We start from the raw sequence: 144,179 nt of genomic DNA on the forward strand, positions 1-144,179 counted from the left end.
AATTTTCTAAATGCAAGGCTTTTTTAATTACAACATTAAATTTGTAATATGTGAATATGTGAGCAAAATTATCTAGTCCTGTAAAATTCTCAATTTTGAACCACACTTACTTACTGAAGTAAAATCCTGAAGTATAAGAACATTTTTGAAAGCATTTTTTAACCAAAGCAAAGTACACATGCTTCAGGTTAAATGTCCACAAAAGGCAATCTTCACGGCTCAGTAGACCTGACAGAGAGTGTTCATCTACTGTGGTGACTCAGCCCCACAGCTGGAGAAGTTAAGAGCTGCTTCACTTTCTAAAACTCTCTGGAGTATTGATTTTCACTGCATTTTCACTGTGGGAACAGTGATTATTCCAGATCTACTTCAAAAGCAAAATCAGGCCTGATCTTACTTAGGAGAAGGTTTGTCACTTCTTCACAACCAGTGGAAGAAATTGAACTCAACATCAGACATGGAAATGACAGTAAATTGTCCTGAGATACCATCACACACACTGAAAGAAACAAATACATAACTAAACATACTGTAGAAAGAATTAGCACAAAATTTTAAATCACTCAGAGAAAAACATGTTCTGCCATTAACACAATCAAAGCAAAAGAATGCTGCTTCAAAACAGAGAAAATGGTGCTTAAAAGTAAAATGAAATATCAAACAATATCAATTTAAAAAGATGAAAACTATAATTAGCAACATCCAGATTTGCTAAATCTGAAAAAATATATCTATATCACCCATGGAATTTAAAACAATTTGGAAAGCATGCTGAATAAGATACAGCATTATGCACAAAATAAGTTCATGATGTGTACAGGAATTTGTGAGGTTTTGTAATAAAACTAGGGAGAAATTTTCTAAAGATTATATTAGAGATTATGGCTGCCATTTACCAGTAGGTTTAATACTGTACTAAAGGGTTGTTGTTGTTTTTTTTTAGTTTATCATTCCCCAAGCCTACTGCAATATATACACTCAATAAATAATCACAGCCCTGACCAGTTTGGCTCAGTGGATAGAGCGTCGGCCTGCGGACTGAAGGGTCCCAGGTTCGATTCCGGTCAAGGGCATGTACCTTGGTTGCGGGCACATCCCCAGTAGGGGTTGTGCAGGAGGCAGCTGATCGATGTTTCTCTCTCACCGATGTTTCTAACTGTCTATCCCCAGGTAGGATTCTATTGAAAGAATGTGCTACCATATTTTACTTTTCTGCCAACCATTCTCCTGCACACAGTAGTGTGTTACTTTAAGTAAATATTTAATAAAACTCAATTATTTAATAATAAGTAAATAATCACTATTATGGACGATAACAAGTTTTCCTTCCTTTTCTTTGTATTAATAGGAGATACAGTTAGGAATGTGTTTGTTTTCTAATATATCTCTTGCTGGTATTTCTCACAGCTCTCTTCTTTTTCTCCCTCCTTTATAGAAATATCAGATATGTGTATCCTAGTAGGTGTAATTAATTAATGTGTGTTACTTAAAGTAGAAAACATTACTCATATTGGTTTAATGTTTTGATAATATTTATACACTTCCAATAATGAAGTCTAAATGAGAAGTTGAAAACCATACCTATAATACACTTTCCTATAATATTATGTAATGAACATAATGTTGGAAGCTTTTTGTTGTTGTTTTTTGTTTTGTTGTTGGAGTTGCTTTGTTTTTTAAGACATTCTCTGCTAGTAAGTAAGATAATGCCAGAATTTATAAAGTTAACTGTTACTGGAAGAAGGAAAATTATTCCCTAATCCAAAATATCATTCATCAAATCTATAAAACAATCTGTTCTATATCAATAATGGAAAGCTTGGAAAAAACATAGATCTTAGAAATAAAATTATCCAGTCAGTGTAAACTTACCATCTTTCAAGTTTGTTGTGACTTAATCATTTGCTTAAATATAATTTATTCAGTAGAGCACATTTTATTTGGACTTATATAGAATTTTTTATGGTAAGAAAATGTAAATTAAAATAACATGCTGAGACCTTTGTAATCAAATCCATCTTGGTAACCAAATTCTTCTCTCATCTCTCAATGGTATATTAAGAGGTAGTATGGATCAGGTGAAGAGATATATCACTGTCTAACTCTGAATCTTGTTAGAACTAATGTCTATTAAGTGTAGGTTAACTCAGAGTCACTTAAGATCTGTGAGAAATGTCAGGTTGTCCATGTTATTTTTAGTTTAACACATTATATGTGTGTTTTAGTAACCAATGTCCATATTTATAAAACAAAAATATCTGCGTATTATTTTACTTCAGAAAACACTTCATTTTCATGTGAATTCTCACTCACCCAACTGTTACTCTTTTCAATTTTTGATAAAATGCAATTTAATATTTCAAAAGGGTAAGCATATGTAAGTTTGAGAGTATTAGAAAACCAAACACTAGAGGTTCTAAGATTGATAACAAATGTCACCTTCATTTTTAGCTTGATATTTTTTACTCATTTTATCTACTGCTCTCCAGAAATCAACTTACTTGAGACTTTTATGAAAATAATACTAAAGATTATGAAACCTTTCAAAATGTATTCTATCCCAACTTCTAACTTTGCATTAGTGACTCCTGCATTGCCCAGTTAAAGCTGATTCAAATTAGTGTCTAGAAAAAAAAATAAATTCAGACTGTTGCACTTGGGATCTCCCTGAATATCTATGTTTACTGTTAAAATGTTGAGATCTTTTTAAAGGCTCTGAAATAATTAGGCAAAGCTAGAATTCACAGTGAAAATAGAACTAATATAAATACATAACTTTTTCAGCAAATATTTCTTAATTATTTACTATATGATTGACATAACTAAGTCATGAAGATGCCAAGATGAATGAAAGAAGAGTAACATAAGAATCATGTACTGAGGATTTCTGATCCAGGCACTGTAGCTATTTGCTGCTGCATTCTATCCACCTAGCTTCACCCATGATTTCTGAAAAGATGGTCACCAGAGTTCCTAGACTCACATCTACGACATTTGCCACTAGGAGAAGATGACACTAGAAATTCTGAAATTAATGGGGGGATTAGGGGAGATAACCCCAGAGAAGCATTCTACTTTTCTAAGTTTTGTCCTGTTTGCATCCTGACTAATCAAACTTGGCAATATGGGTGAGGGAGGAGCAATATTATGATTGGCATAACGTAGATGAAGTGTCCTCTCCCTGCCTCATCTTTGGTCTACAAGAAGATGGAAACTTGCATTCACAACACAGGACAGAAAGGAATGTTAGTTTAGACAGAAAAAAAAAAAATCTAGGTTAGTTTCCTGTGGCTAATGTAACAAATTACTACAATGAGGTGGCTTAAAACAACAGAAATTTATTTTCTCACAATTCTGTGCCGGGAGCCGGTCCATGCTTGCTGTTTCAAGGGACCTGGCATATATAGCATACTGTTCTTAATATGTTTGCTCACCTTCTTGGCACTATGTGTTTTAACCAAGGTCTCTGAGAAAGGTTGTTTCCCCAGGTAGGGATTTTCCCCTGAAGTTAGGGAGGGAATAAAACCTCTTAACTAGTGCCAGGTGGGTAATTAATCACTTTAACTACGAACAATCATGCTTAAGCTACATAATCTTTACTCCCTGGAATGGAGATAAGAAACGCCCTAACCTTTGAAATAGAGATTGATAGGATTGAATCAACTGGTATAAATATAGATGTAACAAGACAGCAAGAGACAGAACTTAGAATACGGAACCAAGAGAGACAGAACCTAGGCACAGAACCTACACAGAACGTTCTCTAGAGACAGCAGAACTTCGCTGGAGATCCAGACCAGAACTTGGCTGGAGATCCTGGCTAGGCTGCTGATCAACTGAACACTGTCTCCGTGTCCTTCCTTCTTCGCCGACTCCGTCTACACCTTTGGGGACCCCTGGACCTGCTGGGGTTGGACCCCGGCAATTCTGGAGTCCAGAAGTCTAAAATCAAGGAGCCAAAAGGTCACGTCCCTACAAAACTTTGGGAAAGAGGTGTCTTCTCGCTTCTGGTAGCTGTTGGCCTTCCTTGAACGTGGCCAGTTACTCCAGTCCCCGCTTCCATGATCCCATTGCTCTTTCCTGTTCTGTGTGTGTGTCTCAAAACTCACTCGACCTCTCTCATAAAGATACTTGTGATTGCATTTAGTGTCACCTGATATCCAGGATAACCCCCCACCCCCAAATCTTTAACTTAATCACATCATTTCCCATATAAGGTAATATTCCCAGGTTATGGGCATCTCTTTTGGGGCCATCATTCAGTCCACCACAAGACCCATTCGCTTAGATGACATATATTATTCAGGTTAGTCAAGATACCAACCATGCCTTACACACTCCCAATGATAATACAGAGTCAGTGCAGAGATATTAATCACTGCTTCAAAGGGCTAAATGCAACTCTACTCCTAAAACCAAAAACTGATTACATTAAGAACTAAAATTTGATAATTATTTATTTTTAACCAACATTATACTAGTTTCAATTTAGAGATTTACCTTTCTTAACTAGGATAAGAAAAGGCAAAAAACTGATCTATTTATACTAACCTTTTTATTTTCCCATTGCTTGTTTTACAAAATATATGAAATATTAACTTTAAATGGCTAATCAAAAGAAAAAATGGCAAACAATCCTATATAATAAAAGACTAATATGCAAGTTGTCCCCTCAACTGGGAGTTCGACTGGGAGTTCGACCGCTCCCTATGACATGTGCTGACCACCAGGGGGTGGTGCAGAGCATGGTGGGCGTCGGTGACACAGCACTGGCAGCAGGCAGCAGTGGAGGTGCTGCTGGACCCGATGGGCTCTGGCGAGAGCAGGACCAAGGAGGGATGGTGGAGCAGGTGAGTGGGCATTGCCAGGCCAAGGAGGGTGTGAGCAAGGGCCTGATCACCCCACCGATTGCCTTGTAGGCGGTGACCAGCAGCAGTGGGGGGGAGGGGCTGCCACCCGGCTCCCAGATGCTGAGAGATCCGGGCGGGGCCTGATGACTCAAGAAAAGGGGGTTGCACTGGGTTCTGAGGGCCCAGGTTCTGCCCAGGGCCCAGAAGTCAGCTAAGACCTGCCCTTCCATGCCAGACTCTTGCATTTTGATCACCGGCCAGGCTTAGGGACTGCACCCATGCACAATTTCGTGCACCGGACCTTCAGTAAATCTATAAGAATTATAATGGAGTTCTCAAGGTGAAAAACTGCAATTTGGCTTTAAAATAAATTACTGTTGGGTAAGACTGCTAAGAATAATCCTAATGGGATGCTATCTCTCACTTTCTTCTTTATGGAGACTTTACTTTTTATTTTAGGTTATATAATTGCTATCTCGGAGATTTTTTTTCTCAACCACAAAACTATTTATTAAATACTTTTTATGTAAACTTAAGTACTTAAAACAACTAGGAAAATAGCGAATGCTACTTTTGCTGTATATTTTGGCTCCTTCATCTCTCTTAAACTTAAATGTTTTAATGTGTTGTTACAACAAAAGAGTGTTCCCCATTTCATTCCTACATCAATAAGCGTAGTCCTTTAGGTGACCTGTACTTTAGTATTTAACTTCACATTAGCATTTGTCTTCTTTCCCTTTCAATGTTCTTTATCCCCATGAAGTGTATTGCTTGTCTTTTTAATGGCATATAAAAGGCATTTAATTCTGTAATTTTTTGTTTCTTTTCTGTCATTTTATGATTAGTTAGGCTGCTTGATAACACATAGTTTGATTTAGAAACATTCTTTTCAAAAAGAATTTTTCATGAGGAAATGGTTTTGGGAAAGTATTGTTTGATTTATGAAATTCAGTAAGAGGTTTTCAATTTGGGGACTTAAGAGGCTGATTCCATTAAATTTAGTGCAGAAGACAAACTTAAAAGGTCCCTGAAGCCTTTGAAGCTGCATGCACACACATTCTCATTAAGTTTAGTCATTTGGTAGAGTGGCAGGAGTCCCTTTGATTTGCCCTAGAATTTAGACTAAATCACATCTCTGTCACACTCCTCTCTCACCAGCACCACCCCAAACTGAATGCAGCTTTTATTGTACTGCATTTTTTTCTACCTAAATAGATGGTTTTAAAGCACGCACTGTGAATTATCCTGACTGGAGCAATCAAGTTGACACCATGTATCTCAAGGGAGAGCTATGCATAGTTTGCTATACCTAGATTTAGAATGGTATCACTTTAAAAAATAATTTTATAAGGGAAATTAGGAAAATTTTCTGTCTCTGAGCTATTTTCCATCTCTTTACATTTGCTCTGTCAACTCATCCACATAGAAAGACATCCTGTTCTCCAGTGTTTTATTTCAAGTACAGCTTAGATTTTGCTTCCAACACTCTTATCTATAATAATAAAAACATAATATGCTAATTAGACCAAACATCCTTCCCGACATCCTTCCTTCCAGACAAAGCCACAGTGGGCAGGGGTCGAGGCAGAGGCAGCAGAGGTCCTGGCCACAGTGGCGGCCGGTGGGGGCCAGGGCCACCTGCGGCCAAGGCCTTTGCATGAATTTCGTGCATCGGGCCTCTAGTTCTCTATAAGGGGGAATGGACTTGCCCTCTTTGAAATCCACTAATAGTCTCCCGTGTTGTAACTAACAGTGTGACAGTAACTTATCTATGTTCATATGTGGTTTTTTCATTAGTGTTCTTAACTATTCTTAAGCCCTTGTTTATTAATTTTTCAAAGCCTTATATCAACTCACTAACTAAAGACTAAGCTTATTGAAGGTAGCAACCATGTCTTACAGAGTAATATTAAATGTAGCAGATACGCATTTTAATGAATTGCTGAAGGAAGAAATATGTATCTTAGTAAAGAAAAAAATGAATATACAATGTCTTTCTATTTAACAGTTGACAAGTGAATGAAAAAATAACAATACACTTCCATTTCAGTAATTATTATTTTAACAACAAAAGATTTTCATTCAGTAGTTTACAGTTTAATACAAAATTTTAGGTACTATCTTATAATTCTATATGCCAAAAATATTTAAAAGTATGTAGTGTCTATTCCCACTCCCTCTCCTCCACTAACTATTCTGCTAGGCCTGGTTAATTAATACTTAAAACATAAAAGAAGAAAATGAAAAAAAAAACTTTATTTGACAAAGTTTGCCTGGAGGTGATAGAATTATTTCTTACTTTGCTTAGAATTGGTGCCTTGAAATAAAAAAAAATTAATTTAATTATAAGAAAATCACATTTGAGTTTATTGATTATAAATAATATACATTTCACAAAGACATAGTGGGAAGGAGCAGTAAAAGTAGTGAGTCACTGGTATATGTTAATGGCAATTTCAATGACATTATATTGTAAAAATTAACAAAAGTCATAGGTTTTTGGTTTTAGGAGTAGAGCTGCATTTAGCCCTTTGAAGCAGTGATTAATATCTCTGCACTGGCTCTGTATTATCACTGGGGGTGTGTAAGGCATGGTTGGTATCTTGACTAACCTGAATAATATATGTCATCTAAGCGAATGGGTCTTGTGGTGGACTGAATGATGGCCCCAAAAGAGATGCCCATAACCTGGGAATATTACCTTATATGGGAAATGATGTGATTAAGTTAAAGATTGGGGGGGGGGGGCTGTTATCCTGGATTATCAGGTGATACTAAATGCAATCACAAGTATCTTTATGAGAGAGGTCGAGTGAGTTTTGAGACACACACACAGAACAGGAAAGAGCAATGGGATCATGGAAGCGGGGACTGGAGTAACTGGCCACGTTCAAGGAAGGCCAACAGCTACCAGAAGCGAGAAGACACCTCTTTCCCAAAGTTTTGTAGGGATGTGACCTTTTGGCTCCTTGTTTTTAGATTTCTGGACTCCAGAATTGTGAGAAAATAAATTTCTGTTGTTTTCAGCCACCTCATTGTAGTAATTTGTTACAGTAGCCACAGGAAACTAACTTAGAACAAGTGTTTGAGGGAAACAATAGCCCTGTGTATGGACTCCACAGGTTGTTTAGGCTCACCTTAAAGTTTCCTCTGGTGTGGCTCTAAATATATATTTCAGTTAATTTTTGCATTGTACTTTTGATTTTGACAGGATGCAACATGGGAATGTGTGGCAGGCATTAGGGAGCAATAGGGAACAAGCTTCAGGGAGGTACCTGTCTTCTGTGGAAATTGTCCATGTACAGATTAACACTGATTGTTCATGAAAAATCTATGTAAAATTTTATAAGTTTAAGTGCATCTTTTCAATGGAATACTACTCTGCTGTAAAAAAGAATAAACTCTTTCCATTCGCAGCAGCATGGATGGACCTGAAGACCATTATGCTAAGCAAAATAAGCCAGTCAGAGATAGATAAATATCATATGATCTCACTTACTTGTGGAATATAATGAACAATACAAACTTATGAACAAAAATAGAGCCAGAGACAGAGAAGCGTCGAAAAGACTGTCCAACTTCAGAGGGAAGATGGAGGGGTGAGAGGGAGGTAAAAGATCAACCAAAGGACTTGTATGCATACATATAAGCATAACCAATGGACACAGACACTAGGCTGGTGGGGACATTTTCTGGGGGGTAGGGGTGACAATGGGGAAAAAGGAGACATATATAATGCTATATGTAATACTTTAAACAGTAAAGAATTAAAATAATAATAATTTAATGGCAACTCTCAGAAAAATAAAAAAAAATACATTTGTATAAATTCTAAATTACTCAAGTAAAAGTAAATTTTTGCCTCAAAACTCCTAATCAATCCAATAAAATTAGAAAATAAAAAAGAAAAGAAAAGAAACAATAGAAAGCAAGATGACATTGCTACATCCAGTGTATCTTTACCAGCACAGCTTCTTATATTGTACCTTTTACTCCATGAGATTTTATTATCTTTTTCTTTCCCTTTACTTTCCCTCTATAAGTCACTTTATTGCATTTATTTCTTCAGAAATATAGTGAAAACCAGAATTTGTCTATGTTCACATTTATTACTACATAAGGTTAAAAACAGCAAAATGTTATAGAACTGCGCATATATACATATGTGTGTATTGCATAAATGTATATGTAATTTTTATTTTATAATATCTATATTCCCATATGTTCAAATATGTATAGGAAAAGTACTGGGAGGATTAGCTATAGAGAGATTATTGGTCAAGCAGAGGAAGTGAAGGAGGATTGAATACTTCATATGTCACCTAAAACTGTGCTAGAAACAGTGGGAGTACAAAAAGCATCTAATATATAATCTCTGCCTCCTGGCCATTCTCTCAGTATGATGGCAAGGCAAGCCAAAATGAAACAACGCACAAAATGGAGACAATATATGGCAGTGCCAGAACCCGTCCCATTGGCACTCAATCACACACTCCTCAACAGTTCCAACTTAATGGGAACTTCCAGCTAGTCGCATCAAAGCTTTTCTCGTAGCATGGGCTCAAATCATTTGGGACAATTTCATAACTGATAGCAAGGAAGGAACAAAGTAATAAGTTACTTTGAAAATGCAACGTTATGAGATTCATGTCCCAGTATTAAAATTTAGAAAAAGAGAGAAATGATGTAGGACCATGAAAAGGGGGACTGGAAGGCAAAGAGGTGACAAAATAATTTTAACTTTTGTTTTTAATTATAGTATAATTGTTCTATTGTAAATATTTTCATCTCTTAATAGCCCTTATAAATTATACTTTATGTATCACATACAATGTTACCTAAGTACAAAAAATGCATCTCCTAGGAAATGATTTTCTAAACACATTCATTTTTAAAAGTGTAGAAAAAGAGCCTATTAACTGACACTAAATGAAATTTGGGCAGGTGTTTTTTCCATTAACATGTGTTAAATGACAAGTTGCTGCCCTCTACTTTACTAAAATTCTAATTAAAATTATCTCAGAAATGAAACATTAATTGGTTGAAAAGCAAAAAGGTATTTTCAGGGGAAGATGCAGTAATAGCATATAATACAAGCTATTCAAGGTTGAGAATAATTCTTTAGTAATAGAATAATACCTGAGGTTTTCCATTATTATAGAAACTAGTTTGAATAAAACTTCTCATGAAATTACTCTTAATAATGAAAATAATAGTTTAATTGTACTCATTATTTATAAACTAAAGGCCCAATGCACGAAAATTCATGCAAGAGTAGGCCTTCCATCCCCCGGCTGCCGGCACTGGCTTCCCTTCGGCACCAGCTTCCCTCTGGCACCCGGGACCCAGGCTGCTTCCCTCCTCTGGCTGCCTTCAGGCACCTGGGACCCCAGCTGGCTTCCCTCAAGCTGCCTGCAGGCGCCCAGGACCCCGGCTGGCTTCCCTCCTGCCCCAGCTTTGTCAGGCAGGACGTCCGGAAGATGTCCAGTCTAAGTAGCATATTACCCTTTTATTATTATAGATTGGTTTATTTTCCAATTACAGTTGACATTGCCATATTAATATTAATTTCAGTTGTACAACATAGTAACTATACACTTATATAGCTTATTTCCCCTCGTATATTGGCCTCGGGTCCATCCATGTTGTCACAAATGACAGGATTTCATTGTTTTTTATGCTAGGTGAAATGTCAGACAGACAGAGAAAGACAAATACCATATAATTTCACAAATATGTGGAATCTAAAAAGCAAAGCAAGTGAACAAACAGAAAAGAAACAAAAAGAGTAAGGTGTAACAGGGATGTGGCTAACAGTAAAAATACACATATTATTTTGTGTATCCAATATTATAGTATCCAATACTGTAGTAATAACAATTACATTGTTATTTTCAAGAATAATAATTGAAGCTTTTCTGGTAAATACATAACAAATTTAACCTAAATTATTTTCTATAAAGCTTACATATGTTCTACTTCTTTTTAACATTTGCATCATATTAATGACTTTTTTAAATAAACCTTTAAAGTAAATATCCACAAATCTATACATGCTGTCACAAAATATAAGATTTCTTTCTTTCTTTTTTTTTTTCATGCTGAGGCTGAGTAATATTCCATTGTGTACCACATCTTTTTTATTCAGTCATCTACTGATGGGCACTTGAGCTTCTGCCAGATCTTGGCTATTGTAAATAATGTTGCAACGAGCAGAGGGGTGTGTATATTCTTTTGAATTAGTGTTTCAGGTTTCTTTGTGTACATTCACAGAAGTGGAATCAACTAGGTCATAAGGCACTTCCATTTTTAACTTTTTGAAGTAATTCCATACTGCTTTCCACAGTGGCTGCACCAATCCACATTGCCACCAGTAGTCACAAGGGTTCCTTTTTCTCCATATACTTGCCAGCTCTTGTTGTCTGTTGATTTATTGATGATAGCCATTCTGACAGGTATGAAGTAATATCTCATTGTGGTTTTAATTTGCATCTCTCTGATGATTAATAACTTTGAGCATCTTTCCGTATGTCTATTGCCTATCTGTATGTCCTTTATGTAGAAGTGTCTATTTAGTCCGTTGCCCATTTCTTAATTGAATTATTTGTGTGTTTTTTATGTTGAGTGTTATAAGTTCCTGATGAATTTTGAATATACCTTCTCAGGTATACTGGCAAATATGTTTTCCCATTCAATGGGTTGTCTTTTCATTTTGTTGATGTTTCCTTTGCAGTGCAAAAACTTTTTAAGTTGATATAGTCCCATTGTTTATTTTTTTATTTTGTTTCACTTGCCTAATGTGCTACATTAGAAACAAAATATTGCTACAAAAAATGTCCAAGATATTACTGCCTATGTTTTCTTCTAGGATTTTTATGGGTTTGAGTCTAACATTTAAGTCTTTAATCTATTTTGAGTTTATGCTGTGTATGGTGTAAAAAGATGGTCTAGCACTTTTTGCACGTATCTGTCCATTTCTGCAACACCATTGATTGAAATGACTGCCATTACCCCAATGTATGTGTTTTTGTTCTCTCCTTTGTCTAACATTGATTGACTCTAAAGACCTGGGTAATAAGCCAGGCAGAGAAGACAAGTGGCGTAAGATTTTACGTTTGTGTGGAATCTAGTGAACAAATTAAACAAACAGAGTGGAGACAGACTCGTGGACACGGAGAAGAGGCTGACAGCTGTCAGGGGAGGAATTGGGGCCTGGCTGAGAAAGGTTAAGGGATTAAGAGAAGAAAAATTTAATTTAAAAAAGAATTTAAAAACAAGTTAACTATCCAGATAAAAAAGCTACAACACTATTTATAGTAAGGGACTGTTTGAATCAGGATTTATTTGGTGGCAAAACCATTGAAATTATGAAATTATAAGATTAATATGTCAACTGGAGATAATGAAATATTTGATGGGTTAGTATTACAGGGACTGGTACATGGATATATAATTCTGATAGTTAGTATAAAATTAGAAAAGTAAAGACAAGTCAAAAAATACTAAAACCACAAATGAAGATCCTGGGAAGGCAGAGAAATCAATGCGTCAGGAATGTGATTGTGGGTACTGGCATCTAGTTAGAAGCATCCACTCTATAAAGGAACTGGGGTACTATAATTCTATCTTCTTCAAATCCCTTATAATGTTTTACGAACCTGCCCTCCTGACCAAAGAAGAAACTGAAAGTAAATTTGTCATAAAAAACATCAGTATAGTATATAGGTAACACTGGACAAAATAAGACCATTCCTAAATAATGCAATTGCTTATATATAAAATTACAAAAATAGGTGTCAATTAAATAAAATAGAGTTGAAGGATTCAAATATTATCTAATAAAAGAGAAATATGTAAATTGACCTTACCTCTGCTACACCCACAAGCCACACCCATAAGCCACGCCCACCAGCCAATCAGGAGCAATTAAGCAAATAAACCCAACCAAGATGGCAGTGGCCATGGAGCTGGAGCAAACAGGAGGCTTGGGTTGCCCCTGGTGATGGAGAAAGCCAAGCTTCCTGCCCGCCCTGCCAGCCATGAGCTCCACTCAAGGCTACAAAGTTTCAATTATAAAAGATAAATAAATCCCAGATACCTGCTTCCAGCCAGCGTGGCCTCCGCTCAAGGAGGGCCTGGAAGCCTGGGTTGCCCGGGGCCGTGGCCAGTGGCAAATAGCCCTCAGCCCCTCATCCAGGCTGGCCAGGCACCCAGCGGGGACCCCCACCTAAAGGGGGTGTGGCCAGCCTGCACACAGACATCAGCCCTTCACCCAGGCTGGCCACACCCTCATGGGGTGAAGGTCGCCACTGGGGGGCTTGGCCAGCCTGCAAACAGCCCACAGGCCCTCACCAAGGATGGCCAGGCACCCCAGTGGGGACCCCCATCCTGAAGGGGGTGTGGCCAGCCTGAAAACAGCCCTCAGCCCCTCACCCAGGCTGTCCACGCCCCCCAAGGGGGACCCTCACCCCATGGGGGTGTGGCCCGCCTGCAAACCACCATAGGCCCCTCACCCAGGCACCCCATGCCCCAAGGGAACCTCCACCCTGATCCAGGACCCCCTTCAGGACAAACCAGCCAGCCCCCATCCATGCACCAGGCCTCTATCTATACTAATAAAAGGGTAATATGCTAATTAGACTGGGAGACCTTCCAGGAGACCTTCTGAACATTTTTCTGGACAAAGCCATGGTGGCGGGGCCGAGGTAGAGGCAGTTAGAGGCCAAGAGGGGAGGGCAGTTGTGGATGATCAGGCCTGTGGGGGGCAGGGCCGTTGGGGTTAAGCAGACCAGCAGAGGGACCAGTTGGAGGTCATCAGGACCGTGGTGGGGGAGGCCGTTTGGAGTGAGCAGGCCAGCAGGCATGAAGTTGGGGGTGAGCAGGCCAGTGGAGAGGGAAGGTGGGGGCAAGCAGGCCAGCAGGGGGGGCAGTTGGGATGATCAGGCTGGAGAGGGGAGCATTTGGGGGCAAGCAGGCCGGCGGCGGGGGGCAGTTGGGGGTGAGCAGGCCAGCAGGCAGAGTGGTTAGGGGCAATCAGGCAGGCAGGCAGTCAGGTGAGCAGTTAGGAGCCAGCAGTCCTGTATTGTGAGAGGGATATCCGACTGTTGGTTTAGACCCGATCCCTGTTAACCGGTAGGACATCCTTCGAGGGGTCCCAGATTGGAGAGGGTACAGGCTGGGCTGAGGAACACCTCCTCCCCTGTGCACAAATTTAGTGCACCTGGGCACTAGTAACATATAAAACTTTAAAACCAGGTAAATGTTGTACGTTATTGTTTTAAAAAGCATCCTGTTTCAAAATCAAAAGTGGAATGAAAATTAACTGAAATGTATATTTAGAGCCACACCAGAGGAAACGTTGAGGTGAGCCTAAATACCCCTGGGAGTCCATACACAAAGGACTATGTTTCCCTCATACCTCTTTAAAGTAGACACTTGTTCTTACATTCTTAAGATTTCTGCTGGAACTCAAGCAGAAATTGTATTTTATTAATAAAAGAGCATGTGCTAGCTATTAAATCTCTTTTAAAACTTTTCCTAAAACTGCACCCAGCAACTTGCACTTATATCTATTTGTCAGAGTTTAGACATGTGTCATTTCTACCAGTATGGTATGCAAATCCAGAAAATCTATGGTTCTTAAACCTGAGCAGATTTTCACTACCTTCCCAAATTAGAGTTCTATGATTTAGGGAAAGGGGAAGGATGGATACCGGGGGTGTTGCTGACATTCTTTTCCACCACAATTTTTGTCCAGTAAGTATTGTGAAAGGGAGCCGGGGACATAGGCTTCTCTGGCCTCTGTGAAGGGAAAGGGTTGGTTTTCTAATCCTTAATCTACAGCTTAATGTTCAAGGAATCGTAAAGGGATTTGGAGGCAGTGAGCTGTCCGAGTCTATAAGAACAAATCCCTGTCATTCTTCACAGGAACAAAGTGAACGATATTTTACCAAATAAATTTCAAGGCCCCATACTCAGAAAAGAAAGAGATATAAAATAAAAAAGGAGAAAGATCATTATAAATAATAATAGTCAAGAAAATGTTATCATTGTAAAATTCAGCCAAGCAGGTAGCTTTGTAACAATCTTATTTTTTTATAATAAACGGAATGAAAAAATTAGAATCCTACCAATGCATTAAGGTATTAACTTAGTTTAAAAAATGATATGTTTTTCTTACTTTTTAAAATAGCATTTAAAAATTTTAGCAGTATATAACACATACATATCTGTGTGAATACATATTCACATTTACCAATACTATCACATATACTTGGTATGTAAAGAGATACAGCACAGACATAGTCAAGTTTATTTACTTTTGACTGAAAAAAAAATGATACTGCATACTAACTTTCCTTTCATTCAATTGATAGCACTTAAAAGTAATTTATGTACTGATATTTGTCAATTTCTTGGAACAAAAAACACTATATTGACATCGAAGTTTTTTTTTGGTTTTTTTTTTTTTTTTTTGGCTAATACCCAATATTTTCTCACCAGTGTACTTTTATAGTTTTATTACTTCTTTCTTACTTTTTCCATATTATATTGCCCAGTTAATTTGTTCATTCACACATTATTTTGTGTGTGACCTTTCACCTACACCAACAAATTACGTTTTTCCCTTTCTCATTTTATCATTGAACATTCTCGCACAGCTTTTAAAAGTAGATACCATCTTATTCACACTGCAATTTGAAATTATGTTTGTTGAACACAAATAAAACTTCACTATGAGTTAAACATAAAAGTAAAATAATGATCGTTAGAGTATGCAAGAGATGTGAAATCACAGCATACTAAAGAATGAGAAAAATATAAACTAACTTCTTCTAAGGAATTCCAGAAAATTACATTTAAGGGGGTGACATAGTGTTCAGAAAGCACAAGTAGATATTTTCCAGATAAATAAGATAAATTGGTAAGGATGTTTCATGGAAAGAGAAGCTAAAACATAAATTTAGAAACTTATGAAAAGGCATGGTTGTTTTGGAGAAGCCTGGTGCTGGGGGGTCGTCACAAGCAATGAAACTAGAAGGGAATACTGGGGCCAAATTTGGAAGGGCTTCATGTGACAGTTTGGACTTTCATATATATGTAAGCAATGAAGTAGAATCAGAAATGTGCTTTTTAAAATATTTTATTGAGTTTTTACAGAGAGGAAGGGAGAGAGATAGAGAGTTAGAAACATCAATGAGAGAGAAACATCGATCAGCTTCCTCCTGCACACCCCCCAATGGGGATGTGCCTGCAACCCAGGTACATGCCCTTGACCGGAATAGGACCCGGGACCCTTCAGTCCACAGGCCGACGCTCTATCCACTGAGTCAAACCGGTTTCGGCTAGAATCAGAAGTGTTTAAGAAGACTTGCAAGAGAGAGAAAGAGAGTGAAGAGAGCAATTGGAAAGTTCTATAAAATAATTTTAAAACCACTCTGCAATAATAGTTTGTAACTTACTAGTAGATTATCAGAGATCAAAAGTTTGCTCTCTTGCTATATCCATGAGAATGTAGAGAAACATATACTTTCAATCATTGCTGATGTGATTTTGGAATAGAAAAATCCCTAGGGAGGATAATGTGATGTTTTACCCAAATTTCACCTGCTAATATTATTTGATCCAATTTTACTATACAAACTTGCCTGTAATATATATTTACAGAAATAATATGCAAAAGATTATTTGTCACAACATTGTAATCATAAAAAAATCTCACTTAAGTGTTCGTCATCATATAATCTTATATAATAAAGAGCTAATATGCTAATTAGACCAAACAGCAGAACAACCGTCAGGACGGCCTTCTGGACAACCATCTGGATGATCTTCCTGACGAAGCTGGGACTGTGAGGGCCGAGCCTCTTGCACAAATTTCATGCATCGGGCCTCTAGTGAAATTGAACGCATTTTTAAAAACATGAATAAATCCCTTTGTGGAGTAATAAGACAAACTCCAGGATGCACTTAGTGACAGAAAAATGGAACAGGAACGTGAATAGCATACTACTTCTTTGTTAAAATAAAAGCAAAGAAAAAAGAATGAGTACTTATTTGCTACTATAAGCATAGAACAATTTTAGAAATAAGAATGCTTATATCTTAGGAATTGGGTAGCTAGGAGACAATAATGAAAGAAAATTTTTTCTAATATGCTTTTTGAATTTTGAATCATGTGAATGGATAACCTATCAGCATATTTATACTTATATTCAAATAGAAATGTCACATTTTTTTCAGGTAATAAATATGGGAGCCTGGATATGGGAAGTTAATAGCAATACTAGTTAACCTGGAACAACATGTCACATTTGTGATTTTTAGACAGGATCAGCTCCACTTTGGGATATAATGTAGAATATCTTAATAGAGATGCAAAAGTCTTATGTAAGTTCATGCTAGAGATATGGATACATGACATAGTGACATAGAAACAATTGACATTTAGATGCTAGTTCATGCAGCATATAGATGGTGACACAAAGAAGTAGAGCAGGAGGAAACAAGCTCTAGAACCTTTTACAAGCCAAAAAATAAAGTGATGAGGATGGAGAGAAGTTAGTGAAATGAACTAGAATCGGGTAATAATATAATTGGAGTATCAAGAAAAGAGTATCATTCTGAATTTTTAGAGGAATAAATTTAGGAGGAAAAGGTATTCAATGGCATCTAATGATACCATAAATGTGTGCTCAATGCAGTGCCTTAAACTAAGAATAATTTACACTATAATATGTGTAATGCCACTTGTTGGGTATTCTCCACACACTGTAATTCTCTTGCTCTTATAAGTTGTGTATAATTCAAAGAACATAGCAAAGTGTTTTTATAAATTCAAATAAATAATTAATGAGGAGTAATAAGAATTTTAAATAGATCTTAGTGTTTTCTATGCAGTCAACTCTAACAAATGCATTAGAGAGATACAAAGAATGGGTATTGAGAAAGTACTGTTTTTAGAAAAGTCTGGAGTCAGTCACAGAGGAAAGAGGATTGTGGGCAACATGTTGCCAAAGGATTAAATGGAGTACTGAGTGAAGAGAGAGTGTTACTTATGAAGAATGAAGAAAGTCAAAGGAAGACTTATGAACATGAGGAATTTCATTATGCTATGCTGTAAGGAGCAAGTAGAAAGAGACATACTGACAAGAAATTAAAGAAGAGATTTAATAGTAGAAAAAGTGAAATTTTGAAGGAAAGCCCAAGAATGCTTAGGGTTAGCTTTGAACGAAAGATATCTATATTTTGTTCTGACATTATATAAAGGGTGTCCCATAATTCACGCAAGAAGTAATTTGGATAGAAAACACAGGTTTATAATTAAAAATTGTAAATATTTTATTGATTCATAAAGTATACAGTAAAGGGTTATGTATGGAATAGTATATCCGGTAAATGGCCTCCACGCCTTTGCTGGCAAATACGCACTCTTTTGTTGAAATTTTCCATGACCGTTTTGCATAAATGTGGCTGAATTTCGATGAGGCTTATTTTCAGGGGGACAATTTGCATACTAGGTTTTTATTGTATAGGATGAGAGCATGGATAGACACAAAATTTTGATGGGGTTGAGAAGGATAGGAGGGATAGCATGTATGTTAAGGAGCAATCATATGTCTCTTAGATGGTGTGTTTTTATTATAGTTCTTTGAATATCTACATACTGCAGACACTTAAGATTCAGTTAAATTAAACATAATGGTAAAGAGAAGATGGGTCTAGAAATTTGAAGAAAATGGTAGAAGGGAAGTATACTAGGAACTCAAAAATAAATGAAAAATTTAGTTAACAGAGAACTTAGTTAAACTGAATCTGTATGAATTAGTGCTAATATTTTTCTAGGGTGCACATATTCTACAAATACAAATCCCCAATGTTAATAGCACATATATTTTTAGTATTTTTATCACTAATTATGACAATGCTCTTGTAAAATTAAATCACATTAACTCTCTGGACCTTAGGTTTTTTTAAAAAAAGTATACTTGTATTGATTTCAGAGAGGAAGGGAGAGGGAGAGAAAGAGAGAAACATCAATGATGAGAATCATTAATCAGCTACCTCCTGCATGACCCCTACTGGGAACTGAGCTTTCATGTGCCCTGACTGCAAATAGAACCGTGACTTCCTAGTTCATAAGTCAAAGCTCAACCACTGAGTTGTACCAGTCGGGCTGGTATATAATAACAGAATAAGGTAATGATAACTTATCTCCATCCACCTGTTAGCTATTCTATTTCCAAGCTGTTTGAGTATTAGTATATGTTGATAATGGAGTGTGCAGTAGCATGACATTTGCTTTTGCACATCAAAAGGCATTTTTAAATTGTTTCTTGTAGCCTGTGATCACTTTTTTATGTGAACATGAGGTAGTTATGTAGTTATTTGAGAGAATTATGATCCTCAATATAAAGAAAACACAAAGATCCTTTCATTTGCGTCTTTTCATCATATACATCCGATGAGACAGAGGGTCAAGTGTTATTGTAGGGCAACAAGAATAATTACAGTTATTTTTTGCTGTATAAAATGGAGTTAAAAAGGAAAGGAAGGATAATATTTAGTTTATCCTGTGATATTAGTGAGCATGCCTGTGGGATTCCCTGTAGGGAGCTGTTATTAGATAATGGGAAGGATAGCTTCCCTCTCGTAATGTCTTTGTGTGTCTGGTGAATACCAGAGGTAGGAACTTGCAGGTTATGTGAAACTTCTGTGGTAGCAAAGAGGTAATATACACTTCAAGGGCTCTCCACCAGGTTATGAGATACACAGAAACATACCTTTGTGTCAAGGAACATTACTTTATTATCTATATTTCTATATTTGTCACTTTACAGTGGAATCACATAAAATAAGAGGAATTATAATGCTATGAGTTTCAAGCTCTCTTTATTTCTTTGAGTTTCATATTTATTACTTGCCTAGGACTTTCAGCCATTTCAAGACAAAGTCTACTAGTCTCTATATACTGTCATTTTTACTTAAATTTCTCCTGCCTGAGTAGCCATTTCATGCCCTGCTTTCTTTTGCTTTTGGCTAGTGATATCAAAGTGCATTAGTGCTTCATATAAAACAAAATATCCTGAGGAATCTCATAGTAATGTTAATATTTGGAACCAGTCGGTGAAAATGGTTAATAGCCCATCACTGTATTCATTTTAAGAACTTTCCTCAATTATACATCAAGGTTTTGTGTTTCTGCCTCATTTACTCAATTCATAGGAAGTATCTTTTATTTAAGGCTACTGCTTTTGTTCTTTCCTTCAGACTTAGTATCTTTTTTAAAAATCTACAGCAACATTTTCTTTCTTTTTCTAATAAAATATTCTCATTTACAAACCAAATAATATAATTATCTTTTTTAAAAAAAATACTTTTATGTCACGTTTGGTACTTTATGTCACGTTTTATGGGAAAAAGAAAAGGAAGAGGATACATTTTTTAGTTTTTTAGATAGATCATTGCAATAAGTGAACTGAATTATTCTCCCAGAAATTTTTGTTCTCCAATGGTAAGTTAAATAGTAATTTGTGGCTACTGGAATCAGAAAAATGTAATTTAGGAATGATCTGGAAAGGCAGCCCAAGCATAGGCTAATTATTTCTTCTCCTGCCCTCCTGGACCTAGAAGAAGTATCAAAACACGTTTTTGACTTTGGGGTTTAGGAAGGACATTAGATTGTGTTGTTTAAAGATTTCCAAGAGCATTAAGAACTTAGCCTTGAAATACACTTTATCTTTGGCGGGGAGGGGAAAATCTGCTATAGAATTCTCATACAAATATTGAAGTCTAACGAAAAGTAAAGAATATTTACAGACATTTGACAAGGATACACTATAAAATTATTTATATTCGTAAGCTATGAGTCAGCACAATATGACATTCAAGAAATCAAAGGACATCACTCAGGAGACTTCTCTGTGGCAACTACTTGAAGATCTGCTCCCCTCAAGAAAAAAATTAAACAAAAATATCGTGTGTGAGATATAATAATGATTAGTGGATATATTCAAAAAATGATTGAAAATACAGAGATGCCAGAGTATAGTTTTTTGAATGAAAATGCAATAAAATAAGAATGAACATTTCATGAATTTTTTCACAGTTCCTCAGACTCAAAATAAAAGACATGGGTTTAAATATATTTTGCATCATTTAAAATAATTTTCTACTTATTTAAGGCTTTCTGTTTGAGAATTATGTTCTGAAACATAATTTACAACTTTTAGGGTATTTTTTTTTCCTTTTTTCTCTGAAGAGAAGATGCCTAAACTGTGGTTCATATATTTTAGTACTAAATTTCTAACATAATCAAGAGATTTCATTAGAAATCATCAGAAAACATTAATTAAATGACAAATATCTAAAGTGCTCCTCAATAAAACTAAAAATAAGACGAAGATACTCACAATAGCTACAAATGCCATCCACGAAGGCCTACAACCTCATGACCCAATCATTTTCCAAAATCCCCATCTTCCAATATCATTGCATTAGGTTTTAGGTTTTAACATATGAATTTTGAGGGGATGCAAACTTCAGTCTATGTTAAGTTAGACTGCAAAAATGCAGGAGAGTAAAATCAAAAAAGCATGTTAGAACTACTTTGCTGTTGGAAAATTCAAATTAATCTTGGTTTTATAAATAACTTCCTATTTTCAGCTAGTCAAAAGAATCATCTGAATTTAGAGGAAAAGATCTTAATGTTAGTTTAGTCCAAAGTCCTAAGTTTGCAGAAGATAAAATTGAGGCCAAGCTGAGATTACATGAGTGGTTTAATGGCATTGCCAAAATTACACATATGTTCTTCAGGTTCTTAGTCTAGTGCTTTTCTGTGAGCCACTTCATGACACCTCTAAAAAAGGGTTCTCATTAAATATCTATGCATGATTCAGAGCATTTTTAACAGAAATACTTAACCTACAGAAAAATGCCTACCAACGATTCTGGTACTAAGAGTTCTCACTGGGCAATGCGTCGCTAGACAGTGCACTGCACCAACTGTAATGAGCTATTTAATGTCTCCAATCTCTAATGACATGTAGGCTTCACAATGTAGACTTTTTAAAAATGAAAAATGTAAGCAAGGATTTCAGTTTTCTACCCTTCTACACCATGTTCCATGAAACAGGGCCTATAGCCTGTCACATTCAGCAATGCTATGTTTTAGGACAACTGGGGGGAGATGTTTCAAAATAGTTGGCCCATTGTATTTCTTTTACTGTTAGAGATCAGCATGATCTCTCTGGCCCTTTCTATAACTGAGCGATTGAGCAAGGCCTCAATGTAAAAGTTTCAATCACAGCAATAGTGAAAATGTCACTGCGATGTCTCCCCTAGAGTTCATTCAATTCCTATGACAAATATTCTCCATTCTGCATTGCTGGCATTGTCCGCTAGTCTTACCAGTTGTGCTAGATGAACACTACCTCTTGAATATTACAAAAAGCTGGATTTATGATGCATTTGTAAATTTGTGTGAACAAAAAAATCAGCTACCAAAATAAATGTCAAACCATAATGAGTAGCATGTATAGAAAATTAAAATGGGGTTTCTCATTTCTGTACAGTGAACAACCATCACTCATTTGGATGACAGACTCTCAGATTTAAACCACTGATTATGCTGGTTCCTCGTTTCAAAAAGTCGCCATGGCAACAAATCAATGACAATGAAAAACAATTTATTATTGTTTTTTTAACTTCTATAAGTTCCTAGGATGTGTTTTTGGAATATGATTCATCATCTAGGGAATTTTCAAATGTTCTTTTATTTATATTTTACTATTATTGCTTTCTTATTCACAATAACCACATGTATTTTCTCCTATATAGAGTACCAAAACTATACTACATACATCACATACTTCTCTGTCCACATTCTCTTGAATAACAGAGGAACAATGATGATTTCTAATCACTTAAAATTTGCTTTTTAAAAAATTTTAAGTTGAATGCCAGAAAACAGCAGATGCACTATTTATAGCCTTGATTTAATAACGTGGTTTTTTTTTATTGTTTCAAGTATTACATATGTCTCCTTTTCTCCCGATTGACCCCCGCCCCCCCCCCAACCAGGCCACTTTCACCCCCAAGGGTAAGCCCCCACCGCCCCAGTGTCTGTGTCCATTGATTATGCTAATATGCATGCATACAAGTCCTTTGGTTGATCTCCTTTGTCAAATATTAATTGAGCATAATGGCTTAGGTCTATTTCTGGGTTCTCTGTTCTGTTCTGTTGGTCTATATGTCTGTTCTTGTGCCAGTACCAGACAGTTTTGAGAACCATAGCTTTGTAATATAGCTTGATATCTGGTATTGTGATCCCTCCAACTTTGTTCTTCTTTCTCAGGGTTGTTGTGGCTATTCGGGTCTTATTTTATTCCATATGAATTTTTGGAGAGTTTGTTGTAGGTCTGTGAAATATGCCCTTGGTATTTTAATGGGGAGTGCATCGAATCTATGAATTGCTCTGGATAGATGGATATTTTAATTACGTTGATTCTACCAATTCATGAGCACGACATGTTCTTCCATTTGTTTATGTCTTCCTCTATCTCCTTTTTCAATGTCCTGTAGTTTTCCACGTACAGACCTTTTACCTCCTTAATTAAGTTTATTCCTACGTATCTTAATTTTTTGGTGCAATGGTAAATGAGGTTGTTTTTTTAGTTTCTCTTTCTGTGAGTTGATTATTGGTGTATGAAAAAGGCATAGATTTCTGGGTACTAATTTTGTATCTTTCTACATTGCTGAATTCATTTATTAAGTCTAGTGGTTTTTTTATGGAGTGTTTGGTGTTTTCTATGTACAGTATCATGTCATCTGTGATTAAGGACAGTTTTACTTCTTTTCCAATTTGGATGCCCTTTTATTTCTTCTTCTTGTCTCATAACTATATCTAGTACTTCCAGTACTATGTCAAACAGGAGTGTTGAGAGTGGGCATCCCTGTCTTGTTCCTGTTCTTAGGGGAAACGAATTTAGTTTTTGCCCAGTTAGTATGATGTTTTCTGTAGGTTTGTCATATATGGCTTTTATTATGTTGAGGTATGATCCCTCTATACCCACTTTGCTGAGAACTTTTATCAAGAAAGGGTGTTAAATTTTGTCAAATGCTTTTTCTACATCAATTGATATGATTATGTGTGTGTGTTTTTTTGTCTCTTAATGTGTTTATGTGATGTTATCACATTTATTGATTTGTAGATATTGTACCATCCTTGTGTCCTCAGAATAAATCCCACTTGGTCATGGTGTATGATCTTTATAATGTACTAGAGGCCCGGTGCACAAAAATTTGTGCACTCGGGGGGAGGGAGGGTCCCTCAGCCCAGCCTGTGCCCTCTCGCAGTCTGGGACCCCTCGGGAGATAACGACCTGCTGGCTTAGGCCTGCTCCCAGGTGGCAGAGGGCAGACCTAATCCCTAGGTGCAGCCCCTGGTCCGGCTCAGAACAGGGCCAATTGGGGAATTGGGCCGCCGCCCTCTGTCATGCACAGAGCAGGGTGGATTGTGAGGTTGCTATGCCACCCTCAGTCACGCTCAGGGTAGGGCCGATTGGGGGGTTGGGGCACCGACACCTGTCACACTCAAGACAGGGTCGATGGGGAGGTTGCGGCACCACCCCATCACGCACAGAGCAGGGCCAATCAGGGGGTTGGGGCACTGCCCCCTGTCACGCACAGAGCAGGGCCAATCGGGGTTGGGGCACTGCCCCCTGTCATGCACAGAGCAGGGCCCATCAGGGGGTTGGGGCACTGCCCCCTGTCACGCACAGAGCAGGGCCCATCAGGGGGCTGGGGCCCCACCACTCTCACACTCAGGGCAGGGCCGATGGGGAGGTTATGGCTCTATCCCATCACACACAGAGCAGGGCCCGCAGGGTGGGGGGGTTGGGGCACCGCCCTCTATCACCCACAGAGCGGGGCCGATCCGGGGGTTGGGGCACCGCCACTCTCACACTCAGGGCAAGGCCGATGGGGAGGTTATGGCTCTACCCCGTCACATACAGAGCAGGGCCCATGGGGTGGGGGGGTTGGGGCGCCCCACCCTGTCACACACAGAGCCGCAGGGCGATCAGGGGGTTGGGGAGCTCCCCCCTATCAGGCACAGAGCAAGGCCGATCAGGGTGTTGGGGCGCCTTCCCCTGTCACAAACAGAGCAGGGCCGATAGGGAGGTTGTGGCCCCGCCCCCTGTCACACACAGAGCCACAGAGCGATCAGGGGGTTTGGGCGCTGCCCCCTGTCATGCTGATCCCGGTGCCGGGAGACCTCGCGGCTCCTCTGATCCCGATGCTGGGAGGCATATTACCCTTTTACTATATAGAATAGAGGCCTGGTGCATGGGTGGGGGCTGGCTGGTTTGCCCTGAAGGGTGTCCCGAATCAGGGTGGGGTTCCCCACTGGGGTGCCTGGCCAGTCTGGGTGAGGGGCTGAGGGCTGTTTTCAGGCTGGGACTGAAGCACCCAAATGCTCCGTTTTTTTCTTTTTTTTTTTTTATTCTGGGCCAGCTTTAGCTCTGAGGCTCCAGCTCTTAGGCCTCCACTCCTGAAAGCAGGTATCTGGTTTGTTTAGGTTCTACAATCGAAACTCTGTATCAACTCCAGGTCTGAGATCCCAGCTAGCTGAAAGCTGGTTTCTGGGGTTTTGTTTAGCTTCTATTTTTGTAACTATGTTTCAAACTGCCAACTCAGAGGCCAGCAAGGCAGGCGGGGAACGTTGGAGTCCTCGGTCACTGAAGCAAGTAAGCCTCATGTTAGTTTCAAGCTGCCTGGCTGCCAGCAGCCATCTTTGCTGACAGTTAATTTGCATATTGCTGATTAGCCAATGGTAAGGGTAGTGGTCGTACGCCAATTACCATGTTTCTCTTTTATTATGTAGGATTGCTGGATCTGATTTGCTAGAATTTTGTTGAAGATTTAGGCATCTGTGTTCATCAAGGATATTGGCCTGTAGTTCTCTTTCTTTGTGGTGTCTTTATCTGGTTTTGAATTAGGTTAATGCTGGTTTCATAGAAAGGGTTTGGAAGTGTGCCTTCCTCTTGAATTTTTTGGAATAATTTGAGGAGGATAGGTTTTAGGTCTTTGAATGCTTGGTAGAACTCCCCTATAAAGCCATCCAGACCAGGGCTTTTGTTTGCTGGAAGATTTTTGATCATTGCTTCAATTTCTTCAGTAGTTATTGGCCTATTCAAGTTTTTTGATTCTTCCTGATTGAGTGTTGGAAGCTTGTATTTTTCCAAGAATATGTCCGTTTTGTCTAGGTCAGTGATCGGCAAACTCATTAGTCAACAGAGCAAAATATCAACAGTACAACAATTGAAATTTCTTTTGAGAGCCAAATTTTTTAAACTTAAACTATATAGGTAGGTACACTGTTATTAACTTAATTAATAATTTTGGATTGAGTACTTAGTATTAACAACATGAGTTCAATACTCTAATATATTTATGGATTGCCTATTATGTGTCTAAGGCTGGAGATAACATGACATCCTTCTGTAACTTACATTCTAGTGAGGAAGATCAACTTTAAATAAATAAATAGTCACATCAAATAATTGCAGTTGTCATGAGTGCTAAGGAAGGAAATAAATAGTAAGCGAGAGAAGTTATTTAGCGAGATTAGGCATTTAAACCCCTCTAAGCAGGTAAGTTTCATTTTATAATAATAAAGCCACCAACACAAAATAATTACAATTCTTAAATTGATGACAAAAATACCTGTAGGATTTGCAGCTGGTAGGAAAAGTACAGGTAACTTTATGCTTCGAGTAGGCACTTTTGTCACCCGTGCGCGATTTGCACAAGCGACTAGCACTAACCACTGCACAATGAGACTGCTGACTGACTGGCTCACTCAACTTGTGCATGAATCACGTGCATCTCCCCTGTGCTGCTCATCCCGCGGCCCGCCTGCACCGTGTCTCCCATCGCCCGACTGACCAACACCCTCAATTCTTCTAACACCACTTCTTCAAAATAGACTCGCCCAGGCTGAAATCCGACTTCTGCGCATGAGCCACGAAGTTTTAATCGCACTGTACGTGCACGCCCACAAGTGGTATTTTGTGGAAGAGCCACACTCAAGGGGCCAAAGAGCCGCATGTGGCTCCTGAGCCGCAGTTAGCAAACTACTTGTCTAGGTTGTCCAGTTTGTTGAAATAGAGTTGTTCATAGTATTTTTTCATAATCCTTTGTGTTTCTGTGGGGTCAGTTGTTACTTCTCCTCTTTTATTTCTGATTTTGTTTGTTTGGGTCCTCTCACTTTGCTTCTTGGTGAGCCTGGCTAGAGGTTCATCAATCTTGTTTATCCTTTCAAAGAATGGGCTCTTGGTTATATTGATCTTTTGTAGTTTTTTATTGTTGTTGTTGTTGTTGTTGTTTGTTTGTTTGTTTTTGGTCTCTATGTCGTTTATTTCCACTCTGATCTTTATTTTTTCCTTCCTTCTACTTACTCTGGACTTTTCTTGTTGCTCTTTCTAATTCTTTGAGTTTTGGGGTTAGATAATTTATTACCATTTTTTCTTAGGCCTGTAGAGCTATGAACTTCCCTCTCAAGACTGATTTCACTGTATCCCATAGATTTTGGAGTGTTGTGTTTTCATTGTCATTTGTTTCCAGGATGTTTTTATTTCTTCTTTGATCTCTTGAATAACCCAATCATTGTTTAATAGCATGCAATTTAGCCTCCAAGTGTTTGATATTTTTATTGTTTTTATTGTAGTAGATTTTTAATTTTATGTGATTGTGATCTGAGAAGATGCTTGATATGATTTCTATTTTCTTGAGTTTGAAGAGAATTTGACTGTGTCCTGATATGTGGTTTATCTTTGAAACTGCCCCATGTGCACTTGAGAAGAATGTATGTTATGTAGCTTTGGGGTGAAATGTTCTGAAGATGTCAATTTAGTCCATCTTATCTAGTGAGTCATTTAGGATTGATGTTTCTTTGCTGATTTTTTGTTTAGAGGATTTATCCAGTGGTGTCAATGGGGTATTAAAATCCCTACTATGATTGTATTGCTGTCTATCACTCCCTTGATATCTTCCAGAAATTTTCTTATTTTTTGGGTGCTACTTTATTGGGAGCATATCTGTTTACTAGAGTTATATCCTCTTGTTGAATTGCTCCCTTTAGTATTATGAAGTGGCCTTCATTATCTCTTCTTATGGCCTTCACTTTGAGGTCTAATTTGTGAGTTATAAATATTGCTACCACAGCTTTTTTTTTCATTTCCATTTGCCTGAAAAAAATTTTTTCCATCCCTTCACTATCAGTCTGTGTGACTCCTTTGTTCTGAGATGGGTCTCTTGTAGACAGCATATATATATAGCCATGTTTTCTTATCCACTCAGGCACTCAATTTTTTTTTATTGGAGCATTTAATCAATTTACATTTAAAGTTATTATTGATAGGTACTTGTTTGTCACCATTTTTATTCTTTATGCCTGTGTTCCTTCTTCCCTTCCTCTTTCTTCTTTTTACAGCAGTCCCTTTAGCATTTCTTGTTGCCAGGACTGACTGGGAGACCCTAAACAACGGATGAATGACTACTCTAACACAAGTTTTTTGTGAAAGAGAGGGCTAAGGCACTACTTGGCTATCACCACCAAGTAGCCCTGTTCACCTGCCACCTTAGGTTTTATTGTCATAATAGCTTGAACTAAAATTAAGCTCTAGATACAATAAGCAGGGTAAGCATCCTTCAGAAAGTATATGCGTCTACAAGGTCAGGTCTTTAAAGACTAAACATTGAAATTCTAGCAAAACACCCTGGGGGGTTGGACTTGTATGGAAAAGTCAAGGTAGGAGCTTCCATCTTCTGCAAGGTCTCCTCAGAGGCCCCCAACCTATCGAGGAATCCTCCTTACAGACATTCCAACCAAGTCCTGTGCTTCCCCACATCTTGCATTGTTCACACTTTCGTCAGAAAAACAGCACGTGTGGCAACAAACACATGAATCACTCCTGATAAACAAGCAACTATCAAGTAGGTTACAAGAGTATACATAGCCAAAGCCCCAGTCATGGAAGGTCTTAGCCATGGCCACTCAGTGTAACAGAACTAACTTAATGACTGGAAGAGTTTTGAAGCATCTTGTGGGAGGTAGAGGGATAGGGAAGAAACTCAACTAGAAAAACAGAAGAGAAGAAAATTGGAGAGAGGTGGGGGGATACTGAGAGATCATGATTTAGCCATTTCATTCAATTAGCAAATACTGAGAATGGGAATGAGGTGACACTGAATGAGCTGGCAGCAGTGAAACTGCTTTCAACGGTTTCCATTTAACTTGATTCACAATGTGTGTGTGTGTGTGTGTGTGTGTATCTATATCTATATCTATATCTATGTGTGTGTGTGTATCTATATCTATATCTATATCTATATCTATATCTATATCTATATCTATATCTATATATTCTATATATACATAAGCTATCCTATCTAATAAAAGAGAAACATGGTAACTGGCGTACGACTGATACCCTTCCCATTGGCTAATCAGGGCGATATGCAAATTAACTGCCAGCCAAGATGGCAGGCGGCAGCCAGGCAGCTTGAAACTAACATGAGGCTTGCTTGCTTCAGTGACGGAGGACGCCAACGTTCCCTGCTTGCCGCTGTAGGTCTCTGAGCTGCAACTCTAAGCAACTATGTAACAAATATAGAAGCTAAACAAAACCCCAGAAACCTGCTTTAGTCCGCTGGGCTTCAGCCAGCAGGATCTCAACATTGTAAGCAAAGGCCAGAAACCTACTTTTAGCAGCGGAGGCCTAAGAGCTGGAGCCAAGCCTCAAAGCTAAAGCTGGCCCAGAAAAAAAAAAAGAAAAGAAAAAAGGAACAGTTGGGAGCTTCAGTCACCCCCAGCCTGAAAACAGCCCTCAGCCCCTCACTCAGACTGGCCAGGCACCCGAGTGAGGACCCCTACGCTGAAGCGTCTGTGACCAGCTGCAAACAGCCATCATCCCCTCACCCAGGCTGGCCAGGCACACCAGTGGAGACCCCCACCCTGATTCGGGACACCCTTCAGGGCAAACCAGCCAGCCCCCACCCATGCACCAGGCCTCTATTCTATATAGTAAAAGGGTAATATGCCTCCCAGCATCGGGATCAGAGGAGCCGCGAGGTCTCCCGGCACCAGGATCAGCATGACAGGGGGCAGCGCCCAAACCCCCTGATCGCTCTGTGGCTCTGTGTGTGACAGGGGGCGGGGCCACAACCTCCCTATCGGCCCTGCTCTGTTTGTGACAGGGGAAGGCGCCCCAACACCCTGATCGGCCTTGCTCTGTGCCTGATAGGGGGGAGCTCCCCAACCCCCTGATCGCCCTGCGGCTCTGTGTGTGACAGGGGGGCGGGGCCACAACCTCCCTGTCCACCCTGCTCTGTTCATGAAAGGGAAAGGCGCCCAAACCCCCTGATTGCCCTGCGGCTCTGTGTGTGACAGGGTGCGGTGCCCCAACTCCCCCCTCCCCCCGGCACAGGCCCTGCTCTGTGTATGACGCGGTAGAGCCATAACCTCCCCATCGGCCCTGCCCTGAGTGTGAGAGTGGCAGTGCCCCAACCCCCTGATTGGCCCTGCTCTGTGGGTGATAGTGGGTGGTGCCCCAACCCCCTGATGGGCCCTGCTCTGTGCCTGACAGGGTACACAGCCCCAACCCCCCTGAAGGGCCCTGCTCTGTGAGTGACAGGGGGTGGCGCTGCAACCTCCCCATCTACCCTGCCTTGAGTGTGACAGGGGACGGTGCCCCAAACCCCCAATCGGCCCTACCCTGAGTGTGACTGAGGGTGGCATCACAACCTCCGGATCGCCCTGCTCTGTGCATGACAGGGGCCGGCGCCCCAACTCCCCAATCGGCCCTGCTCTAAGCCCGACCAGGGTCTGCACCTAGGGATTGGGCCTGCCCTCTGCCACCCGGAGCAGGCCTAAGCCAGCAGGTTGTTATCTCCCGAGTGGTCCCAGACTGCTAGAGGGCACAGGCTGAGCTGAGGGACCCCCCTCCCCCTCGAGTGCACAAATTTTTGTGCACCGGGCCTCTAATATATATATATACACACATACTCATAAGCTATCATTTTTAAGGAAATAGAAATGTTTTCAGGATAATTGTCCAAGAAAATTTCCATTTTTATTGATGCCTTTATAATTCTAACCTTTCATCTAATCTTAAAGGCCATCAGACAAGGCCATACTAGGTAGTAATATTTAATAATGACTATTGAGTGTCCTTAGATAGTTTAAAAAATAGACTGATGAATGTATCATTCTTTTGTCACAGCTTGGTTTTTTTCTTTGGCTTTCTTAGTTCAGTTTTCCCAAACTGCTACCTGAACTCTTAGCCAATCACCTATGATTTCCTCATCTTTGCCTTGTTGTCATTTAATACTTAGGCAAAATTCTTAAATGGAATAAATAATAGAAGAAATAGTCTCTTAGGTTCTTTAAAATTATTAGAAATACCGAGGTTGTTTTCTGTGTTCTTTTACTCTTTGGAGGGAATCTCTCTTGATCTCATTTATGTGAAAAAAATATTTATCAAGTACCATCTCTTAATATGATTTAATTAGATTTCTAATGTTCAAATGCTACTCTTTTCAGCCAGGGCTTTCCAACTGTTCACACTACTGTATTCTTCTCAGAAAAACAAAAACAATAATAAAAATTCTCCACCCTATATTTTTCTTATTACACCTCTTCTATATTGTGGAATGTTCATTCTGAGACCTGATCTCCTGTAGGACTAATTTAGAAAAGTAACAGTTTATTTAAAGTATTAATGAAATGAGTTACCATGCTTGCCTTTATATTAAAACCACCTTCTATACTAAAAGTGGTAATAAACTAAGGATAATATGCATATCAGATATTCCTCAGTGTTTTGAAAAACTCTTCAGTGTATGTATTTATCACTCTAGGAAATCCTTGCTTTGCCATGATTAATGAAATATGTACTATCTTTCAGAAATGTTGGTCTAGAAAAAAGTTTGAGAATTAGTCCGCTTAGCAGTTCAATGTAAAGTCTTCATGTAAGTTGTAAATCACTTTGAGAAAGGCAGCCATTGGGAGAATTATGAAAATTATTTATTATGATTTTACCATTAACAAGGTTAGTAGAATTATCTTACAGATAATAAGATGATCAAGTTAATTTCCGGTAAATTGATAATAACTCATTCAATATCCTTTGGATGCTCTTCATTCTGAAGAAAAAATATAAAAGAATATTGATATTTTTATCTAAAGTTATTTGACATTAAGTTAACAGGTAAGAGGATTTATATGTATTTTTAAATTAATCTCCAAATTAAACTTTAAAATAAAAATAACTGATGCTCATTATGAAGGAATTTGGCTTTGTCTTTTATTGAAAAGTATAATAGTTTCCAGAAAGAGGATATAGATCTCCACTGACTTCCACTTAGGAATACTGGTATGAGTTGGAAGTTTGAAGTGAGTAGATTTATACATTCTTATTTTCAGAAAGTGCAATAACCAATATAACTCTTCCCTTCATTGGTTTAGAAATAATTTGTAAGAGCAATAGAGCTCTGGATTATCTATTTAAATTTTCATTTTAGCTAACCAGAGGCCCGGTGTACAGATTAGTGCATCGATGGGGTCCCTCAGCCTGGCCTGTGCCCTCTGGCAATCCAGAACCCCTCAGGGGATGGAATAGTGCACAGTGTCACGTGGTCAGGTAGGATCCTGCTCCTGCTCATCCCAGCCCCGCTGCGTCTGCCACCTCCCACTCAATAGCACTGCTACAGAGGTGCTACTGCCGCTGTGCTCGCCAGCTGTGAGCCGGTGTCTGGCGCCCGTTGGTCAGCTGAGTAGAGCTTCAACTATGGGAGCACACTGACCACTAGCAGGCAGCTCATGCATTGAGTGCCTGCCCCTTGGTGGTTAGTGCACATCATAGTGACCGGTCGACCGGTCATTTGGTCATTGGGTCGCTTAGGCTTTTATATAGAGAGATAGAATGCACACTTCTCAATGCATTAAGTAATTATCTGAAAATATATTTCTGAATCAACTAGGATCACTCACATATCTCAAGAACTTTGTTTGCAAAAATATGTATTAAAATGACTTGTTTTTCCATCTCCATTACTGAATAGCATGCCATAATTAGTAAACACTTGGAGCCTGTACTTGGTGGGCTAATCTACCCTTTTTATAGAAGGTGCCAGCAATGCAGTTGAGTGTATGGGCACTCTGTGGTTTTCTTAAGATTCTTCAGACCCCTTACAAACTGAATTATTGACTACTTTTTAAATCTTTTTATATGGACTTATTTTGCAGTATGCATTACAAAAGGGAATGAAATGTAACTCCTAGTCATCTTTGATAGTTCAATACCATAATACTATTAATGATATGAATCTTCAGGTAAAGGCCAAGAGGTCTTAGATACATTTTTTTTTCTCTAAAAAAGGAAAGTGCCTGAGCAAACCTAAGAAGCTAGGTCACTCTCCTAAACTCATTATCTTGAGAAAAGAAGGCGGTGAGTATATGGACACAGAAACTGCAGTTTCTTTTTCAAATTCAATCTAACTCACCTCATTTTTTATATTTCTTTTATTCAACTTGTTAGTATATGCAATTCCCTCTCTTCTTATCTATGTATTTCTTGCAGTCTCTCTCCCTTTCCAACCTACCTACCTATCTACTATATTTTTACCCATCTATTCAATCCACCTCTCTATCCATCTATCCAAACAGCCGTCCATGCACCATGGCTTTGTATGAGGTGAGATATATAAGGTAAAATGAGAAAAGAATGCCTGGGTACAAATATGTGTGGCTGTCTATTTATGACTCATAGGTATAGATATTATTACAGACACATTTTATACACTCACATCTTTAGCTCTTTTATTATTATTTTCAATTATATCATTTTTCATAACAAAAGCATTGATCTGACCAGGGATTTTTTAAAAATATGGTAGAGAAAAATAGATAATAAGAGAAATTCAGGAATTTCTAAAAATCTGTATTTGTTTCAGGAACTCTTATGAATAATTAATTTACTGACATGAGTGTTCTTTGGTTGTTGCAATAGAACTAAGAGCATGTGGCCAAATATTTAAGAGTGGAGAAAATGCCATTTACCAGCTCTATAACTTTGGGCAAGTCACTTAATCCTTTTGTCCTCAGTTCTATCATCTGTAGAAAAGGGATAATTGAGTGTTAAATTTATAAAGAGCTCTAAACAGTGGTTAGCACACAATAAACACCCTATGCATTAGCTCTTATTGTCTAAAAACCCTTACAGAAATGAAAGCTCCTGAGAGCAAGAGATTTGCTTTTATGTTAATTGCTGGTGCTTAGCACTGAGAATAGTGCCCAAAACTATTCAATGAGAAGGTATTCAATGTCATATTTGGAAGAGGCAGTACAATATCCTAGTTAAGAACAATAATCATGAAGACAGACTCCCTGAATTAAAATCCAAGTTTCAATACATTAGCTATTTAACTTGTGCAAGTTATTAACTCTGTTCCTTAGTCCTCAAATAGTAGTATGTAAAATGGGGATGTATTAGTTAATTGTATGTGTCAGCTTGATAGGATCAAAGAGTGCCCAGGTATTTGGCTAAATTTTACTTCAGGTAATGTTGTAAAGGTGTTTTCAGATGAAATTAGCATTTGAATTGGTAGGATAAGTTAAGCAGATTGCCTTCACCAATATTGGTGGGTCTCATCTAAGTCATTGAAGGTCAGAATGGGACAAAAAGGTGGAGAAAGGGAGAATGAGTTAGAATCATAGGAATTAAATACAGACAAGAAATCATAGTAGCCTGGACCACGGTGACAGCAGTAGTTTTAGTGAGCCATGGTTATACCATGAATGTATATTGAATGGGAGCCAGTGGGAATTTCTGATGAATTAGATATGGACCATACATACACTTTAATTATTTTCTAATTTGGAATGCTGTTATTGACCCATTCAGTTATGCTGGTGGATTAAGTATTTGAGAAGTACATCTATATTATCTCAACTTTGATTTGAATTAATATCTTTGTTAATAGGGTTGTCCTAATCAAGAGAAAGAGAAGAGTTTTGTGGGGAGAACCCATTAAAAGAATATTTGAGAATAAGTCAGATAAGCTACAAAGTCATAATTTTTAAGTCCTCAGAGAACTAGACACAAAATTAAATGACCAAATTCCAGAAAAGGATGAACTTTCCCTGAATAAAAGATCTCATAACTCTTTTTATTCCTAAGGGCACTGCAATGAAAAAGACTTACTGCCTTAGACAGGAACAAGGAGAAACCAGCATAATTTTGTTGGAGTGGCAAATTAGAATTTCAAAGAATCTCCACCACAAAGCCATTCTGTAGTATTAACCAGTTCTTTCACAGAGGGGCTTACCAAGTGCAAGGCCATGGCCTTAGACTGGGGCAAGGGAGGAGAGCTAAGAGAGCCCACCCCAAGGCCTATAGGCAGTTACCTACTGCACTGCTATAGCTATCTGGGGACAGGGCAGAGGAGTGGAAAGAGGTCATCAGAAGCATGGAAAGTTAGGTTAGCAAAGAGAACTCCTTGATATTCCACAAAACCCAGACAACTAGCTTGATTACAGATTAGATTGGCCCATGCTGTCACAGCCAAACAGACAGAGGAAGGAGCATATATTTCCTGGATATATATATATATATATATATATATATATATATATATATATATATATATATATATAGTAAAGGAGCTATAAGAAAGAATTAATTATTACTTACACCATAGCTTTGCAAAACAAGAATAAACCCTTGGAATTAGAAAGTGTATATTGAAAATCAGGATAAAAAGCAAAAACAAAAGTTTCATCAGAAACTTAAATTAATGTTTGAACTATATCAATAAATGAAAAACAAACTAACTAACTAATGCAAACAAGCAAAACTGCTCCTCCAGGAAACTAACTGTAGAGGAAGGGATAGTTTAGAGAGAGGAATTATGATATTGCAAAATAGATGGAGTCATGAGCCATAACCCTAAAGAGTAGAGTGCCTCCAAAAAAATCAAATCAGAGCTTAAAGAAAAAAACAAAGAATAACTTGTTCAAAAAGCTGCACTCTTTACCCTAGTAAGAAAATATATGTAATGCCATCAGTAGCACAGTCTGGTCTGAGAAACTTCAATGACTTAAGAAAAAAAATCAGACAAAAATTAACTGAAGTTGATGCTAAATTTGAAGTTTTAGAGGCAATTCAATTTGATATTTGATAAATGCCCATAAGGACCAAGGAATCCTAGTAATTAGTAAGGTATATGTCCAGCTGAGTGGACTTGTGGACTAAACATCTATATCCGATGTTAACTAGCTAGCATTTCCATTTCTGCTTCTGCTTTTGCCTGCATGGCAAGAAAGTTTACTCCTGTTTTTGCTTCTGATCATCAACCTGAGCCAGCAGGACTCATAATCTATCGCATGCCTTCTTTCAATGGAACAAAAGGCCCAGCACATATGTTTAAAAATAGAGCCCAGGTTTTATATCCCACATATGAGTGAAATCATATGGTTCTTGACTTTCTCTGCCTGCTATTTTGCAGAAATATTTAGCATAAAATTAAACATAATAAATGAATAAACAAGACAAGTAAACAAAACTCATAGACACAGCCAATGCTATGGTGGTTTTCATAGAAAGGGGGGTAGGGGTAGTAAAGGGTCAAATATATGGTAATAAAAAAGATTTGACTGTGGGTGGTGGGCACAATGCAATATACAGATAATGTATCATATAATTAGACACTTGAAACATATAATATTTTATTAACCAATGTCACCCAAATAAATTTAATTTTTAAAAAATGGAGTCTAGGAGAACAAATACTAAAGATGCATTGGTAATTTGCATTTTTACTGTGTGTCTCTCTACTTGAAAGTAAGGCCCCTGACCCAGACTTTTTCCCTCTATACCACCACCAAGCTGGAGCCTCATTTTGCAGATTGAATTACGGCGGGAATTGATGAGAGGAGGACCTCCTTTCTTCCCCCAGGAAGCATATAAAGACTGCCCTCCCCATCCTATTACTTTCTACAGGATATTTTCCTCACCATCCCCACCTCCTATTAGCATTAAGAAATGTCTGTCCACCAAGAGGTTTCCTTGGCAACCTTGTCCAAACCCAGGATTTCGTACCACACAACTGTTTTCTGAAAGAATGAGTTCCTATTGGGCTGAAGTCTTCAGGCGAATCTTCTGAATGTCCAGAATCTGCACGGGAAATGTTGCTATCATTTTTCATTCTCTTTCTTTTACTATAACATCTATGAATTAGGCATTTATACATTTGCTGAATTTGAGGCTTGACAGAGTTATAATTCTTAGGATAGCGTTTCAATGTTAAAGCTGACCAAATAAGTAAAATGATTTGAATAAATTATTTTCAATTTAATGTCGTTTTTAGGTTGGTAAGTATGGTATTATGATCTGATTAACTAACCAAACATGACATAAACTAAATAGGCATTTTACATGAGTAGTTAAATAACTGGAGAGATTTTTAAACTTTATAGGCCATTTATTTCCTAAATTTTTATTAGACAATTGTAAAAGTTTCCTGAACTTTACCTAGATCATTTTTGTTGATTAAAAAAAAAAATGACTTGGAGCCTCTGGAAAAATGCTCTAGGGGAAACAATTATTCTTTGGGTAAAATAACGATGTAGAAGAGGTTAGTTAATCCGTCCAGAGGCCTCCTTCTGTCTACCAAAAAACTGATTAGAGGCCTTGAGCTGCAAATAGGTCTGCCATACCCAGAGATTTCTTCTTACTCTGGAAAAAAATGAAGCTGTAGGCCTCATTTAGACCTAATAAAATTATTAAAGTAGATAGCCATATTTCCACGTTTCCCTCTTCACTTCTAAGAAATTGAGAACAAAGAAATCTTCAAAGACAATGCTTTGTGTTCATTCTCTTCCTGGCTGCTCTCTATCAGTTTCCATGCTGTGTAAGGCCTCTGCCTCCCATTTTTTCTGGCCATTTTCAGTGTGCTAATTTGCATCTTAAGGTAGATACTGTGTGGTGATAACTTACTCTCAAGTGTTAGTGCTGTACAGGGCTGCTGCTATGTTCTTAAAAAGAGAGATGTCAGGTAAGAGGAGCAAGAACCAAAGAGACAGACCCTTCTCATTTTAGTTCATTGTAATCAGTGCAAACTTAATGTTCACATAGTGGTTTTATGTCATAAAAGTAAACACACCTGCTACCATTGCCTAAGTAGAGTAGCCTTTGTGAACTCTATAGGTCCCATCAGATTGAGGTTTTAATGTTTGCTCCCTACAGCATAGATGTATTAGTATTTTCCAGGAGGGAGGGGTGAAGGAGGATTGGGCTATGTGCACTAACAGAGAAGGGAGGAGACAAATGTTTCCAACCAGATGAATGGAAACTAGAATCATTGGTCTCAGCCAAGATCCACAAAATAATTATGATTCCTTCTGAGGGGAGGATAAATCAACAAAGATGAAGAAATATGAAAAAGGGGATGAATAGACCATGAGCAAAAAACTAATGAGGACATTAAGAAAAGATGCTCAATCTTCCAGAAAAATTGAATTGCTTTGGCATATGAAATGAATAAAATGTTAGCACAAAATGTTACATTATTTAAATCCAATTGTATTTCTAGAAAATAATATGTATAGCTTTGTAAATGCTTTGTATAAACTTGACTTTCCATTGATGAAATTGGAATTGGGAAGAATCTGAGGCAAAAATTTGAAAGTAGGGTGATTTTTATATATAAATAATTAAAATATTAAATTAGATGTCTAAGCATGTTTTGTTAGTGCCAAAAGAAACCTTACATTTTTATTAAAATCATGGAGAAACTATGTAATATAAGTCAGATATTTTTCCACATGATATATACTGAATTAATTTTAATTCAAATCATGAAGATACATTTATATGTTGCCTTAGGAAAGTTTCAAAATCTCTTGTAGCTTAAATTTTCTAATATGAAAGTTAAGATAATATCAAAAGTCCTCAAGCTTGCTTCATAAGACTGTTTTAAGAATCTCAGAAAACAATAATCCTATCTAATAAAAGAGAAACATGGTAATTGGCATATGACCACTACCCTTCCGATTGGCTAATCAGGTTGATATGCAAATTAACTTCCAGCCAAGATGGCGGTCGGCAGCCAGGCAGCTGGAAGCGAACATGAGGCTTGCTTGCTTCAGTGACGGAGGACTCCAACGTTCCCCGCCTGCCACTGTAGGCCTCTGAGCTGCAACTCTAAGCAACTATGTTACAAATATAAAAGCTAAACAAAACCCCAGAAACCTGCTTTAGTCCGCCTGGCTTCAGTCAGCAGGATCGCAACATTGTTTCAAATACAGAAGGTAAACAAAGGCCAGAAACCTGCTTTCAGCAGCGGAGGCCAGAGCTAAAGCTGGCCCAGAATAAAAAAAAGAAAGAGAAAAAGGAGCGGTTGGGAGCTTCAGTCACCCAGCAGCCTGAAAACAGCCCTCAGCCCCTCACCCAGACTGGCCAGGCACCCCAGTGGGGATCCCCACCCTGAAGGGTGTGTGACCAGCTGCAAACAGCCATCATCCCCTCATCCAGGCTGGCCAGGCACCCAAGCAGGACCCCCACCCTGATCCAGGACACCCTTCAGGGCAAACCAGCCAGTCCCCACCCATGCACCAGGCCTCTATCCTATATAGTAAAAGGGTAATATGCCTCCCAGCAATGGGATCAGTGGAGCCGCGAGGCCTCCAGGCACTGGGATCAGCGTGACAGGGGGCAGCGCCCAAACCCCCTGATCGCCCTGTGGCTCTGTGTGTGACAGGGGGCGGGGCCACAACCTCCCTATCGGCCCTGCTCTGTTTGTGACAGGGGAAGGTGCCCCAACCCCCTGATCGGCCTTGCTCTGTGCCTGATAGGGGGAAGCTCCCCAACCCCCTGATTGGCCCTGCTCTGTGTGTGACAGGGTGCGGCGCCCCAAACCCCCCTCACGGGCCCTGCTCTGTGTTTGATGGGGTAGAGCCATAACCTCCCCATTGGCCCTGCCCTGAGTATGACAGTGGCGGCGCCCCAACCTGCTGATCCACCCTGCTCTGTGTGTGACAAGGGGTGGTGCCCCAACTCCCCTATCGACCCTATTCTGTGAATGACAGCGGGGAGCTCCTCAACGCCCTGGTGTGCCCTGCTCTGTGCGTGACAGGGGGGAGCTCCCCAAACCCCTGACCAACCCTGCTCTGTGCGTGACAGGGTACGGAGCCCCAACCCCCCTGATGGGCCCTGCTCTGTGCATGACAGGGGGCAGCGCCCCAACCCCCTGATTGACCCTGCTCTGTGTGTGACAGGGGGTGGCGCTGCAACCTCCCCATCGACCCTGCCTTGAGTGTGGCAGGGGGCAGTGCCCCAACCGCCCAATCGGCCCTACTCTGAGCGTGACCTAGGTTGGCATAGCAACCTCCCAATCCACCCTGCTCTGTGCATAACAGGGGATGGCGCCCCAACTCCCCATTCGGCCCTGCTCTGAGTCCGACCAGGGGCTGAACCTAGGGATTGGGCCTGTCCTCTGCCACCCGGGAGCAGGCCTAAGCCAGCAGGGCGTTATCTCCTGAGGGGTTCCAGACTGCGAGAGGGCACAGGCCGGGGTGTGGGTCCCCCACTCCCCCCCCCCCCGAGTGCACAAATTTTTGTGCACCGGGCCTCTAGTATATATATAAAGCATTTTTAAAATTTAAAACACTGTAAATTTTAAAGGACAATTAAATTATCCTATTACTTATTATGTAAACTACTGGGGAACATATTTCTCACTATTAGTAAACTATTGAGTTCAGTTTTTGGGCTGAAAGAGATTAAAAGAGTCTAAACAATTTATTTAACATGATACAAAATATTTTTATAATTTTGGGAGGATTTTTACTATTTACACAAACTACTCAAAGGAATAGTCAGAAAGAGAGCTGTCACTTTTCTGATAGGACTTTTTAGATTGCACTATTTTTCCAGCATATTTATTATATGTGTTTGTTATTGTGAAGGAAGAGTATAATTTTCTGGATAATTTAGGCCCCAACTTTCTATTATTATCTAAAATATATAGATATAAAAATACACAGTTGTTTAAATGTAGATTTTCATTTATAGCCTCTTTTCTGTCATAAAAATACCTAGAAAAGTTTAGTTAACAACTAAGCAGAGAAGTGAAGTAATGTAAGTTAAAATCTAGATTTGAAAAGCCCTTACATTTAAATAAATCTATAATTATCTATTAGTTAAGAGATCCAGAAATAACTGCTAAATCAAAAATACTTTCTCAAATTGCAATGTATAGAATTCAAAATCTGTCTCCTACTGACATCTTTTAGCATTAACGAATTTTCCCCAAAAAGCTCTAATTCATGAGAAAATGTCATAATAACTCATTTAAGAATTATTTAATATCTATTATACTTCACACACAAATATGACATGATATGGTTTCTGCCCTTGAACTTACGGCATTGGGAAGATACAGACTTTCACAGAAAGATTGCAATTAAGAAATATAATAGTTAGTCCTCTAATTATAATCCCGAGAAGAGGATGGCCAAAATTGCTGCAGGGGTTACAGATCTTCTAACAGAGGTGCCACTTGACCAGGGTTTTGTTTAAGAAAATGGAATATATGTTCAAAAGCACTGAAGCTAGAAAGTTCACATGAAATGTGTTTGAAAAATAGCAGGTAGTTCAGTGTGTGAAAGATTATTGGTGGAAGTAAAATATATACTAACAAATGTATTTATTTAATCAAACAGACAATGAGAAACCAATAAAAGGATCAGAATCAAGAGTAATCTGACCAGATCTGCATTTTAGGACATTATTTCGGCAGCAGAGTTACCTGATTCAAGTATTTGTTGACTGGAAGGGACCACAGGCATTGTTTCGATAGGGATGTACTGAAATATCAAAAGGGTAGCTGCTGTGCGAACAGAAACATTTGGAGCCTGAGTGATTTGGAAAAAAGAGCTCTCGAAAGTTATGAGTCAGGTTCTTTCGCAGATTCTTGTCCAGATGGATTTGAAGAACGAAGCCATGGACAAAAGGTGGGAGATGAAAAGGGTGGAAACTTATTGGAAGCAAGTACAGGCTCCCACATAGGGAGGGGGTCCCAGGGCGTAACCCATTAAGCCTCTTTTTCTAAACTTTATAAAGGCTCAGTTCTTTGTTTCTTCATACTCCCTTCTTATTGGCCACTCTTTTGTAGAATATCAGCTTCAAAGTCCAAACCCCACATGGTGGCCTCTTCTCTCCTGTCTTTTCTCTTCAGTGGTAGAATTCCCTACTAGCATCTCCTGTGAAAATCTGTTTTCCTCTTTCTCCCATTTTTCAGCATTTCTCTGTCCTCTGTGAAAGTTTGTTTCCCTGTTCTCCCTATATCCTGTGACTTTTCCCTATCTTCTGTGAATGGATGTCTTCCTCTCCCTTTATCCTGTGGCACCTCTTTTTTTTTTTTTTTTCTCTGTGAATGTATGTCTTTTGGAAGCTCCAAGCCCTCACCCATGCCTTCCTCCCCCATGGACCCTCTTTATACCTAAAACTCCCTAAACCTGCCTATATTATCCCTAAAACTCCTTTCAGTTATATATATAGCCCATGGACACAAACAATAGAGTAGTGAAGATGGGGGCGGGGAAGGAGTTGGGGGAGGGCCAAACAGAAGCACATAAAGAGGGAAAAATGGGAGACATCTGTAATAATGTCAACAATACAAAAATTAAGACACATAAGAGGTTAAAAAAAAAAAGGTCATTGTGAGAAATATCTTCCTTAATTCTTAACCTTTCCACAATGTGACAATAGAGTAGCTTCAGGTGTTACCATCCCTTCTTCTAGCCCAGATTCACTGGTGAATTCCTTACCTCACTCCTGGGCTTGACTATTTTTCCTCTCTGCAATTTGTGATTTTAACATTCCCAATTTTTCAGTAGTAATTGAATGACAGTGAAAATACACATAATGTAGTAATTTTTTACAAAACTTTTAAAGGCGCCCTAACTGGTTTGGTTCAGTGAGTAGAGCATCGGCCTGCAGACTCAAGGGTCCCGGGTTCAATTCCTGTCAAGGGCATGTACCTTGGTTGCTGGCACATCCCCAGTAGGGGGTGTGCGTGAGGCAGCTGATCGATGTTTCTCTCTCATCGATGTTTCTGCCTCTCTATCCCTCTCCTTACCTCTCTTTAAAAAATCAATAAAATATATATATTAAAAAAAAAAACTTTTAAAGGCTTTTGCCTGATAGACAGAAAACAAAAATGAGTCATAGTGTTGTACACTTAGTCAACTCCCCAGTTTTTACACTTCAATTTAACTTAAAAAAAAGTTACTTTGGCCTTTGAAAAACATGTAACTATTAAGTGACTAAAATTTTTTTTAAAATGAAACAATAAGAACAGATTTAATAAAAATAGTTATGAACATTTTAAATTTAATTAAAATTTTTATAAATTTAATTTTAAAAATCAATAAATAATTCATATGTATATTGTCTATACAAAAAACAATCAAGAAAAGTGAAATGATGAGCACAGAAACAAATAACAATAAAAACCATTCTGCTATTTAGTAAATTATGAATCTTAAAAAAAAACACAATGCATTATTGCAAGTGATAGAGATGATGAAGGAGAAAAAGTGAATAGGCTCAAATACTAAATTCAGATCATTGGTGTTTTGAACAAAAGAAGATACAATTGTGGGGATTATAAATGGGTTATATTCATACAAAGACCATCAAATAATCTTCATGGAAATAATAAAAAAAAAAAAATTAGTGAAATAGTTCACATAGTTTCAGAGACATGTTACTATGGAATCAGCAAGTTTAGAGATTTGCATGGTCTAGATCAGTGGTTCTCACCCTTCCTAATGCCACAACCCTTTTATACAGTTCCTCACATTGTGGTGACCCCCAACCATAAAATTATTTTCATTGCTACTTCATAACTGTAATTTTGCTACTGTTGTGAATCGTAATGTAAATATCTGATATGCAGGATGTATTTTCATTGTTACAAATTGAACATAATTAAAGTATAGTGATTAATCACAAAAACAATATGTAATTATATGTGTGTTTTCCAATGGTCTTAGGCGACTCTTGTGAAAGGGTCGTTTGACCCCCAAAGGGGTCTCGACCCACAGGTTGAGAACCACTGGTCTAGATAATATAAAGGACATTCTATTTTTAAGTAAAATGACATAAATTTAATTAGTTTGATATTAGATTTAAGAACAACTACTTTTTAAATTAAAGACATTGGGACATTTTTCTCAATCAGCATGTTGTATTTACTTATTGAAATTTTAAATGTTTATGTTATTGCTTTAAATAGATTATCCATTTAACATATTGCACACTTTTTGGTTAAAATAATATTTTTACTAATGACATCAAATTTAAATAAGAATAGATATAGCATAATAGAGCTAAAGAGTTACTGGCAAATTGCTTAAAATATTACAAAGGGTATTACATATGTGTCTATTTTATCCCCCCGCCCTAGACAGTCCCCTAGCCTCCCCTATCCCCCAGTGTCTTATGTCCATTGGTTATGCTTATATGCATGCATACAAGTCCTTTAGTTGATCTCTTACCCCCCTACCTCCTGCCCCCAACCCACCCCCCCCGGCCTTCCCGCTGCAGTTTGACAATCTGTTTGAGGCAGCTCTGTCTCTGTACCTATTATTGTTCAAAAGTTTATAATGGTCTCTATTATCCATGAATGAGTGAGATCATGTGGTATTTTTCCTTCATTGACTGGCTTATTTCACTTAGCATAATGCTCTCCAGTTCCATCCATGACGTTGCAAATGGTAAGAGGTCCTTCCTTTTTAGAGCAGCATAGTATTCCATCGTGTAGATGTACCACAGTTTTCTAATCCATTCATCTACTGATGGGAACTTAGGCTGTTTCCAGATCTTAGCTATGGTGAATTTTGCTGCTATGAACATAGGGATGCATATATCCTTTCTGATTGGTGTTTCTGGTTTCTTGGGATATATTCCTAGAAGTGGGATCACAGGGTCAAATGGGAGTTCCATTTTCAGTTTTTTAAGGAAACTCCATACTGTCTTCCATAGTGGCTGCACCAGTCTGCATTCCCACCAGCAGTGCACAAGTGTTCCTTTTTCTCCACATCCTCTCCAGCACTTGTCGTTTGTTGATTTGTTGATGATAGCCAGTCTGACAGGTGTGAGATGGTACCTCATTGTTGTTTTGATTTGCATCTCTCGGATGATTAGTGACTTTGAGCATGTTTTCATATGTCTCTTGGCTTTCTGAATGTCCTCTTTTGAAAGGTGTCTATTTAGGTCCTTTGCCCATTTTTTGATTGGATTGTTTATCTTCCTTTTGTTAAGTTGTATGAGTTCCCTATAAATTTTGGAGATTAGGCCCTTATCAGATATGACATTGGCAAATATGTTTTCCCACACAGTGGGTTTTCTCGTTGTTTTGTTAATGGTTTCTTTTGCTGTGCAGAAGCTTTTTATTTTGATGTAGTCCCATTTGTTCATTTTCTCTTTAGTTTCAAGTGCCCTAGGAGCTGTATCAGTGAAGAAATTGCTTCGGCATATGTCTGAGATTTTGTTGCCTTTGGATTCTTCTAGAATTTTTATGGTTTCCTGTCGTACGTTTAAGTCCTTTATCCATTTTGAGTTTATTTTTGTGTATGGTGTAAGTTGGTGGTCTAGTTTCATTTTCTTGCATATATCTGTCCAATTTTCCCAGCACCATTTATTGAAGAGACTATCTTGGCTCCATTGTATGTTCTTGCCTCCTTTGTCAAATATTAATTGAGCATATTGGTTCGGGCCGATTTCTGGGCTCTCTATTCTATTCCATTGATCTATATGCCTATTCTTGTGCCAGTACCTGGCAGTTTTGAGAACAGTGGCTTTGTAATACAACTTGATATCTGGTATTGAGATCCCACCTACTTTGGTCTTTTTCAGGATTGCTGCAGCTATAAGGGGTCTTTTTTTATTCCAGATGAATTTTTGGAGAGTTCGTTCTAGATCTCTGAAGTATGCCGTTGGTATTTTAATGGGAAGTGCGTTGAATTTATAGATTGCTTTGGGTAGTATGGACATTTTAATGATGTTGATTCTACCAATCCATGAACACGGTATGTTCTTCCATCTGTTTACGTCTTCCTCTATATCTTTTTTCAACTTCCTGTAGTTTTCTGAGTAGAGGTCTTTTACCTCTTTAGTTAAGTTTATGCCTAGGTAGCTTAATTTTTTTGGTGCGATGGTAAACGGGGTTGTTTTTATAATCTCTCTTTCTGAAAGTTCACTATTGGTGTATAGAAATGCCTCAGATTTCTTGGGGTTAATTTTGTATCCTGCTACATTGCCAAATTCATGTATTAAGTCTAGTAGCTTTTTGATGGAGTCTCTAGGGTTTTGTATGTCAAAGACTTAAATGATTTTAAAGGAAAAAAACACACACACATATTTGTTGAAACAAGTGTCCTAGCAAGCCCATTATTGGTAACAACTCTCTACCATGTTACTTAGCTAGAGAGTATCTGCAAATGGCTGCATTGCTGTAAACATGACTACCTATTCCACTCCCATCTGTATAGCCTGGGTGAGGATACTGAGGGGGTGGACAAACAAATTGGGCAATAGGGAAATACGAAAATGACTACTAGTAAAGTTTAGAGAAGAGAGAATCCTATCTAATAAAGAGGTAATATACAAATTGATTATCGCTCAACACACAAGATGGCCATCCCCATGTGGACACAAGATGGCTGGCAGGGTAGAGCTGGTGGGGGGAACCAGGCCTGCAGGGGAGCAGTTAGGCATTAATCAGGCTGGCAGGGGAGTGGTTAGGGGCAATCAGGAAGGCAGGCAGGCAGGCAAGAGGTTGGGAGCCAGCAGTCCCAGATTTGAGAGGGTGAAGACCAGGCTGAGGGACAACCCCCAGTGCACGAATCTCATGCACCAGGCCTCCAGTAATGACATGAAAAAAATACTCAAATCACAAGTAAAGACCAAATGAAACAATGATATCATTCTCCCTCTGCTCCCATACATGTTAGGTTGTCAAATATTTAAGTTTTAAGTCACTCAGCTACTACCTAGTAGGTGAGAAAAGATACATTCTCATAATGTTCTGGTAATATTATATTAGCATGGGTATCAAATGTTGACCTTTTGTAGTAAAAATCTTAAATAGACAAATTAGCAAAAAATTATATAGACAAATTATTGAGTGAGCTAGGTTTAGATGGTTCTTATAGACAGTGCTGGTATTCTCCTTTCAGTCATTCTAAGTTGTATCATTCTTAATATCATTAATATTTGTGATTTATATGCTTTTGATTCCAATGTATTTACTCATGTAGTTTTATCAGAATTGTCCTTTCATTTGACTGTCTAACACCTATGTGCAATTACATTTAATATTTTTTCTTGCCACTTAATATTTCTTATTTTGTATAACTTTTACACATATACGTATTCCCTCAACTAAATGCTCAACTCTTTGAGGCCCAGAAATTAGTCTCAGACATTGTAGTATTACTCCCTTTCTAACAAAGTGCTTTATGTAAATGTATGATCATAGCTCTAGCTTGAATAAATCATCACTCTTACTACAAACATTATTATGTGAGCCATTCTGGTAGATGGAAATTTTTAAATATGCAAACCTTCTTTTAATTAAATCTTTATTATTAAAAGTATTACATATTTCCCCTTTTTGCCCCCATTCACCCCTTCTAGCATGCTCCCCACACGCACACCTGGCCTTCACCACCTTATTGTCTGTATCCATGGGTTATGCATAAATGCATCCACTCATCTGCTGATGGGCACTTGGACTGTTTCCAGATCTTAGCTATTGCAAATTGTGCTGCTATGAACAGTATGAGTGCATCCATTCTTTCTGATTGGTGCTTTGGGTATCTTAAGATATATTCCTAGAAGTGGGACCACTAGGTCAAATGGCAGTTCCATATTTAACTTTTTGAGGAAACTCCATACTATTTCCAGTAATGGCTGCACCAGTCTGCATTCCCACCAGCAGTGCACTAAGGTTTCCTTTTCTCCACATCCTCGCCAGCACTTGTCACTTGCTGATTGTTGATGGTAGCCATTCTGACAGGTGTGAGGTGGTACCTCAATGTCGTTTTAAAAAATATGGAAACCTTTTAACAAAAACTTATTGAACAACCTACTGCTTGCCAACAGTGTACAAGCCTGTGGATACAATTGTGTACCAAAATAAGCAGGGTCTGATTTATGATGAGAGAGATGTTAAATAATTATATTAGTTAATATACAATAAAAATGAAAATAAGAGCTCTGAAGAAAACAGCTGTTTTAGGTAGTTTTGAATTCTATATTCTCTAGCAAAGACAAATACTTGCTTAAATCCAAGATCTTTTTTCTGATTATACACAAATACATTTCTCCCAAAATTTTATTTTCAACCTGTGGTCTTAGGTAGACCTAACAAATAGATGCCCAATGTGTTTTTTTACTGTGTAAGGGTGTCTTGGACCCTCTTTCTCTGTTTCACTTTTCTGTGAGTGAATACCGCCCTGGGAATATTCAGCTCCAGGGGTGTAGGTGAGCCTCCATGACATCCTCAGTTCAGTTAAAGGAAGCCACACTCAACCAAGGGACAAGACATCCTGCCTTTCCAATTTGAAGTGTTCGAAGATCAGGCATTTGCCTTTTAGTCAATTGCATTTATAGTGAAGAAAAGTTTCAAGGGTGAGCTAATGATTTCCCAATTTTGTAGGCACTAAATGGCCTTGTAAATGTCTAAATTTAAAGAGGTCCCTGTAGCTAATCATCTCATTTTGAAGTCAGAGGCACATGTATAGACCAAGCATATTGGCAAAGGACTGACACTCTTCATAGTTCCCCAAAGATCTTTCACTCTGCTTGGCTGACTCAGCTCCTCCTGGAAGTGCACCGAGGCGCCAGTAAAAAAATAAATAAATAAAGCGAACACTTTGCCTCCTCTTACCTTTGCTGCCGTTTGCATTTTGCCATTCATCTTACTGAGATGAAACCTATTAGTTGGCAGGCAGTGCTTGCACGAATGAAAGATAAATTTTTCTTCTGGGTAGGACAGATCAGTGAGACTCATAAAATATTAATGATGAAAGCTTGGGGAATTAGATATACCCCTGACCACAGGTTTCTCTTGACAGGGAAGCACAGCCAGTTTAACCTATTTTTGTTTTTCTGTAAGATTTCCATCAAGAATGATATGAAGAGGAGAAGAAATGCATGATTTAAGATTCAGGTGAGCATAGATTTTCTTTGGGAAAGGTAATTTCTCTGTCTTTCATTTTCTGTCATGTGTTGTGTTCCTTTTTTATTTTAATTAAATTTATTGGTGTGACATTGATTAATAAGATTATATGGGTTTCAAGTGTGCATTTCTATGATACATGATCTGCATATTGCATTGTATGTCCACCACTCAAAGTCAAATCTTCTTCTGTCACTATATACTAGTATTTGCCCACTTTATACTTTGCTACTCCCCACCCCACTTTCCTCTGGGAACCACCATACTGTTGTCTGTGTTTATAAATTTCAGTTTTATATCCCACATATGGGTGAAATTATATGGTTCTTAGTTAGCTTTTTCTGTCTGACTTATTTCCTTTTCTGTCTTTATTTCCTTTTATTGAACTTATCATAGTATTGCCAAGGTCCATCCATGATGTCGCAAATGACAGTATTTCATCTTTTCTTGTGGCTGAATAGTATTCCATAACATAGATGTACCACAACTTCTTTATCCAATCATATATCAACCATAAAGGCACTGAGTAATGCAGTATTGTAGATTTGTTTCTTGAAGCTCTTCATGTGCAAATAAAGGAAATTTTTTGAAAATAATACAGAAAGTACACATTTCTTATTGAAAGGAATTTTAGAAACAGAACAAGCAATCAGGAAATAAAGAGGGTCCATGGGAGAGGAATGAATATGAGGTGGGCAAAATTGCTCCAAGATGCCAAAATGCTTATCTTACTTATACAGAGGATAAAGAAATGACATAGGGTAAGGGGGGTGGAAGACATACATTCACAGAGGATAAAGAAAAGTCACAGGATACTGGGAAGAGGGAAACATATTTTCACAGGGGATAGAGGAATGAGAGAAAGAAGGGGGCACCACTTGGACTTTGGACTTTGAAACTGATACTACGGAGCAGAATGGCCAATGAGGAAAGTGTGAGGGGTCCTAAATTAATGAAGGGTCCAATTAGAAAGGGTCATACTCAGACAAAGAGCTACAGCATATATAAACTGGAGATAAAGGGACATGGGAGAGATTTTTTTATTTTTATTTATTTTTTTAAATATATTTTTTATTGATTTTTTATAGAGAGGAAAGGAGAGAAATAGAGAGTCAGAAACATCAATGAGAGAGAAACATTGACCAGCTGCCTCCTGCACACCTCCCAATGGGGATGTGCCCGCAACCAGGGTACATGCCCTTGACCGGAATCGAACCTGGGACCTTTCAGTCCACAGGCCGACGCTCTATCCACTGAGCCAAACCGGTCTTGGCGGGAGAGATTTTTTTAGATTGATTTTTTTTTTTTTTTTTTTTTGAGAGAGAGAGAGAGAGAGAGAGAGAGAGAGAGAGAGAACAGACTTTTTCTTTTGGGGGGCCCTCCTCAGGGGGTCCCCTTTGAGAACACCTCTGCCCAGAGTTTGTATATGTTTCTAATAAACTTCCACATTTTTATCAAATACATTTTCAGTCCATGAGTTTATTCTTCAAACTTCGTACGGCAAGGACCCACAGAAGAAAAGTCTGTACCTCAAACGCCACATTTCATTATTATTTCATTTAACATACCATAGAATAATAGTTCACAGTTATGTAATGGAAACAATTAATTTACCTAAAATGAAGGGATTTATTGAATGTGTATCCAAACATATCATTCACAAAGAAGTATGTATTTTTCCTAGAGCCAATGTAGTTATTTCTTACTTGATAAGATTTTATTATCTTGAAAGTCCTTCCATACTATTAAAAACTTACTATTACTTTTAGGTTTACCTTCTCTTTATAGAATGCTTAGTCAATTACCATTGCACTAAGATTTTTTCCAACATGTGTTTCTATTTTATATAGAAACAAAATTTATATTTATAAGATTTAAAGATGATAGAAATTTATCACTTATTATAACTTGAGTAATTATATATTTATAAGCATTTGTATATTTGTATATTATCTATAATATTAAATACCTGAATATTGAAGTTTGAATATTAGAAATTTGTTGAAAATTATAAATGATTCAATTACTTTAATTTAAAAAAATTATGTTAACAATTATTTGTAGTGTAATATAAAATATTTTTATCATGCTAAAGGACAAAAGTATATTAAATTAACCATTGTCCATAAAAATGCCTCAGAAAGATGGTCACCCAAAATAAAAATAAATAACTAAATATTACCTATTAGAATTTGTCAGATTGAAAGTGCCATCTAATATGCTAAGTGTTAATAATCAGGAAAGTTAAAATCCTTTTTCATTTATACTCTTTATTTTCTATTTTATGTACTACATAACAGGACAAAAATCTTATAATAATAACTAGAGGCCTGGTGCATGAAATTTGTGCACGGGTAGGGTCCGTAGGCCTGGCCAGCGATCAGGGCTGGGGCCTTCCTTCCCCCGTTGCTGCCAGTGGACCAGAACCTTCCTTTGTTCTTTCCCCCCCTGGTGGTCAGTGCACATCATAGCAAGCAATCAAACTCCTGGTCTCCCAGTCGAACTCTGGAGGAGACACTGCATATTAGCCTTTTATATATATAGATGTTATTTTATATCAAAATAATATTTATAAAAATAAATTTTATGACAATACAGATACATTTATCTTTGTTTAATTGTCCTTTACATAATTGAATATCTTGTTACCTATATCTTTTCTTAGGAACACCCTTATGATTTTTTTTCTCAGTATACACCCACAATTATGAAGCAAATATAGTCCTGTAAGCCACTAATGGATTCCAAAGAACCTGTGATTACAGTGTGTGATTAGGTCTCCAGTTGGTGATATGCATACATGGTTAAATCAGCAGATTTCATTTTGTTAATCAGTCTTTCCGAAATTCATCTACACCATGGTAAAAAATCAGATGTGTTGTTAAAACATATATTAAAGTGCATTTAAATTCACATCACTAGTAAGTGGAAAGACTCAGAAGACGCAGGTCCATTATAAGACACCTGGTCTTGAAAGATGTTATAACATTTTCAAAGTGATAACATTTTCTTTCATGATTGCCTAATCCTCTGATTACCTTCCCTAATGTCTCGACTCCCTTCATCAATGTGTTCATCCATCAGTTTGAAAACTTAGGATGCATGGGCCAAATACCCGGCTGTGTTCAAATATCAAGCTTGTCTAGAATTTGTCTCATTGTTGCTGCAGCCTTCTGTGTGCAAAATTTCTTGGAATTTATAGCTACGTTTAGATAAGTTCTACCTCCTTTCTGTCCCACCCCAATGATTGGGTCTGGTTGTAGGCCCTGGCCCCTCTGTGTTGCGTATAACCAAATTAGCTGTAATGATACTAGCTCCATATTGAGAGATAAGTTTATTTACAATGAGAATTACAAATGACTACTGCCATTTTAAAATATCAATCTCTAATTTAAGTTATTCTTTATTCTCCTTTTATTGAACTCGTTAGGGTGACATTGGTTAATAAGATTATATGGGTTTCAGGTGCACATGTTCATAACTCATCTGTACACTATATTGTGTATTCACCATCCAATTCAAGTCTCTATCTATCACCATTTATCTGCCCTTCACCTTCCTCCATTCCCATCCCTAGCAATTACAATCTCCACACAGTTTTTTGTGTCCATAAGTTATTTCTTTTTTCCCATTTTTTTTCTATTTTGCTCAATCCCTCCACGTGTGCACTGTTGGTGGGAATGCAGATTGGTGCAGCCACTGTGGAAAGCGGTATGGTGTTGCCTCCAAAAATGAAAAATGGAACTGCCTTATAAGCCAGCAAGTCCACATCTGGGAATTTATCCAAAGAAAGCAGAAACACTAATTTGAAAGAATGTATGCAGTCCTATGTTCATTGCAGCGTTATTTACAATAGCCAAGAGTTGGAAGCAGCCCAAGGGCCCATCAGTAGATAAAAAAAAAAATATGTGATACATTTACACTATCAAATACTAGTAGACCATAGAAAAGTAGGAAATCTTACCCTTTGCAACATCATGGATAGACCTGTAGAGTATTATGCTAAGGGAAATAAGCCAGAGAAAACCAAGTACCATATGATTTCACTCATATGTGGAATCTAATGCACAAAATTCACTAACAAGCAAAATAGAGACAGACTCAATTTCAACTGTACTTGCTGAATGCAGAAGCTACAGAAGAAAATAGAAGGAACATGTGACATCTCTGTGAAGATGTTGTTGATCATAGAAGTTGCCCACAATACATCTTAGTAGAGATGGAAAATGCTGATGAAAATTTCAGGAGGGCAAAGACATGTGAGTCTCAGGAACATATGGATTTTCACAATTAGCCGTTGTCTAAAAGAATAAATGTTTACATGACATCAAACTTCAGAAAACAGCACTGCTCATTCTTCAGAGGTAACTAAATAGCTCAGAGTAACACTGAAATTCTAAAAATAACTAGGACTTTTAAGTATTGTGTAGAAAATAATGCAAAGTGAAAACATTTATTCCTCAAAGTTTTTCTTTAAAGAATATACACATGACTTTAAAGACATTATCTTTAGCGACTTTTCTTCATGTATACATTGTGTTACAACTGCACACAAAGGTTTCTTCTTAACACCTTTGTTAACACAGACTGGCAGATATTCAATAGCAAATTGTGTTCCAGGCAGTGAATTTATAATGTGGTAGCAGAAACAATCTCTTGAATGTTGTAAGCCTTTATATATATATGTTGGAAAAATCAATAACATGGATAAACATGTAGCAAACTAGCCTATCCACTTTTGAGGTATAGTGAAGCTAGGTAAGGTGGACAGAAGTAACTTCCTAAGGGCAAATAATCCTGTATGTAAGTGGAATATGATAAAATTCATTGAATTTATTTACTAGCACAAATAAATGGCAATGTTGAAAGATAAATAATGTATATATATTACATAACATACACTTCAAAATTCAGTTAGATTATTTTTAAGAATAATTTAACTTAATATAAAGGTATATTTTGTGCTATAACTATATAAAATAAAGTATGTTAAAAGTACATTTATTCTATATTTTTTGGTTGACTTAGAAAACTCTAATAAATATCAGCATAATGCAATTGCATTAAAATAAATTATTTAGAATACTTTTTGATTCACTTTTATCAATAATAGAGCAGAGAATTGATTAGTAACATTAGATTTTCTTTTTTCAATGTATCAACATTTTCTGTACAAGACCTATTATGACAGCTTCTTTCTTAAGGTGATATTGGATGTCATTCACAGTAGAATTCTGAGGGGCTCTAATTATTTTTATGTATTATCAAAGATATTCTATAAGTCAAATGGTCTCAGGATAGCTGTGCATGCCTAAATTGAGGGCATTTGCTCATTAGTTTTACAGACACAAGTTCTATTTGTTCAACAGTACTCCTTTCACAGTAAACTCTAGAGGATGTTTATCGTAAATTTCTGAGTTTATCAAGGCATGTAACTTGACTTTTTTTTTTTTCAGCTTTAAAAAATTTATATTTATTCAGTATGTGGACTTAAACAGAAAAAAAAAAATTTATGTGGCCAGAAAAGCAGTTAATAAATAAGAAATTTTCTTTTACTCGCTTCCATATTCTTCTCCTCAGTTATAAAAACTTTTTGTCATTTTTATTAAAACTTGGAAATGTACTGATGATAGAAGACATAACAAGTCATAGAACAAAAATAAAATATATCAATACAACTAATACAATTAAACTATCTCCCAGAATAAATGTACACACGCGTGCACACACACAGACACACACACACACACACACCCCACAGGCATGTTATCTTTAATTTTCTCCTAAAATATAAGTATATTAGATTTTTTAAAATTTTCATAAGCCATCCAGACTTTTGTGTTAATGTTGTGGGTGTAGTTGCTCTATTATTCTAAGATTTAGAAATCATTACTATTGTATTATAAATTAACTAGAATTTTCATGCACTGGAGAGGGAGTCCCTCAGCCCGTCCTGCCCCCTCTAACAGTTCGGGAGCCCTCAGAGGTGGGAGGTGACATGGTGATCAGGGGAAGGTGATGCCACATCACACCTCTACTGCTGCCACTGCCGGCAGCACAAGCCTCGGCCGGCCCTGGTTACCTGAGCCTCGGGTGGCCCTGGGAGGCTGGGCAGTGCCATGCGAGGCTTGCCTGTGCCTCGGGCCAGCCCTGAATGGCTGGGGGCTGAGGGGACTGGGGGACTCTGGAGGCAGGCGCGTGGCCATGCCATGTGCCTGCCAACTCCTCAGGGCTGAGGGGACTGGGCACCGCCATCTTGTGGCTGTGGGCACCCCCATCTTTGAGGGCGGGGAAGTCAATTAGCATATCCCCTTCTTATTGGCTGTGGGCGCCACCCTCTTTGAGGGCGGGCCAGTCTATTAGAATTAGCATATTCCTTCCTTATTGGCTGTGAGCATCATCCTCTTTGTGATGGCGTGAAGGGCAATTAGTATATTCACTCTTTATTAGATAGGATATTATATTTAATTTATTCACATATTTACAAATGTTTTGCCATTCCTTACTATCAGAACTTCCACCTTACCTACATGACTAATGTATATTCTCTAGATTTTCCTTTAGTGAAGACTTCTTAGTTTTTCTTTGTCTGAAGTATTTTTATTTTGCTCTTGTTCTTAAAAATTATTTCCCTGGACTGTGAGTCTAGATGTCAGTTACTTTCCTGACACCATTGAAAATTTTATTCTATTGTTTTCTGGATTTCATTAATTAAGGAAAAAACAATCGTCTGTCTAGTGTCTATAACTGTGCTGTAATTTGTTATTTCTCTTTGGTTGCTTTTAAAATCTTTTCCTGATCCTCGGTGTTCTGAAGCTGCTTACGATGTGTTTCCATATTGTCTTTATGTGTCCTACTTTACTTTGTTGATCTTTCTGAATCCAAAGATACATGTACTTCAGCAATTCTGGAATTCCTTATTCATCATTCATCTCCTTTAATGTGACTTCCTATGTTTTTCTCTGTTATGTTTCTTTTTTTTCTTCAAATAATTTCATAGTTTCTTTTTGTTGTTAATCCTCACCAGATGTTATTTTCCCATTAATTTTTAGAGAGTGGGAAAGGGCAGGGGAGAGAGAAAGAGAGAGAGAGAGAGAGAGAGAGAGATCAATTGCTTGCCTCCTGCACTCACCAGGATAGAGCCTTGCAACAGAGATATGCACCCCTGACCAGAATTGAACCTTAGACGCTTCAGTCCTCAGCTTAATGCTCGATCCACTGAGACAAACCTAGTAGGGTCATTTCATAGTTTCTTATTGCTGCATTTTTTTAATCTACAACCAGTTCACTGATTTGATTTGCATTTGTGACTTCCTTTAAATAAATCTCTTTTATTATTTTAATTTTTATATTAAGAAATTCAATTTAAGTATTTTATACATTTAATAGTCTCTTCTTTGTTGTTCTTACATTCCATCTCAACCTCTATTTTCGTTTTGTGGTTATGATTGTACTCTCTGTTGTTTCTCCTTATTTTCACTCATGAAATCATTTTCCTTGTGTGTTTTTGTTTTTGACTATGACATCACATATCTGGAATGTTATTGATGAATGTTATATTTTTGACAAAACAAACAGCATTAATTCAGGTTTTAGATGTGTGATGAGGACCAAGTTGTTTTATGATCTCTGTTCCTTCAGCTGGCATTAAGAACATGACTATATATATATAGTTTTTTCCAGGCTGCCAGACGTCAGAAGCAGGGATTTGAGAGATGCAGGAGGTGGGACTAGATGAAAGAAGGTGAAGAGATTAGCCAAAGGACATATATGCATAGCATATACACATAGACAACAGGTGATGGCCAGAGGGAAGGGGGTAAGGGCTGGATGGAGATGGGCAAAGGAGGGGAAAATGGGAGCATCTATAATAGTGTCAACAATGAAAGTAAAGTTTAACAAAAGTAAAAATAAAAAAAAAAACATGAATGAAAATTTATATATATTTTTCAAACCCCTTGTCCCTATGGACTTTATTTCTCACTTTGCGGGAGGGGTGTTCTATTATACTTTTCACTCTGTTCCTCATGAAGCATTTAGTCAATAGGAAAGCTTAAGGCTTCCAAGGATCACTAGAAATCTTGGTGCTGAAAGCTGGCTTTGGTGATTCCCTACCTCTTAGATTCCCAGTTTTACTTTGATCTTAGGCTTTACATAGTTTTTTTGAGATTGTTTTTTTTTTAATATCATGTGTGTATAGACAAAATTTTATTTATTTTTTAAAATGTTTAATAGTTTATTATTTTTTAAAAGAGAGAGAGGAAGGAAGGAGAGAGAAACATTGATGTGAGAGTGTAACATTGATCAACTGCCTTCTGTAGAGCCCCTAGTGGGGACTGAACCCAAAACCTGGGCCTGTGCACTGACCAGGAATAGATCCAGCAACCTCTTGCCGGCAGGATTATGCCCAAACAACTGAGCCACACTGGCCAGTACCATAATTTTATTTTAATTTAATTGTTTTTATCCTTCATCAGAAAATTAATTCTGAGCATATAGATACATATACTGGTTTGAAGCAGAAAATCAATTGTTTGTAGCTCTATAGTAATAATTATTTACATTATGCAGACAATGTAAACAGTGATATTTTTCTCTTTAACTCAACATAAATAAGTAACCTCTGCTTAAACTTTAATTCAAACTAATTTCCTACATCTGTGAATTTCCAACCTTTTTCTTACATAACCCTGATGAGCTTCTGTTATGTCTTTCTCGTCCCTCAGGCAAAAACTTTATCACATTAAGCTTATTAAATTATTAAGCCCTGTCACAGAAAAAAAATGAGCATAATTTTGTTTGATTCTGCTTTGAATAAAATAAAAAGCATAATTTTGTTCCTATTCTAATCTTTTAGACTTTACAAGCACACAATGTTAATTTTATAGCATTTGGGATTCTTACAATTATCATTAATGGTTATTGTTTAACTAAGTAGGAAATTCATAAAATGCCCATTCAGGCTCACTAGTGACGTTATCCATGTGATAATTGAAAAAGGAAGGTAGAATTGGATAAGAGATGTGCATAGCCATCTCTTTACTCATGTGGAAGATGTGTATGTAAGGCAACTATTGTTGGCATTTTCTGGCATAAACATGTCAAAAATTTCTAGTTACTGCCTTTAGAGCATGGAATTTTCACATTGGTTTAAATCAGCAAGAATTATTTGTATAAATTAGTATTTATATTGTTCATTGCTTTGTTTTGTTTTAATGTATTTTTCCTTAAAATACATTACATGCCATATTCTTGTTTTGTTTTCAAAAAATAATGTAAAAATGCTATTATGAAAACATCTGTATAATAAAAGCCTAAGCAACCGCTATGGCAGAATGACCAGAACAACCGGTCATTATGATGTGCACTGACCACCAGGAGGAAGACGCTCAATGCAGGAGCTGCCCCCTGGAGTTCAGTGCACTCCCACAGGGAAAGCACCGCTCAGCCAGAAGCTGGGCTCACGGTTGGTGAGCACAGCAGTGGTGGCGGGAGCCTCTTCTGCCTCCGCAGCAGCACTTAGGAGCAGTGAGCAGACAGTGGTAAGGATCGAGGGATCCTGGACTGCGAGAGGGATGTCTGACTGTTGGCTTAGGGTTGCATCGAGCCGGCCTAAGCCGGCAGCCAAACATCCCCCAAAGGGTTCCAGACTGTGAGAGGGCACAGGCCAGGCTCCAGTGCATGAATTTTGTGAACTGGGCCTCTACTTTAATTTATTAAAAGGTTGTGTTTTGAAGGATGGAGAAGGGGATTTTCAAACTGAAATTTCAATCCATCAACTGAGTTTATTTTCACAAGCTGTTTTTTAATATTTATTTTTCAGTAGTGTTTAGTAGCAATTAGAATTCACAGTAATTTCTGTTTTTCCAAATATTATAGTGTATGTGGTTCATTTCTTTTAATGCTTTGAGGGGTAGAATTCTTTAATTATATTGCATTCTTGCATTTCTACTCCTGCAGCTACCTAATGTTAAACCAAAGAGTTAATACCAAAGTACTAACCACAGGAAATGATTTTATTTAAATATAGTTGAACTGGTCAACTTTGTGGAGATATTTTAGTGGGCAATTGTGCATTGTAGTATGCTATGTTAGCCCACAGAAAAATCTAACTTTTCATAACCCTTTAATCACAATAGACAGGTGATCCCATATTACCTGTCTACTATTTTTTATAAATATGGACTCTTTAGATGCTGAGTTGTCATTTTTTCACTTTTTACCTCATAGAATTAAAGTCACAGGACATTTTAAGTTCATAATGTTTTAGTTTTGATCTTAATACAATAAGATTTATGAGCAATTAAGTTCCTCAAAGCATCATTATCTCAATTACAGTGGGATTCTTCAACCTTTAACCTCAAACAACATTTGGCAAAACTTTGAATGGATGCTTTCTTAGTTAAAATAATCAGCTTCTATGTTCATATGTTACATGAAAGTTATTGCTCTGTATAAAATTGGCAAGTAAATATTTGCTTACAGATTACTAGATAAATCAATATTGATAAATAATCAAGATTTCTACATGTTTTAGAAAGAGAATGTCTTATTTTTAAGTATAAAATAATAAGGCAGAGAATGAATCAATATTACTCAAGAAAGGAAAGTCTATAAATTTTAGGTCTTTACATTTCATAGTATGTATTAGAGGAACCGTGACATGTAGCACAAAGTATAGTGACTTTTACTTGAACCACTGCTATTCTCATAATGAAGAAATGCTGCAGAAATTAAATAAAAATTGTAGTGGTTTTCAGACTTTTTGTTTCCAGTACCCTTTTCTTTCTTAAAAATTATTGAGGACTCCAAAAAGGTTTTCATTATGTGAGTTTTATTTTGATGTTTACTGTATTAGAAACTAACATATAAATTTTAAAATATTTATCATTTCCTTTCTTATTAACAGAAAATCATTACTTATAATATTTTTATAATAAAAATAACTGGATTTTCTAAACAAGCAAAATTTATTGAAAAGGGTGGCATTATTTTACATTTTTCCTAATCTCTTTCCTATATGGCTCAATAGGAAGACTGCTGGATTCTCATGTCTGTTTCTGTATTCACCGTTTTAATATCAAACATTATGCAGGCTTTGGAAAACTCACCTGCATACCCTTGACATAATGAAAATAAAATACAAAATAATGTCAATATAATTATGAAAGTAGTTTTGATATTGCAGTTCTTCAGATAAGGGTGACCCCGGACTCACTTTGAAAACTGCTGACTTAGTGGTTAAAAGAAGAATCTTTTTTCCCCTATGAGTTTACAGGTCCCCTGGGCAATTCTACCAACCTGAATTTAGGTGGACTAAGCTCACTTGGCTTACTCCAGTATTTGCAATCAGTTATTGGGTTGTCTGGAAGTTGGCTGTTCTAGGTTGGCCTTGGCTGAGACGATGGGCCTTTCTCCACCTGGCCTGTGTGCCTACAGCAAGCTGGCCAGGGCCCTTTCCATGGCATTGAGGTTTCAGGAGGGCAGGAGAAGCATGAAAGGCCTCTCGAGTTCTAGGCTTAGAAATGCACACTATTAATTCTATAGCATTCTTTGATGGCCAAAATATATTAAAAAGTTAACTTACATTCAATCATGGGAAACAGACTTCTCCTCTTGATAGGAGATACAACAAAGCCGCATTGGCACATGCAAAAGGGGTATATAAATAAAGGATGAAGAATTTTGAACATTTTATAAATCAGTTAACCATAGAATCCTAGGCTTCCAATAAAAATACAAATTTAAACTGATTCTTTGTATCATTTTCAACTTATTTAACTCCACTGAGTATACTGTAAAAATCTGTAGGAATAAATTTAGAAGTAATGGTGCCATCTAAAATTTGTTACTTTTGTCCCTACATTGTATATGCCCAGGTATAACCAGGACCTCAGATATAATCAGGTTATGAGAGATGTGCTCATGTTAAATAAAATACATAAGACATTGACACGGGTAAGACTTTACTATTTGCTTAATTTTTAGCAAGAACTACAAGTAGTATTCAAGATGAAAATATGTGTATGTGTATAATTAGCACAGTCTCTCACCGTAGCCAAGTAATATTAAGCAAACTATGAAAATGCCATTGAATATTCACTTTAACAGAGACCAGAAAAAGTCAAAATACATAATTTAAGCAACTTATTTTTTAGAAAATAAATATAGAAATCAGGATTTTTTTTCTCTTATTATCAAAATATGCATAGGAGGTCAGATGAGCAAAGATCTAATTATACCTAGCTAAGAGAACCACAGTAATGATAAGTTTGTTTTGTTTTTTCCTTTCTAACAGGATGGAAACTTCTTTAAGTATTTCCAGTTCAAGACTAACCACACCATTAAGGGCAAAAATACCCAAATTGTTTACAGTTTGGGCATCCTTTCCTGGTCCAGAAGTTACATACTAAACTATGTGTCTAGAACAGCCGTGGGCAAACTACGGCCCGTTTGAAATGAATAAAACTATTGAAAAAAAAGACCGTACCCTTTTATGTAATGATGTTTACTTTTAATTTATATTAGTTCACACAAACACTCCATCCTAGCTTTTGTTCCGGCCCTCTGGTCCAGTTTAAGAACCCATTGTGGCCCTCGAGTCAAAAAGTTTTCCCACCCCTGGTCTAGAATCACATAGGTAATACAGATGAGTGATGCGGTTCAGTAGTAAAATATAAAGAAATTAGATGGTGGAAAGATTGTAGGAAACTAGAGAGAAACTTCCCCATCTACATAGAACTAGGTTCAGCCAATGATCGCAATGTGAGAATGAAAGCCAGTTAGTACTATGCACTCTAATTTCAAAAGAAATTTAGATATTTATCTGAAATTCTTTTCTTATACATTGCACAGAGCAAGCCACACTTGTTAGAATCTAGGTTCTCCCTTAGGTGCTATTGTTGTGAAACAGACATTATTTGAACATTGCAGATGTTGTCATAAATTCCCCACTTTTTAGACCTTGTTTCAGTTGATATATTGTCTTGTTGTTAATGTTCATATATTTTGATACTGATGTATTAATATTTATATATTTATAATTTAGTCTTGTTTTCTCCTTAAAAATTATGCAAACTTGTGCTCCCATAGTTAAAGTGTAGGAACATCTTAAGCAAACTTAATTTAAATGAATAAAACTGTAAAAGGTCATACAGACAAAAAAAAAAAAAACAGAGAAAAAGAACGGGAGAGAAACAGAAATCACAATTTATACAAATTTACAAGCTCCCCACCCCCCCAAACTCCATTTAACTTGATATACCCAGTGTGAACCTGAGAATGGAATGGGAGATGTAAGTGTGCTCTTCCCTCAGTTATTATTCATTCCTATGTGCGAACATCTTCTTCAACAAACAATATGATTCTAGTGTTTAAGATGCATGTATTTCACACATAGTGCCTAAATCCAAATAGATTACATCTGGCACACAGTAGAAAAAGCACACTCATTTAATATGTGGAGAAAACCATGATAAGTGAATCCAGTTTTAGATAGAATATCAGTCTTAAGCTTGGCATAAAAGTTCTACCTCCCTCATTTTTGATTATACATGTTTTATGCTTTAGTTGGTAAACATTGAATTAAATGGCTACATGACACACTATGATTTTAGACTCTAAAGACAATATTGAATCCTTTCAAATGTATTACATTGATTGTCAGAAACCTCAAGCTTGACTTTATCCTCTCAATAACAAGTTAAACCAGTCTGTGGACTCTCTAACATTGATTCCCGCTCCCCCCATAAAGTTGTGGTCGCACTAATATCTTCACATTTCTTTGTAGCTTGAATATTATATGATTATCTGTTTGACTTTCAGGTGGTTTATTTCATAATTTAATGAAAAATAAAATGTGCTTTGAACTGCTGAGTAAATGATAAACATTTCCTCAAGATAACAATGTAAGTGAAATTCTATTAGAAAACAATGTATAAATACTTATTGCATCTAATTAATTCTTAGTCTTGCCTCTTCAGCATTCTTTTTAAAAAGAAACAATGCAATGCTTTGTGCATGGTCGATTTCTCAACAAGTGTTTGTTCGTATTTCATGTGCTTTATCCCACATAGTGCCATCTACACAGGTAGTCACACTCACTAATGTTATGACATGTTACAGGCTTCCTCTCTTACATGCATAGCCAAGTGAAAATCTGTAGCGTAGACTATCATCTTTTGATTCCACAATCATACTGATTTCAACTCAGATATCAATGTGCAGACACAATGTCTTAGCGTGTCTGGGCAGCTAACAAAATACCACAGACTGAGTAGCTTATAAACAACAGACAAGTGCCAACATGAGCAGGTAAGGATCCTTCTGTGGTTGCAAACTCCTGGCCATACCCTTCCATGGCAGAAAGGACACGTGAGCTGTCTGAGACCTCTCCTCCAGAGGCTCTCTCCCGTTCAGGAAGGCTCTGCTCTCATGACCTAATCAGCTCTCAAAGTCCCCACCTCTTAACACCACCACCACTTTGGGTGTTAGATGGTCAACATCTGAATTTTCAGTGTGGACAAAGATTGAGAACATAGCGTACAAATAAACACTCTGTTCACAGGAAATTTTTGTACCAGTTAGCATGGGATTTTAAATGGACAAAACTAGTTATGAATTTTTATTCTGTGACTTAATAGTTATTTGAACATGGGCAAATTAATTCTATCTCATTGCCTCCTTTGTCTTTCCTGTACAAGGGCACATGACTTAAACGTATCGTCATCTCTTTCCATCTCTCCATGAAAAATGATATTTCTAACATAAGAAAATAATAAACTCAGATTTCCAAAGTGTTCTTTTTAATAGGATTGTAGGCACATACAAAAAAAAAGTTTTTGCAAGCTAATTGCTACTTGTCCCTCCTAAAAGTCTCAACATGGCTTCTTCTTTATAGTCTTAGTTTTAGGATTCTTCTTCAGCTGGATTTCAGCAGTTCTGAATGATGTTTGTTCGGTAGTTTCTTTGTAATTTAGATGTGATTGTGGGAGGATGCAGGTACCAGCTTTAACTATGCCTATTGACTGGAAGCCTGACAGACTTTTTGAATGTGTACCAAGTTCTTGTTGCTTTGTTGTCTCATTAAATCAAATAAATAACTCTGCAAGTCAGGTATTGATATACCAACTTTAAAATGAAGAACCTGAACTATGTTGCATATCTGAAACTAATATAATATTGTATGCAGGCTATACTTAAACAACGTAAATAAATAAAATTAAACTAAATTAATAACCTGAGGATTAAGATTTTGCTTAAAATCATGCATCTATGCCCTAGCCAGTTTATCTCAGTGGTTAAAGCATCAGCCAGTATACTGAAGGGGCGCATGCGGGAGGCAACCAATCAATGTGTCTCTCTCACATCCATGTTTCTCTCTGTGTGTCTCTCCCCCTCCTTTCGACTCTCTCTAAAAATCAGTGGAAAAAAATATCCTCAGGTAAGGATTAACCTAAATAAATAAATAAATAAATAAATAAATAAATAAATAAATAAGTAAGTAAGTAAATAAATAAAACATACATCCAGTAAATAGAAAATGCTAATTAAGATGTATCTATCTTCTACATTATTTTAATAAAGTATATGCAGAATGAGATTTAGAGTTGAGTTTTAAGAATGAATAAGAGTTAATTAAACAGTCAAAGAATAAGTAATTCCAGGCGCAGAAATCAATAGCAGCAAAGGTACATGGATGAAGGGAATGACTTAACTTGAGAAGTGAGCAGTCCCTCAAAGCTATAATATTGATCTTTCAAATGAAATCCCTGATTGGAAATGTAGGTTGTAGCCAAGATGTAATATGCTTAACATGGAGCTAATAACAATATGCAAGATGAATTTTAACAATAAGTGGTTTATGGCGGGGCAAATAAGTAATACCCTGTAGCTATGAACATGGGCTACTGAATTTAAACACCTTGTCATACCAATCAATTCTAGAGTAATTTTCAGAACTAAATACAGTTGTTTTATAATGTGCATAATTCTTGTGCCTGGCAAATAACTCTTCTCCAAAAATATTAATTGTTATGTTATTTTGGAAAAATAAATAAATTTGTTCATTTAACAAACACTTGTTGAGGACTTGGATACTGCAGTGAACAAAACAGATAAAGTTCTTGCTCTCAAGGGGCTTAATTCTAGAAAGGCAGGGCAGTCAGAAAAAAAATATTAGCAAAAAAAAGATTGAGAAAAATATCACAGATCTGTTTGATATATAATTGATAGAACTAGATTACATTCTACATGCGGGACGGTGTGTGCCATAAGTCAGGGAAACACAGAAAGAGGAAGGAATGATGCTGAGATTTCTGGTGACTTCGGGCAGCAGCACAAGGTATTGTGTTATTATTAGCCAAAATAGGAAAACAGACGCAAGAACACATGTGGGCAGAGTTGAGGAGAGGAGCAGAAAATGAATCTGATTTAGAACATGTCAAATTACAGATGTGTGTACATCCCAGTAGAGATAGTGGGATCTGGAAATTGGCTACTATAGAAGGTAGGCTATAGTAGGATAGAAAAAAATATTTTCTTGGTTATGCATCTGTCTCCAACCTTCAGCAGAATGGTGGAGCATACTGAACATGTCAAGTTTGTTATGGAAACTAATGAATTTATATTTTGTAGAAAATAATATCTGTAACTTTGTGACTGACTTGCAATAAGATTCTTCTAAAGAAACTCTATTCTACTTTCTGTCTTTACAATTATCACCTCTCAGATAGATGCAAGAAGCAAAACTTAGTGATTTGGCTAACTTGTTGGGTTTACAGGTTCCCTTTCTAATTATGCTCTGGTAAACAGAGGTACTTTTCAAACAAAGTGTAGGTTGTTATCTATACTAATAAAAGGGTAATATGCAAATTAACCATCACTCTGCAACAAAGATGGCGGGGCCCATAGCCACAAAGATGGCAGTGCCTGCCAGAGTCACAGAGCCAGCCAGAGCAGGCAGGATGCTTGGCTTCCTTTGGGAGGGACATTTGACTTCCTTTATCACCCCAGTGATGAAGGACGCCAAGCCTCCTGCAAGCCCTGGCTGGCTGCTGAGGGCCGACCTCTGGGCGGAGGCCACGGAGCTGGCCCAGAGCAGGCAGGGGGTGACTCCAGCCAGAGCAAAGGTAAAAGACAGTGGCCAGAGCGAAGGCCAGGGTCCTGGGTGCCAGAGGGAAGCTGGTGCCAGCAGCCCAGGGAAGGAAGGCATTGGGCCTCTAATTTAATTATAATTTAAAAGACTTTCCATTAAGAGACTCTAGGTGTGGCAGAGTGATCTGAAAGAAGCAAGATATTCTTTAGAGACAGCAGTGGATGAGAGTTTTAACAGCATGTGCTGCAGAAGACGGAGAAAAACCAAGCCACTCTTTGAGAAAGGGAGTTATATTTTATTATTAAACTAGGGGCCCAGTGCACGAAATTCATGCACTGGGTGGGGGGGGGGGAGAGTGTCCCTCAGCCCAGCCTGCCCCCTCTCACATACTGGGAGCACTCAGGCATTGACCCCCATCACCCTCCAATCGCAGGATCGGCCCCTTGCCCAGGCCTGACGCCTCTGCCAGAGGTGTCAGGCTTGGACAGGGGACCCCCATCTCCCCCCAATCACTGGCTCTGGCCCCCGCCCAGGCCTGAGTCCTCTGGCCCAGGAATCATGCCTGGGCAGGGGACCCCCATCTCCCTCTGATCGCTTGCTCCACCCACCGCCCAAGCCTGATGCCTCTGACCCAGGCTTCAGACCTGGGCACGGGGACCATCATATCCCCCCAATCTCCGGCTCCGCCCCCCGCCCAGGCCTGAGGCCTCGGCCAGAGGAGTTGACCCTCATCACCCTCCGATCACCAATCACCGGATCGGCCCCTTGACCAGGCCTGAGGCCTCCGGCAGAGGTGTCAGGCCTGGGCAGGGGACCCCCAGCTCCCCGCGGTTGTAGGCTCCGCCCCTGCCCAGGCCTAACACCTCTGGCCTAGGCGTCCGGCCCGGGCAGTGGGGACCCGCAGTGGCAGCGGCCCCGCGATCGTGGGCTCCACTTTAGGCCCAGGCAAGGGACCCCTAGCTCCTGGGACTGCCAGCTTCGACCGTGCCCAGCTCCCATCGCTGGCTCCACCCCTACTTCCTGCTATCACTGGCCAGGGCGGCAAAGGCGCCTGATTCTCAGATCATGGCTGGGGGGCAGGGCAAAGGCGGCCCTGGGGCCGCCTTTGCCCTGCCCCCCACCTCTTAGCTCCCCCCTGGGTTTCCGATCACTGTCAGTGGCAGGGGGCTTCTTCCTGCTTTCCCTTTCGCCTCCCTGCATTGTGCCTACATATGCAAATTAGCCGCCATCTTGTTGGCAGTTAATTGCCAATCTTAGTTGGCAGTTAACTGCCAATCTTAGTTGGCAGTTAATTTGCATATAGCCCTGATTAGCCAATGAAAAGGGTAGCGTCGTACACCAATTACCATTTTTCTCTTTTATTAGTGTAGATTCTGTGTAGGCCCAGAGAAAAATGTGTCTTTCAAATTCTGGGCCCCCCAACATGGAGGAAACTTCTTTATTTATATTTTTTCCCGTCCTTTGTCTCCCAAATTTGGAATGAGACCCAGGCCTTCTGAGAAAGAAGGCCTGAGTGCTGGGAAGGGGCCATGAGACCATATCTCAAGGCCTGGCCTGGTGTCAGCACTGACAACTCTGTCTGGGGCATAGTTTACTGCCCCTCTGGAATGGGAATAGTCTTATTTTCTTATTATTTAAGCAAGCAAGCATTTATAGAAGCCATATTATCAGGGTTAAAATTTCAAACAGCAGTTTTTATATAAGATGGATGCTTCACATGTATTTGATATTTTCTGGACTAGATATACTTAACTTTCAAAGAATGAAAAATTAATTACCTTTGATTAATAGAGAATGTAAAGAATCAAACATATTGATTATAAGTAATTGACAATAATATACATTTTATATTGCTGTATTATTACTGTCCCTATACAATATCATTCCTGCAAAAATGAACACTATAGTCTAAACTGTTATTTTAAAGATGAGCTTAGCAAACTAAAGTTCATTTTAAAATTAGTCAAATCTCTGAAAAAGTTGTAGTGATCTGAATATTTTTATAAATTATGACATAATACATTTTAAAAAGTTTCAGTGTTACATGTATTCCCATAAATTCCAAAATTTTCACTAATAGTAGAAATGGATTCCATTAACCAGAATATTTTACTACTGGGCAAAAATTCTTAACTGGATAGAAAACAGTTAAAATGTGCAGTTTGTAATATTCTATATTCTCAGTTAATGTTTTTATAATATGAATTTTATGAAAATGATGTAAGTTGCAAAATTCTGCACAAGAAGTATAATATCTTATGCTATGATATTTTATCTATGTAATTAATTAAATATTAAATATTTTATTAGCTAATGAAACACACATGAGAAACCAGTAATTTGGAAATCAAAAATTTCAAAATAAAAAATTAATAAAAAAGAAAATTATTGAAAAATACAAAAAATTTAATTATTGTTAAATAATGTTTGATAAGATATTTCAGCCTAATCACTGGCTATTGTTTTTGAGGATACATGGAAGACAGGGAAAATCTTCCTTTAATGCTTAGCTTAAAATACCCATCAGAAAAAATATCCATGGGTTCCCCTGCAGCCCCTTTCACTTCATAATCTACTATATTCATTTTGTTTAGAAGATGAGATGTATGTCAAAGTTAAAAATCCTTTATTCCCTGAATGTTTCCTAATAATGGTTCATTATAGCTTTATCTTATTATTATTTTTATTTTAAGAATGTGGACATATTTATTGAAAATATACCAAGAATTGGCTAATAATGATTTTAGAAACCAAATCCAATGCAAACTGAAACATGCGCATTTCTATTGCGATTAGCTCCTATGTAGTAAGGGGTGCTATACAATGCATTGCTATTGCTACTTTAATTAGAAAGGACCCCTTTTTGCAATGGCTCTGGCTCTGGAGGAATTATAAACACACAAATTAGAAGCACTAGGAAAGCTTATTCTACTAAACTGTCAACAGCAATCTATTTAAATTTATTGAGAGGCCAGAAGATCTGTTTGAAATTCTGACAATAAACACAGAACCAGTGCTAATAGTGTTACATTTAATACACAGAGATATATTAAGGATATAGGGAGTTGGCAGTAGCTATCATAAATGTACCTACCCTTTGACCCAACAAATTCATTTATAGGATTATATCCAAAACTTATGCACACAGGTATATTGTAAGAATTTTCAGTTTTTTTGCAATGGAGAATATTTGAAAACAACTTACAATATATATTTATAAGAATTGGGTCAAATAAATAAGTGTTTCAGCCAGAGAATTTAGGAATTTATTTATTTTTTAACCCTCACCCAATAATATTTTCCCATTGATTATTAGAAAGAGTGGAAGAGAAGGGTGGGAGAGAGAGAGAGAGAGAGAGAGAGAGAGAGAGAGAGAGAGAGAGAGAGAGAAACATCTATGTGAGAGAGACACATCAATTGATTGCCTACTGCATGCGCCCACCAGGGCCCAGACTGGGGAGAAGCCTACAACCAAGGTACATGCCCTTGACCAGAATCCCACCTGGAACACTAGTCCACAGGCCAATGCTCTATCCACTTAGCCAAACTGGCTAGGGCAAGAGAATTCAGCTATTTAAAAGAATAAAGTACTCTATTTGTACTGACACTAATATATATATGCTTAATTTATCTTTCATGTTGAAAATATTAGAGATGTGCCCCTTTTTTCTCCTATTAACCCCTTCTATCCTTTCCCCATGCATATAATGCAGTTAAATCAATGTTGATTTTAAGCAGGTGTGTGTGTGTGTGTGTGTGTGTGTTGTGTGTATATACATGCGTGTGTGTGTGTGTGTGTGTGTGTGTGTGTGTGTGTGTGTGTGTGTAGAATAGGCCCTGGAAAATTAAATTATGGGGGAAACTAGTTATCTTTAGTAGGATTTTAGGGATGGGGTGTATGGATACATTTACTGCTTCTATTTTTAACATATTCTTACTTTACTTGTATAATTAAAAGTTAAAGCAATACAGGTTCTCTTTCCATCCTCACTCCTTATGAACAGAACTTGCACATGCCTTTGTGTATTACAGCATTCATTTTTATTTTTATGCTTGCAAAAATATGAGTTTCCAGGACTGGTGGGTGACATAAATATGACATCATAACTGGAGAATATACCTATGGTAATATAAGCAGTATTTCTCATAATTTATCATTGTGCATTTACTAGTATGGGACAGTTGGGCAGGCCCATACTAAATATAATTATAAATATTATATTTTAGATAATTAAATATTATCTATCTATAAATAGATAAGTATATATATGTACATATATATATATATATATATTTCACATGTGTGTATATATAAAAGAAGTCTAAGTAGTAGACCTTAGTTGATTAATTTGTTTTACTATATGAAGAGATACAAAATAGTATAATGTTTAACAGAACAGTATGCAAAGTTGAGTAGACCTTTGGTTGGAATCTCAATACTATAAGACCTTGGACAAGATTGTTAAATGTTCCTGAAAGCCTCATTTTTTCCTAATTAAAATATATATATATATATATATCATAATAACTACTTGTTGGAATTCTGGGAGGATTAAAATAGATCATGCATGTAGAAATCCCTGTAGCACAGTGCCTACCATGTAATAAGTTCCCGAAACACTTAGAATTCGTTTGTGCTTTTTCATAGTTTATATTAATACTTTTTTTTCCTCCATAAAATTGTAGAATTCCTGAAACAACATGTGGAAATATTATTCTATTAATTTTAACCACTGAATATATTTGCAAAACTGTACAATTTTGCAATTACATCTTTAGCTTTTGCAATAGAAACATAGCTATTTTAGTATGAGTGAGCTGGAAGTGAACCTTAGAAAAACATATTTTGTGTAATTCTCTTATTTTAATTGATTATCTGCACAATCCCATAAATCAGTGATGTTTGGAGTACATGTGGGAAATAATGGAAAATAAATTATAAGATTGAACATAGGAAAATTGGTTTTCACTGTTAAAATTATTAATTTCTTTCTGAAATGAGTCTTTCTTTACAGATTTTCATTGTGCACTCAGACCATAGCTTCCTGATCAATAAAGTAATTCATACCGGGGAAGAATGAAAAAGAGAAGAGACTGAAAGTTTGGTATAAAAATTATTTTTAAGGAACTGGTAATGAATCTTGGTTAGCTTGTCTATTTCAAAATTCATTTATTACTTTTTTAAAACCACTTGACAATCTACTTTAAGAAATCAACTTGGGAGGTGGGTAGTGGTGAAGAGACAAAGTATTGACTCTGCTTTTATTTGAAGAAAGCCCTATGAACTAAAATTGTCAGACAACTGTGAATATTACTAGCTTAAACCTAACCTTGAGTCAGGGAATTGAAAACAAAATTAAACTGATATATTAGAAATTTTTAAGATTTCTGATAATAAGATGAAGAAAATGAAAATTTTAAAATTAATTTTTAAAATGTCAATTATAGCATTGCTATGAGTATTCCTAGTCCATGGATGCTTATAGGCTTCCCATATGAACACTGAACTATGAAAATGATTGATTTAATTTCACCAAGGGCAGGCCCTAGGATACTTGTCTTTTTATATCTGAATTAGCACCTCTAGTCAGCCTGAAATTATTTATCAATCAAACTCTATAGTGTACATTTTATGGCCTAAGTTGTCCAGTTATATATTGGAGTACATACAGTTATAAAAGTTTTTTTAGTGATAAAAGTATGTCTCCCAGAAAATTAATATATGAGCATAATTTTATAAAATATTAAAAGCGAAATAAGAATTGGAACAGGCTCAGAATACATTTTATACTCTGATAACAAATCCCTTATAGCACTTTTGCTTCACACATTTTGCATAATTTTGAAAATATGATATGTCTAATTTTAGGTCCTTGTTGACAAATATGTAGTTTTAAATATGTTATATTACTATTGAAGAAAACAAGGAAATAGATAAGTGTATAAAGAAAAATAACAGCCATCCATACTTATATTAAACACATACAACCAATATTAATGTCATTGCAGTCTTTAATCTTTTTTCTATGCATTTTTACATAGTGAAATTTTTATGAGTATTTAAGAATAGTAAATATATAAGAACATTTACAGGTCTTATAAACAAGATAATGTCAAGAGATAATTTAATAGCAAATGCTATTGGGTATTTTCATTCAGGAAGAATTTTAATGATACAGAAAAAAAATTTCTCAAGTTTTTTTGACATGGGAGTGACCTGTAAATTACCCAACTCAGCTCTACCTTTTAATGGGAATAAACAAGGAACAACATTTGTTGACAATTATCCTTGTAAACTCCAAACTATATAAATTTTATAGCATTGTAAGCAATTTCTAAATGGAAGAAATCCAGTTATGCTTCAAGTGGTTATAAATAATGGATAATATATTCTATTTGATATAGTTTTATTAACATACTAGAGGCCCGATGCACAAAACTTCAAGCAAGAGTAGGCCTTCCTTCCCCCGGTTGCTGGCATCGGCTTCCCTCCAGCACCAGGGACCCAGGCTTTCTTCCTCCAACCACTGGCAGGCACCCGGAACCCAGGCTGCTTCCCTCCTCCAGCCTCCTGCAGGCACCAGGGACCCAGGCTGGCTTCCCTCTGGCCCTGGCTTCATCAGGAAAGATGTCCAGAATGACATCCGGAAGACGTCTGGTCTAATTAGCATATTACCCTTTTATTATTATAGATTTCTTGATTCCAGAAAATTTGAAGGTACAAAAGGAGAACTGAGTTTTGAAGTACATAATACAAAGTCCAGCTTCATTGTTCAGATTAAAATCTACATGAGAATGATTAAGTCTTTATTGGTTTCTTGAATTTGGGATCAAAAATAAATGAAAGAACTGCAGTCATTTACACCAAGTTTCTCCATTCTTGGTTCTTAATTCATCTCTAAAATGACTTAGTGGAATACCTTAAAGTATTTTGGGGGGGAAAAAAGTGTTTGTTTCCTAAGACTTTACATATCAGAAAAGTCCCTGCCCTAGCCGGTTTGGCTCAGTGGATAGAGCATTGGCCCACAGACTGAAGGATCCCGGGTTTGATTCCTTTGGTCAAGGGCATGTACCTGAATTTCAGGCTCCATCCCCGGTCCCCCATCAGGGCCCTGCGGGAGGCAACCAATTGATGTGTCTCTCTCACATAGATGTTTCTCTCTCTCTGTCTTTCCCCCTCCCTTCCACTCTCTCTAAAAATCAATGGAAAAATATCCTCTGGTGATATTTGCCCCTGAAAAATAAAGATAATTTCTGTGAACTGCAGTTATGAAACAATAACTTTTCCCTTCAAAAGTCTCAAGAAATTTTGTCATCTCTTCCCTTTTAAAGTTATTATGGAGTAGAAGTCTGAAACAAGTCAGTTCATTTTGTTTGTCAAGATCTTTGAAGTACATTAAGTTTTACTCTTTCTGGTTAGTTGAAAGATTTATAAGAAAAGAGAAAACACAGCTTCATAATGCAGAGATGTTACACTGGACCCTCTGTCTGGAATCTCTCCACCTTTACCCCACTTCCTACCTGCCATCACCTCCTTTATGGAATATTTCCTGAAGACATCTACTCCCGAGTAGCTGGGACATATCCCTTCTTTCTCTGTTTTGTGTTCTAGTGTAATCTGTGCACATTCTAAAGTCATACCTGTCACACTTTAGGATCTAATTTTGACACATTTACTTTCCATTTACCTTGCACTGAAGAGTAGGGCAAGAACATGTACTTATTAACCTTCCATTTCTACCACAATGTCATATGTATAGTGAAGCTTCAATAAATGCTCAAGAACAAATCAGTATTTAACAACTAGGGCAACACAGATTAAATAATCATTAATGATGTTTCTAAAAATTATTGATAACAGTTATCTGGAAAGTATTTCTAACCATAACATGTGTTTTTATGGTACTTGCTTTGTTAGTTTTTTTCTGTTCTAGTTAAGATGAATATGAAATTGTAGTCATTGTGCCTAGCACAAATACCTGGTACTTATGTAAACTCTATGTTTGAATGGTAATGAATCCTATATAATAAAAGCATAGTATGCAAATTGTCCCCTCAACTGGGAGTTCATCCAGGAGTTCTACCTGGGGGTGGGGCTGGCTGGAGGAAGGGAGGGAGTACCCAGCCAGCAGCCAGCAGCCAACAGCTACTATGGACCCTACCAGTGCACAAATTTCATGCACTGGGTCTCTAGTTATCTATAACAGAATTATACATTCTGACTTTAAAATTTAATAACAGGCTCAAGTAAAAATTCTTAAAGAGGAAAACAATTGGTATTCTGAGTATATTGCTTGAATGATGAGATACATTTACGTATATACCATATTTGTCAAATTGGTATCCGGTATGACTGAATTCAAGTTAAAGTTTACCCAATATATTGCTATACAAAAATGTGTGGCAAGTTTATTGAGACAATGTATTATCTCTTCATATTAGTGATATACATGTCATTACTAATGTGTTTCAGTATTATTGCTTTTACCAAATTAAATTTTCTTTGAAACCACCTAATTTTTGTATCTCTTTGATAAATTGAGTAGACAGAATGCGTAGAAAGTTAGATTTATTAAAATGACCTGTCATTTATCATAACTATATAGCATACTAGCTGTATTAACTTAACCTGGTCACTTAATTTAACATTAATCTATCCAATCTTTAGTTTCATTATTGGTAACTTGAGAATAACCAAATGTATATATGAGTTTCATGGAAGATTTAGCAAAATGTACTATTCAGCCCTCTGAATGTGGTAGTTATCATCATCATCATCATTATTCCTTTCTCACCTACCACAACTCAAAACAGCTCCAGGACTATAACTTTCCTTCGCACTAACACCTGTATTCTTGCCAAAGTAATTCAATGTCTGCTATTATCAGTTCCACTCCAGCCTGGCCTTTTTCAGCTCGTTGAAAAGAAACTAGAAATCTGTAAGAAAATGGTATCCTAAAAAAAGAAGTTAGTAAATAAAGTACATTTCTTGTTTCAGTTTCAAAAACATTGCTGTTTCTTCCAATTCTCACCTCCAGTTTTACTACTTTTATGGTCAGTGGCAGGAAACCTCTAGCCTGTCAACACTACACTGTTCTATCTGTGTTGAAGCTTAGCGTGAACCAGAAAATAAATCGTGCTGGTCATCACTGTGAATACTGAACAGCCTAGCTTCTATAACTTTCCACTTTGTTACTACTGATAGCTACATATGGAAAGTACAACTTAGGACTGTAAAAATATATATATTAAATGGAAAAACAATTACATCTGCTTCTATCAATACCTGAACCTTTTTATAAAATGCAATGATAACCATGTTTTATAAAACCCTTTTCAATTTTGTGGCTTCCTGAAGCTTTTGCTATGTCAGCAACATTCTTTCTGTTCATCAAAAAGTATTGCATACTGCCCTTAGGGCATGTGCAGTCCTCTACTAAGCAAAGTAGAAAAACAAATTGAGCAAGAATTTAAAAAGGCAAGCTAAGCAAGTCAGGTACACATATTGTTACAAGTCAGACAGATGAACAGTTGACTGCGAGACTTCTCTCATGTTTTCACTGATGTGAGGTTAAGTGTTGAATACAAGCCCATATGTTTTGAAGAATATAATTTCCTTTTGTATTATAACTATTGATTTAAAAATAGACTATTAAATAACATAGAAGTTATAGTTTAGTGCAGTGATGGCCAACCTTTTGAGCTCGATGTGTCAGCATTTTGAAAAACCCTAACTTAATTCTGGTGCTGTGTTACATATAGAAATTTTTTGATATTTGAAACCATAGTAAAACAAAGACTTATATTTTTTATATTTATTTTATATATTTAAATGCCATTTAATGAAGAAAAATCAACCAAAAAATGAGTTCGCGTGTCACCTCTGACACGCATGTCATAGGTTTGCCATCACTGGTTTAGTGCCTTTGGGAGATTAATGTAGCCACATTCATTCTGATAAATAGGTATATATATTTTTTCTATTTTTCCATCCCCTTATATGGCTGTGGTATACTTTGCATTGGAGAACTGTGATTTTACCCTAAAAAGCTGGAGGGAGAAAACTAAACTCATTACATTTGGTGGTTGGTCGCATATAATCTAAGTAACATTCCATAAACATGATGAATTTGTGAATATGCTAAAGCATATGCACTTTAAGGAAGCAGATCTCAGAGTAATAATTCACTTGTCACTTTATATCAGCATCAATTCTTTAATAAATGAGCATTTTCCCTGAGTTGATGAAGACTAGTACATAAATTCTCAGTGTCTTCCCAAGAAGAAATGTAATAGAGTATTTATACACCTAATACTTTATCAGCCTCCATGAGCAACACTTTGAAATAAAAATGCATATTCACAGTGTTACAATGACAGAACCATTATCTCTACATATATGCATGCAAGTGTATGAGGTGGTAAAGATAAGTAAATGGCCCAATAGATCCAAAGAATATCTGTCTGCAAATTGTGTGCATGCGAAAATTTTGCCCCATGTCTGAATTCTGATATTTGACAGGTCAGATTATATCTGTCTGAGACTTCCCTGGCATAAATTAATTCCTCTATTTTACTTCTGGTCTTTTAAGTGTCCACAGTGTCAATTGTATTTTTTATGCTGCATTTTTATTTTATTTTAGTAAATCTTTACTGTTCAGATTATTACATTTGTTCCTCTTTTTTCCCCCCATAGCTCCCCTCCACCCAGTTCCCATCCCACCCTCTGCCCTTACCCCCCCCCCACTGTCCTCATCCATAGGTGCACAATTTTTGTCCAGTCTCTTCCCGCATCTCCCACACCCCTTTCCCCACCAAGAATAGTGAGTCCATTCCCTTTCTATGTCCCTGATTCTATTATAATCAACAGTTCATTCTGTTCATCAGATTATTTATTCACTTGATTCTTAGATTCACTTGTTGATAGATGCATATTTGTTGTTCATATTTTGTATCTTTACCTTTTTCTTCTTCATCCTCTTCTTAAAGGATACCTTTCAGCATTTCATATAATCCTGGTTTGGTGGTGATGAACTCCTTTAGCTTTTCCTTATCTGTGAAGCTCTTTATCTGACCTTCAATTCTGAATGATAGCTTTGCTGGATAAAGTAATCTTGGTTGTAGGTTCTTGGCATTCATCACTTTGAATATTTCTTGCCACTCCCTTCTGGCCTGCAAAGTTTCTGTTGAGAAATCAGCTGACAGTCATATGGGTATTCCCTTGTAGGTAACTGAGTGTCTTTCTCTTGCTGCTGTTAAGATTCTCTCTTTGTCTTTTGCTCTTGGCATTTTAATTATGATGTGTCTTGGTGTGGTCCTCTTTGGATTCCTTTTGTTTGGGGTTCTCTGTGCTTCCTGGACTTGTAAGTCTATTTCTTTCACCAGGTAGGGGAAGTTTTCTGTCATTATTTCTTCAAATAGGTTTTCAATATCTTGCTCTCTCTCATCTTCTGGCACCCCTATAATTCTGATGTTGGTACCCTTGAAGCTGTCCCAGAGGCTCCTTATACTATCTTCGTATTTTCGGATTCTTTTTTCATTTTGCTTTTCTGGTTGGGTGTTTATTGCTTCTTCGCATTTCAAATCTTTGCCTTGATTCTTGCGCTCCTCTGGTCTGCTGTTGGGAGTCTGTATAATATTCGTTATTTCAGTCCGTGTATGCTTAATTTCTAGTTGGTTCTTTATCATAACATCGAGGGTCTCATTAGATTTCTTGAGGATCTCAGTAACTTTATCGGCGGCTTCTAGACAGTTCTTGAGAGACCTTAAAAGTGTGGTTCTGAACTCAATATCCTCCACTGACAGTTTTGTCCTGTTTCTTTGTCTCCGCATTTTTTATGCTTTCTTGGTGCACCCCCTAGTGGTCTTTGTGCGCAGTCTTGTTGTAGTTAAGCCTTGATTGTTGTAGTTAATACTAGGGGGATTTGACCCTCAGGCCAACTGGCTGTGAGAATCAGCGGTGTCTGCAGTGGGAAAACTTCTGTCCTCTAGGGAGGTGCTAATCTAGCCTTTGCCTGAGGCTATCCGGAAAATGGCTCTGTGTAGGGCTTGGGCGGGGCAGGTCGCAAGGGATCAAATAGGGCGGGCGGAGGGGGCAGTTATGGCTGCTCTCAGTCCCGTCCCCAGAGGCTCTGCCTCTCAGAGTCCCAGCAACCGCTGCAAACCTCGGAGAGAAAGCTGCCCTTGAGTTCCGACCGATGCTAGACAGTCCCGCATCTCCCGTTTGAGTCTGGGTCCCTAGAGACTCGCCCAGAACTGGAGCTCAGAATCTGAGACTCCCTCGCGATTGAAGACGACAATCACGACCTCAGCTACCAGTCCGCTCCGCGTGTACCTCCGCACCTTTGTATTTTCCACACTGCGCGCATCCTCTGAGTCTCGTATGCTGTTCTCTTTCCTTCTAGTTGAAGGACTTCCCCTCAGCCAGCTTTCCTGTGGTTCTGGGTGATGTCCGTTCCGTCTTTTAGTTGTATTTGTAAAGTGGTTGTTCAAGGCAGCTAACTCCGGTGTTTACCTATGCCGCCATCTTGGTTTTCTCTGGACCTGTTTTTTCTATGCTGCATTTTTAAACATCCTAAAATATTTTGAGTTATCTCAGTTACGAACTATTTCAATCCCTCAAAATATAAAATAAACAAGTGGGATTGTCCTCACTTCTCACTAAATACAATCATAAAACAAATTTTAAAAAAGGTTTTATAGTGGTTTGATAAGGGACACAGTTAAATTTGATATGCTCATTTTCATGTTTTCAGCCAAAGAGCCTAGAGATTACATTGTAGGTTTGAGTCATGACTGGAAAGCTCTTAGGCAAGATTCAGGAGTGCCATAGGAAAGAAATACAAACATTTCGGGTAGTTTTCTCACAGCTCCAAGTTCAAGGTTTCTGCAATGCATAAATTCTCTCTCTCTCTCTCTCTCTCTCTCTCTCTCTCTCTCTCTCTCTCTCACACACACACACACACACACACACACACAAGACCAGGGAATAGTTGTTTATTTTCTTCTTTAAAAACACTTCACTAAGTACTCCAGTGATATAAGTTTTTAAAAATTATTTTACATATAAGAATTTCAGAATCCAAAGGGAAATAAGACATATAAATTCAATATCAAAAAGTAGAACGCATTAAGTTAGGAAATTATAAATAAAATGGTGAGTTAAAAAGTGAAAAACAATTTTTGACTGAAAATAAGTTTGGAGAAATCTTCAGCAAAAAGATAGCATTTCTGTGACATAAAAATTATAATCCGAAATTACAGAATTGGTAATAGAACAGAGGGAATCAATGGAGATGAAATGCGAGTCAATTGTTGACAACAGTACTTATCTTTTTTAAAAAACAACTCTTTTTTTTTTCTTTATTGATTAGGGTATTACATATGTGTCCTTATCGCCCCATCTTAAACTTAGTACAAGTATACCTAGCCTAAGGACAGAAGGAATTATGTATGAAAGCATGTCCAAGCATAAAACATTCTATAGTTAGGCCTTTGAGAAATAAAATAAATGGTGTTGCACCAAATTACATCTTTTTCTTGGCCTTGGGTGTTTCTGAATAGTTCAATTCCTAAATTTCTCTAACCAGGGGAAGGGATTACAGAACTATCATGCCGATTAGTTGTGACTTCCATGTTACTCAGTTTTACCTCTAATACAGGCCTGCTTCTGAGTTCCAAAGGAGTGTCCAACAGAACTCTCATGAAAGTCTCCTGTATTTCTCCATGAGCTGTCTCCAGATACAGGGATGCTGATGTTGGTGTCTGGAAATTGCGTAGTTCCCCTGGAGCTATCCCATGTGGACACAGTGTTAGTTTCCATTGCTTGGGCCTGCTCTCAACCAAAGGTTTTGTCAAATAAATCCAAGTACTGTCAGTACAAGGCCATCTTCTCATGCTTCAAGAATATTAAAAAATCCTCATGGTTTTGAAATTGTTCAGATAGGTGATTTCAACTTTGTGACACAACTTGATAATGCAGGAGTATTAGATAGCTAGGATAGAGAGTTCCAATGAACTATATAAACTTTTGTTTTTAAAATTAAAAACATTTTTAAAGATTTATTACAAGTGATCCCCTTATACACGGTTTCCCTTTCTGGGTTTTCCTTACCTTGGTCAACCACATTCTGAAAATATAAAATGAAATATTCCAGAAATAAAGAGTTCATACATTGTAACAAAAAAGTAATGAATAAAAATAAAAAAGGTATTTTCCAACTTGACTGGCTGTTCTGCAATTAATTATTTGTGGGTGGCAGCCAACTCATCAAAGATTTGGACCCAATTGCAGAAAAGATTATTATTTTTAAGTTTTCCTTGGTCCTTTCTTTTCACCTGTCTATCCTCCAAGCAAGCCTAATTCCTTAGCTACTTTTTCTGGATTCTCTGGAAGATTGTCAATCATTCCACTGACACTCAATGCGGAAAGAATTGCAGTAGTTTAAGGGCTGCATATCTGAGCAAGGAACATAGCCCATTTCTGTGGAGTTGTGTCCCTACAACCACTCACACTTTGATGTATTCAAAACACTGAGATGGTCAATCTTGCCAAATGTCCAAGTGATAAAGTTAGTTAGCAATGATCTTTGTGGTCATTATCTTTGCATTTTAAAAGATGTGGAATTGCATACAAGTAAAACATTAGGAGATAGCACTTTAAGAACAATAACGGTCTGAGGGAGGCTATTGGAGTTAGCGGCTCACATCTACTAAGTCCCCATCTTGAAACTTTCTGAATGAAGCTGCTAAGAGCTCATCTTTCTTTCTTCACTTACTGCAGCTCTTACCAAAGGTCCTGCCACAAGCAATATAAGCTTTATTGTGGTGGCAACTTTGCAATGTCTTTCTCAGGTGACTTTGGGCAAAGACACACCTGTTTCAGAGTTCTCAAACAGAAGATGCCAGGCCTCGGCCTTGAACCGTCAAGAAGGGTGAAGCTGGTCTAGGATGTATTCTCTGCTGTTCCTTTCGCTCCTCTTCTAAGTCCAGCTGCTTGTCATATTAACAAACCTAACAATCCCTACCGTAGCTGGTAGGGAGACAGCAAAAGGAGAGAGCGCTGGAAGCAATGGGGCTCCCGATACAGTGGGCTCTGCTTTTTGTTTGTTTGTTTGTTTGTTTTTACACTGTAGAGAGGTTTTTGGTTGTTGTTTTGTTTTAATTTAATATAAAACTACACCTATTGTGACAGAACAAGCTTTAGTTGTTTCACCTCAGCAGTTTGAAGCAGAAGTAGGACACAGGATGAAGAGAGCAGTTTTGCCTGGAAAACATGGTTCAGTGGTTGAGCATCAACCTATGAGCCGGGAGGTCACTGTTCGGTTCCTACTCAGGGCACATGCCCTGGTTGCAGGCTCAATCCCCAGTGTGGGGTGTGCAGGAGGCACCAGATCAATCATTCTCTCTCATCATTAATGTTTCAATCTCTCACTCCCACTCCCTTCCTCTCTGAAATCAATAAAAATATATTTTAAAAAAAATGTAGTTTTGATTCAGAATTGTTCAGGCTTTCTGTGACCTCCATCTGCCCATGTACTCCTCAGTTCTCATCTGAGTGTCACTTTGTCATGAATTGCATAATACAAATAAAATCATAGCTAATTCCAGAACTTAAGAAATAAATAAAATACTTTTGAAGAGGCCCTTCCTTCGTTTTCCCCCAATTTTGTAAAGAACAGGACTGAAACAGACCAACTGGACTGGGCTTCCTTACAGTTTTCACTACATGGATCTTGGGGTCTGGCTAGCAGGGGAAATCCGGATCTGCATGGACCTGCTCACGAGCTCCTGCAGGGCAGGCTCTGCTTCCTGGCTAATGTGTGGTTTCCGTGGCACAGTGTTTTACATCGTCATGACTGAGGTCACTTGCAGGCAGCTTTCTTCATTTCTGTCTTGCTGCCCAGCAAGGCCTTGTTATGCTATCCTGCTAACCTGGGCAGCCAGGCACCTTCTGACCACTCTGGGCTGGAACGCAACTGGATCTTCCCACACCCGGGTTAGGAAGCGAATTTCCAAAACAGATTCCCACTTCTCGTTTGGAGGACAATGCTTAAAACTCCCCCACAAAAGATAAACAGTGAACAGGTAGGAAAAGCGATCAGTACTTCATCGCTATTGTCACAGTTAAGGGGAGTATGGACCTGGACTCTGATGATGATCCAAGAGACTGTGGCCAATGAGAGACTGAGGGAGGACTGAGATAGGGGTGGCTGGTTTCCGATATGGTTTCTGAGCTTGGAAGCAAATGCCCAGTCTCTTTCCTGAGACAGGAAAGATGAGCAAGCTGGGAAGGAAAAATTATGCTACAGTTTTAGATTCATTGTGCTTGAATGGTCAGCAGAAAATTCACACAGACATACAAGTAATTATTTTAAAATTGGAACTAGGCTCAGAAGAGTTCCAGCTGGAAGTCTAAATTATGAATTTTACAAAAAGTGGCTTTAGGAGATGTTTTGTAATACGAAAGGTTGTTAAGAAATAACAAAAAAGAAGGTGGGAAAGAATAATATCATAGGAGGGAAAGGAGATTACTAGGAAGGTTTTGTATCCTCTTTGGTGATTGTAAACTTGAGAAGACAAAATTCATGTAAGATTAATATTGAATAGTGAGAAAGAAAAGTAACATTTCACTGATTTACTTGTTTCATTGTGAGTGAATACAGCTCTCTAGATAGATAGATAGATAGATAGAGAGATAGATAGATAGATAGATAATAGATAGAGATAGAGATAGATAGATATATAGATATATATAGATATATATATAGATATATAGATATATAGATGTATATCTATGTATCTTATATAATAAAGAGATAATATGCAAATTAACCCTCACGCCTTCATAAGATGGCTGCCTACAACCAGGCTGGCAGGGGGTTTGTGAGGGATGACCAAACGACTGAACAGCAGGCTACATGGGGTGACCAGGCCTGTGAGGGGGCAGTTGGGGGAGACCAGGCCAGAAGGGGGAGAGTATGTGACCAGGCCAGTGGGGAGGTCAGTTAGAGGTGACCAGGCCAGCAGGGGGAGTGCAGTTGGGGGCGACCAGGGCGGCATGGGGAGCAGTTTGGGGAAACCAGGCTGGCAGGAGGGGCAGTAAGTGGTGACCAAGCCAGTGGGGGAGGCAGATAGGAACGACCAGGCCAGCAGGGAGGGGGAAGTGGGGGGTGACCTGTCCAGCAGCAGGTGGCAGTTAGGGTAGACCAGGCTGGCGTGGGGGAGCAGTTAGGAGTGACCAGGCAGGCAGGCAGGCAGGTGAGAGACTAGGAGCCAACAGTCCAGGATTGTGAGAGGGGTGTCTGGGATCGGGCCTAAACCGGCGGTCAGACATCCCCCAAGGGGTCCCAGATTGGAGAGGGTGCAGATTGGTCTGAGGGTACCACCCCCATGCACAAATTTTGTGCACTGGGCAAAATATATATATATATATATATATATATATATATATATATATATATATATATATATATATATATTAGAGGCCCGGTGCACAAAAATTTGTACACTCAGGGGGTAGAGGGGGCCCCTCAGCCTGGCCTGTGCCCTCTCGCAGTCTGGGACCCCTCGGGAGATAACGACCTGCTGGCTTAGGCCTGCTCCCGAGTGGCAGAGGGCAGGCCCAATCCCTAGGTGCAGGCCCTGGTCGGGCTCAGAGCAGGGCTGATTGGGGAGTTGGAACGCCGCCCCCTCCCATGCACAGAGCAGGGAAGATCGGGAGGTTGTGATGGCACCCTCAGTCATGCTCAGGGTAGGGCTGATTTGGGGATTGGGGCACCGCCCCCTGTCACACTCAAGGCAGGGTCGATGGGGAGGTTGCGGCGCCACCCCCTGTCACACATAGACCAGGGCCGATCACGGGATTGAGGAGCTCCCCCCTGTCACTCACAGAGTAGGGCTGATAGGGGAGTTGGGGCACCACCCCCTGTAACACACACAGCAGGGTGGATCAGGGGGTTGGGGCACTGCACCCAGACACGCTTAGGGCAGGGCCGATGGGGAGGTTATGGCTCTACCCCGTCACACACAGAGCAGGGCCCGTGGGGGGCGGTTGGGGCGTCTCCCTCTATCACCCACAGAGGAGGGCTGATCAGGGGGTTGGGGCACTGCCACTGTCACACATGGAGCAGGGCCGATCAGGGGTTTGGGGCGCCTTCCCCTGTCACGAACAGAGCAGGGTGGATAGGGAGGTTGTGGCCCCTCCTCCTGTCACACACAGAGCCGCAGGGCGATCAGGGGGTTTGGGTGCTGACCCCTGTCATGCTGATCACGGTGCCGGTAGGCATATTACCCTTTTACTATATAGGCTAGAGGCCAGGTGCACGGGTGGGAGCCAGCTGGTTTGCCCTGAAGGGTGTCCTGGGTCAGGGTGGGGGTCCCCATTGGGGTGCCTGGCCAGTCTGGTTGAGGGACTGAGGGCTGTTTTCAGGCTGGTGGGTGACTGAAGCTCCCAACCGCTCCTTTTTTTCTTTTTTTCTTTTTTTTTTATTCTGGGCCAGCTTTAGCTCTGAGGCTTGGCTCCAGCTCTTAGGCCTCCACTGCTGAAAGTAGGTATCTGGTTTGTTTGGGTTCTATAATCAAAACACTGTTTCAACTCCAGCTCTGAGATCACGGCTAGCTGAAAGCAGGTTTCTGGAGTTTTGTTTAGCTTCTATATTTGTAACAATGTTTCAAACTGTAAGCTCAGAGGCAGGCAGGCAGGGAACGTTGGAGTCCTCTGTCACTGAAGCAAGTAAGCCTCATGTTCGCTTCAAGCTACCTGGCTGCCGGCAACCATCTTGGCTGGCAGTTAATTTGCATATCTCCATGATTAGCCAATGGGAAGGGTAGCGGATGTATGGCTAATTACCATGTTTCTCTTTTATTATATAGGATAAAAGGTAATATGCTAATTAGATCATAAGTCATTCTGAACGAAGCCAGTGCCGGAGAGAAGCCAGTGTCGGCAGATCGGGAAAGGAAGGTCTACTCTTGCATGAATTTCATGCAACAGGTCTCTAGTATGATTATAAAGGCAATATTATTAAAATACATTTCATTTTCAAAATGTACTACAAATCAGCTGTTAAAGTGTGTAAACATTTTTTTAAAATATATATATATTATTGATTTTTTGCAGAGAGGAAGGGAGAGGGATAGAGAGTTAGAAACATCGATTAGGATTAGAGAGAAAGATCGATCAGCTGCCTCCTGCACACCCCCGACCAGGGATGTGCCTGCAACCAAGGTACATGCCCTTGACAGGAATCAAACCTGGGACCCTTCAGTCCCCAGGCTGACGTTCTATACACTGAGCCAAACCAGTCAGGGCTAAACATTTTTTTTGGACACCTTGTTTGTGTGTATAACTATAATAATAAAAGAGTAATATGCTATTTAGACTGGACTGCCAAACGACCTTCTGGATGAAGCCGAGGCTGTGAGGGCCAAGCCCCTTGAATGAATTTTGTGCATCAGGCCTCTAGTGTGTATATATATATATATATATATATATATATATATATATATATAGTCAGTCTTGGCTATCTGGCGGAGCGGCGCTCCCCCTGTAGGAGTGCACTGACCACCAGTGAGCATCTCCTGCATTGAGTATCTGCCCCCTGGTGGTCAGTGTGTGTCATAGCAACTGGTCGTTCCGCCATTCGGTCGATTTGCATATTAGCCTTTTATTCTATAGGATACCTTTGAAGTTTGGTAATAGTAGTTTCATATATATTGACATTCAGCACCTAGGTCTTCCAAAGATAATGTGATTCTGCCTTAAAAAAACTGATTAAATCTTACTGAACCAGATGGGCTAACTCTGCATACTTTTGGGGCAGAGGAGTAGAGTTATTATGTTTCCTTTTCCCATAACTGTATTCATAAATGTGTTGTATTTTCAACTTGTGATAGAAATTGTATTTGAAAATGCAGTAAAACTGCTAAACAAAGCATGTTCAGTATTTTCCATTGCACTTGGAAGAGATAAAGTGTATTGTAGCATACGTTGTTAGCAAATGAATCTCTGGTGACATTTAAGGTGTATAAAGATGATAAATCAACCTGAGAAAATAATTCACTCAAACCATGAAAATATGGGTTATCATGTTTTTCTAAATGAACCAAATCTGTAATAATCAACCCATGACCATTGAAAAATACATTTTACACTTTCTAAAATTATTCCAAGACACAGTGGGAAATTTCTAACAAATAAGACGTTGCTGAATGTGGAACCGCAATACTGCTCAAGTAATTTGCCCTCATTTCTGTGACTGATATTCCCATGCAGGAGCATGCTATATGGAAGTTCTACTAGGGCAGTGATGGAGAACCTATGACACGCGTATCAGAGGTGACACGCAAACTCATTTATTTGGTTGATTTTTCTTTGTTAAATGGCATTTAAATATATAAAATAAATATCAAAAATATAAATCTTTGTTTTACTATGGTTGCAAAGATAAAAAAAAATTCTATATGTGACACGGCACCAGAGTTAAGTTAGGGTTTTTCAAAATGCTGGCAAGCCGAGCTCAAAAGGTTCGCCATCACTGAGCTAGGATGTGCCGTCTGTTCAAACATTTGAAACTACATTTTTACTTGCTTTTAATACTTCCAGTTTTTACAGGATGGTGAGCTTGTGTTTGCCATGTTTGATTTAGTGGTTTTCAATAATCAGTTTTATTAGCTACCTTTTAACATGCTTTCGTTTTACACAGGTTCCCTGAGAGATTAATGTTTTTACAGAGTATCTATGTACTAAAAAGCTAAGTTTATATAGCTACCTGGTAACTCTATCTTGATACCTAGGAGTTACTTTGCTACTTTGCTTTTAAATCTCTACTTCTCTCCAACCCTTTTCTACCTTACTATTCTAGGCCATTAGCATCTCTTTTCTGGTATGTGGTTCTCTCCTTCTCTATTGGATTATTTTGAATCACATTGGTTTATAGTCACAAAGCAAACATTTCTCATAATCCCTTGCTATCATAAATACCTTGTTGATAAAACAGACAAAATATTAAAATATTAAGAGATAACTTGGGATTACTTAGATTCCCTGTCCTTGCTATTTTTTTTTACTACTTAAACTATCAAATTCTGAGAGGAGAATATTAATATCATTCACTCTGTTAGTGGATCCATAAATGTGTGCTGATGCTTTCAAGAGTTCTTGATTTATTTATTTTTATGCTGTAATTTTTCATAATTTTTGGACTCTTGATGTGAGTTAGTCTGTGAGTATTAATGACTCCCAGAATTAAGTGTTTTGACTTCTTGAATTTCTGTTGCTTCTGAATTAGGGGATTGTTCACTGTGTTATTTAGCCATATATATTTGGTTGAGAATCATAGCATTTAGCATTATAAAGTGGGCTTAGTTGTATATTTTTATCTTTTCATGGCCATCATTTACCCACATTTTATATTAGGATTGTGAATTATGATATTTTATTGTTTGTACTTGCCTAAAATACTTTGCCAATTCTTTTACTATTATTATTTATGGATCCCTTTTTTTATTTTATATTTCCTTTATACAGTTTAAAGTTAAGGTCCATATGCGTGCACACATGCACATACACCAACTAGAAAATCTTTTTCTTTTAAAAAATGATTTAAGATATTGGCATTTATTGATACTACTAATGTCTTTGGTCTCTACTGTCTTATGGTATAATTACTTTATGTATTATGAAATATTTAATATATTTCTGTGATTAATTTTGCAGATATTTTTTATATTTTCTTTTCATATTTAAGAATTTTTGTATTTTGTATCTTTAATTATGCCTATAGTCCTATTTCCTTACTTTTGCTTCTGATATTTGTTTTGTCAAATTTAAATCATAGTTTTTGACACACACATATTATCTACAATGTACAGATATAGATAAAATTATTCTACTTCCCTCTTACTCTCTCATCATATTTTTACCTCATGAATACCAGTCTTGGCAATGATTATTTTTCATATGAAACCAAAAACACAACAAAAATAAAAATCGATAAGTGGGCTACAGTCATGAATTGCTTAATGATAAGGATCTGTTCTAATAATGAATCATTAGGCAGTTTTTTCATTAGACAATTTTGTCATTGTACAAACATCATAGAGTGCACTTATACAAACCTTGATGGTCACTAATCATCTTCACTATTTGGCATAGCTTATTGTTCCCAGGATGCAGAACTTTAAAGCCTGTTACCATACTAAATACTATAGGCAATTATAAGACAACTAGAGGCCCAGTGCACAAAAATTTGTGCACTCAGGGGGAGATGGGGCCCCTCAGCCCGGCCTGTGCCCTCTCGCACTCAGGGACCCCTCGGGAGATAACGACCTGCTGGCTTAGGCCTGCTCCCGGGTGGCAGAGAGCAGGCCCAATCCCTAGGTGCAGCCCCTGGTCGGGCTCAGAGTAGGGCCGATTGGGGAGTTGGGGAGCCACCCCCTGTCATGCACAGAGCAGGGCGGATTGGTAGGTTGCTATGCCACCCTCAGTCATGCTCAGGGTAGGGCCAATTGGGGGTTGGGGCACCGCCCCCTGTCACACTCAAGGCAGGGTCGATGGGGAGGTTGCGGCGCCACCCCCTGTCACACACAGAGCAGGGCCCATCAGGGGGTTGGGGAGCTCCCTCTCGTCATTCACAGAGTAGAGCCAATAGGGGAGTTGGGCACTGCCCCTTGTCACACACAGAGCAGGTTGGATCAGGGGGTTGGGGCGCCACACCCTATCACACTCAGGGCAGGGCCGATGGGGGAGGGGGTTGGGGTGCCACACCCTGTCACACACAGAGCCGCAGGGCGATCAGGGGGTTGGGGAGCTCCATCCTATCAGGCACAGAGCAGGGCTGATTGAGGGGTTGGGGTGCCTTTCACTGTCACGAACAGAGCAGGGCGGACAGGGAGGTTGTGGCCCTGCCCCCTGTCACACACAGAGCCACAGGGCGATCAGGGGGTTTGGGCGCTGCCCCCTGTCAATCTGATCATGGTGCCAGGAGGCCTCATGGCTCCGCTGATCCCGGTGCTGGGAGGCATATTACCCTTTTACTATATATGATAGAGGCCTGGTGCACATGTGGGGGCCGGCTGGTTTTCCCTGAAGGGTGTTCTGGATCAGGGTGGGGGTCCCACTTGGGTGCCTGGCCAGCCTGGATGAGGGGATGATGGCTGTTTGCAGCTGGTCACACCCCCTTCAGGGTGGGGGTCCCCACTGGGGTGCCTGGCCAGTCTGGGTGAGGGGCTGAGGGCTGTTTTCAGGCTGGCGGGTGACTGAAGCTCCCAACCGCTCCTTTTTTTCTTTTTCTTTTTTATTCTGGGCCAGCTTTAGCTCTGAGGCTTGGCTCCAGCTCTTAGGCCTCCACTGCTGAAAGCAGGTATCTAGTTTGTTCAGGTTCTATAATCGAAACACTGTTTCAACTCCAGCTCTGAGATCCCGGCTGGCTGAAAGTAGGTTTCTTGGGTTTTGTTTAGCTTCTATATTTGTAACAATGTTTCAAACTGCAAGCTCAGAGGCAGGCAGCGGCAGGTGGGGAATGCTGGAGTTCTGCGTCACTGAAGCAAGTAAGCCTCATGTTCGCTTCAAGCTGCCTGGCTGCCGGCTGCCATCTTGGCTGGCAGTTAATTTGCATATCTCCCTGATTAGCCAATGGGAAGGGTAGTGGACGTATGGCTAATTACCATGTTTCTCTTTTATTAGATAGGATGGTATTTGTGTAGCTAAACATATCTAAATATAGAAAAGTATTGTAGTAAAAATACAGTATAAAAGATAAAAAATGGTACTGTATGGCACACTTACCATAAATGAAGATTGCAGGACTGGAAATTGCTCTGAATACATCAGTGAGATGGTGAATGAATGTGAAGCCTAGGACAGTACTGTGCACTACTGTAGACAACAAACACTACACACTCAGGCTATGCTAAATTTATTTTTTTCTTCAATCATAAATTAACCTTAGCCTATTGTAATTTTTTTACTTTATAAACTTTTAATTATTTAAACTTTTCAACTCTTTTGTAATAACAGCTTTAACACAAACACATCATACAGCTATGCAAAAATATCTTTTTTCTATACTTATCCTATAAGCTTTTGTTTTGTTTTACTTTTTAAACTTTTTTTGTAAAAAACTAAAACACAGTACATCTTAGCTTAGGCCTGTACAGGGTCTGGATCATCAATATCACTATCATCTACTTTCATATCTGTCCCAGTGGAAGGATCAGGGGCAATGTTCCATGACAGCAATGCCTTCCTCTGGAACACTTCCTAGAAGACCTGCCTGAGGCTCTTCTAGAGAGGGTGTCATTCTTTTCAGAAATATGCTGATGGTCGTTTTCTTGGTTCATTTCTTTTTTCATAATTGGTTTGCAAGTAGATAACGCACCATGGAAAGCATTCAGTGTTTGGTTCCATTTCCTGAATTTTTAAAACATACATGTATATTTTTATTGATTTTTAGAGAGAGAGAAAGGGAGAGAAAGAAACATCAATGTTAGAGTAGAACATCCATCAGCTGCATCCTGCATGGCCCCCACCAGGGATCAAGCCCGAAACCCAAGTATGTCCCTGGGAATCAAACCAGCAACCTTTCAATGAATGGGATGACACTCAACAACTGAGCCACACTGGCCAGGGCTCTCAATTTTTTAAAGGAGTTTGTTGAGTTCTGCAAAAGCTTCTGCAAATCCTTTCACTGTAAATTTTATTGGGATTCTTTTTTTCTATTTTAGATGACTCTTCTTCAGCTATGGACTAGTATTCCTGTTCCACTTCTAACAACTCTTCGTTAGCCAGTTCCTCAGGAACCATATCTAGGAGCTCAATGTCATTCTCATGCACACTTTCATGCACACATAAAAGTTGATTACCATCTCAGTCAGAACCTTGTTGATTTTTGCAGCCTTCTCATCCTTTGCAAGTCCTTTGAAGTCTTGCCACTCATTCACTTTTTGGCAACAGCATCCCAAGTCCAAACAAGGTTCTTGATATAGTCATAGATGTTGTAATCCTTCCAGAACTGGGTCAGTACATTCTCAGCGCCTTCTTCAGTTGCAGTGATAGCCTAGACAAGGGTCCTCCTCAGGTAGTAGCCCTTAGAAACTGCTATAGTCCCATGATTTAGTGGTTGGATTAAAAATGTGCTGTTTGGGGGAGTAAGATCACATTAATATTGGGATGGAGATCACCAATAAAAAGAGCATATCTGGAAGTATTATCAACAATGAGGCAAATCTTAAGAGGTGTATTATTTTCCAAATAGACTGCTTCCATTTATCTGGCTTAGCAATTAGGCGAGCCTCTTGGAAGAGGAACTGGTTAAATCCACAACTTATTTCTCCTTTAGTACATTTTCAGTGTTTGCTTATTGATATGCTTGAAGGCCCTGGAGTTCTCATTGTGCCAGATCACAAAGGGTTCAATCTGTAGCCTGCAACATTGCCCTCAAGCAACATTATTATCCTTTTCTTAATATTCTTGAAACCCAGCATTGAATTGTCCTTCATATAAATGAAAAGCCTTTCACACATCCCTTTTTAGAATAGGGAGGTTTTATCTATGTTAAATATTTGCCCTGGCAAGTAATTTTTCTCTACAATCAGCTTATCCAGGATTTGAAAAAATTCTTTTTTTTTTTTTTTAACCAGGCACTATACACAAATATATTCACGATATTAATAACCCCAAATAAAGGTGACCACCCGAATTAAGAGAATTAGGGGATAAGGAAGAAGGAAGAGAAAAAGATAAAAGAGAAAAAAAAAAAGAAAAGTAGGGACCAAAAAAAAGGAGTGAAAAAATGAAATTGGGAAAAAGGAGGGGGAAAAAAAAGCGAGAAAAGAAAAGAAAAGAAAAAAAAAGAGCGAAAAGAGAGAATGAAGTGGAAGAGGGGAAGAGACTTTTTTATATGAAGAGAATACTCCTATAGAACAGCCATTAATCCCAACAAATTCCAGCAACAGCTCCCTGGAGATGAATGCAAACTAGAAACAACCAATAATATAATGATGAAAATAGAATGGAGAACACTAATCACAAAATAAAATAAAGAGAAAATAAAATGGCACTTTAAAAAATGGTAAAATGGTAGCAGTAATAATACTGGTTAAAAATAAGAAGGTAGTAATTAAAAGGGTAAAATCAGGTGATGGAAAAAGAAGAAAAAAAAAAGAAAGAAAAAAAAATTGGTTTCTTAGTTAAAAGGTGAAAAAAGAAAAAAAAAAATTGCAGTAGTGAAGGTCCTTCCGTTCTTCTATTCTTCAGTGTGGCTCGCCTTAGACCTGCCAGGTATTCAGGAGAGTGTTGAGTTTCCCTGCAATACACTGTTCCTCTGTGTGTAAACCACAGTCCTTATTTTAAAGCAGGCCGCATTTGTTTCCCAGACTGCCTTATTTTGTGTTTAGCAAAGAGTCAGTTTGTGGGTCAGCCTCTGGGTGGCAGTGTTCTGGGGTTGGCCTCTGAGGCTATAGGGCCTCTCTGTCCAGTGGGAGTTCACTGCCCAGAGCTGGCTGCGTACTAGTTAGTTACCGGCACTATGTTGTTGGGATTGAAAATCCCTCTATAGGCCAGACCCTGTTAACTCCCAGGGACTGATCAGGTTATTTTATTTTATTTTATTTATTTATTTATTTTTTCACCCTTTATTTATTTATTTATTTTTTATTTATTGCTTAAAGTAATACAAAGGGTATTACATATGTGTCCATTTTATCCCCCTGCCCTAGACAGTCCCCTAGCCTCCCCTATCCCCCAGTGTCTTATGTCCATTGGTTATGCTTATATGCATGCATACAAGTCCTTTAGTTGATCTCTTACCCCCCTACCTCCTGCCCCCCAACCCCCCCCCCCGGCCTTCCCACTGCAGTTTTACAATCTGTTTGAGGCAGCTCTGTCTCTGTACCTATTATTGTTCAAAAGTTTATAATGGTCTCTATTATCCATGAATGAGTGAGATCATGTGGTATTTTTCCTTCATTGACTGGCTTATTTCACTTAGCATAATGCTCTCCAGTTCCATCCATGACGTTGCAAATGGTAAGAGTTCCTTCCTTTTTAGAGCAGCATAGTATTCCATCGTGTAGATGTACCACAGTTTTCTAATCCATTCATCTACTGATGGGCACTTAGGCTGTTTCCAGATCTTAGCTATGGTGAATTGTGCTGCTATGAACATAGGGGTGCATATATCCTTTCTGATTGGTGTTTTTGGTTTCTTGGGATATATTCCTAGAAGTGGGATCACAGGGTCAAATGGAGTTCCATTTTCAGTTTTTTAAGGAAACTCCATACTGTCTTCCATAGTGGCTGCACCAGTCTGCATTCCCACCAGCAGTGCACAAGTGTTCCTTTTTCTCCACATCCTCTCCAGCACTTGTCCTTTGTTGATTTGTTGATGATAGCCAGTCTGATTTGTTGATGATAGCCAATGAGGGTGCTTCCCTCATTGTTGTTTAGATTTGCATCTCTCGGATGATTAGTGACTTTGAGCATGTTTTCATATGTCTCTTGGCTTTCTGAATGTCTTCTTTTGAAAGGTGTCTATTTAGGTCCTTTGCCCATTTTTTGATTGGATTGTTTATCTTCCTTTTGTTAAGTTGTATGAGTTCCCTATAAATTTTGGAGATTAGGCCCTTATCAGATATGACATTGGCAAATATGTTTTCCCACACAGTGGGTTTTCTCGTTGTTTTGTTAATGGTTTCTTTTGCTGTGCAGAAGCTTTTTATTTTGATGTAGTCCCATTTGTTCATTTTCTCTTTAGTTTCAAGTGCCCTAGGAGCTGTATCAGTGAAGAAATTGCTTCGGCATATGTCTGAGATTTTGTTGCCTTTGGATTCTTCTAGAATTTTTATGGTTTCCTGTCGTACGTTTAAGTCCTTTATCCATTTTGAGTTTATTTTTGTGTATGGTGTAAGTTGGTGGTCTAGTTTCATTTTCTTGCATATATCTGTCCAATTTTCCCAGCACCATTTATTGAAGAGACTATCTTGGCTCCATTGTATGTTCTTGCCTCCTTTGTCAAATATTAATTGAGCATATTGGTTCGGGCCGATTTCTGGGCTCTCTATTCTATTCCATTGATCTATATGCCTATTCTTGTGCCAGTACCTGGCAGTTTTGAGAACAGTGGCTTTGTAATACAACTTGATATCTGGTATTGAGATCCCACCTACTTTGGTCTTTTTCAGGATTGCTGCAGCTATAAGGGGTCTTTTTTTATTCCAGATGAATTTTTGGAGAGTTCGTTCTAGATCTCTGAAGTATGCCGTTGGTATTTTAATGGGAAGTGCGTTGAATTTATAGATTGCTTTGGGTAGTATGGACATTTTAATGATGTTGATTCTACCAATCCATGAACACGGTATGTTCTTCCATCTGTTTATGTCTTCCTCTATATCTTTTTTCAACGTCCTGTAGTTTTCTGAGTAGAGGTCTTTTACCTCTTTAGTTAAGTTTATTCCTAGGTAGCTTAATTTTTTTGGTGCGATGGTAAACGGGATTGTTTTTGTAATCTCTCTTTCTGAAAGTTCACTATTGGTGTATAGAAATGCCTCGGATTTCTTGGGGTTAATTTTGTATCCTGCTACATTGCCAAATTCATGTATTAAGTCTAGTAGCTTTTGATGGAGTCTCTAGGGTTTTGTATGTATAATATCATGTCGTCTGCAAATAAGGACAGTTTTACTTCCTCTTTTCCAATTTGGATGCCTTTTATTTCTTCTTCTTGCCGAATTGCAATGGCTAACACTTCCAGTACTATGTTGAACAGGAGTGGTGAGAGGGGGCATCCCTGTCTTGTTCCTGTTCTTAGGGGAAATGGTGTTAGTTTTTGTCCATTGAGTATGATGTTGGCTGTGGGCCTGTCATATATGGCTTTTATTATGTTGAGGTATGATCCTTCTACTCCCACCTTGCTGAGAGCTTTTATCAAAAAAGGGTGTTGAATTTTGTCAAATGCTTTTTCTGCATCAATTGATATGACCATGTGGTTTTTTTCTTTTCAATTTGTTTATGTGATGTATCACGTTTATTGATTTTTGGATATTGTACCATCCTTGCATCCCTGGGATAAATCCTACTTGGTCATGGTGTATGATCTTTCTGATGTACTGCTGGATCTGATTTGCTAAGATTTTGTTGAGGATTGTGGCATCTATGTTCATGAGCGATATTGGCCTGTAGTTCTCTTTCATTGTGTTGTCTTTACCTGGTTTTGGTATTAGGGTGATGCTGGCTTCATAGAATGAGCTTGGAAGTGTTCCTTACTCTTGAATTTTTTGTAGTAGTCTGAGGAGGATAGGTTTTAGTTCTTCCTTGAATGTTTGGTAAAACTCCCCTGTGAAGCCGTCTGGTCCTGGGCTTTTGTTTGCTGGAAGCTTTTTGATGACTGCTTCAATTTCTTCCATAGTTATTGGCCTGTTGAGATTTTTAGATTCTTCCTGATTGAGTTTTGGAATGTTGTATTTTTCTAGGAATTTGTCCATTTCCTCCAGGTTGTCTAGTTTGTTGGAGTAGAGCTGTCCATAGTATTTTTTAACAATCATTTGTATTTCTGTGGGGTCTGTTGTTATTTCGCCTCTATCGTTTCTGACTTTGTTTATTTGGGTCCTCTCTCTTTGCTTCTTAGTGAGTCTGGCTAGAGGTTTGTCAATCTTGTTTATCCTTTCAAAGAACCAGCTCTTGGTTTCATTGATTTTCTGTATTGTTTTTTTGGTCTCTATGTCATTTATTTCTGCTCTAATCTTTATTTTCTCCTTCCTTCTGGTCACTCTGTGGTTTTCTTGTTGCTCTCTTTCTAATTCATTGAGTTGTAGAGTTAGATGATTTACTAGCATTTTTTCTTGTTTTTTGAGATAGGCCTGTAGAGCTATAAACTTCCCTCTCAGGACTGCTTTCATTGTGTCCCATAGGTTTTGGATTGTTGTGTTTTCATTGTCATTAGTTTCCAGGATGTTTTGAATTTCTTCTTTGATTTCATTGGTAACCCAATCAATATTTAATAGCATGCTATTCAGCTTACAGGTGTTTGAGTATTTTGGGTTGTTTTTATTGTAGTTTATTTCTAATATTATGCCATCGTGGTCTGCGAAGATGCTTTTTATGATTTCAATCGTCTTGAATTTGGGGATACTTTGCTTGTGACCCAATATATGGTCTATTTTTGAATGTGTCTTATGAGCACTTGAGTAGAATGTATATTCCGTGGCATTGGGGTGAAGTGTTCTGAAGATGTCTATTTAAAGTCCATCTGATCTAGTGAGTCATTTAGGATTGCTGTTTCTTTGCTGATTGTTTGTCTAGAGGATTTATCCAGTGCTGTCAGTGGTGTATTAAAGTCCCCTACTATGATTGTATTGTTGTCGATCTCTCCTTTGATATCTTCCAGGAGTTTTTTTATGAATTTGGGTGCTCCTGCATTGGGTGCATATATGTTTACCAGGGTTATATCTTCTTGTTGTATTGATCCCTTTAGTATTATGAAGTGGCCTTCCTTATCTCTTGTTATGGCCTTCACTTTGAGGTCTATTTTGTCCGATATAAGTATTGCTACCCCAGCTTTCTTTTCCTTTCCATTTGCCTGAAAGATATTTTTCCATCCTTTCACTTTCAGTCTGTGTGAGTCCCTTCTAATAAGGTGGGTTTCTTGTAGACAGCAGATGTATGGGTCATGTTTTTTTATCCATTCAGCCACCCGGTGTCTTTTGTTTGGAGCATTTAGTCCGTTTACGTTTAAAGTTATTATTGAAAGGTACTTGTTTGTAGCCATTTCTGTTTTTGTGTGGCTGTTTTCTTTATGAGCTTTTTATTATTTTTATACCAGTCCCTTTAGCATTTCTTGCATTGCTGGCTTGGTGGTGATAAACTCCCTTAGCCTTTTTTTGTCTGTGAAGCTTCTTATTTCCCCTTCAAGTTTGAATGATAGCCTTGCTGGATAGAGTATTCTTGGATTTAGTCCTTTGCTTTGCATCACTTTGTAAATTTCTGTCCATTCTTTTCTGGCCTGATGTGTTTCTGTTGAGAAATCTTTCAACAATCTAATGGGAGATCCCTTGTATGTAACTTTCCGTCTCTCTCTTGCAGCCTGTAAGATTCTCTCTTTGTCCTGAACATTTGCCATGGTAATTATGATGTTTCTTGGTATGGGTCTTTTCGGGTTCACCTTGTTTGGGACTCTCTGGGCTTGTGTGACTTTTTTCTTCCCCACCTCAGGGAAGTTTTCTGATATTATTTCTTCGAATAGGTTTTCTAATACTTGTTCATCCTTCTGTTGTTCTGGTACCCCTATTATTCGTATGTTGTTTTGTTTCATGTTGTCCCAAAGCTCCCTTAGGCTCTCCTCCTGTCTTTTAATGTTTTTCTCCAATTGCAGTACATTTTGGGTGTGTTTTGCTTCCTTGTCTTCTAATTCACTAATTCGGTCCTCCGCTTCTCCTAGTCTACTGTTGATACTTTCAATGGAGTTTTTCATTGCAGCTATATCACTCTTCATTTCTTCTTGGGTCTTACTTAAGTTGTTGATTTTTTCATCTGTTTCTTCTAGCTTCTTCCATATGTTATCGATTTTTTCATCTGTTTCTTCTTGCTTCTTGCAGAGGTTGTCGATTGTTTCTTCCATCTGGTTTATGCACTCTAGGACCCTTATTCATTGGCTAATCAGGGCTATATGCAAATTAACTGCCAACTAAGATGGCGGCTAATTTGCATATGTAGGCACAATGCAGGGAGACAAAAGGGAAAGCAGGAAGGAGCCCCCTGCCACTGACAGTGATTGGAAACCCAGGGGGGAGCTAAGAGCTAAGAGCTGGGGGGCATGGCTGCCCTGCCCCCCAGCCATGATCAGAGAATCAGGTGCCTTTGCCACCCTGGCCAGTGATAGCAGGAAGTAGGGGTGGAGCCAGCGATGGGAGCTGGGCACGGTGAAGCTGGCAGTCCCGGGAGCTAGGGGTGCCTTGCCTGGGCCTAAAGCGGAGCCCACGATCGCGGGGCCGCTGCAGCTGCGGGTCCCCGCTGCCCGAGCCGGACGCCTCAGCCAGAGGCGTCCTGCAGGGGCAGGGGCGGAGCCCGCGCAATCGTGGCACCCCCCCACTGCCACTGCGGGTCCCTGCTGCTCGGGCCTGATGCCTAGGCCAGAGGCGTTAGGCCTGGGCTGGGACGGAGCCTGCAACCGCGGGGAGCTGGGGGTCCCCTGCCCAGGCCTAATGCCTCGGCCAGAGGCGTTAGGCCTGGGCAGGGGCGGAGCCTGCAACCGCAGGGAGCTGGGGGTCCCCTGCCCAGGCCTAATGCCTCGGCTAGAGGCGTTAGGCCTGGGCAGGGGCAGAGCGGGAGATCACGGGGAGCTGGGGGTCCCCTGCCCAGGCCTATAATGTTTTGGTTCAAAATTGCTACTTATTTTCTGATTGAAAAATGTTATAGAAACATAGGTAGAAATATTTTTGATATTTCTCTTAGCAGTACTAATTTTTTTTTATCTACCTCCTTGGGCAAAATAAACAAAATAAAATAAACAAATGGGAATGCATAAACCTAAAAAGTTTTTGCAAAACAAAGGAAACCATCAACAAAATGAAAAGACAACCTACTGAGTAGAAGATATTTGTCAATGATACATCCAATAAAGGTTTAATATCCAAAACTTATAAAGACCTGATACAACTCAACAGCAATAAAACAGACATCCAAATTAAAAATGGGTGAAGGACCTGAACACATTTCTTTAAAGAACACAAATGGCCAATAGACATATGAAAAGATGCTCAATGTCAGTAAGCAACAGAGAAACGCAAATTAAAACCACAATGAGATATCACTTCATATCTGTCAAAATGACTATCAGCAATAAGTCCACAAAAGTGCTGGTGAGGATGTGGAGAAAAGGGAACCCTCATACACTGTTGATGGGAATGCAGATTGGTACAGCCACTATAAAAATACTATGAAGGTTGCTTAAAAAAAATTAAAATGAAACTGCTTTTTGACTCAGTGATTCCACTTCTGGGTATATGTGTGAATAAACCCAAACTCAAAAGAACATTTGCACCCTTATATTCAATGTGGCATTATTTACAAAAGCCAAGATATGGAAGCAACCCTAGTGTCCATCGATAGATGAATGGATAATAAACCAGTGGTACATATATACAATGGAATATTACTCAACCATAGCAAAGAATGAAATTTTATTTTATCAACAGTATGGATAGACCTAGAGAGTATTAGGCTAAGTTATATAATTTAAACAGAGAAAGATAAATACCATACGATTTCACTTATATGACCAATCTAGATAAATAACAAATAAATAAAATTGAAACAAATTCATAAATACAGAGAACAGACTGATGGTTGATAGAGGGTTTGAGAGTTGGGGGATTGAAGGAAGAGATTAAGAAGTACAAATTGGTAGTGACAAATAGTCACAGGTATATAAAGTACCACATAGGGAAGATAGTAATATTGTAATAATCATGTATGTTGCCTGTGAGTACTGGAATTATTGAAGGAAACACGTTGTAAAGTATATGATTGTCTAACTACTGTGCTACTATGCTATATACTTGAAACTGATAGAGAATAATATTGAATGTAAACTACAATTAAAAAGTAAAATTTAAACAAAAAGGAGAATGTAAATTATGGGTCTATAAATAAATTTATGACCCATAAATACAAATTTAAAAGTGACACTATTCTAGAAGTGGCATCACAAATCTAATGAAAAGAATAGATGATTTAATATATGGTGTGGCATACAATAATAGTGTTTACCAATATCCAGTTCTCCATTTTTGGTTACTTTTCAGATTACTCTTGCCCACACCTTGCAGTTAGAAGTTGTGATGTGACCAGTAATTACAGCCAATCACTGTGACTAGAAGACCATGAGCTCTCCATATAGGAAAAATAAAATAAAATTCTTACATCACCTCATAAATGACACAAAGATAAATTCCAGGTGTATTGAAAATCTAACCATAAAAAACAAATTCAAAAGATAATAAAAGACATTTTCCATGCCACATTAAAAATGATAGGATTTTTAAAACATTGTATAAAACAATCGCACATTTGCGAAATAAATTTGAATAAAAAATATGATACTGCAAAAAGTCATACCAAGAAAAGGAAAATATAAGAAATAGTTGAGAAAAATATTTAGATATTTTTAATATAAGCAAGTGGTTCTCAACCTTCCTAATGCCGTGACCCTTTAATACAGTTCCTCATGTTGTGGTGACCCCCAATTGCATTGTTACAAATTATACATAATTAAAGCATAATGATTAATCACAAAATGTAATATGTAATTATATGTGTGTTTTCCGATGGTCTTAGGCGACCCCTGTGAAAGGGTCATTCAACCCCCAAAGGGGTCACGACCCACAGGTTAAGAACGGCTGATATACGCAATAATTAGTATATATGTATATATTTATATACATATATTTAAAACCCCTACACATCAACAAGAAAAATAGAAATAACCCTGGAAAAAATATGACTAAAAGAAATGAACAAAAATTATTTATAATATTATTTTTTAAATTCTTTTATTCTCTACCTTTCTTAAGCCTTTCCCTTTATTTCTAATAATATTTTCTATAATTTGTCAGGATCCATAAATTATTTATTGCATTAATTCATCAAAGAGATGTTGATTGCCAGCTATGTCCTAGATATTGTTCTAAATGTTTGGGGTACAGGCCTTATATCACATCCTGAAGTCCTTATATACATAAATACTTCATTCTAAAGATGAACCCAGGGAAACCCAGCACATAACTCAAAGTGGCACAATTTCCAGAATATGCTTAGTTTTAGACCAAATGATTCAACTACTCTTTTGATCATTTCAGATATGTTTAGATTTTTTGTTAAATGGTCATTAATCTAAATGCATCTGTGGTTGGAGGATAGAAGAGTGAAATAGAAGACATAGAAGAGTAAAATGAAAAAATATTAGGTCTCTACTAATCTTATTGACTTTAATTTTGCCTTTTTGCAGCTTATAAATTCCTAGAGGCCTGGTGCATGAAATTTGTGCACTGGGGGTGGGGGGGTGGTGTTAACCTCAGCCCAGCCTGCACCCTCTCTAATCTGAAACATCCCTCTCACAATCCAGGACTGCTGGCTCCCAACTGCTCGGCTGCCTGCCAGCCTGATCACCACCTAACTACACCTCCGCCAGCCTGATCGATGCCAAACTGCTCCCCTGCCAGCCAGATCGCCCCAACAGCCCTCCCCTGCCAGCCCGGTTGCCCCAACTCCCCTCTCCTGCTGGCCTGGTCACCCCATTTGCCCTCCCCTGCAGGCCTGGTTCCACCAACTGCCCTCCCTCCCCTAGGCCTGGATATCCCCAACTGCCCTCCCCTGAAGGCCTGGTCCCCGCCAACTTCCCTCCCTTCCCTGCAGGCCCATTCACCCCTAAATGCACTCCCCTGCTGGTTGAATCACCCCTAACTGCCCTCCCCTGCTGGCCTGGTCACCCACAACTGCTCTCCACTGCTGGCCATTTTGTGGCTACGGGCGCTGCCATCTTTGAGGGTGGGGCAGTCAATTAGCATATTCCCTCCTTATTGGCTGTGAGTGCCACCATCTTTGCGATGGTGTGAGGGTCAATTAGCATATTCCTTCTTTATTAGATAGGATTATAAACGGTCACACTTCTAGATAAAATTAAATCAAGTGGGGCAATGCAGATGTAATACTCTAGGACAGTGGTGGTAAACGTATGACACGCCTGTCAGAGGTGACACATGAACTCATTTTTTTTGGTTGATTTTACTTTGTTAAATGGCATTTAAACATATAAAATAAATATCAAAAATATGTCTTTTTTTTACTATGGTTGCAAATATCAAAAAATTTCTATACGTGACACGGCACCAAAGTTAAGGTTTTTCAAAATGCTGACACGCCGATCTCAAAAAGTTCGCCATCACTGCTCTAGTATCTACTCTGATTTAACAAAAAATATTGTAAAAATAAACAAAAATTGTAACTCAGTTCTCAAATATATGTTGGTACTTATGCCCAGAACTTAACCTCCATTGTCACTTCTCTTTCCTCTCCCCAGATTTACACCCAACAGCTCTTTTCAGTGCATCTTCAATGCATCTGGGATAAAAATTAGGCTCATAATTTTCTGGCTTCTTTCATTTTCATTACATTATATTATGGGGAGAGGGAAATTACTTTAATGGTATATCTCACTAAAAGTTGATATATCAGTCTTTCTCTTTTGTGTTCTGTTTCTCATTAAAGACCTATTTTTTTCTTAAAATATTATTACCAACATTCATTTGTTCAGAAATAACTGATTTTATTTTCATTTTTACTTGCTCCATATTTACATAAACCTGTTTATTGACTTTATGCAATGTATTAAGAATATCTATGCCAATCTTATGTGTGAAAGGGTGATATTTTATAAAGGTCTGGCTGTTAATATATATGGTAAAGAAATATTTTCAACCAAATTAATTGTTAGTAATTATGTGCCTCTTTTCTACAGGAGAGAATGTTTAAATTTCATCAAGTGAAACATATTTTTGAAATTCTGGATAAAATGAGATGCCTGAGAAAACGTTCTACAGTGTCATTCTTGGGAGTTCTTGTAATTTTTCTTCTATTTATGAATCTGTACATTGAAGATAGCTATGTTCTGGTAAGTTTTGGAAGTTGTTTGTTTAAAACAATGCCTAAATTAGCTACACTTAGTTCATTAGTAACCTAACTTCAATTCTAGGCTGTTAGAATAGCCTTATATCATATATTATCTACCTATTTACTATTTTTTATGAACTTCATAGTACCAACTTCACAATTGTTTTATGTTGCAGTGTTTTCTTTATTGATATATATATATATATATAATGATTCAAATATCCTATATAATAAAGAGTAATATGCAAATTGACCATCACTCCAACGCACAAGATGGCCGCACCCATGTGGTCAAAGATGGCCACCCCCATGTGGACACAAGATGGCTGGCAAGGGAGGGCAGTTGTGGGCAATCAGGACAGTAGGGCAGGGCAGTTGGGAGGGACAAGGCCTGAAAGGGAGGGGAGTTGTGCCGGGGTCCAACCCCAGCAGGTCCAGGGGTCCCCAAAGGTGTGGACGGAGTCGGCGAAGAAGGAATGACATGGAGACAGTGTTCAGTTGATCAGCAGCCTAGCCAGGATCTCCAGCCAGGATCTCCAGCCAAGTTCTGGTCTGGATCTCCAGAGAGGTTCTGCTCTGGATCTCCAGCGAAGTTCTGGTTAGGATCTCCAGCCAGGTTCTGTGTCCATGTTCTCTTGCTAGGTTCTCTAGGTTCTCCAGCCAGGCTCTGTAGCCATGTTCCCTTGCTAGGTTCTCCAGCCAGGTTCTGTCCAGGTTCTCCAGCCAGGTTCAGTCACCAGGTTCTAGTCAGGTTCTCTTGCCAATTTCTGTAGTCAGGTTCAGTCCAGGATCTTTTGCCATGTTCTCTCCAGCGAAGTTCTTCTGTCTCTAGAGAACGTTCTGTGTAGGTTCTGTGCCTCCTTGTTCTGTCTTCTTCTTAGTTCTGTATTCTAAGTTCTGAGTCTTGCTGTCTTGTTACAACTGTATTTATACCAGTTGATTCAATCCTATCAATCTCTATTACAAAGGTTAGGGCGTTTCTTATCTCCATTCCAGGGAGTAAAGATTATGTAGCTTAAGCATGATTGTTCATAGTTAAAGTGATTAATTACCCACCTGGCACTTAGTTGAGGGGTTTTATTCCCTCCCTAACTTCAGGGGAAAATCCCTACCTGGGGAAACAACCTTTCTCAGAGAGGAGACCTTGGTTAAAACACAGTGCCAAGAAGGTGAGCAAACATATTAAGAACAGTATGCCATATATGCCAGGTCCCTTGAAACAGCAAGCATGGACCGGCTCCCGGCAGAGTTGGGGGCAATAAGGCCTGCAGCGGGGGGCGTTGGGGGTGACCCAGGCTTGCAGGGGAGAGGAGTCGGGGGGGACCAGCCCTGCAGGGGAGGGCAGTTAGGGGCAATCAGGTTGGCAGGAGAGCAGTTAGGTGTCGATCAGGTTGGCAGGGGAGTGGTTAGAGGGTGATCAGGCTGGCAGGCAGAAGGGGTTAGGGGCAATCAGGCAGGCAGGCAGGGAGGTGAGTGGTTGGGAGTCAGCAGTCCTGGATTGTGAGAGGGATGTCCAAATTGGAGAGGGTGCAGGCTGGGCTGAGGGACACCCTCCCCCCCGCCCCACACGAATTTCATGCACCAGGCCTCTAGTGTATATATAATTACAAATAAGTTAGCTATTATCACTGTGGTGAATTAATCTTATGTAAAACCATTTCAGTATTTGAGCTTTAATTTGAAATATATAGAACAAACAAAATTTGATTAATGGTATTACACCTTACTTCCACTATTTTCTGTATTGTCCAAATAAAAAATTTCATTGTCTAACTAAAGATACTAATTATGCTCTGTTGCTAAGAGGTAATATTATATTATAATATGTGACACCTTATTTATATTTTATAAAGGGCTAGTGTTTTATATATATAGACTAGAGGCCCAGTGCACAAAAATTTCTGCACTCGGTGGGGAGGGGGGGTCCCTCAGCCCGGCCTGTGCCCTCTCGCAGTCTGAGACCCCTCAGGGGTGACCACTTGCTGATTAGGCCTGCTCCCGGGGATTGGGCCTAAGATGGCAATCAGACATCCCTCTGGCATCCCAGCAACCCTCGGGAGATGTCCATTTGCCAGTGGGGAGCAGAGCTAAGCTGCAGTCAGACATCCTTAGCGCTGCTGAGGTGACAGGAGAGGCTCCCACCACCACTGCTGTACTGGCAGCCATCAGCCTGGCTTGTGGCTGAGCAGAGCTCACCCCTGTGAGAGCGCTCTGACCACCAGAGGGCAGCTCCTGCATTGAACGTCTGCCCCCTGGTGGTCAGTGTGTGTCATAGTGACCAGTCATTCCCAGTCCTTCTGCTGTTAGGGTCAGTTTTCATATTACCCTTTTATTATATAGGATAAGAGGTTTGGTGCATGGGTGGGGGCCAGGCTGGTTTTCCCTGAAGGGTGATCCGGATCAGGGTGGGGGTCCCGCTGGGGTGCCTGGCCAGCCTGGGTGAGGGGCTGATTGCTGTTTGCAGCTGGCCACAGCCCCTTCAGGGTGGGGATCCTCACTGGGGTGCCTGGCCAGCCTGGGTGAGAGGCTGAGGGCTGTTTTCAGGCTGTCGGGTGACTGAAGCTCCCAGCCTCTTTTTTTTTTATTTTGGGATTTATTTACCTTCTATAGCTGTCACTGGAGCTAAGAGCCGGCTCCAGCTCTGAGGCCTGGCTCCAGCTCTGAGGCGGTGGCTGGTTGAAATCAGGTATCTGGGTTTGTTTAGCTTCTATAATTGAAACTCTGTTGCCATCACTGGCGCTCTAAGCTCTGAGGCCCCGGCTTGCTGAAAGCAGGTATCTGGGGTTTGTTTAGCTTCTATAATTGAAACATTGTTGCTTCCGGAGCTCTGAGCTGGGTGGTGGCAGGCAGGGAACCTTGGCTTCCTCCATCACTGGAACAAGCAAGCCTCATGTTCGCTTCAGCTGTGTGGCTGCCGGCCGCCACCTTTGTTGGCAGTTAATTTGCATATCCTGCTGATTAGCCATTGGGAAGCATAGCGGAGGTATGGTCAATTACCATGTTTGTCTATTATTAGATAGTATATAATTATTGATTTCAGAGAGGAATTGGGGAGAGAGAGAGAAAGAGGGAGAGAGAGAGAGAGATGCTGCCCGGCAAGTGTGGCTCAGTGGTTGAGCATTGACCTATGAATCAGAAAATCATGGTTCAATTCAAGAGAGAGAGAGAGAGAGAGAGAGAGAGAGAAATATCAATAATGAATGAAAATCATTGATTGGCTACCTCCTGCATGCCCCCTAATGAGGATTAAGCCCACAACCTGAGCCTGTTTGTGCCCTTGACCAGAATTGAACCTGAGACCTCAGACCGACACTCTATCCACTGAGCTAAACCAGGGCCTGCCCACATATTTCAGAAAATAAAACCCTTTGTACATACAGAGGACTGAAAAGTACTTTCCATCATGCAAGCTCACTGAAAGTTTGAATTAATACTTAGCAAGAGAAAATCTGAAAATAACCACAGTGTTTCCCAATAAAATGTTTTATTTCATCAAATAAACATGATTTATTAATTATCTACTATATACTATTCAATTTCCTATGAGACAACTGTATGACCTTGGTACTTGGATCTTCTTAGAAGGCCTTCCCTAAAGCATTTTGCTTCATTTAGCATTTTTCTTTAATGGTGAAATTCTGCCAGATTCCTGTATCTTGACTCTACTAGGCTTTTACCTTCAAGTATAGGTCTTGATCTCTTGGACCCTTCATTCTACCAATCACAGTCAATTCACAATGGCTAAATCACCACACACTAACACAGTTTGACTAAGCATGATTTAGGTAAACAGTACTGGAGAAATTTCTAATGATAATCATTTTGGTTTTCTGAAAAACCTGATTATTAGGTTTATGAGATATAAGGACAATAGAGCAAGGCTCATGTGATCCAGCATTTTTAAATAAAATTAAAGATTATAAATTAACTAAAGGAGCTCTTGATGAATCATTTAATTCTGAAATAAAATTGTTATTTATTGCATCTGTGTCCACTGGTAAAAGGGAATCACATCTTGTAAGTCAAACACATGGTATTGGCAGGATGCTTATAGCCAATGATTTGCTGCATTTATGAGACACTTTCCAGTGCAATATTAATGTTTCACTTTAAACAGACAAAAGGTCATTGTGTACATTTTTATAACATCTTTATATATTTATGGAATAAAACCTCTTTAAATTCATAAAATTTAAATGTCTAAGGAGTAATAGACTATATATATCCAGAAGAAGATCAAATACTATAGCCCTGTTGTGTAAATTTTTACGTGTTCATGTCTGAACATAGGTCCTAGCCGCCTAATTTAAAAGGCCTGATTTAATGATGTAGCTCTTGAAGATCACTTTCTCAATCAATTTTTCTCTGGTTATATTAAGCATATAGCTATATAGTCAAAGAAGCAAATCAGCCCACTTACAGAGAAGAAATTACTTTTTATCTTTAAAACCTGAAATTATTCTTAACTATATTAACTTGGAAAGAGAATTAAAATGATGTTTAAGTACAACAACCCCCAATATTGAAAATTCGATGAAAGCATTTTTATTAGTTTAATTTTTCACTATTTACTAGATGATATTCTCTACCTAATTTATATTTTGAGCTACATTTTATCCCAGTGCTTAATATGTATAAATACTTTAAACACTTTTAAATCATTAATGTAACATTATGTTAAAATTATTCTTCCAAAAATGTTTAATATCCTTAGAAAACTAGTCCTCGACTACAATACAATGCAGTTTCTTTTTCACAGTTCTCCCTTTTGACCCTTTTATCTGTGCTTATTTCATTTTCATAAGATTATCCAACTGGATTTTCTTTCTTGACTCCAAAATGCCACAATGTGTACTATTTTCTAAGCTTAGGCATGAGTCAGTCTTTCTTTTTCTGCCTTTCTTATTTCAGGGAAAATAAAAGTTCTAATTCGGAGAATTCAGACAATTAGAAGTAGTAAGGTCTCTGGAGTTACTTAGCAACTTACATTCTGCTCTTTTGCTAGAAAATGCGTTGGTGGCCTGAAATCCTGGGCATATAATAGTTTGGTGTTTTGCTTACATATGAAGGATATAGTGCCTTTCAGCAGGAAAGAAAGCCAAGCTCAGTATATGAGAGCCAAATAGTATTACAAGGCAAACTAAGTAGAAGAGACACTATGTGCCCAATCAACCTAGCTTCTGGGCTGTGAGCATCTTCAAAGTAGCCGATAGGGTCTATATATAGCCTGTAGTTAGTCCACTGAATTTCATTCCAATCCAGAAAGTGATTGTCATAAAGTTTGTCTTATTCCTGAGAAATACACTATAGCTTAGTAGTTTCAGAAAGACGGTATCTAGGGGATTCTTGCTGTTCAGGTATATGCCTCTGGAAAACAATCAACAAGGCTGACTCAGGTGAAAGTTGCATTATTTATTTATGCTGAAAAGTGCAAAGCTTAGTCTTCAGAATATAATAAAGTTATTTTATAAACATTCCGTTTTTATTTCCTATTCTGTTATGTCCTTCAATCAGGATGAATATATTTTATCTTATCACAGAAAAATCTGCATTTTTACATATTAAAGATAGAATTCTTAAAGTGATACTCAGTATCCTGCTCTTCCTTTAGAATGTGACATCACCTAAGAACAGAATGGTAAAATGAATTTAGTATTGTGACTACTGTAACTTTTATAGCTATATCTTCTAGATCTTATTGACTATAGATACCATTACATTACTATTAAAGTAGTTGATGCTAAATTGAATTCCAGTTGCTTTTTGGCAATTCAAATTTGTTTATTTTAAAACTTTAATGATGTTCTATAACAGGAGTGGGGAACTTTTTTTCCTGCCAACGTCCATTTGGATACTACTTATAACTTCATTCGTGGGCCATACAAAATTATCAACTTAAACATTAGCCTGCTGTATTTGGTCAAATATTTAATTAACTCACTTTTGATGTCTTGGCAGGGCCAGACCAAATAATTTCATGGGCCTCATATGGCCCATGGACCGTCAGTTCTCACCCCTATTTTATAGGTTTTCAGAAAGACACAGATTAAAATATTTAGGTGTAAAAAAAATTTAAATAATCAGATTCAATGGAATTTTAATTAGTATATTTATAAGAAATCTAGCACCCAACGTTTAATTTTATATATTTTGAAAGTTTAATTTACAGTTGGCAAACACATTATAAATTTTGTAATAGACTAAAGTATTTTTCTTTGTCAAAATTGTCAAGGCAATATAAAATACAGAAAGATAGTGTTAAACACCAAATATCAGTTCATAAACAGAACTGAATATACAGAAAATATCATCAGAATGAATCTTGGTTTAGCATTGGTTTAGAATATTGGTTTAGAATCTTGGTTTGGCAGATTACAAGCTCTTCCATGTTATGGTATATGATTCTCAACTTTAATTTTAAACAAATTACAGTCTGGCCATAGTTTTAAAAGTTTGGTGGATCACCTTTCTATTGACATTTGAATTTGATACAAAATAGTAAATGATCCAATTGAGGTAAAATTTGTATTTTAACTCTTACTAATCTTTTAAAACTAGGCTTTAATGAAAGTTTTATTGACCACAGCCAAATAATAGGAAAATCAAATCAATTTAATGCCTTCACTTTCTCTTTAATGGCTTGCACATACCTGACTTGCCATTCTACTTTAAATAGTTGAAATAGGGCTACATAACATCACACAGTACAGCATATATCTTGCTCTCCAAATTTTTTTCTAATTAGGTTGCCCCCAAACATATTCCATGTGTTGTAAACTATATAGAAAAGCCATGCAAGTTGTTATTTTGTTAATAATGTATAAGCAATAGTCTTGATCAGCTGATGATTACTAGTAGATAAATTGAAATAAACAATTGAATTTATTTTAAAGAAAAGAGAAAAAAGAAGCTATAAATGGTAACAGGGTATGTATTTTAGACAAATAAGAATATATTTTCTTACTCTAGATGGTTTAGCTCAGTAGATAGAGGGTTAATATGATTCAAATGAGGAATTTAGTGGCAATTAATTTTGCATGAAACTGTAAAATCAACTAAAGTTAAATTTTAAGATCCTGAAATTATTGGAAAGAATTTTAATTTTAACATGAAAGCAGTGAGAGTTTTCATGTAGATATTTTTATCAATAATGCCATTATTAATGTATGCTATAGAAAAGCAAATGTAACTGTAGTAAAACTAGTAGACTAGAGTAGGGAGAGCCTGGAGCAGAGACTCTAGGTAGGAATCCAGGTGAGAAATCATGACCTACAGAGGTGCCAGTAATTGAGATTTACATGGCATGCATATTATCTATCAGGAGAAACTTTTTTTAACCCATGACCATCTATCATTCATTTATTTCCTCTGCCTCTTTCTTGGCATCCAGGAAGGAGACAAACAGCTTATAAGGGAAACATCCACACATCAGCTGAATTCAGAACGCTATGTGCATACTTTCAAAGATTTATCTAATTTCTCAGGGGCCATCAATGTCACCTATCGCTACTTAGCTTCCACTCCTTTGCAAAGAAAGCGTAAGTATCCTTACACTCTTAAATCAAGAATATATAAAATATTTTGTTTAAAAATAATGATGATTTGCTTCATTTGTATGGCAACAAAAGTTTATAGAATTTACTAACATAATACATTTTTGTGAAATTGTTCAATTTTTCCTCAGAAATTACAATTACTCACTGATCCAATTCTATTAATAAAAAAAATTTTTTTTAATGCCTTACTGTAGGACACTAGGAAAAATCAAATTTTTTTATTTTTATTTTACATATTTATTTTATTTACACCTTTTAATTTTTATTGTTATTTAGTTTTTATTAAATTTATTGGGGTGGCATTGGTTCAAAAAATCATACAGGATTCAAGGGTACAACTCAACAAAACATCTGCACACTGCATCCTGTGCCCATCACCCCAAGCAAAGTCTTTATATTAAATTTTAAACATTGTCTTTAAGAAATAACTATTCCCATATTGATATTCCCATATTTCAAACTTTAATGGTTTGGTTTTTGTAACATCACTAGTTTTGTATTAGTGAAAATCATTGTATCTGTTTCCTAAGGTACTATGTAATGAATTATCACAAACTCAATGGTTTAAATAAAACAACAAAAATTTATTATCTCACAATTTTAGAGGCTTGTGGTAGCATAATCACAATCCCTGCCTTTATCTTCACATGGCCCTCTTCCTTTGTCTCTCTGGGTCTCTCTATAGCCTCTGCTTTCCTTATAAGGACATTAGTCATTGAATTTAGGGACCACTCTAAATACATTTAAGTTTATCACCAGAGCCTTAACTAATTACATCTGCAAAGATTCTGCTTCCAAATATGGTCACACTCTGAGGTTCCAGGGAGACATGAATTTTTGGAGGAAACTATTCAGCTTACTTCAGGCAATTTGAATCCATGAAGTAACATACTACATTTCATTGATTTCAAGATATCATGGATTACAGAAAGTATCATGGCCTAATTACTGTACCACTAAGAAAATATAAGTATCAGTTTTAACTGTAAGAAGCTGCCAGGCAAGTGTGGCTCAGTGGTTGAGCATCGACCTATGAACCAGAAAATCATGGTTCAATTCCAGGCAGGACACATGCCCAGGTTGCAGGCTGGATCCCCAGTGTGGGGCATGCAGGGGGGAGCCCATCAATGACTCTCACCATTGATGTTCTATCTCTCTCTGCCTCTTCCTTCTCTCTGAAATCAATAAAAATATATTTTAAAAAATAATAAAATAATTATAAGATGTCATCAATCATAACATGCAACCAGATTTTAAAGTATTTCTGTATGAAAAAATGTGAATTTTAGATTCAGTGAAATACAGTGATATCATGAACTTCTTAATAGGTTGCGTGGAGACCACAAAAATTTAGTCTTTTGATCAGAAGTGTTTATACAAGTGAATTTGTGATCACCAGGTGAGGAAATTGTAACTTAACTCAGATTTCTTTAGGTCTTTTATTCATTCTATTCCAAATATCTACTGATCTTAAGCTTTCGTCCAATTGCATGAAACTGCCACTATTTTGTGATCTACATTTGTTTCACCACCTTTGTTCAGATATTGCTCATTTCCCTTTCCCCATGCTAAGTTTACGAATGTATATTGACACACATGTCAAATGCTTTATACTAAGGAGGCCATATAAAACAGAGAAATAAGGGCAAAACAGTTTGAATCTTGCCACCATTCCACTTACTAAGCATTGCACTTTGCAAAGCTACCTAATCTCACTGTGATTTAGTTTCCTCAGCTGTAAAGCAGGAATGATACACACAAAGCTATCCCAAAAGGCTGTTATGAATATTAAGATGCATATTTCTAGTAAAATGCATAGACTTCTGTCATTTATGTAGAATGTGTTCTAGAAGTATTGCCAATATTGAGCATTACTGAAGGCTGATAGCTTTAGTTTAATGGTACAGATAACATAGAGGGTTTTCAGTAGAAGTCAGGGTTGTAACTCAAGTATTTAAACAAAATGTGTAAATCTCTCCCTCTCTGACAGATGAGTAAGAAATATTTTTTCTGGGAAGGGCTTTTTTCAATATTGTGTAAATTACATTATGTAGGTGTCTGCATTAAAACAGTGATCTTGGTGAATGTAAACATTATCCTATTTTCCAAGTGGCGGTTCTGAAATTTTATTCAGTTCTCACTCATGGTGAAAATGAAAACTTTAAAAAGTGAAAATATTTCAATAGAAAGACAGATAATACTGCTCAGAGGCAAACTGCCACTTCACCAGGTTTTATTTTATTCCTTAAAAATATCCAATTTCTAATTTTAGATTTAATTTTATCTGAATAAAAATTTTCCAGACAAAATTAACATAAAATGTGTTTCAAAGTAGTAATATTCATGTCTTAGAACAATGTACCCTACATTTAAACTATAATGAAATTTTTCAAAATGAGCTTATACTATTGTTTGCATTCTAATTAACATACTGGATAAATTTCAAAATAAAGTTTTGAAGTCTAATTATGAATTCTTCTGATATAAAATAATACTGTGATTAAAGAAAAATGAAAATATGTGTTCTATGGAAAATTTAATACAATTAAAAGAATGAGTTACTCTTAATTTTCTTTTTCATAATTTGAGACTAGTTTGTCATGCTTAACTGTGAATTTCCTTCTTCTTTTCTAGTTTTTTTTTAAATAGTGTAGATATTATCTAAATATCTATCTTCTCTAATGGGTATAATAAGAACATTAAGCTGCAAAACACTTTAAACCATATTTTTCATTTCACAAATGTTTGCAGCAATAGGACTCATTTCATTGTGCTTAAGATGCAATTTTCCATAGAAAATATCAATTATGTATAAACTACTATAGTTTTTATGTGTTGAGCATAATATTTTAATCACAAAATGTTTTATACATAATCATTGCCTAGATTTACTTAATATAGTAGCAGGCCTAAGGGGGAAATAACGTTTTGTTTCTTTTTATATGTTACTCAAAACCTATTTTACATTTAATTTGTCATCCTTCTGCATTCTTTGCTTAGGGTTTCTTACAATTGGACTTTCATCAGTGAAACGAAAAAAGGGAAGCTATTTACTTGAGACAATCAAGTCAATTTTTGAGCAGTCCAGCTACGAAGAGCTGAAGGAAATCTCAGTGGTGGTTCATCTGGCAGACTTTAACTCATCCTGGCGTGAGGCCATGGTCCAGGATATTACACAAAAATTTGCCCACCATATTATTGCAGGAAGATTAGTAGTGATACATGCTCCAGAGGAATATTACCCGATCCTGGATGGTCTTAAAAGAAATTACAACGATCCGGAAGATAGAGTCAGATTTCGTTCCAAGCAAAATGTAGATTATGCTTTTCTGCTTAATTTTTGTGCCAATACGTCAGACTATTATGTGATGCTTGAAGATGACGTTCGATGTTCAAAAAATTTCTTAACTGCCATCAAGAAAGTCATTACATCCCTAGAAGGAACCTACTGGGTAACTCTTGAGTTTTCTAAGCTTGGTTACATTGGAAAACTTTATCATTCACATGATCTCCCACGTTTGGCACATTTTTTATTAATGTTTTATCAAGAAATGCCTTGTGACTGGCTATTGACTCATTTTCGGGGTCTGCTGGCTCAGAAAAATGTGATCCGTTTTAAACCGTCTCTCTTTCAGCACATGGGTTATTATTCATCCTATAAAGGGACTGAGAATAAGCTGAAGGATGATGATTTTGAAGAAGAGTCATTTGACATCCCTGATAACCCTCCTGCAAGTCTATATACCAATATGAATGTTTTTGAAAATTATGATGCCAGCAAGGCTTATAGTAGTGTTGATGAATACTTTTGGGGGAAACCACCTTCAATAGGAGACACCTTTGTGATTGTTTTTGAAAATCCAATTGTAATTAAAAAAATTAAAGTGAGTACTGGAACAGAAGACCGGCAAAATGACATTTTACATCATGGAGCCCTAGATGTTGGGGAAAATGTTATACTTTTCAAACAAAGTAGACAATGTGATACTTACATAAGACTAGGGGAATTCAAAAATGGAAACTTTGAAATGTCAGATGTGAATCAAAAAATTCCATTTGATATAAAGTGTATAAGGATATACATTACCAAAACACAAAAAGAGTGGCTGATTATTAGGAGTATTAGCATTTGGACTTCTTAGTCAATTAAATCAACATGTCCAGTAACTGAAACAGGTCTTCCTGTTTCCTTTTTATGTTACTTTCCTCTTTTGCTACCTTTGTCCTATGGAGGTAAAGCAACGGATGGGATAGTTTAAAAGAAAGGTCAATCACCTTGGCAGTTTTGATTTACATATCATCATCATAATTTTACTTAAATATTCACTTGTATTTATTTAAACTTCTGAAGTTGAATATATAAGTTCACCGTTAATGCTTTCATTTATATTTTTAATGTTATCATGTTAATTTCAAAATTTCAACTGAATGTCAAAAAAGGTGGCATGAAGGATGTAAAAAGAGAAAATGTGATTTATTGGATGGTAAGTCTTGAAAAATAGTTGCCAACTGTGTACATTTCCTCAAAATTTATAATTTATTATATCATCTGATAGCTTTTATTAAGAATCTCTGTGAATATGCAGTTGGTTAGAATGATAATCTGCCCTTTTTTCTTGTAAATTTGTTTCCATAGACTCTTGTGCATCGGTAATGAATACCTCCTCATAAAAATGATGTCTTTGCAACAGAATTTTGTGTGTAGATGGGGCAATAGAAAGAAAAAAAAAAACAGCACAAAATCTCTCTCCTGATTATTTATACAAAAGCGAACATTGGTCATTGTATAAAAACACTTAATCGGGCACCTATTATTAATAAATTTTCTGTGGGAAGCAGTCTTTTTCTAGTTTCCCTTTTGCAAAAAATAAATGGTGATGTCCAATATTTTCAGGTTACATTGGGTTCCTGCACTTAATAGAAGAAATTTGAGAAGGCCTACAGTTAGTTCATTCCTATAAACATTTTCAGTATATACAGAAAATTTTTAAAATTGATTTTATATGTTTTATATTAAAAGTTGTATGATTGGAATCATATACTTTTGGGGTGTTTAAATTAACACCTTATAAAGAAGAAAAGTAAGAAACATAGAAATCAGTAGCCTTTTCTACACTCAGAGTTCATAGCAAAGCCAGAGTGAGAGATCAGATGTTCCGACATCCAGACAATGTCCTTTCCCTCGTGTGGAGATTGCTCCTCACACAATGTATGCTTTCTGTTCTCTGAAATATATGTTATGCTATCTGGAAAAGTTGGTACTATTTTTCCATAAGTCCTATTACTGTTCTGTGGAGTAATCCTAAAGTGTCCTAAATGATACCATGTACCCAAATGGCAAGCAAACGACTAAATTTTGTTATAAGGATAATTGTGACTACACCATTTGTCCATTAAAGCAATTCAGGACACCTTAGTGCATCCTAAAACATTGTTGTTGTTGTTTTTAGAATATACTGAACTTGTCTCATCCTTTCTATTTTTGACAAACAGCAAAGATGAAAAATGATAAAAATAAATGAAGAGTACTTTGTGTGTGGATATGTGTTTATGTGTGTGCGTGTGTGTGAAGATTAGACTTGTGATACTGAGAATGAAAGAGAAATTCTTGTTCTTCCTTTCATCTTGACACAACATTGTTAGGACACACTGGTATGCTACAGTACAAAAAAAATTAGGAATTATTTTACTCAGTCTATCTAAATTGACTAAATGAGAAACTCAGATAAACTATTGGAAAATATCTTTCTTTAGTCCATACAATAGATATTTATTTTTTTCACCCAGTTGTTATAATGTTAAAGAAAATATGAACCTGTAAATATTAATATCTTATAACACATCTAAGTCCTAAAGTCATAGAAAAGAAGAACATGGCCACTAAGCTATTATCTTTACATTGATTTGGAGAATACTTGCAAAATGAAGATGTTCTGTTTTCTTGGCTTGTCTTACCTGCTTTTATTAGCTGGCTAGTTGTATAGTATTTTAAAAATATACAAGAAATTATAAGAAAAACTTTGTACTGCACTCTCAGTGATAAAAGGTATATGACAAAGGCATGCAGTATCAAGATGTAGGCAGACTCCATGACGTGAGTTGTAAACATTTACATATTCTTCTGAGAGTCATTTAAAGGACCAGCCATCTACACCACTTTTAGAAACTGCTTCAAGAAAGATGGCTGAGAATAACAGTGAAATTGGATGTTTGCTAGAGAATTACAAATGCAAATGTAATCCAAAGAGGTTGCATTTAATCTTAAATTTGATCCTCTCATTACTGAAATCAGGTTTGAATTATCTGGTCAATCACTAAAGATTGTCTCCATGTTTCTTTATAGGTTGACTATAGGTCAGCGTTCTAAGGAAAATACTTTGACAAAGAAAGTTTCTCCATTAAAGATCAGGGTGGCATATAACCTTTCTCTTTCAAAAAGAAAATCTGAGCCAACATTTTTTACATGATTTAATATTGTATATTCTATGTTTAAAAATTCTGAATGTGGCTTCAATAATGTCTCAGGCATAGAGCAAAAAGACAGTTATTAGGTTTAATTATATTCAATATGCTTTTAAGTAAGCATTACGTGATCTCTCTCTTTGAAGTAAGATTTTTTAAAAATACATTATTTTCTTTTTTATAAATATCCAGTGAAAAGGACTGGAAAGTGACATGAATAGTTATTTAATTGCTATGAAAATAAGGTACAGGTTGCAAGCACAAACTATAGTATATATGTCACATGATGTCTCAGCTTGTATATTTTAAACTGACTAAAAGGTTTACTTAAAACTCTTCTCCTTAAGGGAGCCATTTCAGCATTTATGGTCATCAAAGAAAAGCATCTTATAAAAGCACAATAAAAATTTGGAAATACACATTTTTGGAAAATACACATTTTATCAGCAAGAATAGGTATGAATATAAAAAGTGTTAATGCAAGCACTCTTGCATTCTCATTAAAAAAAAAAAACTATAACTGTGCAATTTATAAAGTAGATATTTTCCAGGTATAAAAATATAATGTGGAAATCTATGTGTCATTTAGAACCATTTCTGTCCTACAGCCACACTTATAAGACCGGGACATTTCATTTCTTACTGAGCCAGTATTCTTTGGGAATTTTTATAGATCTCTCATGGAAAAACTATGCCGTACAATAATGGTATATATACAAAAACAAACATATCACTCAACATTTGTCAGTTTGTCAACATGTGTTTTGAACATGGCACCCAGGGTTAAAATTGAAAACATTATTCTCAATGTCCTCTAACAACTGAAAATAACAGTCTAATTATCTTCTTTTTTCTTATCTATATATTTATTTAATGCAGTCTAAAATTACATTCATTTTTATCAACATACTACTGACTAATAGAACCCATGTCAAACATTATGATGTTAGTTATATGATCTATGTATACATGTTTCATTTTTGAAGTTTTCATTTAATACTTAATATTAATTTTAAGAGAATATCATCTTGTTTCTTCTGACCCACAACCCCCGCTTTCTAGCTCTTGATTCTATCATTTGCTACTTTAACATAGCTCCCCAGTTTTCTGTTACCACAGATTTGATATTGTATACCTTTGTCTTCATAGGAGATACAATGGAAGGAGTAGGCAGACATGAGTTTGAAGCACAGGTCTTCAATTACTAGTCTCCAGATATGAAAAAAAAAAGTTATTTAGCCACTTTGAAACTCAGTTCCCTCATCTGTGAAATTGGAATAATTTTACCTGTGGAGGCTGTTAGGACTAGACATGGGATAAGCTAAGCAAGCAATGCTATGTTGTGTATCTGTAAAAAGATATTGCCCTTTAAAACACAACCAGAGACCTCTATCCTGATCGAAAAAGTCATAAACTTTACTAACCACTGGAAATGTCATCCAGCCAATGTTCCTCTCTTTTGTTCAAAAGAATGTCATGGAGCCTAGCCGGCATGGCTCAGTCGTTGAGCATCAAGCTAAGAGCCAAGATCTCAGGTTGATGCTCAGTACATGTGAGAGAAACACATCTATCGGTTGCCTCCTGTGAGAGCCCTGACTAGATCGATTCATGGATCAGGGATCATGCCCTGGTTGTGGGCTTGATCTTCATTGGGGGGGCAGGAAAGAGGCAGCCGATCAATGATTCCTTTCATCATTGATATTTCTATCTCCCTTCCTCTCTGAAATCAATAAAAACATATTTTAAAAAAGAATGTCATGTAGAATTATGGAAATGCCTTCCTAAATTAAAATATATTCTTTGCATTTTATTGCTCCAGAAATGTTTTCCAAAATTTGTAACATTTATTGCTAATGTTAACATTGTAAATATTATTGATTTTATATATATATGTGGGTATATATGACAATATTTCATGTGTATGTATTTGTGTTATGAGAGAGAACCTTTAGCATGACTATTTTATCTTCCACACCTCAATTTATTCTTGTCTTTAGCTTTCTGGTTGTGTTCCCCCTGACCTGGCTTTGAGTTACATGTCCTTGCTCAAATACATGACATCCTCTGAAAATCCTATCTCATTAGAAAATCATATCTCTATTAGTGGCCTGGTGCACAAAATTTGTGCATGGGGGAGGTGGGTTCCCTCAGCCCAGCTTGCACCCTCTCCAATCAGGAACCCCTTGGGACCACTCACAATCTGGGACTGCTAGCTCCTAACTGCTCACCTGCCTGCCTGCCTGATTGCCACTAACTGCCTCTGCCTGCCTGCCTGATTGCCCCTAACCCCACTGCCTGTCTGCCAATTCTCCCCTAACCTCTCTGCCTGCCTGCCTAGTCATCCCTAACTGCCCTCCCCTGCTCTTGGCAGACAAAAAACACATAATCCCTATATCTGGACTGATAGCCAGCCATGCACTATACTGCCACGCCGGTCATTAAAAAATTGAACTGCTTTCTTACACTTTACACCAAATAGCTGTTGCCCTTAAAACCCCTCCTCAGCCCTCACCTGATGTTCTGCCTTCAAAATTCACTCAGATTAGGTTCTGATTTGTCGGTTTCTATGCCTGTCAGCGTCAAAAGCTCCGCCTCCTAGGCAGCCATTGGCTCCTTACAGTTCATCCAGATTTGGTTCTGATTAGTCAGTTTCTATGTCAGTCAGTGTCTCTGGGCCTATCTCCAGGCCTGATCAGAGAGGCAGGACTGATCATCAGCCTGCTCAGAGGCCAGAGAGAAAGAGAGGTGTGACTGCTGGACAGGCCTGGAGAGAAAGAGAGAGGCAAGGGCTGATCAACAGCTGCCACAGAGGCTGCAGATCAGACCCTGCTTCTCTCTCCAGGCCTCTCTCAGGGCCTGATCCACAGCCTCCTTGGCAGTCAGTGCTGGGTCGCCTTGCCCACAGTCGTGGCAGTCAGTGCTGGGTCACCATGGCAACCCACCACTGACTGCAGGACTGACTTCTGGTAGGTCGAGCCTTTGGTCATTTTGGACATACGGATGGATTTTTATATATTAGGATTAAGTTCTTTAAATCCCTTAAAAGCTTACATGTTTATTAGAGGATCTTATCACTCTGAAAAGAGGATTCCTCATTTTAGAATTATAGGTTTATATTTATTTTATTTGAATCCTTAACATTTTGGTTAAAATATGAGTTTCATGGCATTTTTTACCCTAAAGATATTAAGATAACAAGGTCACACTTCCCCAAAATTCTAGTCCTTTCAACTTCATCATTCTGTTTACGTTTACCCTAATTTAAATACAGAGTAGAACTCACTTTATTTGTCCCCGAACTAGGCTGTTTTAATCTTGTATTTTGAACATTGAAATTGAAATGTAGATTTGAGGCCCTAGCTGGTTTGGCTCAGTGAATAGAGCTTTGGCCTCTGGACCAAAGGGTCCTAAGTTCCATTCCGGTCAAGAGCATTTACCTTGGTTGCAGGCTCCTTCCTGGCCCAGGCCCTGGTCAGGGCTCCTGCAGGAGGCAACCAATAGATGTGTTTCTCTCACACTGATCTTTCTGACTCTCCTCCACTCTCTGTAAAAAATCAATGGAAAAATATCCTCGGGTGAGGATTAACAACACAAGAAAGAAGGGAAGAAAGAAAGAAATGCAGATTTGAAGCCATTTTTAAAGTAATTAGATCTGAACATTATTCTGAAAAAATATATATGTGAGACCAAAGTAGATTTTTTTTTTTTAAAAAAATACTTCTGATTCGGATTTTACTCTATCTAAATAGTCTCTGTAAAGATTTACCCAAAAGTTAAATTCATTATGAGAGAGAATATGTAAATTATATATGCTCATAGAAATATAATCACATTAAGAATATAGCATGTTCAAATTTCATGTCTTAAAAGAGGAAAAACGATATCCTAAATAGCCATCTATTCAAAATAGATGAATTAAAGACACGATAATATGATTCTCTATATTTTTGTCAGAAATTAATATTTCTATGAAGCATACTTTACACTCGTTAAATTTAATATGCAGTATAGTATCACCTTATTTAATGGTTGTTTAAGGGTTAACAATGACAGTGAATAAACAAAATTCAGAAACTTAATCTATACTTTCAATATATTCTGTGTTACCATAGCTTAAATCACAATAGCCAAAATAACCTATAATCATTCTGCCTAGTTCCAGATAAATACAATTTCATATAATGTATAAAAGTCATCAAACATCAATATATAAGTAAAACAATGGAGGCTGTCAGCACTTAATATGGAAACCTAACTATTGCAAAAAATATTTAATTTATGGTCAAAGGTCTGGAAGGGATGCAGAGAATTTTTCTCTTCTATCTTCTCCCTCACTTCATTGGTCAACAAGGAAATAAAATACTTGCACTTCTTCACAGAAATATATAACAATCCCATTTTTAATCTCCAAGGCTTTAAACTCTATTACAACCCAGACATTTAAAAATACTTTATTATAATTCATCTGAGGCAATTTTCTTATTGAATAATCTGTTTTATCTATGGAATGTCCCAACTATTTGAAAAAAGCTCTTGATATATATTACATGTATCTATTTTCCCATGAAATATTTCACCTTTGTTTAACTATTAAACCTGTCTTATTTTCTCATTATTATAGCTTCCTCCTACTTTTAAATATATTTATTTTTTACACATAAACATTGTTATTCCACATTGTTTATCAGTAAATGAGAGTGTATTTCCACCTAAAAAGTTAAAATGATGATCTTGATTTCTTTACCACTATCTATCTTTTAAAGTAATCTGTTTTTGATTCTACATTACTTATGTTGTTGGTCATTATAAGACAAATGAGATGGTAATAACTGTGGGCAGAATTATTAATTACTAAATGAACTTAACTGCATCTTACACTTTAACAATTAGTGCTTTTGAAAGGTATTGAGGGTTTACACCTTTCCCTCTATTTGTATCATATTGGATCTAGTCTTCAATTATAATTACTTATCTAAAAATAATCATTCTAAGGGAAAAATATAAGAAGAATAGTTTCCTAGAAGGTCATGTCCTTGATATATAAATTAGCTTAAGACAGTTATTTAAAAGAAAGCAAACTGATCTCTGCTAGTGAAATAAGCAATATTTTCTCCCTAAGTAAACATATCTACAACCTTAATTTTACATAAAATTAAAATAAAGAAGTATTCTCATTTGAAGTAAATATCCAAATTTTTTAAAAAATAATTCTATTAATACAATTTTAACTTATATTTGCAACATTTCCCAAGTTCTGAATTATATGTAACTTGGCACAAAATATTTACTTTGCATGTGGTATCTTCATCCATCATAAATTGGTCATCAATCATGACCTTCTTAATATTCTTAAAAATCACTTTGAAGAACCAGTAACTTTGAGAAAAGATTTGGAAAATCTTTTACTAATAATCAAGATTTTTGAAACTTAAGTGTGTATTTTAAATACTTATAATTTAATGGTTGGAGATATGTTTAGTTAAATGCATAAACCAAAGTATTTCTACTTTTAACTTTCTGCTAATTTACAGAGTAGACAAGAAACAGCCACTCAGAATATCCCTTTTATCATCAAATAGCTATCAAATGAATGATAATAACAACCTATCGTTAATTTAACTTAAACTGTTGATTCGGTACTCCTTTTAAATATTGTGGTAGGAGATCTGTTTGAGCATCTAGGGAGTGCAAGAATCACAACCGGATAAATCTTATCTAATAAAGACAGAATATGCAAATTGGCTGTTACTTGGGACAAAGATGGTAGCGCCCATAGCCACAAGATGGCAGCACCTAGTCCCCTCAGCACCAGTGGAGTCCCCCAGTCCTTTAAGTCCTCACCACGGGGGCAAGGGGCAAGCAGTGCTCCAGTTCCCCACGGTGAGCAGACAGCCAGGCCTGCATGCCCCTCCCTGTGGTGCAAAGGGGCACGTAGGCCCCCACAGAGAGCAGACACCAGGACCTGCAGTAGCATCAAGCAGGCAGGTGTGCAGAGAGCAGAGAACCACGGGGAGCGGGCCTAAGCCGTCAGTAGGACATCCCCTGTGGGCTCCCAGATTGGAGAGGGTGCATATCAGGCTGAGGGACAACCCCCCATGCACGAATTTCGTGCACTGAGCCTCTAGTGTTATATACATGAGCTGAAAGATTTCAGAAGGAAAGCTTATTTCCAGATTTGCCTAATGCAAGTTGTTATCATCCCTCTCAGCATTACATATTAATATGGTTCAACTTGTTGGTCTATAAAACTCCTCAAATTTTTATTCTAATCAAAAATTTATTCTTGTGTCAAAAGACAATTTAGATGCTTTTACTTACTTGCCCAGGTAGATTAATCTTATTCGTAAGGAAATCAGAAATCCAGATTAGTCCTGAAGCTCTATTTTGCTATGTCATTTTACTAAATGGATAAGCTATTTCCTGCCGTGGTGAGCTACAAGATGTCTAAAATAATTTGGGAAATGATGAGTCTGTGTTATGTGTAGTCTATAAAACCAATAAAAATGTAAGTGCCCTTCTAGGTAAAGTAACCTACACTGATTATCTTTGAAAGGTAAAAATATCATTTTTAAATATTTTTCTGAAATAACTCTCAATTAGCCAATTCAGTTTAATGGCGATAATGCTATATATTATTCATCAACATATTACCAAATAAGTAGGTGCTTAATAAGTAGTGATCTGATACACTTCTAAAAATAGCTGTCAAAATACTATTCATAGTGTCACTCTAATATTTAGTGTTCCATTTTATAAGAAGAAACTGATGCTTTAAAAATTATTTTTATAATACATATTTTATTATTACAAATATGTTTATATCACTTTTAATATAAATAATTTAATGTATTATAAATATATATTTTCCACCATTTTTCTGATTTCCATAAGTGAATTAAAAAATCGTTGCAATGAAATTTACACATTGCTTGCACAATATAAGATTTTACAAGGTACAGTTTTACTTAAAACAAACAATCCCCAAGTCACTGCTTTATTTTGTTTTAAATGCTTTATTTTGTTTTAATCATATAATCATAATTTATATGATTGATTTATGTTTTAGTCACTGTTTTAAGAGTAATAGAGATAGACATTGTATTGCACATTTTTAATAAGTTAACAAACCAGTTCTATATGCTATGTCAACATTCTTGATTAATTGATTTATTGATCTGACCATATAAAATACAATGTATTGTATTTAAAATATATTTTAAATACATTTTAAAATATATTTTTATTGATTTCAGAGAGGAAGGGAAAAAGGAGAGAGAGATACAAACATCAATGATGAGAGAGAATCATTGGTCAGCTGCCTCCTGCACGCCCCCTACTGGGGACTGAGCCCGCAACCCTGGGCATGTGCCCTTGACCAGAATCAAACCTGGGGCCCTTCAGTTCACGGGCCTCTTTCCACTAAGCCAAACTGGCTAGGGCACAAAGTAAAATATTAATCCATTTTATTTCAAAGCAATATAAGAACTGGATAATAAAAATATTGAGAATTTGGAATAGTCTAAGCATACTACATTTAATTAATTACATTACTGCTTTTCATAATAGTGTATTCAGGACAAAAAAAAATATTCAAATGAGTGCACATAGGGAAGTTAGTTATGTCCAGGTAGACTTTAAAATAACAAGAACAATATGGTGGTGGTACAGCTGGGTTATGCTGACTAACAGTTGAGAGGTTTTAAAGTAGTCTAGGAGGATTTTTAATCAATATGTCTACATTAATAATCACTTTAATGTCTTCCACTGATTTGATCCAACGATTTAGTTATACTTCCAAGAAATTAAAAAAGAAATCTAATTTTGTCAAGTTTTCTTTTTTATACAGTTGATTATGTTAGTGAGTCTACCAGATGTTTCAAAACTTACCTTGATTTAATCCTTAATGAAATTGACTATCAATCTATTAAAGAGAAATAAAAATCAATATTGGTCGTTATGCAAGCAAAACCCCTGGAGGGATTATTGAACTTTGTCTCATTTAATTATTTATTAGCTTGATTGATTTAAGAAAAATATTGACACAACTAATGTTAATGATATTTCCTTAGAAATTATTTAAATAATATTAATAATTCATATTTAATAGAGGGTAGGAGAGGAGACCACAGAATGAGACTAAGTTATCTAGTTCCAAGGAAAAGGCATCTGAGCTGATAAGAAATGGAAAAAAAACTAACAAGCCTTCACAAATTACAGATGTTAGTTAGGCCTGGCAGCTAGAACAGGGCTTAAGCACAAACAGCATGTTCTCAGCAACTATGGGATGCAATGCCAAGACTTTGTGCTTATTTTATTATCTTATTTAATAAGTGAAACAATATCATGAAATAAGAATATCATTAAGCCTAACAGCATATGAGAAAATTGGGATTTAGTAACTCACCCAAGGTCATACTATAATAATAAAAGTGTAATATGCTAATTAGACTGGACGTCCTTCTGGACGCTCTTACAGACAAAACCTCAGAGGCAGGGGCCAAGGCAGAGGTGGCAGAGGTGGCAGAGGCAGCCGCCACCGCAGCAGTGGGGCTGAGCTCCTTGCACGAATTTTGTGCGTCGGGCCTCTAGTAAACTAATAAGCAATTCAGAGTGATTTCTATCCCAGGCCTGTGTAATTCAAAAGTTTATGACCCTAACCACTATTGTATATCACCTTCTAATTTTAATAAGTTCACTGATAATGCATTTGTCTATAAATTATTTATCTAGAAGATGTAACAATATTTTCTGGATAAATAAGACATTATTACATCAAAAATAACATTAAAAGTCTAAAAATAATTCAGATAACTAGAAGTTCCTTCATGTAAATATTTTTTTTTAATTTATAAAAAATATAAACATCTAAGACACTCAATCCTACCATTCATTTCACTAAACTAACTACAACCTGAAGGTCTAAGGTATCTTTTTCTAATTTTAGATATTTAAGAAAAAAACTCATGGATTCTGGGTACATTAAATAGGATTCCAAAAGTTGTAAATTTGAATTAATGCATTATATTATAACTCCAGCCCCAAATCTGCCAAATTGGTAGTTTGGCAATATGTGCAAAATATTTTTTGGTTGATTATTTGAATTTTTACAAATTTTCAGCTAATCCAGTTTGTAAAATACCAACAAACTTTAAAGTTGCATTTATCAGTTTATAGCTTACATGTACTGAATGCTTAGTACTAGGTATTCTCCTAATGGCTACTTCCAGTACCCATAAAAATAGTGTTTATCACAACTCAAAATGTAAAAGCATCATGTGGATAATTTACTGAATTCAGACTACTGATTCGTTTTAGTTGTTGTTTTGTTAATCCTTACCCAAGGATATTTTTTAATTGATTTTTAGGAAGAGTGGAAGAAGGAGGGAAAGACAGAGAGAAATATCCATGTGAGAGAAACACATCGATTGGTTGCCTCCTGTAGGAGCCCTGACCAGGGTCTGGGCCGGGGAGGAGCCTGCAACCAAAGTACTTGCCCTTAACCTCTTGACTGGAATGGAACCTGGGACCCTTTGATCTGCAGACCGACACTCTATCCACTGAGCCAAACCGGCTAGAGCGAGACTACTGGATTCTTACCAATACTTTTGGGATGGGTCAAGAAATTGGTACTTTTTATGTATTCCAGTTGACATTCATGCTGGTGGTTCACGAACTCCTTTCTAATACACTGCATTAAATTCTTACAACTCTCAAGTTGTCATGACTATTATCCTTACTTCACAGAAGAGGTATCTCAGGGTTAGAATTAAGTAGTTTGCCCAAGGTCATACAGTAGAGATGGATCAAAACTCTGGCTTTGTTAATGAAATTCTAAACCCAGTTCTTCTGAACACTATCATTCTTTACTCAAATATATTTAAATTAGTTTTTTAACTCTGCTTGTTAACATCACCAGAGAAGCATCTACCATTCCTGCACTCCATTCTCAGAGTCTAGCATAAGCGCTCTGGAATTTCCAGAATCAGTATTTCTTTTTTCCTAAGTGATTCCAGTGTGCAGCCAGACTGGGAAACACTGTGCAATTGAGAATTATTGTACAACAGTGAAATTCCACTTCTCATTTATCCAAGGTGCAAAGGCCACAGATTAGGAAACAAGATAGAGGGTGTAGAATTTTCTTTGTTGTTCCTTGCACTTGTATATTATTTCAATATTAGAGGGGCCTGGTGCATGAAATTCATGCACTGAGGGGGGGGTTGTGTCCCTCAGCCCAGCCTGCACCCTCTCCAATCTGGGACCTTTTGAGGGATGTCCGACTGCCCATTTAGGTCCGATCCCACTGGCAGCCGGACACCCCTCTCACAATCCAGGACCTCTGGCTCCCAACCGCTTGCCTACCTGCCTGCCTGATTGCCCCTAACCACTTCTGCCTGCCTGCCTGATCGCCCCCAACTGCCTTCCCCTGCCAGCCATCTTGTGGCTGTGGGCACTGCCATCTTTGATGGTGTGGCAGTCAATTAGCATATTCCCTCCTTATTGGCTGTGGGTGCCGCCATTTTTGCAGCCTGCTGCTCAGTCATTTGGTCGTCCCTCACTAACCCCCGTGCCAGCCTGGTGGCCCCACGCAGCCTGTTCGGTCATCCGTTCAGTTGTGATGGTCGCTTAGGCATTGATATATATAGACTACTATGATTGGACTGAAAAATAACAACTTCAGCCAACTTCCTATTGCTGAGTTTATAGAGGTAATCACACAAGTCTTCCTATTGAATATAGGATTCTAATTTGGGGGAAATAATCATTTCATAAATGGGCCTTGACATATACATTTTAATAATTATAAATGAGGAGTCTTCATTTTAATACATGAAATCTAATGGTGCCACTGTTTTTATTTGTTAAAATACAAGAATGTAAATAGCAATGGCTTTCAACCCACTGCTGTCCGTGAGCTGAATTACCCTCCTTGTTCCATAAAGTTAAGTAAACTTATTCAAGAAAAAGGGAGAAAAATTAAGCTTGTTTCAACTTTTCCATAGTAAGTTTTTTTAAAAAAATTACTTAAATGTCAGTATACATGTATTTCATCATGCAGTTATAGCCCATATTATCTAAATCTCTAGTGTTATTTTTTTGTCTTTTTTCCCAGGAACTGGGTACTTTAAAATGTATTTGTCAAGTTTTCAAAATTTAGTTAACAGAGGACACACTGAGTTGCTCTGAGTGTTTAGAGAGTTTGCAGTTATTTGATGTATAGTAATTCAGAGAAATTGCAGTGTTTATTTGCATACCTATAAAGTATCAGAAATCTTAGTGATGAGTATTTGAGTTAAAAAGAGCAAAGGCAATAAACACAATAAATGTTCACATACATGCATACATATAACATACACATTCACAAATAGTTCTAAAGAGTCCCCTACATCAAGTCCAACTAAGAGAAACATGTTTATCTAAACTCATTAAAAAACAAAATAAAAACTGGTCATGCTCTGGCTGGGTGGCTAAGATGATTGGAGCATTATCCCATACACCAAAAGAGCACATACGTAAGGTGTGGGTTCGATCATCTGTTGGGGAGTCTATCTATCTATCTATCTATCTATCTATCTATCTATCATCTATCTCTCTATCTATCTCTCTATCTATCTATATATCTATCTATCTATCATCTATCTATCTACCTACCTACCTATCTATCTCTCCCCCCTTTCCTCTCTCTCTCAAAATTAAACTGGTTACTTACTTTTTTTGAGACCAATAAATCTATTCATATATTGATGTTCTGCCTTATTCCAAAATGTAATTTCTTCTGCACAGGGTCTCTAGCTAAAATGAAGTATTTTTTCTTTGCATATGGATAACATCATAAATAATATTTTGAGGTCAATTTTTATGTTGGACTAGCATGATTTTTATATTTGATCTACATAAAAGCTTCAGGAACATTCATTTGTATTATTTGCAATTTGTAAACATTACTGAAAATGTATGATATTAAGCTTGAATTTATGGATTTTATATATTTCTTATAGTTATTTGATTTCTTATAGATTTCCTGCAGCTATTTATTAGTCTCAACGTAACCAATTTTATTTCTAAATGTTTTATTGGTTAATATAAAAGCAATAACATTTTCTTCTAAGATGAAACAAAACTTGTTATTTTCAAACAACATTTAAATCAAAGGATGTAGCCCTACCCGGTTTGGCTCAGTGGATAGAGTATCAGCCTGCAGACTGAAGGGTCCCGGGTTCAATTCCAGTCAAAGGCACATGCCCGGGTTGTGGACTCGATCCCCCGGAGGAGGCTTGCGGGAAGCAGCCGATCAATGATTATCTCTCATCATTGATGTTTCTATCTCTCTCTCCCTCTCTCTTCCTCCCTAAAATCAATAAAAATATATTAAAAATAATAATAATAATAAATCTAAGGATTTATTGTTGAATACCTCATTTAATCAATTATGAATCTGAAATGCTAGAGGTTTAATCAATTTTTTCAAAAATTTATTACTAGTTAATATCAAAGAAAAAAACATAAATCAATATTTCTTCAGGATCTATTGCTCTATCATTCATTAAGCTTGCAATTTCAATAATATTATTCATTTAAAGAAGTAAAATTAAAAATTACTATGTTTGGTTATGTGGTTAAGGTACACAGTAGAATGAAAAAGTTGGGTTTAATAGTTTCACTAACAAATGATAAGAATACTATTTTGATTAAGTAGCCTTTTATTCTTATGCAACCCCAGAAGTTTCAAACTAGATAGATATTTAAGTGATGGTTGATGATAGATGATGATGAAGGTAGATAGATAGATAGATGATAGATAGATAGATAGATAGATAGATAGATAGATAGATAGATAGATAATGATAGATAGATAGATGATAGATGATAGATAGATAGATAGATAGATAGATAGATAGATAGACAGACAGACAGATAGATAGATAGATAGATAGATAGATAGATAGATGATAATGATAGATAGATGATAGATAGATAGATAGATAGATAGATGATAATGATAGATAGATAGATGATAGATGATAGATAGATAGATGATAGATAGATAGATAGATAGATAGATAGATAGATAGATAGATAGATGATAGATAAAGATAAGATTGTTTGGAAAGGAAAAACTGCAGCTCCATCCACAAGCTTAGCAAAAATAAGAGAAAATGAGAGAATTTGGCCAAATTCGATAGAAGAAAATATGAGTGAATGTAGGGCGCAGCTATAGGGTTAAGCCTCGGACTGACCTGTTGGCAAAGCCACAAACAAGTCCCAGTTTAGAGGGCACAGTCCTCTTAGCATAATTAGGCTTGACCTTATGACCTTCCTAGGTCGCTAATGGGCTGTGGGAGGCGCAGCAAGTGCTGCCAAAACAAGTGAAACTCACAAAAACATTGTAACTATGGTGACCACTACCTTGTTTACCTCTGGCTACAAAATAAAGGCTCAGCTTGCCTCTGGATGGCTCTCTGTGGCCTCAGCCAGGCACAGGAAGATCCACCTAGACCCAGCTTATTCTCTTTGTCTGTCATTTCTTCATCCCTTCACCACCCTCACTCAGGCTTTCGAACCCTTGGCTGAGCTGGCTCGGCGGCACAAGTGAATATTTAGAAATTGTCTTCAAATTAATAATTAAATTTTAAGATATAATTTTTCTTCCACCATGATATTATAGTTGGTTTAATTTTTGATAATATAAAAATAAATGTTTTATAATTTGTGGATGAAATCATAGATAATAAAAGCATAACACACAAATTTTTGATAATAGGGACATTGTGCACCAATACTTTCAATTGTTCAATACAACTAAATGTTATTAATTTGCCACTATTTAGTGAATGCCCTCTGTGTTCTAGGCATGTCCCTTTCTTACCATAGCCTTATAAGTAAGTTTTATCCACCTTTATGAAATAGAGCTATTATATTTAAAACTCTGTCTATTTTGAAAGGCAGGAACAATTCAGATAATTTAAAAGGTGATTAATTTAATAATTTTAAATCTGTATATTTTCCATGAACCATGGCTCAAACAACTAGACAAAATTTGTCAATTTTAAGTGAATTTAAGTTAAAACATAGCTGAACATTTAAATCATTCAGAATATAGGACAAGCGCTCTTTCAAATTTAAGCTTTCACTTCATGAAAGTCACATTTGTTCATAATTCCTTCACTGGCTTTCAGTATGTTTCTTGTCCACCTGTTAAGAGTCCCCTCCTCCCAAGTTTGTGATTCTTATAATAGTAAGAAAGGAAAAACAAATTTAAAAGCAATATGATTAATTTGGCAAAGTCAAAGGAAGAGGAAGGTGGGGGGAAATGGAGGCAGACAAAGGGGAACTCGTGTAATAATGTCAACCTTAAGAAAAGTTAATAAAAAATAATTAATTTTGAAATATAAATAAAAGCAATATGAAAAAATCCTTTCTTAACATTCAACAACTTTTTAAAAAATATATTTTTATTGATTTCAGAGAGGAGAGAGAGGGAGAGGAAGATAGAAACATCAATGATGAGAGAGAATCATTGGTCAGCTGCCTCCTGTATGCCCCCTACTGGGGATTGAGCCCAAAACCTGGGTATGTGGAAATCGAACCTGTGACCCTTCAATCTGCAGGCTGACGCTCTATCCACTGAGCCAAACCAGCTGGGTCAACAATTCTTTTTATTGAAAGAAAATACGTCTACAATGTTAATGCACATTTCATGAGCTTTCCCCCTAAATACCAGGAAGGAATCATGACCTGCACATTTGACAGAGAATAAAAGTGCAAGCTCTACATAATAATCCAAATATGATCAGTAATAAGTTATTTTCATTTCTCAAGGGATTTCTGGAGTTTCACTCTCTTACCCAAAAAGCAAATATAATAATAGGCATTTCAGGCATCAACCCTAAGATGGGTTATCTATTGGAGGATGGAGGACTTTTCAAAACATACATTACCTAAGTGGCAATTAATTTTACTTATCCATCTAACTGACTCTGTAGGAAAAAAATTATTGCTGCTGATAATTGTTCTCATTTACCATAGAAGTGTCAAAAGAAACAGCAGGAAAGAGCTTAAAACTGAGCTATGATATGGGGAAAAATAATTGTAGTTTTAGAAGAACTGCAGTTTTTCTGGCCCCATTTTCAGATAAGAGGATATTACCTTTCATAAATAGTTAAGGTCTTGCCAAAACTGCTTTGGCTCAGTGGATAGAGCGTCGGCCTGCGGACTGAAGGGTCCCAGGTTCGATTCCGGTCAAGGGCATGTACCTGGGTTGCGGGCACATCCCCAGTGGGGGATGTGCAGGAGGCAGTGTGATCGATGTTTCTCTCTCATCGATGTTTCTGACTCTCTATCTCTCTCCCTTCCTCTCTGTAAAAAATCAATAAAATATATTTTAAAAAAAATAGTTAAGGTCTTTATCAGTAAATATATTTGCCCTAATCTAGTCAGTTTCCTTCACCTAGATTCCTTTGTGGTTAAAAGTATAATTTATTCAGGATAACTGTCTAGTGTTATTTATTTTGTTGGTTTTACTGTTCGTATGATTTAACTCATTTTTATTTCATATTTTTCTCCCAGCACCCACTTACATATAAAAGCAACGTTTTCCCTATCATTTCAATGACATGATCTGAATTGCATTATCTATAACATTAAACAACTTTGGGCCATGGTAATATCTATCCAAATATATATTTTAAAAGTGTAATATGCTAATTAGACCAGACATCCTTCTGAACATCCTTCCGGATGAAGCCGGGGCTGTGAGAAAAGGCCAGGTCCCAGGTGTCAGAGGGAAGCCCAGGTCCTGAGTGCCAGAAGGAAGCCAGTGCCGGCAGCCTGAGGAAGAAAGTCCTATTCTTGCAGAATTTTGTGCATCAGGCCTCCAATATATATATTTGATTTCAGAGAGGAAGGAAGAGGGAGAAAGAGATAGAAACATCAATGATGAGAGAGAATCATTGATCAGCTGCCTCCTGCATTCCCCACACTGGGGATCAAACCGTGACCTCCTGTTTTATAGATAGATGCTCAACCACTGAGCCACAAAGGCCAGGCAATTCAAATCTTTTTGATGGACATTGTTTTATTGATAACTAGATTCTGAAAACATATCAGTACTGATAGCCACTGATAATCGCTTGCTCTGGCAAACAAGTATTTGTTGAGAAACACATTTTTGAGGTCTTTGACTTAATGCTTATGACTCAAGATAAATCCAAGGATTGTCTTTTGTGGGTCTTTAAAGTTCTTGAACTTATAACAAATTTTGTGTGTGTGTGTATGTGTGTGTGTGTGTGTGTGTGTGTGTGTGTGTGTGTGTTTAAATTTTTCTGGATAGAAAAATTGTCACATTATCAGTGCTTTCATCACATTATCAGAAGTTTCAGGACTCCAAAATGGTTAAGAACCACAAGTATACATGAGTCATGTTACAAGAACATTTTTTTATACAAACATGTATTTATTCCATATACAGAAACCATGGAACAATCTATAATTTTCTAATAATTATGAGAAATCAAAAATCTAATCTTACAATTCTTCCACTTTAAAATTTTAGGATTTAATTTTGAACAACCTCCAAAAACTGTTTGAAAGCACACAAATAATTACATTAATAAAAGTTGTCTGTACCCAAGAAAGCAAGACTGTTTTTAGTGGCAATACAAAGTACTAGTAAATATTATGTTAGCATAAAGAAAGAGGTTTTTAAAATTTTGTTAAGTGTATATTAATTACATTTTTATAATACTCTTTGCTACTAGAAATGACCAATGTTTAACCCTAATAAATACTTGGCATTTCTTCTTTCTTTCTTTTTTTTTGTTGTTAATCCTCACACAAGGATATTTTTTTCCATTGATTTTTAGAGAGTGGTAGGGAGAGGGGGAGACAGAAAGAGAGAAACATCAACATCAGTCTGAGAGAGGCACATCCATTGGTTGCCTCCCGCACTCGCCCTGACCAGGGCCTGGGATGGAGCCTGCCTGCACCCAAGGCACATAAGCTGCAACCAAGGTACATGCCCTTGACCAGAAATGAAGCTGGGACCCTTCAGTCCCAGAACCAACATTCCATCCACTGAGCTAAACTGGCTAGGGCAATATTTGGCTTTTATGCAATGTTTCTGTGAACAAATAAGTTAACAAATAAAATACTTAATTAACAAATACCCCACAATGTTAATATAGCAGCTAAATATTTTGATTTAATTATTTGGATAGTTGCAGGTAATATATTTTTAGTCAATTGAGGTAAAATAAAGGTATTTATAATGGATTAATTTATTTCATGTTCATGAATAAATAAAATATCTTGGAATTAATAAATTAATCAAATTTTACCCTGTGTAAAATATAGTTGATGGCTCAGACATATGAATGAGTCACGAGTGCAACTTATAACTTATTACAAATGGAATATATTTACACAATCTATTTTCTTTCACTACACTACTTCTTTTTTAATATTTTTATTAATTTCAGAGAGTAAAGAAGAGGGAGAGAGAGACAGAAACATCAATGATGAAAGAGAATCATTGATCTGCTGCCTCCTGCACGCTCCCCACTGGGGATCGAGCCCACAACCTGGTCATGTGCCCTTGACCAGAATCGTACCTGGGACCTTCAGTCCGCAGGTCAACACTCTGTTCACTGAGCCAAACCAGCCAGGGCACTACTTCTTTTATTCAATCACTTAATCTGGTCATTATTTATTTGACAAACATAATTTGTAAAATATGTTTAATAATAATAATACACATAATGTTGAATTTTTGTAAGCTTCAGAAAGGAAATAGTCACTACTTAATTATTGTGACTAATTCATTGCCTGAATGATATCATAATGCAATTCTACTTCATTGAACTTTGCATATTGTTTAGATTATTTAAACCATTGGTTTAGTAATTACACATCTGAATTAAAATAGTCAAAGCAGTGCTATCTAAGTTCAGATGTTGATTTTGTTCTGCAGATCTCAAAAACAAAAGTTATGGTGGGCATATAGACCAGGAAATGTATCATAATACTATAGGCAGGAAAGTATTTGACACTTCTCTTCAGATAACAGGCCACATTACTGTACTAACTGCAGAAAGTCTTCAACATTCTCTTTGATATACACCAGTTGGGCTATATCAAGCTCATTGATTTGAAAACTTAATCTTTCCTAAATAACTCAATATTTTTGGAGGACTTTTATAAATTACTAGAGGCCCAGTGCACAAAAATTTGTGCACTCAGGAGGGAAGGGGGGTCCCTCAGTCCGGCCTGTGCCCTCTCGCAGTCTGGGACCCCTCGGGAGATAACGACCTGCTGGCTTAGGCCTGCTCCCAGGTGGCAGAGGGCAGGCCCAGTCCCTAGGTGCAGCCCCTGATCAGGCTCAGAGCAGGGCTGATTGGGGAGTTGGGGCACTGCCCCCTGTCATGCACAGAGCAGGGCAGATCAGGAGGTTGCGATGCCACCCTCAGTCACGCTCAGGGTAGGGTCGATTGAGATGTTGGGGCACCGCCCCCGTCACACTCAAGGCAGGGTCAATGAGGAGGTTGTGGCACTGCCCCCTATCACGCACAGAGCAGGGCCCATCAGGGGGGTTGGGGCTCCATACCCTGTCACGCACAAAGGAGGGTCGATCAGGTGGTTGGGGAACTCCCCCCTGTCACACACAGAGCAGGGCCCATCAGGGGGTTGGGGAGCTCCCCCCTGTCACACACAGAGCAGGGCCGATCAGGGGGTTGAGAAGCTCCCCCCGTCACTCACAGAGTAGGGCTGATAGGGGAGTTGGAGCACCGCCCCTGTCACACACAGAGCAGGGTGGATCAGGGGGTTGGGGCTCCGCACCCCATCACACACAGAGCAGGGCCCGTGGGGGAGAGGGGGTCTGGGCGCTGCACCCTGTCACACACAGAGCAGGGCTGATCAGGGGGTTGGGGAGCTCCCCCCTATCAGGCACAGAGCAGGGCTGATCAGGGGGTTGGGGCTCCTTCCCCTGTCACAAACAGAGCAGGGCAAATAGGGAGGTTGTGGCCCCGCCCCCTGTCACACAGAGAGCCACAGGGCAATCAAGGGATTTTGGTGCTGCCCCCTGTCATGCTGATCCCGGTGCTGGGAGGCCTCGCTGCTCTGCTGATCCCGGTACTGGGAGGCATATTACCCTTTTACTATATAGGATAGAGGCCTGGTGCATGGGTGGGGGCCGGCTGGTTTGCCCTGAAGGGTGTCCTGTATCAGGGTGGGGGTCTCCACTGTGGTGCCTGGCCAGCCTGGGTGAGGGGATGATGGCTGTTTGCAGGCTGACAGGTGACTGAAGCTCCCAACTGCTCTTTTTTTTTTTTTTTTTTTTTTTTTATTCTGGGCCAGCTTTAGCTCTGAGGCTTGGGTCCAGCTCTTAGGCCTCCACTGCTGAAAGCAGGTATCTGGTTTGTTTGGGTTCTATAATCGAAACACTGTTTCAACTCCAGCTCTGAGATCCCAGCTGGCTGAAAGCAGGTTTCCGGAGTTTGTTTAGATTCTATATCTGTAACAATATTTCAAACTGCAAGGTCAGAGGCCGGCAGCGGCCGGCGGGGAACGTTGGAGTCCTCTGTCACTGAAGCAAGCAAGCCTCATATTCGCTTCAAGCTGCCTGGCTGCTGGCCGCCATCTTGGCTGGCAGTTAATTTGCATATCACCCTGATTAGCCAATGGGAAGGGTAGTGGAGGTATGGCTAATTACCATGTTTCTCTTTTATTAGATAGGATAGTTTTAAAAGTTTCTAAGGGGACTGTAAATATATACAACTGTTGTGTTTTCCATATATCTCAGTCAGGTATACAAAAAGAGTGAATAAAAGTGGACATAGCTCACAGTCTTACTACTCTGTTTTGGTGATGGGAATGATTTTGACAGTAGGTAATCAATTCTTAGCTCAGGAGCTCTATCATCACAAAATAACTTTAAGATCCTAATGTACTCCTGGGGTTTCAAATTGTATTTAATACTTCTAATCCAAGCCTCCCAACTGGTTTAAACCATTATTTTAGGGTCAATGGAATGTATATATAAATTTGTCAATATTTTATATGAAGTGAGAGCTCTCGCATAAACAAGGTCAGGTAAAAACAAAATCCAAGGAAATAGGAAAACATGTTTTGTTGTTTTCTTTAATTGTTCATATTTTAATCTGGCATAGAAATTTCCTTAGGGTAAAGTTTGTATGGAGACAAGCACATGAATATTCTTGAGATATTAAGATATAAAAGAAAATAATATGGAAGAAATTATTTGTTGATTGTAAATTATAAAATAAAAAAATATTTTTTCTCCTGATAATAATTGAAATCATATAATTTGATAATTCCATTGCTCACTGGTACTACCCCTAGACCCCATTGTTTCTTAACTTTTCTCATTTTCTGAGATGGAATTAACAAAACATGTTGTCTAAATATTCATGACAGACATGTTTTTTTCTGAGCTCATAAATGTTTCCTTTATCATTAAATTGTCTCTTTTCTGTAATTAAACAGTAAAAATCTCGGGGTTTTGAGGCTAATAAAAAATGCCTATACAGTTGATAGTCTCAAGAACTATTATAAAATGGAGTTAGATGCTTTAGGTCACACTTTGTAAATCTGACTGCAGAACTAGAATACTAATGAAAGTTAACAACCATTTTCTTACCTGCTTCCAATTTTTAATTATTGCCCTGGTGGCTCATATATTACAGAAAGAATCTTGTTTTCTAATTCATAATCAGGAAGTCACTAGAGTGACTAAGTGTCACCAGACAGCAACATAAAATAACTGAAACAAATTGTATCTTACTAACATCAGACTCCAATCAATGTAGTCAATGCAGGAATTTCCTTGGCTACTGTGTCATTGTTCATAAAGCAATTTTGCACTTATTATCACAATGAAACTACAAGATAAAGAGAGAAGGATGTTATTTTTATAATTTTACAGAATAGTAAAATATTGGCCCTGACATAAAAGGGTTTAAAGGTGAATTTTACTCCTTTAATAAGCATAAGACATAATAAAATTAATAAACCAATATTGACACTTTATTTAAAAGTAATTTCTTGAAATCACAAAGCTAAAATTGTTTCAGTTAACTTTAAAGAGAGTTAACCTAGAAGACAATAAATATTGATCTCAAAATCACCAATTAAAAAACAGAAAAATCAAGAAACTATGAAAAATAATTAAGTTAAGTGAGGGATGAGCAGAGGTTGTTCTATGAAACTACAGCACAATTTAAAGTATTTACTCAAATATCAATGTCAGATTTAAAAATGTTTTCAAAGAAACATTTCAACAGTTTCTCTATTTGTTTAAAATAGTTAAACAATATATATAAAAGCCCAGCAACTGAACAGCAGAATGACCAGAATGACTGGTGGACCAGTCACTATGATGCGTACTGACCACCAGGGGGCAGATGCTCCATGCAGGAGCTGCTCCCTGGTAGTCAGTGCACTCCCACAGTGGGAGCACCACGTGGCTGACCAAGATGAGCAGCTGGCAGATCCCTGCAGGCCACGCCCCGCACTAGTGCATGAATCTGTGCACCAGGCCTCTAGTTTTAGAATAAAGCTGCTGATGTATTTTTTCTCTTCAAGATGTGAAATTATAGAGCTCCTAAGAATAAATGACAAAAATAAATAGGGAAGAAAAAGGGAGAAAGAAATTGGGATATAGGGAGAGGGAGACAAAGATAGTCAGGAAGGACAGAATGAGAGAGGGACAGGAGAGAAATCTGTAACATATAGCCTGAAAAACAAAGAGCTTAATACATTTTCCAAACCATAGATTCTATAGCTCTTCTATTATTATCATATCTAAAGAAATTAAAATAATTTCTTGGATGTGTAAATCTTCTAGGCCTTATGAGATTTTCTACCTTTTCTGACTCTTTATAGATATTTTGAGTTGCTTACGAATTAGCATTGCTTGGATATGAATCATGTGATTTTAATTAAAGTTATAGAGAAGTTTCTCTTTATTATACCATATATCAGGTAGAACTAGAAGAATAAGAATATAGTTTGGATATGAGTTTACATATATTATATCAAATGGTTAGTAGAGATTTAATGACATTGCAAAAGTAACTGAGCCTTCTCTGTCCAATTCACTTACATTTTTTTTTTTCAAAATGTTAGCATGATAGGTGTATACTAAAACATAGATTTTGTAAGATTTTGCAATTTGACAATCTGAAACTGAGTTAGCTAAATTGAATATTCACACCACTGCTACTTGTTTTGAACCTTAAAAATATACTTAGTCTTTGAAGGAGGCTCAATTTAGTAATAAGTCAAGATAAAATTGCTAATTCTAGATAATTTTTTCAAAGATTTATTAGTACTGGCCAACACTTACTGGATAAGAAAATAGAATTACCCTTATTTATTAAACAAACTAGAGGCTCTGTGCATGAAATTCATGCACGGGTAGGATCCCTAGGCCTGGCCTGTGATCAGGGCCGATTGGGGCCTTCCAACTGCCGGCCAGGGCCTTCCTTCCCTGGCTGCTGACTGCCAGCCAGGGACATTTTGCATATTAGCCTTTCATATGTATAGATAATGTGTTTTCCAAATAGTTTTAAAAAGCAGGTAACTGTTTCTCACATATTATTCTATTCTTCAAAAAATGTAGTCAGCCTGGCTGGTATGGCGCAGTGGTTGAGTGTCGGCCTATGAACCAGGAGGTCACAATTTGATTCCTGGTCAGGGCACATGCCTAGGTTGTGGGCTCAGTCCCCGGTGGGGAACAGGTAGGAAGCAGCTGATCATTGATTCTCTCTCATCATTGATGTTTCAATCTTTCTCTCTCCTTTCCTCTCTGAGATCAATAAAAATATATATTGATATATATATCAATATATATATATATCATCAGCTGTAGAAATTCAGTGTCAGGTATTATGATAAGTTTTTATCTCTGAAAAAATGATAAAATTCATTCATAGAGAAAGTAAATGAATTTGAGACATGAGTATATTTGACATAAACTCATAATATGAAACATCCCCTAAACTGAACACTTAGTTCAGTCTCATATTTGGAAGAATGGTGAATGGTGGATTTTGCTATAGGTTAATGGCAGGTCTCTGACTTGGCTAAACATAATCCAGTAAAATAATTGGGGAGAAGTGAATATGTTCCAAATTTACACAGAAAAAGAAAGTAACAGAAGCCAATAAACAATGGTGGTTCCCATAACCCATGAGATACTTTATTTATTTTAAATATGTTCTTACATTTTTAGCCCAGCTGGTGTTGCTCAGTGGTTAACCATAGACCTATGCACCAGGAGGTCATGGTTTGATTGCTGGTCAGGGCACATGCCTGGGTTTTGGGCTCAGTCCTTCCCCGTCGGGGGCATGCAGGAGGCAGTTGATCCATGATTCTCTCTCACTGATGCCTCAATCTATCTCTCCCTCTCCCTTCCTCTCTCTGAAATCAGTTAAACTGCTGATCTCCTGGTGCATGGGAAGACACTCAGCCAACAGAGCTACATCCACTGGAGTTCCATGGCATACTTTAGTATTTTAAACTATCTTGAAAGACCTTGCACAGCATCTGCACTCTCCTGAACTGATGAAATATTTAGCTTAAAGATTCCAGTTTCTATCTTTACCATGTGATCTGTCTGGACTCACTCTTTTCATGACTGATAGGTTTTTTGCTTTCTCATTCAACTTTGCAATAAAAGGGAAATTTTGATTTTCTTTGACACCACTGAGCTATCTTCAGCTATATTTAGAAGAAGGGCACTAGGATAAAGGTCAGTTTTCTTCTGTAGCTAACTGATATGTTCAGGATACTTCAAAGTATCTCTTAGTGCTGTTGCTCAACCTCTAAAACTCTTAATTTCCTTCTAGCTGCTACTGGAATTCATGTGTGTGGTGAGAGGAAGCCTGGAAGACAATTTCTGCATGTATACTCCTGGGTCATGCCCTTCAAAAATGACCTATATATAATAAATTTCTAGAATTTTTGCAATGAATAAAGCGACATGCCCTCATTACAGAAATATCTGCAAGATCCTAGACCTTGCCCTCCACACATAAGAAGAATTCATTTGTTGTTGTTGAAACAACAACAAAAATAAGATTCATAAAAAAACATGGCTCAGAACATAAAAAATAAAATAAGCATAAACATAGCTCACCTCCCTGCCTTGAAGCAGGTAGGATGTTATTACTATCTCTTTGATAAATGAATTCTGAATAACAGTCTTTAAGTGATCTGCTGTGAGGAAATACACATGACAACAAAATAATAACTTATATCTTTTAAGCTTTGACACTGGCAAAGGGCTTTCACCTACATTCTGTCATCATTTTGCCTGACTGGCCAATGATTCCACATGTGCTTGAAAGACCTGTAACCAGAAAATCAGCTTTCAGGATAGAAAAACCTATTTAAAATTCATAGAACCCATGAGACTCAGGGAGATGTATTGAACAATAGTTAAACCTTTCCTCTTATTCAGCTATTCTTTTAAAATTCCCATGTCTGAAAATTCCCTTGTCAGCCAGGTTTAAAAACATCAAGCCAGCATTGACTCAACTGAGCAATTTGTAACTTATTTTAAAATTGACATCAGAGAACCAAGATGGCGGCATAGGTTAACGCCGGAGTTTGCTGCTTTGAACAACTACTTCAAAAGTGAAACTAGCCAAAACCGGTTTGGCTCAGTGGATAGAGCGTCGGCTTGCGGACTGAAAGGTCCCAGGTTCGATTCCGGTCAAGGGCATGTACCTGGGTTGCGGGCACATCCCCAGTAGGAGATGTGCAGGAGGCAGCTGATCGATGTTTCTAACTCTCTATCTCTCTCCCTTCCTCTCTGTAAAAATCAATAAAATATATTTAAAAAAAAAAAAAAGTGAAACTAAAAGACGGAACGGACGTCACCCAGAACCACAGGAACGCTGGCTGAGTGGAAGTCCTACAACTAAGAGGAAAGAGAAACGCATACGGACACTCAGAGGAGGCGCAGTGGTGAAGTCAAATTCTGAGGTGCGGAGTGCGCGGAGCGGGCTGGCGGCAGAGGGCGCGGTTGGCGTTTTCAATTGGGAGGGAGTCGCAGACTCTGAGCTCCAGGTACAGGCAAGTCTTTAGGGACCCAGACTCAAACGGGAGAAGCGGGACTGTCTGGCTTCGGTCAGAGCGAGTGCAGATTTCTCTCCCCGAGTTTTGCAGCGGGTGCTGGGACTCAGAGAGGCAGAGCCCCTGGGGACAGGACTGAGAGCCGCCATAACTGCTCTCTCTGGCCCACCCTGTTGATCCTGTGCCACCCGCCCCGCCCAAGCCCTGCACACAGGCATTTGCCGGATAGCCTCAGGCAAAGGCTAGATTAGCACCTCCCTAGAGGACAGAAGTTCTCTCACTGCAGACACAGCTGATTCTCATAGCCACTTGGCCTGGAGGTCAAACCCTCCCTGGTATTAGCTACAACAATCAAGGTTTAACTATAAGACTGCGAACAAAGACCACTAGGGGGTGCACCAAGGAAGCATAACAAAATGCGGAGACAAAGAAACAGGACAAAATTGTCAATAGAAGATATAGAGTTCAGAACCACACTTTTAAGGTCTCTCAAGAACTGTTTAGAAGCTGCTGATAAACTTAATGAGATCTACAAGAAAACTAATGAGACCCTCGATGTTATATTGGGGAACCAACTAGAAATTAAGCATACACGGACTGAAATAACGAATATTATACAGACTCCCGACAGCAGACCAGAGGAGCGCAAGAATCAAGTCAATGACTTGAAATGCGAGGAAGCAAAAAACACCCAACCGGAAAAGCAAAATGAAAAAAGAATCCAAAAATGCGAGGATAGTGTAAGGAGCCTCTGGGACAGCTTCAAGCGTACCAACATCAGAATTATAGGGGTGCCAGAAGATGAGAGAGAGCAAGATATTGAAAACCTATTTGAAGAAATAATGACAGAAAACTTCCCCTACCTGGTGAAAGAAATGGACTTACAGGTCCAAGAAGCGCGGAGAACCCCAAACAAAAGGAATCCAAAGAGGACCACACCAAGACACATCATAATTAAAATGCCAAGAGCAAAAGATAAAGAGAGAATCTTAAAAACAGCAAGAGAAAGAAACTCAGTTACCTACAAGGGAATACCCATACGACTGTCAGCTGATTTCTCAACAGAAACTTTGCAGGCCAGAAGGGAGTGGCAAGAAATATTCAAAGTGATGAATACCAAGAACCTACAACCAAGATTACTTTATCCAGCAAAGCTATCATTCAGAATTGAAGGTCAGATAAAGAGCTTCACAGATAAGGAAAAGCTAAAGGAGTTCATCACCACCAAACCAGGATTATATGAAATGCTGAAAGGTATCCTTTAAGAAGAGGAAGAGGAAGAAAAAGGTAAAGATACAAATTATGAACAACAAATATGCATCTATCAACAAGTGAATCTAAGAATCAAGTGAATAAATAATCTGATGAACAGAATGAACTGTTGATTATAATAGAATCAGGGACATAGAAAGGGAATGGACTGACTATTCTTGGGGGGGAAAGGGGTGTGGGAGATGCGGGAAGAGACTGGACAAAAATCGTGCACCTATGGAAGAGGACAGTGGGTGGGGAGTGAGGGCGGAGGGTGGGGTGGGAACTGGGAGGAGGGGAGTTATGGGGGGGGGGAAAGAGGAACAAATGTAATAATCTGAACAATAAAGATTTAATTAAAAAAAAAAATTTAAAAAAAAAATTAAAAAAAATAAAATTGACATCAGTATTTTGTTATGGGTATATATGCCTTTTTGTGTCATGTCATCAAAGCTTCACATCTAAGATTATTCAAACCACTAGATGCCCAGTGCACTAAATTCGTGCACGGGTAGGGTCCCTAGGCCTGGCCAGCCATTAGAGCCAATCGGAGCCTTCCAGCTGCCAGCCGGGGCCTTCCTTCCCTGGTTGCTGGCTGCCAACCTGGGCCTGCCTTTGTTACATGCCGCCCCCTGGTGGTCAGTGCAAATCATAGCAAGCAATCAAACTCCCTGTCAAACTCCCGAGGGGACACTGCATATTAGCCTTTTTTATATATAGATAAGTTGGGCAATGATAAAAGAAATATACAATTTTGTGGCTTCATATTTTTTCAATCTTATGTTATAAATTATATGTTTCTTATGACAATTTCATATTTGCATGAATAGCATTGGCTGATGATAGAACTATGCCTCATGCTTCATAGTCTAATTATGCAATTTACCTCCTGTGGTTTG

General features: G+C 37.8%; 1 protein-coding gene across 1 annotated transcript; it reads left to right on the forward strand.

Moving 5' to 3' along the window:
* The first annotated feature begins 48,812 nt into the window (after window positions 1–48,812).
* Window positions 48,813–115,942, forward strand: MGAT4C (MGAT4 family member C). Its single transcript, XM_036300117.1, has 4 exons — window positions 48,813–49,154; window positions 102,765–102,917; window positions 110,307–110,454; window positions 113,473–115,942. Exons 2-4 carry the CDS (start codon window positions 102,771–102,773, stop codon window positions 114,612–114,614), a joined length of 1,437 nt encoding a protein of 478 aa, XP_036156010.1. The 5' UTR covers window positions 48,813–49,154; window positions 102,765–102,770; the 3' UTR covers window positions 114,615–115,942.
* Window positions 115,943–144,179: the final 28,237 nt, after the last annotated feature.

This window comes from Myotis myotis, unplaced genomic scaffold, assembly GCF_014108235.1.
Source record: "Myotis myotis isolate mMyoMyo1 unplaced genomic scaffold, mMyoMyo1.p scaffold_m19_p_3, whole genome shotgun sequence".
NCBI classification, from domain to species: Eukaryota; Metazoa; Chordata; class Mammalia; order Chiroptera; family Vespertilionidae; genus Myotis; species Myotis myotis.

Excerpts from the sequence above, each read along its gene's own strand:
- MGAT4C (XM_036300117.1), top strand. The coding sequence starts at position 102,771 with ATGTTTAAATTTCATCAAGTGAAACATATTTTTGAAATTCTGGATAAA. Across the intron at positions 102,918-110,306 it reads TTGAAGATAGCTATGTTCTG|GAAGGAGACAAACAGCTTAT; the intron begins GTAAGTTTTGGA and ends CTTGGCATCCAG. Across the intron at positions 110,455-113,472 it reads CACTCCTTTGCAAAGAAAGC|GGTTTCTTACAATTGGACTT; the intron begins GTAAGTATCCTT and ends TTCTTTGCTTAG.